General features: G+C 38.3%; 3 protein-coding genes across 11 annotated transcripts; 2 read left to right on the top strand and 1 right to left on the bottom strand.

The window, feature by feature from the left end:
- The first annotated feature begins 26,196 nt into the window (after window positions 1-26,196).
- OTUD4 (OTU deubiquitinase 4) lies at window positions 26,197-60,744 on the top strand. Of its 6 annotated transcripts, none has more exons than XM_080393696.1 (23): window positions 26,198-26,461; window positions 29,033-29,585; window positions 31,100-31,183; window positions 34,250-34,300; window positions 36,242-36,288; window positions 39,549-39,621; window positions 40,117-40,198; window positions 40,985-41,129; window positions 43,114-43,171; window positions 43,552-43,669; window positions 43,903-43,967; window positions 45,467-45,567; window positions 46,930-47,054; window positions 47,167-47,347; window positions 48,588-48,753; window positions 50,108-50,228; window positions 52,235-52,290; window positions 52,838-52,996; window positions 53,568-53,706; window positions 54,764-54,843; window positions 54,937-55,033; window positions 55,772-55,812; window positions 58,101-60,744. In XM_080393696.1, exons 2-23 carry the CDS (start codon window positions 29,421-29,423, stop codon window positions 59,343-59,345), a joined length of 3,399 nt encoding a protein of 1,132 aa, XP_080249822.1. In that variant the 5' UTR covers window positions 26,198-26,461; window positions 29,033-29,420; the 3' UTR covers window positions 59,346-60,744. The 6 variants fall into 6 exon arrangements, with proteins under 6 accessions (XP_080249818.1, XP_080249822.1, XP_080249820.1 ...); XM_080393694.1 differs by having other exon boundaries at window positions 54,919-55,033; XM_080393692.1 differs by having other exon boundaries at window positions 26,197-26,461; window positions 52,841-52,996; window positions 54,764-55,033.
- A 1,760-nt stretch (window positions 60,745-62,504) lies between these two features.
- On the bottom strand, window positions 62,505-79,724 carry ABCE1 (ATP binding cassette subfamily E member 1). The gene is made up of 18 exons (XM_080393747.1): window positions 79,574-79,724; window positions 73,769-73,927; window positions 73,190-73,275; window positions 72,571-72,668; window positions 72,041-72,158; window positions 69,967-70,104; window positions 69,729-69,798; window positions 68,470-68,566; window positions 67,423-67,512; window positions 66,700-66,821; window positions 65,788-66,009; window positions 65,238-65,297; window positions 65,093-65,151; window positions 64,812-64,922; window positions 64,575-64,717; window positions 64,362-64,484; window positions 63,280-63,391; window positions 62,505-63,034 (listed from the first exon to the last, which is right to left on the bottom strand). Exons 2-18 carry the CDS (start codon window positions 73,869-73,871, stop codon window positions 62,987-62,989), a joined length of 1,800 nt encoding a protein of 599 aa, XP_080249873.1. The 5' UTR covers window positions 73,872-73,927; window positions 79,574-79,724; the 3' UTR covers window positions 62,505-62,986.
- Window positions 73,940-118,921, top strand: ANAPC10 (anaphase promoting complex subunit 10). 4 transcript variants are annotated; one of them, XR_013929164.1, is made up of 6 exons: window positions 73,940-79,137; window positions 86,539-86,655; window positions 88,647-88,737; window positions 89,486-89,606; window positions 108,456-108,587; window positions 114,092-118,529. XR_013929164.1 is itself a non-coding variant. In XM_080393820.1 (5 exons), the coding sequence occupies exons 1-5, from the start codon at window positions 78,885-78,887 to the stop codon at window positions 118,764-118,766; spliced, it is 813 nt and encodes a 270-aa protein (XP_080249946.1). In that variant the 5' UTR covers window positions 73,950-78,884; the 3' UTR covers window positions 118,767-118,921. The 4 variants fall into 4 exon arrangements, 2 of the variants coding, with proteins under 2 accessions (XP_080249946.1, XP_080249947.1); XR_013929163.1 differs by lacking the exon at window positions 114,092-118,529 and adding an exon at window positions 118,536-118,673 and having other exon boundaries at window positions 73,942-79,137; XM_080393820.1 differs by lacking the exons at window positions 108,456-108,587; window positions 114,092-118,529 and adding an exon at window positions 118,536-118,921 and having other exon boundaries at window positions 73,950-79,137.
- The last annotated feature ends 8,578 nt before the right edge of the window (window positions 118,922-127,499 follow it).

The raw sequence follows: 127,499 nt of genomic DNA, 5'->3' as shown, positions 1-127,499 counted from the left end.
AATAGCACTCAATGAGTGTCACAGCTTTAATTCAGACCTGAGTTTAAGGCTTAGGCAGCCTAACTAAACACAGTGCAAGCAATTTCTGCACCAGTTCTAGCACCTATATTGTATATTCCAATAATCTATCCATGAGTAGAAAACGTTAAAGATATACTGGTCCATGCTGATTCAGACAGAACATAAGCCTTTTTGGAAATGAGTGCTGTTGCTTTCAAATTGTTCTCATTTGCTCTCAGACTGTTCAGATGGAGAACACAAGTGCCAGCTATATGCCATCCATAAAAGAAATGGATACAATTCTCACCTTACCTTTGTCTACTTCCAGTGGACAAGCATTACCTCAGATTTACCTTTACATAGCTATCACCTGTGCTGACCTTAACCAGACAAACCTTTCAATGGTGTGAGATGGAGAGGGATAAGCCTTGGTTTCACTGGCATATCAAAGCAGCCCTGCAACTCACCTTTTTCTACAACCCTTTCAGCAAATCCCTTTTTATACAGTTAAGGGATGGAGAGAACTAGATCTGAGACTGTCATTAATATGACAGAGCTGTGTTAAGTGTGCTTTTACAAATAAAGTTCTTTAGGACTTTGAAATTCACTGTGAGTCTGTCTTTTTTTAAGCAGTATGTCAAAAAAGTATGTATACTTGGAATATAAACCACTTTATGGGATCATAATTTCAACAGACCTCCAAAATAAAGTTTTGCTTGTAGACAAGAGCAAGTCTATCAGGGAGAAATAAACATATTCTCAAGCTCAATGCTACCATTTGTATTGCCAGGGAGCTCCCTGTATCCCTAGATCATAAAGACTCAGAACAATGTAGCCTAGAGTTACTCAATGGTAAAAAGATTTATTAAGTCATCCTACTGACTAAAGCAGCGTACTTTCAGTCTTGGGGCTTCTTCCATTTCCCTTAGAAGACCATTTGAACTAAAATAACTCAAAGTAAAAAAAATTACTAGCCTGTATGCTGCAGTTTATCCCATCTGTCTCTAATTTAATCATACTAATTAGCTGAACTATCATAAATATCATGTTCTCCTTCTGTCATCACTGTTCACATTCTCTCTATTTACCTGCAGATACCATGAGAATTTATTTGTTCTTGCCATATAGAAAACGTTGTTATGTCAGGAAACTTACTGTGATAAAGCTTCTCTTTAACAAACAGTCACCCTAAGGGAAAAAAACAGTGTCCACAGCTCTGTGACAAGTAGTAACAGGCTATCAGGTGGTAACAAACACTCAAAGATTTTACATCTAATAGTGTGTCAAATGTTGGCAGTTCAAAGTAAAGATTTTCAGGACCCTAGGACTAATCTTTACTATTTTAAAAATCTTCATTAGCATATTAACTACACAGTTTAACTCTGTGTTATCTATGATGCATATGGAAATAGAATACCATTTTTTTTCAAGCAAATGTAAGAGCTAATGTGATTATATATGGTACCAGGTAGAAATGAATAGTGCCCCTAACCTCTTGGGAGTACAGACAATATTTGCAGCCAACCAAGGATAGGGAAGAACAAGAGGACTCTTAAGATTTTGCCATGTTTGAAATATTTGGGAATATGTTTAAAAACACTATTTGGTGCCATTGCTTCTACACAACCTTATTTTACACATATGATTTGTTTGGCAGCAGAGTCACAAAATATAGCTTGAGAAATTTTGCAGGAAAACATTTCATTCCTATTTTTTGTTTCTCTATTGATGTTCTATAAACTATAATCAGGTTTTTTAAGGACATCCTTTATTATAAACAGATAAATAACTGAAGTGTTCAATGTCACATTTTGAGGTTTTATGCAATCCAACTGTAGTCCAGGTCATAGATTTAGAAAATCCACTTTTCTTATGAAGAAGTAAATTTTGCATAATTCAGAAGAGTTTTACACAGAACTGTATTCTCAGATGGATAAAGATGTGTAAATTCCTCAAAATCAAAGGGAACTGATACCCAGGAGGGCAAAGCAGACAAAACAGCCCATCAGCAACTCAACCACATGAAAGACCACAAAGAAACTCCAAAGCCACCCACGCAGCTGCCTGAGGAGTCTGTCAAGGAATGAGAGGCTCTTGTTCAGCTCATGTTGCTGCTGGAAATGTGTTTGAAGAGCTTGGCAATACATCTGGATTTTACAAGTGGCACACAAAGATGAGAAAAATGAAATTGGATTTAATCATGTGCTGCAGTACACTGGTGGTGTCACATCTCAGCTAACTAGTTTGTAATGTAATTTACAAGATAATGGAACAATCTCCTGCATTCATTACTTCCAGAGGGGCAGCTGACAAACATGTCCACAGTGTAAGTACAAACTTAGCTACACAGTCACTTAAAAGACAAAGATAGGATCCTTTTCATAGTATCTTAAACTATGTTTGTTTTTTAAAGATATCTATAAAGCCTCTGTTTCTGAAAAATTAATATTCAGGGTTTGAATATCAGAGATCTATAAAAGCAGAATAGGAATGGTGAAGAATCAATCCTTTGGTTTCTACAGCCTTCAGAAACTATGAGTATTTACTGGTAGAGTAAGAATAACACAGCTATTGTATCACTTTTTACTGCTTTCTACCTGTTTTATATAAAGTTGACAGAAATGTCCCATCTTACTGTCTTTCCACCTACAAATCTGAAGACATTCCTTCTCAAAATTCTTTGCTTTCCTCAGTCAGAAAGAAATATGAGAAGAGACATTTTAAGAATATTTGTCAATAAGCACTCAAAACAACTTGTCTTAAATTTTAATCTCTACATCAACATAGCTCAGCTAGATGCACTGAAATGTGAAGAGAGTTTTTAATGAGAAAACACTTGTTTAAACTATGTTTTAAACAAATTATTTTAAATGCCTTCAAATTGCTCCAGGGAGTAGAAGGGAGAATGAAGAAAAACCTGGAACACTGAAGACACTTGTCTTCAACACTTGTTAAATGTTCCCTTGTTTTGTTCATTTTGTGAATCTGTAGTAAAATGAACAGGATCTTAAATACACATGGTGAGGACTGTAAACTCCTTATTCAGTCTCTGTTTAATCTTCCACAACACTTTTTGTTTAAATTTGTGAGTGACTCATAGTGGTGGCTTCAGCCAAGCTTAGCACAGACAGACTTTGTGCGTGCCCACACAAATACTGATGAGTCTGTTCCCACTGTTGGCTTGTAAGATTCCCACTATCACTATCTTGAGCTTTTTTGAGTAGAGATTATTCTTTGCATAGGCCTCTGCCAAAGTATCTCATATTCTGGTGATGGGAATAGTTGGAGACAAGACACTCTATATATTCATTTTCATTTATGACCTAAGATAGGAGATTATTTTTTGCATTAGTTCAAATGAAATATTTGTCCTGTAAATTATGCTTTTATAGGCCCCTGCATAATGCTCTTTTATTTACAGTTAAAAAGCTCTCTAGGCAGCACCTTTTATATGAAACAAATTTATACTGCAACAACATTCCCAAAATAAGAATCTACTTGCATGCTGTTGCTCATCGTTCCACAGTTAGGAGACTTCAGTGGTTAGAGCAAAAAATTCATTAGCTTTGACCATCTGAATTAAAATCTTAAATCCTCTTTCAAATGAGAATCCTCTTCCTCATGCAAATTTCTGGCACATGACTAGCTTAAAAATAGTTATTATATGGCATGTTCTGCACTGTAGTTGCCCTTCCATTCCTGCAATTATTAGACAGAACACTTCTTCAATATGTAAATCTTCTGCTTAAAAAGCACGCAGGATATGATTAAGTATAGAAGGTCCAGCCTAGGGGGTCAATACTGTACTAAAACTAACTAAATTTTCAAAGACAGGGTTTTAACCCACCCCACTTTTCTCCAATAGATTATTTTCTTCTGGTGACATAGTTTTTAGCCAGATAAAATTTGTCATCTGGCATATTACCTGGCTGCTCAAACCCCTGTGTCAGGTCTGAGGGAAGCTGTGGAAATGCACAACATGGGGCAGAATAGGATCTCCCCTTTTGGCACTGCCCCTGAGCTTAGGATAGTGTAAATGATCCTGGCACCATAGTTGAAGATTCTGGTGGCCTATTATTAAGTGCACTAGCTGTAGTGAAGTGTAACAGGGTTTAGTTCTACTGGAAATTTTACAGCAGTTCAGCAGAGTGCTCTGAAACACTCTTGCATATTTAAAAGCCTATGAGCTAACCAGTTCCAGTTCCTGGCTTTTAGGCTTTTAAATATGCAAGAGTGTTTCATATATGATATATACTCTACTGAAGCACCATGGGAAGGTGTATACAGTTTAGGATTAGGACAGGATTGAATTAATGAAATTTCACATAAAAATTGAGGTAGAAGTTTGCTATATTGCAATATCATTCTAAGAGCTTTTACATTAATTTTGATGTACACCCTGTACATCCTTTAGTGGATTTCTACTGCACTGAAACATACTTGAACAGTGTCTGATAACAGGCTACTTCTAGCTCAAGATCTGCCTCATGGTGAAAAGCATACTTGTGAAGCTTGTATTCAGGGAATGAATTCAAGTCAGGTGTTTTGCTGAAGACACTTGGTGGTGACAGCTCTGATTTCAAGTTACACATTTCAGGACTTTTTCTTGGCATTTATGCAGGTACACTAAGGCCCTCTTTGTCTTTAAGAAGACTACTATTACCTATGGATCCCATAATGGACCTGTAGCTCTGAAGATCTGCCTGTGTTTAGATGCAAGATTTCAAGTAGATAAATCCTGAATTAGTAAACCCTAACTTTTGGTCCCCTCTTCCCCTTTTTAAAGAAGGGATTTGTTTCTCAAGCTTCATACAGGACTACTGTAATTTTCTCTATTTACGAAGTCTTGTTTTCTATCCAAGTCACTCTAGTTAACCTTTAGTTAAAACTTTTAGTTTAAAATCTTACCCTTTGGTTTTACAGCCAACTTAGGCTGATCTAATACTTCTGTGCACACAGCTGAGAGACTCCAGGTGCATTTTACAATTGACCAGCAAATTAAGATCCTTGAATGTATAATGGCATGCACTAGGTCAGTCTAGACCTGAGGGCATCAAATATGACTCATTTCTCTTCTGATTGTATCATACTTTTTCCTGTTTTCAGACCTGTTTCTACAGCAATCTTATTGACAAATTGATTAAATCTGGGGGAATTTGGCATTACATGAGTAATCTTAAACACTACATAATGTAACGTACCTTACAGGAACTGACAGTAAGAGAAGTATCTAGAAAATCTTCTAAATTCCTCCCATTTATTGTATTCTATAATACAGTATTGACTTGTAAAATGAAAGCTGAAAGACTCTACTGCCCAGTGATGGAGATATTTCTTCTGTTCACGGTCTGGCATAAGCCAACAAACACCAGGATGGAACCATAATTTAGAGGCCTTTCGCTGCCAGCTACATTCAATGATGGTAACCAAAGTGGTAAATAATTACCCAATTGCTTTCCTGGATGTTTTTAAAATAAATTGTCTTAATGCATTTATCTAAACTTTTGATGAAAATTGACAGCTTCCACATTCAAGCATCCTTCAAACTTCTGAGAAGGCTGGAAGAAGTTCATAACACTGTTTGTTGCTAATGCTATAACATGAAATAAGCTTTGGGCTTCCCAGCAGTCATGACGTCCCATCACAACAATGGGGCACAGTGAAAGAAGGAAGTTGTTTCAAATACTAGTTGGGTTCACATCATCCAAATGGCTACCAGATGGGGCTCTGACCTGCCTGGAGATTCCACCTGGGGGGGTTAGAGTTGCCCATGCACTCTGCAGCAGGATGAATGGGCTCTCTGTGTCACCACTGCCCTGAGTGTGAAACCCAGCTGATCACATCTGGTGAGAGTCTTGATGTAGGCCACTGGAGTAGACATCAGTAGGGAACCCATGGGCAGAGGGAAAAGCTGACAGCACTTCCTAAATTGTCCAGGAGTTCCTTAACTGTCTGTTTTATGGGATTTATTAATTCTCTGGGATTAGGCAGTAAGCTTCTGCAGCTAGAGAGAGGATGCTTTCAGTAGCTGCACAGATTTTAGTGCTGTCCTACCAGCCAAGGCTGGGGAAGGCTTCAATATCTATTCTCAGTCAGAGGTCAGGAGTTACAACAAAGGGAACATGAAATGAAAAAGATGACTGAAATCTAAATATTTAAGTTTCCATTAATCAGAATATATAATATAAATACAAAAGCACACCAGATTACTTATCTGTAATACAGGGAATGTTAACAGTAGTTATAATATTTTTATTTTTGGTGTATCAGGTTTAGCTGTGTATCATACAGCTAAAATTCAGCTAATTTTCTGATACTTGAAACATTTGTTCTCAGAGTTGGCAAATGGATGTTTACTTGTAGTGAACTTAAAAATCAGACATAAACTTACACATTAGGTTAAATAAAATCTATCAATTTACTCTCTGCAATTCATGTTCAAAGTTTTGCTGAGTTACTTAAGAGACACAACTCCCAGAATATTGCTACTGGGTTAATCTTGTAGCAGTTTTGGTTTATCTTGAAAGTAGACATCATGGGAGGAAGCACATCTGCGTCATGTTTTCATAACTTTATTAGCAACCATTAGGAAGAAACTAACCTGGTAAATGAATAATTTTGACATAATGACACGGTGCCAAGAATAAAAGCTCTAAAAATGAAGCTCTCATATGGGTAATTATGTACTGAGTGGCAGTATTCTTTTTACTGAACAAATCATGAACTCACAAGTTCTGTGCTCCCAGAAGTGCCATTCCTTGAACAAAATATAAAGCTTGAATCCAGTACATATGATTAAATGAAAGATGAATAGAGAAATACTGATCTGGATAACTGTGCTCCATTCAGCTTGTAGCTGTTCAGCTTGTTCCACTTCTCTTGTAGCTGTCCTATAGGTTCGCTCTGCACTGATAACCAGTTACTGCAATTAAATCCAGAAGTAGCTGCCTTTTAACATTAACTGAGAAGACAATTCATGGATATGCACTGATTTATCCAAGGTACCATCTGCACTGAAATGTGAAGACAAAAGCGCCTGACTCTTGTGATATGTCAAACTCAAATGAAACAAGAAACCACTTAAATCATGCAAGAGGCTGAGATTTTCAATCTGATTTTCAAACTAAACCATTCAGACTTACTTTGGAAACTAATTCAATCTTCTGGATCCTTACTGGAAAAAAAGTGAACCCATAATCCTTATGCTTGAAAGAACTTCTCTTCTTTTTCAGCAATACCAGACTTCCGCTGATTTCACTTCTTATTTGGACTGCTCTTTCTATATACCATAAGAGGAAGACTGGCAGTAAGCAATCGTCTAAACAGAAAAATTACTCCAGGTTATGTGTCACATACTTCAATCCAGGAGACATGTTCCCATCACATGATTCTTGCAAGGTACTCACCACTTCACAAAGGATTGACTCAAAAATGTTCATATCAAGGAGGAAAAAAAAATCCCTTTCAAGGATTGCTGTAGACTACAATTCAGCTTTGAGATATGAAATGAAGCATAGTAGTAAATGCTGAAGCAGGAGTAAAAAGGCAGCCTGTTCAGTGTCTCTGAAAGACTTCTACGCCTTCACTGTTTTCTTCACAGAAAAGAGTTTTATTTCTGTTTTCCATTCAATGCACTCTTCTTGTGCATGATTTTTTTCAGTGAAGTTAAATAAGAAAATTGATGAAGCAAGTGCTTTTTTTAAAAGTAAAAGCTGTGCATTTATGTGGCAACATCATCTCTTTTTAACAAAGAGGTTTTCTGTGTATTCCTTACCTGCTGTACTATGGAGAAACAAATTAAATTTAACTTTATGCAAACTGTAATAATCTGTACTCTTGTTTCACGGTACTCTGTGCCCATTGCTGCTATTATAGAAATTTCACACTCCCTGAAGAAATATTTGGTCATTAAAAAATACACAGGTATACATATATACTCCTGAATATTTTGCAGTCTGATAGAGAGGGAAGTTACTCACTGGCTTGTCAGTTTAGTGATGCTTTCACTCGGTGGTGCACTGCACAGAACAAAACTGGTCTGTTCTAGGATTTACAGAAATATGCCTACACAGGCAAAACCTAATCACAAACTGCAAGAAAAAATACTTGGACAACTGAAATTAATATGAGGAATCAAACATATTTTCCTACTTTCTATCTCATACTATGGAACGGAAATGTTAACTTTGCTGGCTGATGTTTCTCCACTTAAAACATCAACTGACAAATTTTATAAAATGCGATATGTTTTTATGAAGGCTGAGAGTGAGCTGAATAATTCAATGATTAATATAGTGATGAGGAACATAATGGCTTATTTTTACCCATAGGTGACATCATACGTTAATTTTGTAGAATTATTCAGGTCTTAAAATGGGGCAGGGAAAACGTCTTGATGCCTCTCAAAGGAAAGGGTGTGGTACACAGCCAGGAGAAAGAGAGCTGATAGAAAGAGAACATAAAAAATGTTCATGAAATGTGTCAAGGCAAGCACTGTAGGCCACATTTACTAAATCTGGAAGAAACAACTATATCCCAAAAAATAAAGTTTACAATGTTTTCTTACAGTGATGGAAGAAAGATGTGCAGTTAAATGTAAGAGAGGATGATAAAAGGTCACAGCACTGCAACGAGTCCAGTTCAAATTTTAATAAGCAGGTGAAAAGCTCTACACATGAGGAGCTTCCACTAACGCCAGTTGGACTAGGAGCTAGCTCAATTATTTTAAGAATGGGGACATTAGAGCATCAATGTGGGGGAGCCTCAGTGGGTTAATACTACCTGGGGAGGTATTATCCCACATGTACAACTGAGCATTCTTACTCTGGTAGGTAGGATGTACAGAGATTTTACCTAATATATTCAAGAATTTAATCTGCATCATTGACACACTAACCTGTTTGCTTTTGCTTATTTTTATTAAATAATTTCTTTTAAAATTCACAGTATTCTGAACAAGGGAAAAAAGTAGCTTCACAGGAGAAAGCAACAACGTACTGTCTGCTTATCAGAAAAAAATATATATTCAAAGATAAGAATTCTGCAGGAATCCAGGAAACACCTGCAGGTTAACTCACTGGCTAGCTAAAGGGACGTAAAAGGACAGCTGAGCTGAAGCAGAGATGGAGTAGGTGGCTGACATGTATAAGGCCTGGGCAGCACCACTTCTCAGCCTGTCCCACCCAAGTTTAACTTAAGTGGTGATCATGAGACACAGAAACAGAAGGGAAAAAGAAGTGGGAAAAGAGTAAGAGGATAGAAATCATAGGGCTTCCCTTAACATGTATGAATACTAATGAATGAGAGGGAGGTTATTTTCCTCCTAATGATCTGTAAAATATGAAAAGTTCTTGAATCTGAAACTGCAACTGCTGCTTACATAAGGGTATGTCTGTGTACATAGGGGTATATATACATGGCTAGTTTTGTATTTGTGATGACAGGTTGTTTAGCTAAGGGGAAAGATTAGTGTTAGCACCATAACTGGAAGAGGAATGGTTGTTAAATTTCCTTTGCAATCCTTGATATCTTTTCAGTCCAATTTTTGTTATGAAGATTGATTTCTCAAAGCAGTTCTATAAATATGGAGACAAAACACTGAAATGAGAAAACTTTATTTGTACTTAAATGAGAAGCTTACAGTTAGCCATAGAATCACTGCTGCCACAAATACATACTACCACCACGAAAAGGGAATCTGGCCTGCTATGTTCAGCTCCTAGTATTGCACCCAGCAAAACACATAGAAACATGCAATTTTAAGCATATGCTTAACTTTTCCTGCATTGGAGTCTAAAATATTCCTAGTATTCTTTCTAGCCCAGTACAATTACTGGATTAGATGCATAGAAAGTGAATGGCATAAGGGAATATACCTATTCTAAGGGAGAGATTCTTTCTGTTAAACTTTCTACACACTCTACATTCTTCTCTGTCTGTTCCTGCTTCATTAGTATTACTAAAAGCTTGTGTATTCAAGACATTTATAATACTGAATTACATTATTCAGCAGTTCTAATTACATTATTTCTTGAATTCCAAATTGACTCCCAGCCGTACTCATTTTACCAGGTTTAAATAAGAATATGATTCATCATTTACAGAAAGCACATTACATAAGTTACACAGTTTCACAATTGAGCACACTGACTGTCTCCATTGAAGCTACAAATAGGAAAAGAAATAGAGAGGATTTTCTATCCTTAGTCTGAAATTAAACTTAGGACTACTGTATCAATCATGTGAGCTCTGGCTGAAATGAGAACAGAAAAAATTCATCACATGTTTTAGATGTTCCAAACTAATAATAGTCTGGGACTGCTTTTCTGTGAAATATATAGCTGTGCTTAGGAAGGGTGTGAATCCCAAGTATAACTGCTGCAAATAAAAGCTTTGTTTCTTTTTTCTGTCAGATTCCTCATGAGGAAAATTTACTCCATATGTCGTACATATAATGGTTTTGCAATTCTAATGAAAAGGCAGATTATACAGCATCAAAACTCTAGTATATTCGGCAGTGTACTGTGGCCTACAAGTGTGACTCCAATAATAGTAAGTGAGCTCATCCTTAGTGTGGAAGATTATTCATTAGGGAGAGAATAATGTAAGTGATATGATCATTACATCACCTTTCCCTGTACATTATTCTCACTGCCGCTGACAAGGGAAATGTTTCTCAGTTTTAAGTTACATTATTTTCAAATTTTGCAGAATCTAGATAAAGGTGGTATTTGAAAGTATATGTACTTTTAAAGTTTAATTTGATAACAAAGAAGGGCTAATGCTGCTGTGTTGAATTTTTTATTTTATATGCTAATGCTAGCTATTTTAGTTTTTAGGTAAAGCTATTTTAGTTTTGAAGAAAAGATATTCTGAATCTATATAATCACAGAATCACAGTATGAAGGCTTTTAGTTGAAAGATAGGATCAATCTGATTAATGTAAAAGAGGTCTTAGTATTAAACTCAAAAGAAAATTGCCAGAAGTTACAAACTCAGGGAAATTTACATTCAGATTACTGCAATAACATGTTTCAACGACAATGGAGTCAATGAAGAAAAATGAAAACAATTCTTAGCTTTTTCTGTGGCTTTGGTAACAATGGTTTTTATCCCTGTATTCATGGATAAGGAGAAAACCACATTCATTATGATTGGGATGGAATTTATTGTGAACAGTGCCTACTGATACTACTGCATAAAGGAGGGAAAAATGTAAACCAACAGCAGAAGCCTTCCCAATATTGAGACGATGGCATTCATAATTTTGAAATTATGCATATTTTGGTCTTATGCTTCCAAATCAGACTGCTGTTCCACAATGTTCACCTGCCATCAGAATGAGAATTATTATCAACAGTTTGTAAAAGCCTTAGCCTTGACTATATTAGTACAGACAAGCATTTGTAGATCATGGCCTAATTTTCAAGTTTCCACTAAATGAGGATGTTGTGAGGATGTGGAATGCTTATGTGCAAAACTTATATAGCATTTTTGGAACTGAATTGATTTAGCAAAAAAATACCAGTTTCAAAATGTAAACAGTAGTCCTATTTGTTTTGCAGAAATTCTTCAGACAATTAATACAATGAAGTTTTTAAAATAAACCCATTCACTCCATTGAGTGCATTTGATTGAATATTGAGGTGGGGAACAGGAACAGACTTTTCATTCAGTTCTGCTTTCATGGGCATACACCACCTTGCATAACCACTTGACACTCAGTGTTAATAGAAAAGAAACATGGTTTTGGCTTAATCATAGTAGAGTGCAACTGATCCAAGTATTTTGTGTAAGAAAATCAACAAAATACTTATCCTGGTTTTGGCTTCTTTGCTATGGTATCTACCTCATACACTTGTTGCATTCACAAGGATTTCCTGCCGTTGTGTGCACCAAGCTGGTTTACCACATGTGTTTCTACTTTTGCACTACACTGTTTCTCCTGCCTGAACAGTCACAAAGCAGTGTGGTGTCAGTCACCATGCAGTGTAAATGCTACATCAATAGACAAATCTCCCAAATACAATTAAATGAAATTCTGGAAACCTGCTCATAGATATAAAATTACATTTCCCTCTCATTTCTACCATCCCCAGATGTGAACGGAACAGAAAATGTTTTCTCTTTTTAAAATTTGGATAGTCCTGTAGAAACACATGTGACAACTATGATTAATAAGGTGTCTTTAACTGTAAGATTTTCCTGATCTAAATCATGGCAATGCTCTGAGAATCTAGATTTCATGAATGTAGATACACTTGCTGGCTGGTGGTCTCAGAAAATGGTTTGCAGGGACCAAGGCCATTTGGTAAGCAGTGCAATAAAGACAGTGGTTTACTACAAGCTGACATCCTACTTTAACTAACATTGCTCTTCTCTCTTCCCTCCACCTCATCCCCCACCAGTGCTCCTTTCTTCTCTTCTCCCTATTTCCCAGTCCTCTTCAAAGTGTTCTGTCTAATTTGGACTAGCCCACGGCACATATGTGCTGTGGGCTAGTATGGAGTAGTTGTGAGCAGTTTGCCTCACTGGTACCCACACCAGCTAGGCAACTGACTACAGCTTCTTGTAGGCAAAAGACGATGGGTTCAAACAGCTTTCTCTCACCATGGAGGCAGCATATTTGGGTCTCCTACTGCCTTTGACACACCTACTTGTCCAAGAAGTTTGGCTGACCAATAGATTTAAAGATTATTACAGTGGAGTGATAGTAACAGTGTGAATGCAAAGGGCTCATTTAAATAGAAAAACAGAACAAAAATATAGTGGAGAAGTTGAAGGTCTGGAAATAACAAAATCCTCATTTCCTTACAACAGGGAGTACAAAATGATGTTACTATTACTGAGATTGATAATTTCCCTCATGCTCTAATAAAACAACTGAGATCTATTTTCCTAAAACATTATTGCTTTCCCCCTTTAATCAGTGTTTCCATGATTTTTTGGTTACCTTTCAGGTTTCTTCTCTGGTTTTATTCAAATGTTTGAGAGTTCATACCTGCAAAATTTTCTGCCCCCACAAAAGACCAAGAAATAAATTTTTTTCTTTGTAGTAGTGAGCCTATAAGAAAAATATCAAGCATTACAAGATCTTATAGCTGTAAAACTATCCTTGACAATTTAAAAATAAACCAATACTTTTTGTGACATGGACAAAACCACATAGTTTATAACTGTTGAATTCAATCCTTCTTCATAATAATAGTGCTACTTTAATCAACAGATTTCAAGATGAAGCCTGTAACTTACCACTCTTCAAGAAAACAATTACGGGAAGTTTTCATAATAGATTTTATCCATATAATCAAGGTGCTCATATAGAGCCCAGTACCGAAACGCTTTACTATGATCTCTCCAAAGACCTCCGTTAGATATGCAAGTACCAGTCCCATCACTTCCCAGGCATGGGAATCAAAGACACGATTATTCTGCAGCAGAAAACCTTGTTGCTAGCACTTGCACTGGCTTACATCTGCCAGCCTTGCTGTATCACCAGAGCACATACCCACCTGGGTGCTTTTGCCAGGGCAGCATGTCTACCCCTATATGAAATTTCACTGGTTAAAAAAAAAGTTTGTTATGAGTGGGGGCAGAAGCTTCTAGGTGCCAGTGCTGTTGTGTCATTTGCCGTGTAGTTGGTGGCTGAGGGCTGGTGTGGTATGGGAAGATAGTTTCTTTCAAAGGAGGGGTCATGTTTTGCCAGCTTACAAACTTGTGTGGGAACACAAGACAACTTTTCTTAGAAAACTTTGTAGTGTAGATGAGGCCTGAGGAAATGTGGCTCTCTGGTTCCAAGGACACTTCTCACACTGACAAAGCCAGCTAAGTGCTTCCAGCCCCCTTTCGTCATCACTGATCACTTTCATGCCTGTGCTGACGCCCTGTTTGTTCTAATGCGATTGTCTGTGGAGCTGAATAATAAACCAGATCAGAGAGCTGATCCAACTTTAAAAGCACTCCTCCTCCTCTTCCCTTTTTTTCTATTTTTGAGGACATGCTGTTGAGAGAAACATCTATAGAACCAAGACCTGCAAAACTAGGGATCAGGTCCTTAATAACATTACATCCAAAACAAAATTAGATACCTAATTAAATATGTGAATCTGATCTTATATGACTGTTTAGAATTGTGAGAATCCAGATCTTCAGATTCTGCCAGATTCTTCTTTGGTACCCTAAAACTCAGTTAATCTTTTTCATTTAGTAAATGAATGGTACTTTAATCTGTTTTTTTCTAGATGCTGAGGTTATATATATTTCACAAATTAAATTTCAATGGAGGTACGAAAAATGTTGACTTAAGCCCTAGCTGAGGGATATGCAAATACAACAGTATACCAAATATATTTGCATTAAAGATCTAATGGAATTAACTGTTCACACAGCTTCCACAGTCAGCTTGTCATGGCTTCCTTTGCAGCTTGACTACCTCCATTTTTGACAGAGAGATTTAAAAGGTTTTCTCCCTTCCTCTGGGATTAGAGATAGCACGGAGCGCTAATTAGCCACCTGCACCCATAGCACACTGCTACAGCTTGTTTACCCTACAAAGGCTGCTGCACCCCTGGGGAAAAGTCAGTGTGGTGTTTTTTTATTTTAAACATTTCAAGTTCAGTTCCTTCAAGAAAAGTTTAACGGTTTACGCATTCTTTAGCATTACCAGGAGGTTAAAGAGTCCCCTTTTTTCACATTGCTACCTGGATTCTGTAGAAGAGAAAATAAATACTGTTTATTTTTCTTCTCTTTTTCTCTTTTTCATCAAGCAATTCACACATTTGGTGTTAGCTGCAGCACTTTGCTCCCTATAACATGTAAAAATGAGACTTTTAAAATAAAAGTAACATCTGGCAATCACAAGAGCTTTACTCATATTGGTGTGATGTGGAATCCACTAAATAGCCAATTAAAATCTAAGAAAAAAATAAGAAGTAAATAAAAGAAACCTCTTCTCAAATCCTTTACTGCAGTCATGCTTAAATAGATTTTTTATTGTCAAATTGTGTCTTTGAATGAAGAAGCACTATTTAGGCCAAGCACCTGATATAATTGAAACTGTATTCTGATTCGTTTGCTGTTTTTCCTTACCATGACTGGCTAAGACTGGTAAAAAGTGTTCTGCTTTGTTTGTCTTTTATAAGTTCTGACTCAGTGGCAGGCAAGTACTACTTATGGGCCTGATGTAAAGCCTTCTGAAGTCAACTGGAATGTTTCCAATGACTTCATTAGACTTTGGATTGGGTCTGAAGTGCAGCAATTTACTCAACTCTGGAGCATAAATTACAGACATAAAAAACAAATTATTTGTGTGTTGCTGGATTACTGACAGCAAAATGTATGATGTCAGAAAAATAATAGGCAGAGATAGCCTGCACAAGTTGGAAAAGCTTAAAATATAGCCAAAGATAGGGGAATACTCTTTGGCAAGAACAGAGACAGTCTCAGCTCCAGCACCAATGGAGGAAAGTTGAATAATTTGACAGATAATTATGTGATTAATCTAGTAGGAGAAGACAGTATCTCTCTCAGTGACCACTCTGCTGCCTAATCACTGGACAAGCATTTGGATGAGACAATGGTCTGCTGTCACAGCAGGAAGAGCTGTGAATCTGTAACACCCGATGGAAACCCCTTTGGAAATGTTAAGAATTTCCGTGGCCTAAACTCAGAGCAGAGGCAAAGGGTGTCTGCCAACACATCAGCTGAATTTGTTGCCAGAGTAAGTATGACAATGTTGCACAGAACTGAATATGAATATTCCTTAAACAACAAGAAATCAAGCAATCTCTACCAGCAACATAATATTTTGTTTTAGAGAAAGATCTCCCAAATACTGTTCTTCTGGAATTTCATATTGTATGTCCTGATGAATTAGGAGTGATACAATGAGCTAGGTACTTGTTTCAGTCAAAACTTTCTTAATTTCTCCTTGTTTGAAAACCTCAAGATGCCCTAGCTACCTCAGATAAACTAACCAAAATATTTGTTACAAAGTGTTTTTTTGGTTGAACCAATTCTTCTCAGGGAAGTATTTCATTTCAGCATGCAATAATCCAGTCACTGAAGAGTAATTCTACTTTTTATAAAATTACTTTGGAATCAACTAATTTTTTTGTTCTGGAAGAGTCTATCCAAGCAAGAGATGTTATCCTGGAATAGCTGATCACGCAACAACTATGTCAATCCACTTCTGAAGATATGCAAAATCTGAGAATTCAAACATTGATTTCTTCCAGATCAGTAGTATGTTTCATTTTTATAATTTGTTTCAGATTATTCTTTAGCCAGGTGTATATACCACTAGCTTCACCTTATTAGCAAATCAGGAAAGATTTTTACTTAAAGAACTATTTACATAGAATAGTTTGCATTTTAAGAATATAGTTAAATGTGAAATTGGGATTTAATGTGGGTAAATTCAGTAAAAAACTTCAAATCAGTAGGTAATATTACGTTGTAAGCCACAGAACTGAAAGATGCACATATTTTGTTTATAAAGTTGATATGCAAAATGAAATTGTATTTTTAAAAATATATGAAGATGCAAGTTAAACTTTAAAATAATAAGGTGCATATCTTCAAGTTTTGTCTTACATTAATCTATATGCACAATTTATTTATATGGTAGCATTTACTGATTTGGTTTTATGTAATGTTTTGCTATTAGAAGCCATCTCCCTCTCCCAAAAGCAAACAAAACCTTCTGTGAGTAAGTAAAACCCCCACCTTTCAGCATTCCTTTTCTATTCAACTTTCTTTGTATTTTGACTCCCTTTGTTTTCACAAATTGTTTTCACAGTTGAAACAGGGATGAACAGGAAAATTGGACAGGCAAATGGAAAATAAAACCCAAGGGGTTTTTTTATTATTATTATTAAACCAGATGACACACTAACAAATACAGGTAAGATATCAGACAAACAAACATTTCCTCACATCACACCTATGACTTGAAGTATGGCCATTTTTTACCACTGTATCAGCCTAGTAACAGGTTCTCCTCAAAAACCTTGCATCGCTTACTGCCTTAAATTGTCATGGTCATCATAATACTCTCTAGGCTGGAACAAAAAGAATGGGAAAGGGAAAAGGGTACAGAGAAGAAACCCTTGGGAAGATAAAACTTGAGTCACTAGAAATGCTTGTCTTTTAAAAATCACTGTACAAGAAAAGATGCTTTTCTGAGATAATTTTTCCCCTTTCTTTTTATACTGGCTATAGATGAAACTGTTTTCTTTTTCTTAAACAGCACCTGTTTTCTGCTGGGCAGATCACATAAGACCTGACCTCACAGGTGCTGCACACTCTTGCTTTGTTCCACTAAAACACGTGCTCAACTTTGTGTGTGTACTCCCTGTAAATTCACGTCAACAGATAATAAACAATTTGATGCAAAAAGCTTTGTTCAACATCATTAAAAAAAACTTTGGTAGGATTCCCAGGCAGGATTCTTACAGACACTTTCCCACATAAGATGGGCAATTAGACAGTATGAAAAGTGACTCTCAGTTCTCAAAGTTTCATTTCCTTTGGGAGACAATATAATTGAGCAGCTAGACTAGTTTAAAAGACAAGGAGCTAGAAGGGTTTAATATTTTCAGGAAGACTGAGCCATTTAGTCCAGTTCTGGGCTTCCCAGCTCAAGAGAGACGGGGAACTACTGGAGAGAGTCCAGCAGAGGGCTATAAAGATCATTAGGGGCCTGAAGCACTTCCCTTATGAGGAAAGGCTGAGAGCTGGGCCAGTTTAGCCTGGAGAAGGCTGAGGGGATCTTATCAATGCATACAAATATCTTAAGGGCAAGTGTCAGAAGGATGGGGTCAGGCTCTTTTCAGTGGTGCCCAGCAACGGGACAAGGGGCAACTGGCACAAACCGAAACATGGGAGGTTCCATCTGGATATGAGGAAAAACTTCTTTACTCTGAGGGTGGCAGAGCACTGGGCCAGGCTGCCCAGAGAGGCTGTGGGGTCTCCTTCTCTGGAGACATTCAGAACCTGACTGGATGAGATTCTGTGCGACCAGCTCTAGGTAAAACTGCTTTAACAGGGGGTTGAATTAGGTGACCTCCAGAGGTCCCTTCCAACCCTGACCATCCTGTGACTCACTGAATCTAATCTGGGCTAATCACTTAACAGTTATGTTCTTGAGTGAAACCATCTGTAATACTAGGTCAAAACACCGAACCACCACCACCCCACCACCCCACAAAAACCCTACCCCAAACCCCCCAAAAAAACCCAAAAAACCTCACTGAGAAACAGATGCAAAAGTCTGGTTCAGTTCTACAATGTAAATAAATCACAAAAAACGAGCAAGACAAATATGGCATGACAACAAGACATTAATTTAGCAAGCTAAGTCAAACTGAGATACAGCTGCAATGAAAGACTACTCAACTGCAATGCTGCATATTGAGATAAAAGCCAACACGAAACACACTCTGATGTCTACTTGATTATTAAATTTGAAATTAGAAGGCAAAATTCAGACTTCACTTGTATAGCTACAACCTCACTGACTTTAGAAAATAGTGGAAATCCGTGGAGAGCATCCTGTGGTCTCTAAACTTCATGCACACAAAAGATGACACTCCTAAGTCAAGGAAACAAGCATTGGCAGCATTCATACTTCGCGTTCTTTGTTGATGCATGTGCTTACTTTAAAACACCGTGCATTTTTATGTGTTGTGGCTTATCCCCAGCTGGTAATTAAGTACCACACAGCCGCTTGCTCACTCCCCCCTCCCCCAGAGGGATAGGGAGTAGAATTGCAAAGGAATGTAAAACTTGAGGGTTGAGATAAGAACAATTTAATAATTGAAATAGAACAAAAATGAAAGAACAATAATAATGACAATAACAGTTATAATAAAAAGGTGTGTGTGTGGGAGAGAATAAAATCCAAAGGGGAAGTACACCATGGTACTTTATCAAAGAGAAAACAGTTGTAATAGCCATTGTTCTAATCTGGACACTAGCTCAGACTATCTCATGGAAAACAGCAACACTATTCCCATATAAAGTTGTACAGCAAGTGTAAAACTAATCTGGTAGTTAAGGCAAAAGAATACAGATCGGTAACCCCCACAGGTTCCATTTCCAGATATGTCAGACACTTCCTGGATGATCATGTATGTATCATCGAATTCTGATGTTCTAGTTTCCTCACCCGCAAAATGGATCTAGCAGCACTTGTTAAAGAGGTTCTGTACTTCGATGAAAAAAAGGCTTAAAAGCTCTGCAGTTAAGATGGAACTGCACATTGCTAACTATGGCAGCCTTACTCAATTCTTTTCCTTTTCAGTTAATTTGGCATATCATTGAAAAATTCTGCAGCAGAGACATGCACAGCTTAAATGCCCCTGTGTGTCATCATCAGCTGAATTAGTGCTCTCTCTCTTACACAGAACACACATTAATTTTATACTCAAAAATATGCAGAAGCCCTGTATCCTACTGAAATGCAACACCGTATGTAGAATATTTATAGTTTCAAACAATGCTACTTGCAGTCATTCACAAAACCTAGGAACACAATGGTATTTTCAGCAAAGCAGTGTGCTATCGGTTATACTTTTTTCTCATAATCTTAATCACAACTACATACTGCAATACTGTCACTTCACGCATCAACAGTAAAACCAGAGCTAGCCACAGCACAGGGAACCACTAACGTATCACTTCAGCACACAAAGAGCCTCTCATGGCATCAAGCCAACAAACCAGTGTATTTCTGTGCCTGTATATAGCTGGCAGAGGCAGAATAGATGGGAGAACAACCTCACAATCCCCTGCTGCCTTATTTACACTCAGAGTTGTTGTAGTACAATGCCTGGGGACAGACCGAGCTCAGAATCAGACATTTCTCAGCCCTGTGCTCTGGGGCTGGGCTCCAGAAAGAACGTCCTTCATGTTTTCAGTCAAAAACCTCTTTTTATGTTTTTTTTGTTTGGGGGGGTCGTGCACGGGAGGTGCAGCATGCATTGAGTGTACTGGCTGTTTCCTTAACAAAGCATCAGTTCAGAAGTTATTGCTGTGTTCCCTCTTCTCACACTTGGAACTCCTTAGAAAAATCAAAACCTAAAATGTTCAAGGAGCTGATGCCACCTGAAGGCTAATAAGCTGAACTACAATATATGGCCACTGGCCTGATAACCATCGGGAAAACGACTGCATCTTAAGTGCTACAAATTTTCACTTATTCTATTGCTGACATCGGCACAAGCATCAGAAGGCCTTAGCTGGAATGGCAACCCACCCCACCTCACTCCCAGCGGTTCTTATTACTTAGCCAGATTGTCTGACACAAAGTCCATTTCTTTGTATATGGCTTTTTTTATCACTAGAGCTTTATTAGTAACATGATTTATCCTGATTTTATTTCTGAACATTATTTCATTGCACTTGTACTTACGTTCAGCAAACTTGATAGTAGTATGAACTGCTGCTCATTTCAAAACACAGGAATGAATATTCCACAGCAATATTAAAGATTCATGTATTTGAATGATATTTTTTCTAACTTTGCTAAAAGACAAGCTCCCCCAATCATGTACAGCCTTCTTAAACATGACAAGTACCTGGTTTCTAGAAGGTCTTGACCTTGTGTTTTATTTAAGTGTAAGGCTGAAAAATTGTTCTTCCCTAGTAACTTCTCCGGCTCTCTAAAATAAAATAATAATAAAATCAATCAGGTTGAATAATTTAAAATTTAATTTTAAATATGTTTGCTTTAAAAAACAAATACTACAAAGTCATGCTGCTGAACAATTAATCTGTTTGCTGAATTGTTAAACCAGTTTTTGACCAGCATCTTTCTCTGCAAGCAAGGTGGCAGTATTTTATTGATTTCTGTTTATTCAGATAGATCACTTAAATTAATTATCCCAGCTGTTTAGTTTTTTTCTCATTATTTCCATCCATAAATAAGAAACAGATGGAAAAGATAGGATGATCTCTGCTAGTTTTACACACTTGAAAGACTGAGTGATCATACCAATTAAATTCTCTTCCTACAAGTGTATTTCCATTTTTTTAATAAAAACTTTTTCAATGCAAAACATACTTAGATAATCTTCTTAAGAAGGTTCAAACACATTTATAGTAATCTTACTTAACCAAAAGCAACTATAGTGTTTTTTTTATTATTTTCTCAATTCCTGTATTTTATCTACTATGAGTTCGATATGAATGACAAGTAGAAGTGTAATAATTATCTAGTAAAAAAAGAAATAAAATGGTCCACATCTTCTAAAATAGTAAAATGTACATAAAAATTAGGAATCCACATGAACGTTATGTTAAAAGTCTGAAAAGTCTCAGATTTATGTAGATATAGCATGCCCTCTTTGTTAGCAAAAAGAAATGCTAAATTATGCATAATTACTATAATCAGCACATTTTAATGGTTACCAATCAGTGAAAAATCAGTCTTTAAGAAAAAATACAACTGTAATTCAAGATTAAAAACAATCATTTAAATCAATGTTTCCTGTTCACTGATTTGCTTAATTTTCATGATGGCTGATTTAAACCACTCCTCTAATATACGCTGTTTACTCATTCTGAGTTACAGAAAATATTTTTTTCTGCTTTTGAAACAAAATACTGAAACAAAATACTCCTCACTTTTCCTAACTGCAGTCACACATTTACTTCTGTAAAGAAATCCCTTTCCTTCCCAACTCTTATCATGGACTCCCTTTGTCCACTTTTCACGGGACATCAATGTACTTGCAGCCAAGCAGTCAGCTGCATCAGTTCCCTGATCTAGGTGAAACAAAATTTGTTGAAAACAGCAGCAAATTACTTTTTATGAAGGACAGCCTAGGCACATGAGGAGGGAGCTGGAAAAAAACTGGGGAAAAGGTGGGATTCTGTCCATAGCAGTCCTGTGGTGGGTTAACGCTGGCTGGACACCAGGTGCCCACCAAAGCCACTGTATCACTCCCCACCTCAGCTGGACAGGGGAGAGAAAATATAACGAAAGGTGGGTATCTGCCATATGGCTAACCTCCATGGTATGAGGGGGACAGCCTGCCTCACCATGGGCTTTACCATGGGCTACAGAGCTGTTCTCCCATAGTCTCACTCCTCTTTCCAGCTGCAGTTGCTCAGGTTTCCTGCTCCCCCCTTCTTAAATATATTATCCCAGAGGCGCTACCACGGTCACTGATGGGCTCAGGCTTGGCCAGTGGTGGGTCCCTCTTGGAGCCATCTGGCATTGGCTCCACTGGACACAGGGGATGCTTCTAGCAGCTTCTCGCAGAATCCACCTCTGTAGCTCCCCTGCTACCAAAACCTTGCCACGCAGACTCAATAATACAAGTTCCTGTTAGTATAAAGCAACCAGGGAAAGAGTACGCTTTTTGGGTACAGTGTACTGTTCACATTACCTACTGTAATACTTGACACCCATTCGAACCCAATTCCTTGTTTTATCTTTATATAACTAAAGATATTCTTTTAAATGGATATGGCTCTGCCATCTTCCTTCATACCAGTTTTCTTGGCCTCAAAGCATATTTCAATATCACGCAGCACTCCAGACCCCTCATCTAACTCCATAGCTATAGTTAGAATCCTTTATTAATGCATTTAATGTTTCTCTACATATGTACCAACTACCTCACAAACTTCTCCTGTGGTCTTCTGTTCTCTTCTGATCACCCAATACCTCAGGCAATAAATTTGGCTTTGAAATAATTGACGGTTTACAGATAGATTTACATATTTCCATTTCAGAGTCAAAACCTGACTGTAAAAGGTACTATAAACTCACAAAGACAAACCCTTCATTTATCTTTAATTTTACGACTACCACTTTTAATCTAGTTTGGAACAAAGGAAAAAAAAAGAAAAAAGGATCGTTTATACTGTCTGCTTGATTATCTGTTGGTTTCTTCTCTCTCACACATGTTTGGAATCAATCTGCAAATTGTGAACAAATATGACAGAGGAATGGAAGTCTCTGTGATGGTAAGATTCTGTAAGTATCACGAAAATCAATATGCAACTCAAGGAGAAAGACCCAAATTACTGTCACTGTTGAACATGAAGTTACCTGCCCTTTCTGGCCTCCTGGCTGGATAATGAGCACAAGCCAAGCCCCTCAGCACAAAACCAGTGTATTTCAGAATCAGGCACGACACTTGCTACCTCTTGTTTGGCTAGCACTTAGGGAGCACAGAGGCAAGATGGGTGTATTACAGCGCCTGTCAGAGCTACAAGTCTAGTGGTGTGCCAGAGCAATGTACATCTAGAAATAAGGGAACATGGCAGGAAACTTGTGCTATTGTTGTGGCAGGAGCAGTGTATAAATGATGTAAAGACAGAGGACACAAAACTGTGGGAAACCAGGATTCAGTATTTCTGCTACTTCAAGATGAGCTAACAATGCAAACATTCATAAACTCCAAAACTTTTAAAATTACTTTTCTTGCCTCACCTCTCAATACTTCCTGACTACACAAACCCATGACTTCAGACCAACATCTTCAAGACATTTTATAAAGTGTTCCACAAGGGTAGAAGGAACAACTTTTACCACAAAGTGCTTTTTTCATTTGTGTTGTACTGAATGGCAACCATTTGTCTAAAAAAATCCAACCAAGGAGAACTTTTTTCCCCAAATTAGAGACTGCAATGTGATATTCTGGCCAGAAACTCAGAATACAACTCCTACAGCAGCATCAAAAATACTTCTGGTAGAGAAATAAGAAATGTGACCAATTACATCACATGCAGCCCTTTTATCCTGTCTTTTTCATTCTATGTAGGACAATGTTAATTAGTTGCTCTCACAGGAATTCATTCCCCACACTCAAGCCAACTCTTCTGTTGCTTGCTCTGTTGTGCTGTCATACTAAGCTTCTGACTGTGCCATCAGCCCATCATTTTTCAGGTACTGTCCACCTGAACATTAAACACCTTGAATCTGGTGCACTATTAAATCTGCATGGAAGGAAAGCAGTTAAAATATCAGGGTGGGTTCTAGCCTTGACCAAAACTCTCCAGAAGGCACAATGTTACATGATTATCACATTTTTGAAGAATAATAATTTCAATCTCAAGTACACTACATTTCTGTAGTTCGCCGAGATGTAATGAAGGAATGCAGACTCCGGGAGTGTATGATCTTTGACTCATGCATAAAGCACAAAGATGTAGTCAACTATAAATAGTATGGAGGAGTAATGCAAGCATTACTATATTTTGCTACAATTGCACTGCTATTCTGCAAGACGGACGTGAAATCCAGGTCTATCCTTCATCAGCAGAATTAAAACCAAATTGGCCTACACACAGAGATCCATAAATAAAATGGTTTGTGTTGAAGATGCTCTTATCCTATATTTAAGCCTAATCCATCACCCACTAATGGCAACAGAAATCTTCCTACCAACTCAATTAAATGTTGGACTGAACTATTTATGCTACCTCTGATGTCAGGAAAAGATTTTTCCTTTCAACAGGTAAGAGAATCTCTTACTTACTGTTCAATTATTTTGTGTATGTATTTTTTAAAGCTTCTTCACGAGGGGCATAACTGTTTTGTAGATGCCAGTATGAACACAGCCTGGACAAGAGATTGTAAACATTCACAAAAGACTCCAAAACCCAAGTAATTGTTACTTGTCAGAATTCACACATCCAATGGGGATCCAATTTTACCATGGAAGAATTAAACTAAAACTTTTGAGCAGGCTGTTCAGATTTGGTACAAGGGGTTTGGGACAACTCTAACACCCTTGGTCTCTCAGGTTGGAGTTTGACAAGGACCCGGCCTGGCACTACAACAGAACGCAAACCTGTAATGTCCTCTTCATCTATTTGCTCTTTCTCACCTTCTCCCCTCTCTTGTGCCAGTGTTTGCGCAGCAAGTACACAACAAAATGGTTTGAAGACCTGATCTCACTGAAAAATAATTGCAGGCTAACACCTGGCTGTCAGCTGGGTCAGTTTTCTCAGTGCTTCACTATCTGGCACAAACAGTCACAGAGAGGCACTACCAGCTCAAATGTGTACTGTACTGTAACTCTGGAAACCCAAGACCAAATAGGGATGAATGACTTAGGCTGGATTGGTTTTTAGCCTACTGTCTTCAAAAAAACTGTTCAGATGCCAACTTCTATTTAACATTCACAGAGAAGGTAAGACTGAATTGCACCTTACCAGACAGGCCCAATGGTTTATATAATCTCACATTCTATTTCAACCAAAAATGATCATTTCAGACAAAGACAAAAATCTCATCACAGACTACTAAGCGAACAGGCAGGCTATAAGTATTTTTTCTAACCAGACCCACACTTACATGGGTTTTTTTTACTGTGTCTCCTTAAGAATTGGGCTTTATCACCACCAATAACATTAATGCTAGAAAGGTTGAAGTATTTATTTTATCAATTCCCCCTAAATGCTTTGGCTCGATCATGTGCTATAAGTGACTATTTCCTAGCATAAATAAGGACTGGGGGAGGAGACAAAATTTTAATTTTGGGGGAGAAAAATACATAAAATTTGTATTTGCCACACACTCGCTTACTGTTCTCACAACCATCCCCCTACTGATTTACAGACACCTTACATTTTTTCACGTCTGTTACAGCATTTCTGAAAAAAGCAACGCGGTATGGAAACACAGGCCATTGCTGTAGCAGCACCCCCGATCCCCTCAGGGCCCAGTTTAACGGTTTTCCCTTTTGGCAGCGAGGCCGGCCGATGGGATCGCCGGGTCCCCCCTCTCCTGTCCCACACCTGTTCTTCAGGGCTCTTAACGCATTAAAAAAAAATATTCACCTGTCAGAAAAACTCTTACAAACGCCCCCCGTTCCAACTGGGCTACGCTACAGCGCTGCGAGGACAAGGCGGGCCGTAACCCCCTTCCCGCCCTCCGCGGCGGCGGACCAGCGCACTGGGAGCGGCGGGGTAGGGGGGGGATCGAGATGTTCTCCGGCCGTACCACTGCGTGCCCCCGGCGGGGGGGTGGATGAAGCGACTGCTTCTCGCCTCGGTACCGTCCGGCTCCTTAAGGCCACCCAGAGACGCAGCCCAGAGAAACATCCCCGCGCTAAAACGCAGCTCCCTCCTCCAGTACCTGGGCAATTTTCCCCGGCCACCCTCTTTTTCCTCCCCTGTGCGCCAAGTGGTACGAGCCGCCGCGGGTGTGGCCGTTGGGACAAACCAACAGCGGGGGGGGGGGCGAGAGCGGAGCGGGCGCGCGCGCGGCGGAGAGTGATGAGAGGCGGCGAGGCGGGAGGGCGAGACCGGGACGGGGCTGACAGCGGCCGCATCATCGGCGAGCGACGCGAGCAGGGCGGCCGCCGCGGGAGATTGAAGTGCCTGCGCCGCCGCTGGGGCCGCTGCGAGGCGAGGAGGGGGCGGCGCCGCTGCTGCCGCCACTGCAGCTGTTGCTCGGGAGGAGGAGAGGAGGAGGAGGGGGCCGCCCGTCCCTCCGTCGGTAGGTGCCAGGCAGCGCTGCTGCGGGGGGCGGTGCGGACCCTGCCGCCGCCGCGGCCCCTTGGGGCGGGGAGCCCGGCCCCGCACGCCCGGTGGCGGCTGGTGTGGCCGCGCAGGGAGGGCCCGCTTGGACCTGCTCCTGCTCCGAGAAGCCGCTGGGCTGCAGGCCGAGGGGCCGCCCCTGCCGGGTGCCGGTCCCCGGCCTGTGCCGGGCCGCCCCTGCCGGGCTGGCGGGCCGGGGGCGGCCGCTGGCGAGCGGCGCTGCCCGGTGCGGGAAGGGGCGGGCGCGGAGCGGGTGGGGGCCGGTCTCCTCCGGCAGTGCAGGTCGCTGAGGGGTGGCAGCCCCCCGCCCCGGGCTGGCCAGGTGTTGGCACAGGCAGGCCGTGGGCTGAATCACGAAACTAATCCTCCTTTAACAACAGAGTTGGGTTGTTTGTTGGGTTTGTGGGGTTTTTTTTGCTTTTTTTCTTTTTTTGTTCTTTGTGGTTTATTTTTCATTTTTTTTTTTAGCTTGAGTCAGCTTCCTGAGCTGGGTCAGTATTTGGGCAGCAGAAGTGCTTGTGTGGGCGATAGAGGTTGGTGCGGAGGAGGAACTAATGGCTGGAGCTGCTGCTTGTGGTAGAAGTGCTGGCTGAAAGTGTTAATAAAGCTCCTTGCTGATTAGAATGCTTGTAGTAACTCTTGAGGTATAATTTGGCCATTCTTATCTTGATGGAACATTTGTTTTAACATTGAGATGTTTCAGGTGTCTTTTGGTGGTTGCGTTTCTCCTTAAGCCTTAGAAACTCTGTGCACAGCCTATATTTCTTCAGTGAGAACCTCACCTCTTCAGAAATACGTTGTTTCTTGCGTAGGGGTACTTGTGGGGAAAAAAAAAATATCTGTGGCTCACCATTGCTTGATTGACTTCAGGAATCAATTGTAAAAAGAACAGGCTTTTAGGAATCTGACAACTGTATGAGTTTAATTCTTTAAATTTCTCAGTGTATTCACTTACCAGAACTATGTTTACGTTCTGTCATGTACTGGATACCTTTGTGTATAGGCATTCTTGAGTCTTAACAGATGGATTTGCCCTTCTTCTAACCGGCCTCTAGAATCACAGTGGCAAAAGGCTCAAATGTGACAGAAGACAAATCTGTGAACATGTTGTAGAAGGTAGTTCTGTCTCTAGCCATGACAAATAGGGTGAGGAAAAATGGAATATTCCTAAGAAACTCTTTTAACGACATGAGTTTGATAGGTCTCAAGAGCATAGTGCCAAATCGCTTCTGTCTACAGAAGAAGCACCTCTCACATGCGGGACTCTGCTAGTCTTGAGTTTCTTCAGCGAGTATGGTAGCTGAGTCAGTGGCAGCAACTGTTTATACTTCAGCCTTGTTAGATGACCTTTTCCATCTTCTGGTGAGAAGTTTGAGCTTTCCCTCTAGCCCCTCATGTTCCTTGTCTCAATCATCTTTACGCTGCCTAACCACGTCTCCAGTGTTTTGGAGGTTCAGGTGCTGTTAGGATTTCGTTTTCACTTCTCTCAGTTTCTCTTCTTGTCTACAGATTGTTGGGAATTTGCTCTTGTTTGCAGTAGACCCAGCTCCTTTCTGGAAAGCTGGCCTGTTGTTAGGAAAAAGGGGTTTGATACTGCTTGTATGGAGCACTAGCCTCTGCCTGGCTTGTAACTTCTGCTTGTTCAGTCAGTTATTATATACAGAGCTCAGCTCAAGTCACCGCCCTCCCTGGTCTTATTACTGTTGGTTGAAAGTAAAAATCAGAGGGGTTGTTCCTTCTGTCTTCACCTCTCTTTTCTTGCATCTACATTTGTTCATTTAAGCTAAGTAGTAACTGGTAGCATTTTATTTATTGCTAGTTATACTGAAAGTGTTGTAGTTCTTGCTCCAAGTTGCACAACCACAGTTAAAAAAAAAAAAAAAAAGCAAAGCCTTACAAGTTTGGGAAGCTGCCTTCCTTGTCACGCTTTTTGCACCAAAATCTTCTAAAGCCCATTTACGATGCCAAGCAAAACTTAGTCATGCAATTGTATTAAAAATGCTTGCTGCTTCTTACCACTAAAGGTGGTATATGGAAAAAGCAGTGTATTGAAAGTATTGAATGGCTATGGCTTTTTGAAAATCCCTTTTACTCTCCCAGTTTTATTTCCGTCTTCCTTCCTGCAAGTGGATAGACTTAAAAAATAATTTCACCACCTAATCTGTTGGGAAGGCGGGAATCAAAACCAAACTTAAATCCACAAAGCCCAGGTATCTGCGGATTGGGTCTCAGGCATCCCGGTATTAGTTCTAAAACTAAAAAGCTCTTGCGGAGCGAAGTGGGGCTGCCGGGGTGCGGGGCTCGCAGCCGAGCCCCGGGAGCGGGGTGGCCCCCACCGGGGCCCCGGCTCCCGCCTCTCCCTTCTCCGGGACTACCGCTCCCAGCAGCGCCCGGGCTGAAAGTGAAAGTAAACGCCAGGTTTCGTGTGTTGTGTGGTGGTTTTTTTTCTTTTTTTTTTTTTTCCTCCCCCCCCCCCCTCTCCCCGGCGGCGGTAGCACATGTCCTTTCTCTTTTGTTTTCCGCCTGGCAGGCCGGCTGCGCGCTCGGGCTGCGGGAGTCGCCGGGAACCGCCGCCCCGAGGGAGAAGCGGGATCGGGCCCCCGCCTGAGCGGCGTCCAGGAGCTGCTGCCCGGCCCTCCAGAGAAGCCTAGAAGCGACGCTTTTTCACGGAGCTGCAAGTCCAGACTGCGGAGTAAAACTTTGCGGATCCGCTGCGCGATTCCCACATGCAAGTTGATAACGTGAGCCCGGCTGCTTTTCTTACTGCTGCTGCTACCTCGAGTGCGGGGGGGGGGCAGCGCTGTTTTCCCCCACCTGCTGCTGTTTCCTTGGCCTGGCCCTAGAGCTGCTGGCTGGGTTTACCTGGCCATGTGGGGCTAGGAGAGGTGCGGCGAGTCTCCACGGTGTGAAGCGATAACATGGAGGCGGCGTGCAGACCCGACGGCGGGGAGCAGAGTCATCAAGGCAGCGGCATGGACGCCCCTGGGGACGCTTCTATGGACTGCTACTTGCGATCTCAGGGCTTGTACAGAAAGAGAGTTGCAAAGGATGGATCTTGTCTTTTCAGGGCTGTGGCCGAGCAGGTAACTGCTTACATAAACAGAGCTACTTTCTCATGAAAGCATGGGAAGTGGATCTTATTAGCAGGGGATAATTAGTGTTGAAATGCAAACAAGTATAGGTTAAGGTTGCCGGGAAAAAAACCCATAATTTTGAACATAGTCTTGCGAGGTGAGTGAAGTTCTGTGTGTACGGCCGCCTTCTGTCATCGAGAAATTGTTACCTGTTTTGACCTTCCAGTGCTGCCTTGGAGCTTTCTTCAGTGTAAGATTTCAACGTTTGGGGACAGTGGCTTTGTATGGGACAATTTAGGGAACGGAATTTAGTAGAAAGAGCTGAAAAGCCTCGTTCTAGTTTTGTGAATTAGTTTACTATAAAATTAGAGCAAGTGAGTAATTTATTTTCAGTTCTTCCTGTTGAATTCCCCTCCCCCATTTCAGTGTTACTGGTAAAGGAAAAAAGTGACAGCGTCATCTTGTCTTAAATACAAACAAACAGCAGTGGGAGCTCTGGTGCTTCTGATTGTGGGAGCCCAGATTCCTGTGCTAATTATACGTAGTTTGTTTGTTCGTTTTTTTTTTTTTTTTAAGTTACTTTCTCCACTGAATTTATAAGTTCAGGCAAGCAAACGTTATTGATCTGAAGTGACCAGTTATTTCAAAGGAATAATCAATAAACTTACATTGATATTCTGATGTTTTTAGTATATATAGAAGGTTTCTCCCACATTCAAGCCTATGTAGAACTTTTTTCAACTGTTAAATTTTTAACATCCCATTCCTGTTTCATTGAAGGGAAGGTCTCGAATTCAGAGTTAGTAGGTGTTTATCCAGAATTGTGGCCTAATCTCTGTAGTTTTCATGCAGGAAAAACTGAACTAACCTGAACTTGGAAGTGTTTTAAATTGAGGGTTGTGTGTAAGGTTTGCAAGAGAGGCTGCAGTTTAAGTTGACTGGAACCTCTCTATGTTGTAGTGAGGATGCAGGTGAAGTCATGTTAGAAAGAGCTCTGAACCTGTGATGAAAATTGTATTTTTCCAGTAGAGATTCCAGATCTGAATTTCTGGCTTCCAAATCAATGTTTGGGCAACAGGCCTATACCACTTAAAGTCAAGAGAAAGTAGACCTGCACTCTTTTATATCTGGTTTGATTTCATTTGGATCAGTGCATGTTGGTAGTTGATTTCCTCATCCACTGCTGCGGTAACTTACTTCTTCAATTAATTGAAGTCTTTACAAAGGAGTCAGTTAAAGAATGACAACAATTCCTATTAATTTAGCTTAATAAATCCTCATAAAAATGAATGTTTCAATTTAGTAAATCTGTGGATTCTGCAGTTACTCAGTTTCTGATAAAAGTAATTGAGGTTTCACCTGCATAAAATTGTTGTTACTGAATGGATGCACATTTGTAATAGTCTTAAAAATAAAACTAGAGTATTTCCAAGCCTGTATTTAGACAAGTCATTCATTATTTGTGACCTGTCATCAAAACTCCTAAGAGCCAGTGTCACTTTCTTTTCTTTCTCCCTTTATAGGTGTTACACTCTCAGTCTCGGCATATTGATGTTAGGATGGCTTGTGTAGACTACCTTCGGAAAAATAGGGAGAAATTTGAAGCAGTAAGTATTTTTGTTTTCTTTGTGAGCATTTAAAAGAAAGTTACTCTGTTCCTTCCACTTTTCTAAGATACATTCTGCTGTTTGTGACAGTATTCATCGTAGCTATATACTAGTTGCTGCTTTTTAAAAGTGAGTGCACTTTAAATTAATTGGCACGTGTGTGGTAGTAACTTACTTTCATAAGCTTGGAGAAGGACATATGTACTGCTTGCACTGGAGGGATGTGGGGTGGGAAGAGAGGGAAGGGGTTTTAATGCTCGTTAAGAAACAAACTTTCTTAAACTTCCATAGTCTATAGTGGAGCAACCAAAATCTGGATTTCATTTTAGTGTAATGCCAATTTTAATAACAGTCATAAAATGTTCTTATTGTGCTACTTAACTGCTTTTACAATATATAAGGGATTTGACTAATGAGGTTAGTGAAATTGTTTCAGGGTCTACAACGTACTATGCAATGCCAATGTGGTTTCTTTTTCTGACACCTGTAACGAAGTTTTCCCGTCAACTATGGACATAAAATATTTTGATACTGATCTATAGTTGGCCAGCGTTGTCAGTGTTAAGGTTATAAAAATCCATTTTCTTTTCTTTCTTTTAAAAGAACAATAATAAGTAATGTTGCTTCTGCTGGGGTTTGTATGTATTCTAGAGTATATGCTATTTAACTAATTTTGAGGATAGGCAAAATAGGAGTATGTGTAAGCATTTGTTACTAAAGGATTATTACTCAGCACTCTTCTTCTGTTCTAAAATTACCTGGATCAGAATTAAAAAGGCTGTTTTAGATGCACACTGGTATAGGGAAGAGAAGGAAAGCAGGAATAAGAGTGTGTGTATTTGCTGTAGTTTCTGACAAAGTGCCCTATGCTCAAATGTGACTGATCACTGTTAATGTGGGAGTTGTCAGGAATGAATGACATAAAATACAGTGATTTTTTTCTGGCAGGATGCAGCTCTGACTTCACTATTTCTGCTTGCCAGGACTGTTTGTTTGTTTCCAGACCATCTGAGGACTTAGCAAGTCTTAGAGCTCTGTCCCCTCTTACTTTATTTTTTCACTGTTGACTCTTTAATCCCTTTCTTTCCAGAATTACCCCGCTCACTCCAGTATCTGCCTCTGTACTTCTGTTTTCTTGTTGTATTGTGTAGCTTTTGGAAATACCTTGACCTTTCTTGACTCTAAATATGTGCTGTTTCCCCTCCCTAGTTCTGCATCTTCTCAGCTGGGTAACTGCTTTGTCAACCCTGGCAAGTCTTGATCTCTCTCCTCCAAACTCCCAGTCTCACTGATCTTTTTTTTTTTTCCCTCAGACTGGTCCAAGTGATACTGACCTATCATCTATCCATCTTTACTGTCCTTCCAAAAAAACTTTTAAAAAAATTTGTAATTTTTCCATATAGGTGTTTCATGATTGAGGTGTTTCGTATGTGTTCTCATTTCCTAGTGTTCCTACTCCCTCAGGTACTTCAGTTCTGCTGATCTCCTTTGCTCCCCATCTCTTGCTATACTTTGTATTTTCCACCTGGAATATAGCGTTGTTAACTTCTCTTTCTAAAAAACCCAAAACAAACGCACTGCAAACAACAGATATCTGTATCCATAATCTCTTAATTCAACTATTTACTCATCTGTCATCTTTGGAGTTACGCTCTATTGATATATACTGGTGGCACTCACTGAAGTTCCTCTTTTTCTTGTCATTTGTAACCATTTTAGCTTGGATTTTTGTCTCTTTCATTCCATTGATACTGCTGTCACCACAGTTTCAGGTGACTTTAACCACCATCTTCCATTTTCATCCTCATCCTTTCTTGAAGTTTTATCTTTGATTGCTGTAGTCTTATATTCATTCTTATTTTAAACTCTTCAGTTTTCTATGAGAACTTTCTGGTGGCCCTCCTTTCTTCCTCTGTGCGTTACCTTTAGGTTGTTTAATTTGGACACACAAAACAACTGCTGTCTATGATCTAATACAACAAAGTAAATGTCTATTTACTAATACACCTTTTAACTACATACCCGATGCCTTTTGTCTAAATCGAAAATTTTGGACAGACTGATTTTTTTTTTTTTTTTTTTTTTTTTCTCCCCATGAATGACACTGTCCAGCCAGCTTCAGAAAGGCTAAAGCAGAATTTTTAATCTCAGTACTCTGCTGGTTTCTCTTATTACATTGTTTCTTAATCACTATGGGTGATAAGAGGCCATCCAGCTTGTACCTTAACTTGGAATTACTTCTTTGGTTGGGCTGCTGTGGATCTTCATTTTAACTAAATCAAGCAGTTTGTGTCTAAGTAGCTATTTTAAAATTTTGAAAAAGAAGCTATTTAAATAGCTGCTCTGTCGGCCAGCATGGCTGTAACACTTTGAAGTTACTATGTCTCAGTTACTGCAGCATCTTTTTCCAGCTTTGACAAATGTGAATTTAGTGTCTTCATGTGTTAAGGAGTGTGGCTGAAAGATTACTTTCTTAGCCCGGCGCTTGCAGTGTAGCCCAACTGTTTGCATCCTTTCACTGAAAATAAAAGCAGTTTGTTTGAAGCGATACAGAGGAGAGAGAAAAGTGCTTCATGACTTGCCTATACTGTATCTTATCACTACTTGGATACTACAAAAATGTGACTCCCATTTCTGATTGTCCATTGATGCCTATTTCTTTTAACAGGATACTTCATAAGCCTACCCATGCTCTCTTCAGTGATGCTGTGCATGCCAGGGATGAATTAATTGCCCATAAACATGTACTTGACAGCATCTTTGCTTTCTTTCAGATTTCCTATTTGGCTGCTGGATTTCTCTTTGGGTTTTTTGTTTTGTTTTGGATTGTGTAATGACTCCGAAAGCTGTTCATGTGGTTATTTTCTGGAATGCAGACCTGTATGTTTGACTGTTTATTTGCTTACCTCTACATCACTTTATACTTAGATTGTAAGCTCTTTGAGGGCAGGATAGGCTTAAATTTTCAATGGTACATTCATTCCCATTGGTACAATGGGTCACAGACTGGGGATTCCGTGTGCTATGCTAATAAAAAATAACTAATTATTACTTTTTTTAATACAGTTCATAGAGGGGCCATTTGAAGAGTATTTAAAATGTTTGGAAAATCCACAGGTACGTTAAACTTTATTTGTAATAGAAAGTAGTACTTCTGTTGAAGTTGATGGGTAATTGAATTTTTTCTCACGTGTTTTTGACTGAGCTTAAGAGGGTTTTGGGTTACACGAATATATACTTTTATGCATGTCCTCTATTGTAAAATGATATGGGTTGGGTTTTTTTTGTGTCTTGATGTAAACCTGTTACTCCTCAAAATTGTATCCAAACGTTTCTAGCCTCTGCAAATGCCAAGAAGCAGCATGGCTAGCTCTTTCTTGAAGACAGCCTTGAATAAAGGCCTAAAGGTTTAGGTGATGAAAAGACAGTTAGTCATGTAAGGGATGTTATGAACAATAGCCACAAATTCTTATGAAGATAATAATTTGAAGCAGAATTATTGTTCCCTCCCTCGCCAATTTAATTTCGGTATTTTTGTTAGGGAGTTAACAATTCATGTAAGCGTAAGGGGGCGGGGAGGACTATCTAGTACAACATTGCAAAATCTGTTAATTTTTTTTAAGTGCTTGTACATAAATTTTATTAAAATGTCCTCTTCTAGAAAGCAGAGCGTGTAATTTTTGATGTTTTGTAGGGTTTTTTGGTTGTTGTTTGTTTGGATTTTTTGTTTGTGTTTTCCCCCTGCCATGCTTACAGCATCCCCAGTTAAGAGTGGCTAACCAGATGGTTCTTTATTTCAGTTTCCAAAATAAATGGTGGAAGGAGGAAAAGAAGTGGGTGTTAGCCTATTCTGCTTCTGTACTGCTTTGTTTATTTCAGGATTTTTAATTGCAAAGCTTTGTTAGTCAGATCCTGAGGTTATATGCTATGCTAAATGGTAAATCATGCTCTTTTCCAGTGGAACCTATTCTGCATTGAACGACACTAATGTGAATGGTTTACAGCACTGCAATGTGTGTACAGAAAATGTCTTTTTCATAATGTCTACTAACTTTTAAAAAAATCTTTTTGAAAAATAGAACATACAGCAGCTTCTTTACATGATCAGAGAAATTAATGTTGTTATTCTGAATATGAAATATATATAAAAAAAAAGAAAAAAAAAACCTCTACAAATTGCTGCCCCAAACTTCACTTCAGTCATTTTTAATTTAGTAAGAATTTAAAAAAGGAAAAAAGTTAATAATGAAATAATGAGAAAATCTAGTCACATCATGCTGGAGCACAGTACAGCAGTTAGACTGGGAATGGAAGAAAAATCTTGCTTTTCTATGATTTGAGTCTGGGTTATGGTGTTGCTGATGATTTACTGTTTAACAGCTTTAAAGGACAGATTTTTGGTCTTGGGTATCAATATGCAGCTGCTTGCATGAGAAATGTAACTATTGCAAGTTCATTTTGGCTGTTTGGTAGTGCTGTCTACTTTGTTGGAGCACTTGACAAAACTGTATCGAGCCACTTGTACAGAAATTATCTGTGTTTTAGGCATGAGAGTCAAGTCTCAAGGTTCTTTTTCTGGTTTGACTGTAGCTAAAGGTCTGCCTTCAAAGCGTGACAGTTTTGAAGGTAAAGGGTAACATTTGTAAAAGCACTTGGTAAATCTAATGCCTGCGCTTTTCAAAAACCACTTTTGAAAAGCTAGACTGCTGGTTGGTTGAACAAAAGAAAGAGAAAACCTCACTACTATATCACCTTTCAAAATCATACTTTTTAATGACAGATCTGCATTTATGTGATTGTTTTAAGTTACCTCAGTTTTCATACAAATCCATTTCTACTTTTGTAAGAAATTCCTCTAGCTTGTACCCCTTAACCGCCTTACTGGAGTAGTTACTGTTTTTTCAAAAACCTTCAAATACAGTCAAAGTGTCTTGGCTGAATTTTGGACTCTGTGTTAATATATTTTTGAAAATGATATCTTGCGTCTCTTGATCTACACAGGAGGAAGTGTAATAACTGTGTATTTGAACCTAATTTTCTTTTGTTTTTTCAATACAGGAATGGGTTGGACAAGTAGAAATAAGTGCCCTTTCTCTTATGTACAAGTAAGAAAACCTTTAAATATGTTTTATTGAGTTCAGTTGTTTTGTTGGTGAATCAGTTGGAATAGCAAAGATGGAATTGTGTGTTATACTGTAGTTCTCCAGAAAATTACAAATATGCTTTGAAAATGGCAGCTGTCAAGGTATTATATAAAAATAGTAAATGAGCTTTGAAAAAGACATTTGATTGGGGATTTGCAATAATGTCATGCATCTCATCTGCACAACTGATTGTGGATAGTGTCATACAATTTGTATTTTGTTAATTTTCACATCTTTAATTTTTTTGTTAAAATCCCTTTTCTTCCTATTTCTCACCAAGGCTTTAATACTAAGCCTGTTGCTAGACTGGGGGCTGTACGATTTTTTTTATTATCTCTGTACAAATGCTTTGATGTAGCTTGGAGTACTGTAGGCCGCATGCTAGAAAGCCATTCTCACATCTCCCCTGGTATGAAGTTGTATGTACTGATATAAGGCTACCTGGTGTACTGCTGTAGCTTATTGTATTTTTTGTATAAACTTTCCTTTTTGCACTCCATCAGCACGGATGAAATAAAGAGTTTGTCAGGGGCCATAGCCTGAGCTATGCTTAAGAAATGTTTTGGTATTTATATGAAGATAAACACTCCTCTTAGTGATGTACAATTTTGCTGATGTATTTTAATTAAACGTAATCCTATATATTAATCTTTCTTCACAAAGTAGTATGAAACAATATGCTTGATATTTATAACTGCTTTCTAATGACTGTGCAAGGGCATGAGCAATGTACAGCATCTTTCTGCTGTTTGTGAACTAGTTAAATTCAGTATTTCAAAATGCTTACTGTAAATTAATGATTTCCTTTGTACTTTGACTCTTGATGAGACAGTTGATAAGAGGAAAGAAAAAAACTAGTTAAATACTACTTTCAGGTACTTATATGAGTATTAAGTGCCAGAAATTGCATGAAATTCTACCTTTGCATTTTATGTGGTTAGTGGGACAGTTTAGAGTTGCATGTGCTGCATGGGTGGAAGAGGACTGAACTGAAAGTCAAAGTAAGTTTGGCCTCAGAAGCTTAAAGAGAAGGTCTGATGGTTAGATTGAGCCAGGATGTAGAGGGATGTACGTCAACAAAATTGCATCTTGATTACATTGCGACCAGATGGTTATGATCTTCTGTTTGTTATATTTTTGGCCATGGAAGTGGTTTATTTTGAAGTCATGATACATTGGTGTCCAGGACCGCAGTTGATCCATGAATACAGAGGCAAATCCTGGTTGTCGATAGGATTTTTCAATTTCTATGGGAAGTACGATTAGGTTTGTGGCATAGTTGCATTTATATGTAGTATTTCACTGCAGAGTTGAACGTGCAAGAAATATTACAATAACTGTTTTGGGGAGATTGGCTTCTATTAAAAAGCAATTTAGAGGCTCTGGGAAAGTAGGAATGGTGATGGAGGTAAGGGGAAAGAGTTGCTTCCCTTCATGCATGCTGGCAGACTCAAGGAAACCAGAAGTATGAATTTCCCATTTGGTGCCAAGTGGAGACGTGAGAGTTTCAGGCTTCTCAAGCATAGGACAGAAATGCAGTATAAAGAGGCTTGTTTTCATTTTCACTCCTCGGATCTGTCGAAAGTATAATTTGGTTATCTAGTAAATCTTCCTTGCCTCCCTGAAGCGGGTGGGTCTCTGAGCTATGAAATGATTTTCCTCTCAGAATTGCTTTTTCTGAGCTGTTGTAGAAAGTTTTGGTATTGTTTTGTTTTTAATCCAAAAACAGCACCTGTGAATATACTTAATCATTTTGCAAGACTGATAAAACTTTTGCTTGTGTGAGCAAAGAAGAAATTGAAGGAAGTGATAGGTGGCTGAGCAAAGAATTCAAAGGGAGGATTAGGGATAAAAAAAGAGAAAATAATTAAATTTAAGGTTATGACAGAGACTGATTATAGCAGAAAAACCCGTAGGAAAGATTGATAGTCTTTCAGTTTTTAGAAAATATAAAATCAAATAGCATGTCAGTATCGGTTCTGGATTTTCCTGTATTTGTCACTTTACACCCAGTTCAGCTTTTTATGCTTTTTAATGTAACAAGCTAAAAAAATAGTTGTAAGTGCAGAATGTAACTTCTAAATTTGCTTAATGGTAGTAGCTCAACTGTTCATTTGTTATATTTAATCTTCTTAAACATAATGAGGTACCCTAACTTAGCTTGCAGTGATTAAAAAAATTGCTAAATCTGTTTTGAAAAACTATACTAGACTGATACCTTTGATGATGCGTATCTGTGAGCACTGCAACAGCATGCTATCTGCTGGTTCAGTCCAAGCTTCCTAAAAAGTTTCTGTTATCTCAGTTGAAGAGAAAAGAGGGCCACTTTAGATCTAGCAATTTGAGTTCAATGAATGCAGCGTGATGTTCGACTCCATGAAGCATGGAGTCCTTATCCAAAGAGAAAAGGAAACTGAGCCCTCTGAATGTCTGTCTGTTTTTGGTTTTGGTTTTTTTTTTTTTTTTTCAGTGTTTCATTCATTGTAAAATGCAAGGAAAGATTACTTCTTGCTACACATGAAAAAACATGTGGAGGGCATGATTTTTCAGAGGTGCTGGAGGTTTGGTTACAGTATCTGATCCTGAGACAATGCCTGCTGATGGTCGGTTGGGCTTTTGGCACATTCCTTAGCACACTTTGGCAGCTGGGCCATGGTTTGGGAGCAGGAATGTTGTGTGGACCCTTCTGAGCATGAGAACTTAGTTTTGGAGGCAAGAAGAATTTCTGTGCACAGAGGGGGGGCTGTGCTGTTAGCTGGCCACTATGCCCAGAAGAGTTCTTGCACGCGTGTAGTCAATCTGCTAGTACAGATTTAGCCTAAGCTGTTGCTCATCTTCTGGAAATTTACCACGGTTTCCTGTCTCTATTCATAAAACCAACCTCCTCTTTGCTCTGGTTGGTTTCCAAATGGCAAAGTGTAGTGAATTCCTCCAGGACTGGTAAGCCATCATCTTTCTAGACACAGCTCCAGAAAGCGGTGTCTGGAAATTTGTTTGACTTGTTGGCTTTGTGCATGTTGTGCCAGCACATCTTATTCTAGTATATTCTTTTGTAAAAGTAAGCTTTTTTTGACCAGTGATAGCTGTACTGATAATCTTCAGTATTCTTTTCCACTAGGTCTTTTCTGTAGTTATGTATGTTTCTTGAACTTGACTTGAATATTCCAATTTCTATTGACATAAATCTTTAAATGAAATTTTAACTGCTACTTTTTTCTCAGGAAAGATTTCATAATATACCGGGAACCAAATGCTTCTCCTTCACATGTAACTGAAAATGGCTTTTCTGATAAGGTAAAAAAAAAAATAAATAAAATTCCTGGCTACTGTGAAAGGCTGATTTAAGACTACTTCATAAACAGCAAGTAGTTTCATTTGAGTTTTACTATTCAAAGCAATGAAATGTTCTGAGAATTCAATTTTAACAAATTCTTTTGTATGTATTTAAGATGCTATTCTATTAACACATGTAGCACTTTTTGATAGATGGTCCGTATTTGGGGTGCGGTGTATCTTCCTTGTAATATAAAATTTTGTAAAAATCAGTTTAAAAGTGCTAACTCGCATAGCTGCGTCTGTCTTGAATTCTTTTTGACTTTTGGTCAAATTCTTCTTGGTTTAAAGGACATCTGCGAAACATTTTGATCATTTTATTGATATTTATTGATGCTTTGAGATCCTGAGAGATAACAATGCTTTGATACATTAAATTGAGTTGAAAGGGTAGTGCTCATGTAAAAAATCAAGTGAGATACAAAACCTAAAGTATCTGTGTGGTTTTGTTAATAGGTATTGCTGTGCTTCTCAAATGGAAACCACTATGATATTGTTTATCCCATAGAGTATTCAGAAAAGGCTGCTCTGTGCCAGTGTAAGTATTATGTTGGTTAGTTAAAAGTATGTATTTTTACCCGAAATGTTAAAATGCTCACTATCGGGTTTCAGGAAGAGGCTGCGTATGAAAGTTTATTATAGTCATTCTTTAATTTGAGTTGTCAATGACTGTATGATTTTTGGAGAGCGTGAGTTCCTGTTGTGTCCTGATTCTTGACAAAGCAGATTATATACCAAGAGGAGATTTACCGACCAATTTGAATCTGGGTGGTCCAATATAACAAATTAGTACATCAACATTTTCTGTTTATCTGTTGCGTTTCTTTGGTCGCCATTCTGGTTTTATTTTTGTATTTCAGACTGCTAGCAAATTGATTGTCTATGTTAAAATTATCCTTGCATGTGTAACTTTTCACAGAAATTATGGGGGTTGCACGTGCAAAAAAATAACTATCTTCATTGGTTGTTTTCTTTACTAGATGGCAGAAATACCCAAAGGTCTTAATCGCCTTTGATGGGTTACTGTGACAATCCCTGCAAGGATTCTAATTCCTTATGAAATCTGCCTGTGTGCAGAGTTACAAGGCTAAGGCCAAGTTTGCCCCTTGAGAGACCTGGTTTCTAGTAGTTTCATGTATACCCATTAAGCCATAGTAGCTGCAGCTGGTTTTGCTTCTAATGCCTTCACTGTTTCAGTTAGCACATCAAAATGCTTGCTTGCTTTGATTGAAGTAATTTGAAGTGCATCTGTAATGGTGATATAAAAAATCCCATTTACCTTGTAATTGATTTTTCCTTTCTGCTTTCTCTTCCTCTTCCCCAGCTCTGCTGTATGAGTTGCTTTATGAAAAAGTATTTGATACAGATGTAAAGAAAATCATAGCAGAACTTAGTGCTGTTGGTGTGACAGAGGAAAGTAACAGTAGCAGTGAAGTATCAGCGTCAGATTCGGAAGATGACAACTACAGGTAAATGCCATTTAAAAGTTAATGAAAGGTACCTATGGGTGACACATGTTGAAAAGTGTTCTGAATTTCTGATAGGTGATAGAATGTAACGGAGTTGAAAAACTTTACAAATTACTAAGAAAAGAAGCATGAAGAAGTAAACTTCGAACGTAAAATGTGTAATCTTCCCTGTACCTAAGGACAGGGGTTGGATTCCTCTGTTCTTCCTGCAGGCTAGCTTTGGGTCTCTTTACACAATGGAATATTGGCATTGCAACCTGTCCATCTTCCTGTTTAAAATAGCAGAATCCCTTGGGATTGCTGTCAGTGTGCCAGTCTGGCATGGTAAAACTCCATGAGAATTAACTTGGCTCACTCTTGCAAATGAGTAGGGTTACAGGAATCTAATCCAACTTGTGTTGCTTCCACATCTGGGGGCTGAAATGCCTGCTTGAGATGTGGCTAATGGAGAAATACAGATGTAGCTTGCTCCATGTTGTTCCTTGACCTTTGTGAAGTGGTTATAGCTGTGGGTTTGTATTCCTTTTGCTGGACCTGGATGCACTAGCCAGCTTTGAGATTTTGACCTACTGATTCCTTTTGCACAGTAAGTCTTTCACAGTGCTGTTTTTGCATTTACATGTTGGCAGTTTTTCTTCCGTTTAATACTGTTCTTAAAACCCTGGCTTGCGTGAGGTTCCATTGAAGCCATGGAGATTACGCTATGCTAGTGCATCGTGTCAGCTCTTCCTGCTGAGCGTCGTTAAAGTCCTTTCTGGGGGCTCTGCTGTAGTCTGTATGGCATGTGGCAGAAGAAATTTCTTGATGTTGGGAGGTGATTTTTTTTTTCTCCAAGCTGAAAACAACAGAAGGGAAGACTATGGAAATTGCCACAGAAGGAAAACCAAGTTCTGGGAAAGGGACTGGTTTTCTTTTTTTTTTCTTTTTTTTTTTTTTTTTTCCAAACAAGAAAGAAATACCAGGGAACACTTCCAATTAAAATACAAAGTATTTCTGCCTCAGGGAACAATTATTGTAGTTAAATGTCAGAGAGTGGAAACCTTTATTTCTTTCTGTTCTCAGAGCTTTCCTGGGCTTCATATGCAGTAGCATTACCCTGTATCTTTGGGATTCATAAGAAAATACACTGCTAACCTTAACAGCACCTTTGTAAATGAAGGTCATATGCTCACTTTAGGACTATCAAACTCAAATGTTTTTGATTTAAACCATATGTCTTATGATGTAAGGGCTAGTGTGTGTGACCCTTGACCTAGTTAACACAAATTACAAACATTTTGCTGTGTTTCTGTAGTCTTAAATTTTTGGCTTATCTTAAGGTTGACTTTAACCTGTTTCAATACTTAGTTTTCCAGAAGATCTTTTTCATTTTAGAAAGGTGGACTTTTCAGTTATGTTATTATTCAATGTAATAGTTCAATTAGTTTTAGAGAAAAGATAATGCTGGCAGCTGTACTACTACTGCTGTAGGGAAAAATACAAAAATACTTGTTTGGGGTTTTTTCTGTGGAAGGTAATTTTCCAGCAATGTAAGGTATAGAAAACAAGAGTAAATTAGAGTGCCTGATGCCAGTTGACTGATGGAGTAGCTTTTGCTTTTGAGTGTGTGGTTTTTTTTGTAATGTCTGCTTCTGTTAGGTTTTCCTTGTGTAGCTGCAAAAATTTTAGAGTAATTTTTGTTTCCCTTGCCTACCCCCCCCCCCCCTTTTTTCTTTGCTTAAATGATGGCTAAGTTAGTATGTGTGAGACTTCCAAAAACCTCTGCTTGAAACAAAAAAAATCTTATATTTCCCTTTATATGATATAGAAATTCAGCTCTTGTTCTAGACACCTATTTCATTTTAAGAGATGGAGATGTTCTATGGTAAGCTTGTTCTTGAAAAATACATAGACAGCGATAGTTTCAGTGTTTTTATCTACTTCCAACTGATTTCCAGGCCTTATTAATACTGTATTACCACAGCTTGCTTCTGTCCTTTTGCAGAAGTAAAGTTACAACAGTTAGTGATATGAATGGACTGAAATCTCTTTCTGGCAACAAGGTATTTATACGTTAAGATTTATTTTCTTCCTCATAACTTGTACTCTGCTATATTTCTTCAGTGTTTAATGTTCATGAGAGAATGAGTTTCTAGTTTGCCTAATGTGTGATATCTGAAACTGCTTATTTCTTTGTAAAGTAATGTTTGCTTTTGGTGCGCCAAAAGGTGTATAGTGACCTTCTCAATGCTGCTTAGTTCTTAATTTTGCTCTGGTATGGTTAAAAGAACAGTATTGAACTAATTTTTCAAAGCTCTTTATGCTTTATGTATTTTCAGCTTCTTTATATTTCGTTTTAAAGCTTGAGCACTGTGGCTGAAAAATGGATAACTGTACATCTTTAGGTAGTTGACCATTTAGCACTTTGTTTTGTTTCATACAGCACCTTAAAAGCAATGGGAGTCCTACCTTGTTGGTCTTGCCTAAAAAAGTTCTTAAATCACTCAATCCATCAGTTTACAGAAATGTTGAATATGATGTTTGGCTCCAGTCCAAATGGGGTAAGTAACTGAATACTTAAAAGTTGCAGTTTTTGCAAGCTGATGTATAAAGTGAATCCCTCTTGCAGAACAGTGGTGCAAATGGCAGTTTGGGTTTAGGCAGAAGTCTTCCTCACATGGGTCGATGCACAGATTTAAGGCCTGAACTTGTGGTTTGCATTTTCACTGCATCAAGAAAGTATCTCTGTTGGTGTATTTAAACTAACAGTATATTACTGCTAATGTGTTTACAGATCAGCAAAAACAAGATTTCTCTATTGCTGCTGGCATGCAGTACTCAGTTGGAGATAAATGTAAAGTAAGTTCAATTACAGTTTATAGAGACATTAACGTTTTGCTCAAGATGCTGATTTCCTCTCCTTGTTAAGCAAATAATATTTAGAAAGTAGCAACTATATATCAATATAGTTATGTCTTCAACTGAGCATATGCTTATTATATAATTGATGGTGGTGTTCGTGACTTTCCAGCACACATGTAGAAAAGGTGTGTAATAGAACATCTCATTAGTGCAATATTACCGCATTAAAAAGCGTGGTGATTCTTCCTCTTGAACTATTCAAAGTGTTAGACAATTGCTCTTTAAATTCTATTAAAACTTGCAGTAAGTATCAGTGCTTAAGAAGAAATAAGATTTTTCCATTTAGCATTTGCATTTTAGATTAAACGCCTTATATGTGTTAACTGAACTGGTGATACTTGGCTAAATATAGTTCTTTCTAGGACATTTGACCATCTATTAAAATTATTAATGTTGAAGTGAAAATACTCAATTAGGTTTATCATGCAGCATGGGGGCTCTTTGTACTTCTAATTCCATTACACTAGTGAAAGCATAGTAAATAAATTGCAGGAAAAACACATTTCTAAACTTCAGGGAAAAAAAACCCAACACAAACAAACGAAAAAAAGGCAGCCCTCTCCGCCCCCAAATGACAAACCTGCAAAAGCCCACAGAAAACAAACAGAAAAGCCTAATGTAGAGTTTATTATTTATTGTGTAATAGTACTGGCTTAAAACTTGTATTTAAGGCCCTAAGGCTGTCTTGTGTAGTATTTACTACAGGGTACAGATATTATTAGTAGAAAAAACTCTGGTAATTAACATACATATAAAATTTGACAGCAAGAGTATGCGGCAAGGCAGTAAATACATGGCATAAAAAGACTGGAAGGGAAGATGAAGTAAATAGTGAAAAGTGGAGTTGACCAAATTAATACAACTGGAAAGCCAAATGTTGTAGCTGAATGTTATGAAATTTATATTTAATGGAAGAATTTTAAGGACACAATGTCAGTCAGACAAGTAACAGTGATGATCATGTCTGAACAACTGTTTTTGGTTGTTTTAAACATTCTGAATAGTAACTTCAGAAGTAATTGGTGCTCCTTATGTGCTTAACTAAACTGGATTTCACTGAGTTCTTTTAATGAATTTTTAACAAGGGAAAGTTTTGGGTTTTATTCTGAGAGAAAGATGTTTTCAGTAAAGCTGAAATCCCTTGATACCCTGATTACTTCAACTTTCTCGTATAGTTTTGAAAGCGGAATTTCATAAACTGGTATTACCCAGCAAGCTTTCTGGATTTTTCTGTTGTTTTTTGACAGTATTTGTATTTCTTTTTGAAGAAGCAATATGGATTGAAGATATGGTTTTGGCACATTTACTGAATTAAGTGATGTTTATTTCTCTGTTCTTCTGTTGCCCAAAGTAAAAGTTCTCATTACTGATATTCTAGTTATGTCCTCTGATTGTACTATTTGACGCTTATGTGCGGTTTTTCTTTTTCTTTGTAGGTGCGCTTAGACCATAATGGGAAATTTTATAATGCTCATATTCAAGAAGTTTGTTCAGAGAATGGGCCAGTTGTTGTATTTGTAGAAGAGCTTGGAGCAAAGTAAGGGCTTAATCTCTTTTGGAGAAAAGATTGCCAAACTGAACACTGGGCATGGCAGCATTACTTTACTTCAGAGTTAATTTCAGCCCCTGAAGTATACCTACTGAACTTGAAGCAGTACTGTGACAAAATTGTTAAGAAAATGACACACTAAATGAAAAAAAGGGGGTGGGTGGTTGTTTCTGCATTGATTGTCGATTCAGACTTTTTTTTTCTTTAGTGCTAAGTAGCCTGGATATTACTTGCAGAGGACACTAGTAAGTACATTATTGTTAGAATTTTTTTGTGCCAAGATTCAATTCTAAACAGATTGACACCATCCTAATTACAAAGCACAACAAGCAACACTTTAATTAGATGTTAGATTTGTGACAAGCTTTTCATATTGAAAGGTCCATCACAGCACCTAGTTTCTCTGTCGGTTGAGTAGCTCTACCTGTTTTCATACGGAGTGCCAATTTTCTGTTTAGGTCAGTGTCACGTTTGCCCTGTGCTGGGACTGTTAAAAGGTGTTGTTGGGGATTGCAGTGTGGTTTTTTGTGCTGTTGGTTGGCTGGGTGTTTTTGTTGTTTTCAGAGGTGGCAGTGGTGGCGGTTTTCATTGTGGGGGGTGGTGTGTTTTGTTTTTTGGTTTGGTTTTTTTTTTCCAGGAGGTGGGCATGGGTGCAGTTTGAGACCTGTTTTTGAGCTCTGCTGTAAGTTCTGTAACTCTTCTGGAGCAAAAAAAACCCAAAGTTGTGTAGTTTGGGAAGAGGAAACACTTTCAGTCAGAGTGAATGAGGGAAGGAGAAAGGTGCCCATTAATCTCATCAGACCTCCTTTTGTTAAAGTAAATAATAAATAAATTGTCTTGCACTTTGTTCCTTTTTTAAATTGAGATTTAATCTGATTGGAACTGTGTATTATAGATTTGAATGTCTTCCTTTCAAATAACGTAAAGTTGTTTGGACATCCTACAGCATCCTCAATTAAAACAGCAGTAATTGCTCTGGTATATAAACGACCAATATAATGTTTTTCAATCTTGACATCTATTGCAGTGTTTGTGGTAATTTTGCCTGAGTCTGTTGCTTTTCTGTCTGCCCTGAATACGTTGTAATACTTGCTTCACAAATGATTGATCATTCTTTACCATATAGGCTTGTATCAACTTGTCAGAGAGTTTTATTTATAAAAAGGGGAAAAAAAAGAAAAGGTTTGTTTTTCTGCATGTCGCTTGAGTGTAATCATAAAGAGCAAAGACTTTGCAATGCTCTCAAAAACTGAAAGATCCACCAGTCTTAGTAAACATGTAGTATTAATTTATGTAAGCCCCAGTCTGGTCTTTAATATAATTTTTTCTCCATAATTCCTTGTTTTGTAGGCATGCTGTCTCACTGAAGAGCCTTAAACCTCTTCCACAGGCCTCTCCTATGGAGGGCTGGAACACTGTGCCAGGGAAGAAGATGAAAAAGTTTTTCCCAACATGGGGTCAGAATGCTCAGCCCGGTAGGATTGTACCTGTCTTTGTGTGGCAGAATCCTTATTGTCAGACATTTTGTCCCAAAGAGCTTAAAAAATTATTTAAAAAAACGTATCTGTTTTCACTTCTTTATTACAGATGCAGATTGCAGAGGGCCAAAGAATCAGAGCAAGTCAATAAAGCCCCAGTCAGCACTACCTCCTCGACTTCAGCATACTGTGGGAACCAGGCAGCATCAGTTCTTAGGTTCTGGACCCCAACCTTATCAGACCTCAACTGAGCAAAAAGCTCCATGCAGGAATCCTTCCCAAACTGTAAGGTAAAACTGCAAATAACATCCTCCTTATCTTGAACTCTGGCTGAGCTTCTTGAAGCCCAAGTGTCTGCTTCAGATGCTTCCAACATGCTCTTTTGAAATATGTTGCCGTTAAATTCTTCAGCGGTGTTCCAGATCCTTAAGAATACACACAAGCACAGGAAAAATAATTCTTTTTTTTTAATTTTATTTTAAAATCTTTTTCAAAATTGCTATCATCGTGAGATCCACTTTTTTTCTTGCATGGCAGCATCTTCCCTGCAAGAAAACTACCAAACCTGCAGTTTCTTATTGGAAAGTGGTTGTGTTGGGGGTGTGTGTGTGGTTTTTTTGTTTTCTTTTTTTTCCTAGTTGGGGCTGAGGTAATGTTGCATGTAGTTCTTGGGCATGGCTAAGATCTTCCCTCAGCTTCTGCAAAACCTGTCATAGAGAGGACTCTTTCATGTTATTACTGATCGCTTGAAGGAGTATAAGAACGGCATTTTGCCTGCATTTGTCGGTAGTGATTTTTTAATTGACTGGGCTGCTACAGCAGATTTTTTTCATCATCGTTGCTACTGTTCTGTCCTATCTAAAAGACTATTCCGTACTTGGTTACAAACCCAAACTCTTCATGGTCTGTTCTGTCACTCTTCTGTATCGTAACTCCTCGTGGAATAAATGGGGCTGGGGTGTCTTTGGAGTCTGCCACATACAATATTCTAAGGGCGTTTTTCTTCCACCTTTAACCTAAATAGATGAGTATCCCAAGATGTTTAGCTAAGTAATTAAGAAAGCCAAAACAAGTGACGTTATTTTTGTGTGGCAATACTTCAGACATGGAAAACTAATGCATTTTCCCTTTTGTTGTTGTATTTACAGAAATCTTCCTCAACTGTCTCTTACATGTTTATATGTAGCATGTGGGGGCGTGGTCAGTTCTCAGTTTGCACAGAAATGTATTAGATCACTTGATGTAGGAATTGGTTTTTTAAACTGTGATTTAATAATTACCGTTTGTTAGAAAGTCTTTCAAAATTGTATTGAACTGAATAAATAATAGACAAAATCTGTTCTTTCTCTTTCTTAAACTTTATGTGTGTGGGTAACTTGCAGTAGGCAGAAAGGGATCTGGTATATGTGGAATCACATAAGCAGTGCTGTATAATTATCTTTTCTTCCATCTAAACAATGGCTTTGTGTTGTGTTTGATACCGGTGAATTTCTTAGTCAAAGTGATCCCATTTCATTTTTCCCTTTATAGAAAACCAGACCGGGAGAGAACTGAGGATCTGAACCATGGCAGCAGAGATTGTAACTACTTTGGCTTATCTCCAGAGGAACGCAGGGAGAGACAGGCTATAGAAGAGTCTCGTTCGCTTTATGAGATACAGCAGAGGGATGAGCAAGCTTTTCCTGCTCTTTCCAGTGTATGCTTTTTTCATTGTAATTAATAGTGCATTTTTCATACTTGCCCATGAACCTTTAATTAGCAATTGTTATTTTGCTGTCCGTGCATTACAGTACAATTTGGAAGTTAAGGATGTTTTCTTTACTCTCACTTTCTACATAGAAGTACGCAAATCTACAACACTTTGTGTAGTCAAGATAAGACACATACGTACTAATTTCCCTGGGAATAGTTGGTGTGCGCCATACATGGTTCTTTAGGCATGTAAATACAGTAGACACATGAGCTTCTGAAAGCTGTGGGTATTTTTCTTCATGTTCCTTCTGTTTTTGGAGAGCTCTGTGCTCCCTTACAGTTACTCAGATGTTGTCTTTTTCTTGTATGGTGGGATCAGGCTTCAAGGTGAAGAACTTGCTCTGAAGTACAGTTTAATTTAGCTGAGAAATAGCTCAGTAAAATGGCATTGCGGCGCTTGAATTAGTAGCGGAGGTGACTAGTTGATTGTTTCTGATTTGGTTTGCATAAAACCTGTTGTATTTGTCAGTGACTCTTCTTTTTAGCCTGAGAACTTGCCTGGTGTCATAAGTAATACAAATTCTTTGTCAGCCTTTCCCTTTTTCTGTCGTGGAGCTGAGCTGGCTTTAGTGGACTTGTCTATGTCTGAGGGAAGAAGGTAGCCTTTATATTTTGAGAGATTATTTTATTGATGCAGTTTTTGAAGAAAGTGGGTTGGAGTCTCAGTACACCCAGGGAGTGAGCAGGTCCTAGGGGTAAAAAGGGCTGCTGTCTACCAAGGTTTGTTCTAGAGATATGGGGGGCTTTTGGGATTTAAATCTGAGGGCAAACCGAAACAAAAACCAGGCTGAGAGAATGCGTAGGTGAAAGATGGGCCTTAAATATCTCTTGCTTTGTGGAAGTGACATTCTGTGCTATATCTTTCAGTTCTTGAGCAGTAGTAACGTGGTGTCATTGAGAAGAAATGAACAGCTCTTTTGCACTGCCAAGAGCAGACTAAGTCTGAAGCCTAACGGGCGGTGGTTGCTCTCTTTGTGAGCTGTGGTTAACAGAACAGTATGCTGTATTTGCTCACCTGAAGGAGGAGGATGTGGTTTTAAAGCTATACTATCTTGAGTGAAGTGGGTTTTGTTTGTCATGTAAACTAATGACATGAATGCTTTTAAAGGACACTGCAAAATTTAGCAATGAATGAAAGAGTGGATGAATCTGATACTTACCATGACTGTTCCCCCCCTCCCTTTCTGCCTATCACGGGTATTATGTGTCATGAAGGCATAATAGTGTCATATCAGATGATGGCAAAGTATTATCTCACTTATATAAAGTCATATTTCTGCTTTTCTAAACTTTTTTAGAATCAGTCTGTCTGTCAGGCTGCAACACAGACTGTGGATAATTTAAACCAGAAAAAGTTCTCAAATAATGAGAGAAGAAACAACAAGTGGGCAGCAGAGGTGGAAGAGCAAAAGGATAAAGGTAAAAATAAATGTTTTTAGATAAAGGCTTTTTTTTGTTTGCTTATTTTTATTACCAGCCTCAGAATTTGTTCAAGACAGGGCATTTGTTCAGGCAACGAGGGGGAAATTATCGTTAAGTAATAGTGCCAGACTAAGCTAGGCTGAAGGTAGCAAAGGTGTGGTTTGGGAAGAAAGTACATGTTTTCCTGCTTTGAGTGTGGCTGAGAGCAGATTCCTTGCTGGGATTTTTTTAGTACGTGGGAAGAGGTATGAGAGAAATGAAAAGACTATCAGAGCTACCCTAAACTCGATTCTGTAGAAATTCCAATGAGTGTGGCAGAAGGTGCCAGCGGGAGGATGATTAAGAGTGCCTACTGTAGTCGGTTAAGAGGAAACCAGGTAAAAGTATTCAATGTGGTATGGTTAAGAATTAGCATACAGCGGTACAGAAGGAGGGGAGAAGATGGTGTACAGAAGAGTGGAAAACCTCCCCACTTACAGCAGAAAGAGCTGTCACAGAGTCGAAACTTGTCTGGGTTTTCTCCTCCCACCCCCAGTCTGCTGAAAGCTCTAAGCTTTTCTTGATTCTTCTTTTCCTCTTCTGTGAGTAATAGATGAAAGTTGAAGCTGGCTGTCAGGATCTAGTTAGTATATCTCTGCTAAATGCAACTGATACTGTTTGTTTGTTTGTTTTTTGTCCTGTCAGCTTTGCCATAACTAAACATTGACTTTGACCATAGCTTCTTCCACTACTTTTTTTTTTTTCCTTCCTGATTAAAGAAAATCCAGACTCTGTAGCCTCCTCTTAGAAGCTGTTCTTTCCCTCCCTTTTCTTGAAGTTTTTGTTTTCTCATCTCTAACAGCGGAGGCATTGCTGTTGTGTATTCATGGTACTTGTGCTCCTTAGTCTCACATGTTGTAAAAGGAACTGTTCAAGAAGGCCTTACAAGGACTGATGCTACCTATTTTTCATTCTCCGAGCATCTGAAAACTTGTTTCACTTGAAAACTTCCATCAGCAATGCTAAAAAGAATGTTCATGTAGAGAAAGCTCTTAACTACAAGTGTCATGATAGATTTTGCTGAAGTGCATGGCATGTACAGGCTTCCCTGTTTTTTGTGACACTCTGGGTTGCGTTGCCTCTTCTGAAACTAGGTTAAAAATTGGATAGGAATAAACTACTTCCTTCTGAGTATTTAGAGATTCCTGTTCATGCTTGGGGAATTGGCAGTAATTCTTACAATTAATATTGTTACAATTTACATTGTCTAGTTGTGATGGTGCATATACTAGGCTTTTAAAAGGTACCTATCTATTTAGTGGCTACTATTAAACTTATGTGCATTAATTTGATTAACAAGCAGTGGTAACCAGCTTTGAACATAAGCTAGAATGTGAAGAACTTGTACAGCTCTTACTATATGAAGATTATGCCATGACTGTTTTCCAGCACCATCTCCCCCCAACAAGTGTTTGCTGGTGCTTGAGAAATTAAACTCTTTCTGCATCAGTCTGAAAACTTTGTAGATCTTTTGAACCATTAAAAACCTCCTAAGCTTATCAATCTTTTACTCGGTCTAAAGTAGACAAGACTTTTAAGCTTCTGGTGTCTTAACGCCTGAATATGGAAATGCAGATCAAAACATTTTCACTTTAAGCAAAGCACAAACTTTCTTTTTCACTAGGAGGGACTTAGGATGAATGATATGTGTTTAAAGAGACAGCTATGTTTCTTTCCTGCTTCCCTCAAGCATCAGTGAAATGGTTAACAAGCATCAGTAAAGAACTCCTGTGGAGCTTTGAAAACTGGGTTTGAAGTAGTAGCTCTGTTACTGCCCTAACAACTGTTTGTTTTAGGATGCTTTGATCTTTGATAAAAATTTAAGTTTTCTGAAGTAATATGTGCTGAGGTAGGTTTTGTTTTGAAGATTTAACTTTAGAAAGACAAACTTTTAACTGGCTTAAGTTGTGATAGCCATAAATGGTGTAATGGTTCATTTACTAGGTTATGTCTTGGTGTTACAGAGTCAAATTCCAGGCAGATCCACTTAAGTCAGAAGCTTGAGCCAAATTCATCTGAGGTAATCTTAAAGAAAAGACCAAATTTTTTCTTAATGTTATTGCTTCTCTGATACATGATTAGCAGAGCAATAGCTGCCTTTAGAGCTGTGATTGCTGCTGCTGCTTTACAGCTTTTAGTGAAATACTTCTAAGGTTGGAGGCTTGTATTGCTGTCAGCTTTCCTCAGCCCCTGTAATCCATACTTATAGTCTTTCTCTGCAACCTGAGTTCTCAAATCCGGGCTATCGAGAGCACTTGTGAATCTGGATTTGTAACTGCTTAGTACAGTCCATATGTTCAGTATAATGGGACCAGAGAAGATTTGATGTTTACTAATAGCTGCTGTGCTAACAGACCATGGTCTCTGAAGTTCAGTGGAGATTTGTGGCCTCTTGTTGGCTTTTAACCTTTGCTGTCCTTTCAATGAGCAGAATGTTGCGCTAGTTATAATAGTGATTGGGTGCTTAGCCCACTTTGTATGTAGTGTGGTTTAATATCTTTGAATGCCTCTTTGAAAAGTAAATCCGATTGTTAGACTAGCTGTGTCTGTTTCTAACTTTGCTTTAGAAGAATAGTCAAGATGAGAGTTTTCCAAAAGCTTCAGCTCCTTTGGAACAAGTGAAAACAGATTCTCCGATTCTTGCTGAGCAAGTAAGAAATGTTTGTTTGATTTCAAAGTTTTCCAGTCAGGAGACTTCAGACAAAGGGGAACTTCATCACAGCCACGTATGTATTATAATACTGGCTTTTAATTACATAGTCATTTTTATGGCGATAATGCTGAAATTTTGTATTTACATCTAGGAATCTGTTATGTCTAACATAAAGAATTTAAAAGAACAACACTTCCTAGAAAAGTAAAAGTATATCCTTTCTCTTCTGAGAGGGGCTACTTCATATCTTTCTGCTAAGAGAGCTGTGATTTTAACTTCTTTACCTTTTGCCTTTTCAGGTTTCTCCAAGGTTATTGGTAATCATTTGTGAGGGTGGCTTTTCTTTTGGATGGGAGAAATTAAATGTAATGCTTGTGGAGGTGGTTATAACACTTCTGGCTGTCATGGTACAGGCATGTTCTGGGTAGAGCTCGGTGCAGAGTTCTTCAGTGATGTGTAACGTACCTCAGACATCTCTTGCGTATGCAGCCTGATGTGTTAGTAGCTGATATTTTGCTGTGGTGGTGGTCAATAGTCTGGGTAATACCGAGTCATCGAGCCTTTGTTGGTGGAAGTCAGACACATGAAGGGTCACCAGCAATGGTGATTTAGAATAACGTTGTGTTATCTCTTTGTTTTTATAGAACCTGACAGACTGCTTACCAAGCCTAACTCCAACACCCTCACCAGTCTTTTCTGAGATGCATTTACCTCCAGCAGTGCCTTCAGTACCAGCCATTGTGCCAGCTTGGCCAAGTGAGCCAACAGCCTATGGACCAGCAGGTTTGAAGAAATATTAACATAAATGAGAAACCACTAGCCCTGAAAAATACTTTAACTGTCTTGCTAAATTGAAGGTACTTCCAGGAGCCGCAGTTTCCTGCAACTTTGCATTCCACAAGGCAGTCATTTATAGGGATATAGTTTCTCACTGCTGAAAGCTAGTGAGAGTTGTAGGAGTTCTAGTATATCTTTGATTGGCCCATATGTGTAGTTTGCTTTACTCCCTACCTGAAGTTGGAAGAGGGATGCGTACTCGATTCTCTTGTTTTTCTCCTGAGTGGGATAGTGTTGAGTTTTGAGGGGGCTTACTCAGAGGATCTGCTTGAAGTGTAGCACACTGTCAGCACATAGAAGCTTGATTATGTGTTTGTGCTCTGTGTACCATGTAATATTAAAGCCCCTTGATTTACTAAGGACGGTCTGGTATGTCTGGAACTAATGAGATCCATTTGGACCTGAGCTGCAAAGCCAGTATAATGTTTTTTCTGTGCTACATGTATCTTCTGGTACGTGGAATTATTTTTGATTCAATATTGCTCATTGGATCAGGTGCTGCATATTTTTTGTCCTGCTGTTGGGTTTCTGTACAAGAACTAGCTTTCAAATCTGCTTACTATGTTCAGATGATACAGTAATAATCCTCTCATAGTTGACCGCACCTGTGGCAGAAGATGCGTAGCCCATGTAATGGAAGCTCAGATGGAGGGTTGATTGTAAATGCCTGGTTGGAATGAGAACTGCAGAGATTTACACATAACTTACCAGTTCCCCCCTTTTTTTTCCCCTTCCTATTTCCTTCTGGTATTAATAATTCTAAAAATAAATATGGGAATGCTTTATCATTTCAGGAAAGCTTAACTGTTTTACTCTTTCTGAAAATTATTCTCTGCATTTAGCCATGTCTTTTTTTTTGTTTGTAACTTCCCGACTCAAGGATATTCTATGTCTTCCTGAATACCGGTGGTTGGTTTTTTCTCCCTTCTGTCTTTTGAAACTTGCTTTCCTGCTGTCACTTTCTTTTGTGATAGTACATAGTTGATGTGTTTCTTTCCCATAGGTATTCCAGCCCAAATACCTGCTTCTTCATTGATGCCAGCCCCAGCAACGGGACCTGACTCTATTGTATCACAGGCTCAGGTAACATCTGCTCCAGTTGCTGGAGTTCCTGTGTCGCTGCAAGCAGTTAACCAGCCTTTAATGCCTTTGCCTCAGACTCTGAATCCTTATCAGGATCCACTATACCCTGGATTCCCTTTTACTGAAAAGGGAGAAAGAGCCGTTGCACCCTCTTACTCCCTGTGCAATACTGGGGAAGACTTACCTAAAGGTGAGAAACTAGAAGCGGGGTCGGGTTTTATACCATTTTTCCTAATAGGTTTTCTTCTCTTTAAATGTAGGTTAGGACAGCTTCATTGATCCTGTTGTTAGTCTATGTCAAAAGAACTAATTGTTGTCATTCCATGATGTAAGGTGTGGGAGGGATTATTGAATAGAGTTTTAACTTCTTAGTTTGCATTGCTACCATTGTGATTATTTTGTGTGGTTACATCTGGAAATTGGATATGATCATTTTGTGGCTTAGCTTGACCCATCATAACTTGAGGTTTTGTGAATGTAAAGGATTCTTTTACTCTGGGGAACTGCTTTCTTTTTACAGTAACAGGTTTTCTCTTGTAATCAAAAGCTTGGAAGTTGTTGAGCATTTCCTCTCTGGTCTGGGATATAGGTTTTGGCATACTACAAATATGGAATATGCCCATAAAGAACATACCGTGTCTGACCGTGCAGTGGTGTTTTACTGAACTGTTTCTTTACAAACGAGAAGTTCAGTTCCACAAACTGTTAAAACTGAAATGTAAACTGTGGTTGCGCTCTAGATACCTTAACTGTGGCAAGCACCCACCACCTCCAGTCAATCAGACATGCAAGCAGCAGCTTAATACCAGTGTTCCTCTACTGAAATGGAACTTTCTGCAGAGACTAGTTTTTGGATCAGATGAAGTGTAATATTTTAGGTCTTCATAGATCTTTTTCTGTTGTTTGTTTTTTGTTTTTTTTTTCCCAGATAAGAATATTCTTAGATTTTTCTTCAATCTCGGTGTGAAGGTAACTCTTCAAACTTATTTATGTTTTTGTGTGTGTGGTACCATAAAATTTGCTTGTGTTTGGTAGCACTTAGAGTGCAGGCGTTTGATTGCTGGAGCTGTACGCTTCACTTTCAAATTTGAAATACTTTCTTCTTTTGTCTTCTGTTAACTGGGTTCCCAGCAGTGGTCCACACTGCAGTTCAAGTTCACAGAAATAAATTTTATCTCAACAGTGATAGTGAGAACTATTGGCTTACAGCTGTGGCTATACAGTCAACAGATTGTGCTTTACAAATGCACAGGTAAGCCATTGTGAGTTTGAAGATGTATTTGTTCAGAAGCAGGGTATAATAAAAAGACCCTCAGACTTTGACCACGTCCATGTACAGGCAAAGCCATTGCAGTACAAATATCTAGTATGTCTTTCCCTGTGGATGCTCCCTTAAGTAACCTGCATGTTTCTCCTTTCTGCTGAGGTTAAGGACAACAGTATTTTACTTTTAGCCTTCCAAATAATTACAATAATAGTCGATGTGTTTATGTGGTGCAAATCTGTGTGGTTAGGGAAGAGGCTTATCCAAAATAGCAACGTTTCCTATTTCTCGGTAAGGACTAGGGTTTTTTTTGCTTAGTTTCTCCCTTCTTCTCTTACTCCTGTCAGGTAAGCTACTTTGGAAGAGGTGCTGAATGCTCTGAGGCTTATTCCACATGACTTTGAACCCAGAAGTAATGATTTTCTTTGGTGTCTGTGCATGGGAAAGAGGGAATGTTCAGCACAACTTACAAAGTAAACTTAGATTAATAACTGTGTGCCTAATACAAGTCTCTTTGCTTAATAGAAATTCCATAAGCCAGAAATAAGCATCACTGAAATATATTTAAACAGCAGTTATTTCATCAGCCTACATACGTTTGGGACTCTCCTTACAGAGATGGTACCGAAAATGGTACTTTGCATTTTTTGGGATGTAGTCTGTCACTTTGGTGCTTCAGCACCATCTACTGGTCCAAGTACCGCGTTGGAGTAGTTGTGCTCCTCACTGGTGACCAGGCAGCGTGGTAGACCTGGGAACTACGTTTTGCATTACCCTGTCCGCTGCCTTGGTCCCGGGTCCTGCCGTGCTGTTACACCCTTCCAGCTGCTCGTGCAGGGTGAACCAACTGGTTCCTGCTGAGAGGCAGACGGGGTGGGCGTGCCAGGGTGGGTTTGCTCCAGGAACCGTTAGTACAACTGTGCCAGCTGTTGGGCTCTGCTCTCTACCTACATCAGTGTGTTAAGACAACCTCGTGCCTCCCGCAGCCTTACGTGGTGTTCTGTATGGCCTGTAATAGGTATAATATTTGGCACTTTGTATTATGCAATCATCCTACAATGTAGCTCTTGGGCCAGTTGCTAGGTACCATAGTACAAACACAAAGGCTGCCTTCATAAACTGAGCAATGTGACTGTAAGCCATTGTGCGCTAGTTAGCTACTGTGGAAGCAGAGGAAAGGTGTTGCGTTAAAGGGGAATGGAGGCAGGACTTCAGGATTGTGAACGTAGCTTGTGTTCACTAACAGCACAGAAAAGGTTGCTGCGGAAAATGCTGTGCGTCCATTGCGTGACTCTCACCGGTAGCTGGAAGTGTGTTGTATTTTCTAAAGAAACCTATCCCCCTGCTTTATGAAAGGTCTTTTAAGAAAGCTGGTCTGTGGGTTGTGTGTGTACACATGGATTTTAGTCTTTACAGATTGTCCTTGGGGAAATAATATTAACTCCAGGTCTCAGTGTAGTATTTTTTTTTCTTTTCCCCCTTTTTTTTTTCTTTTTTTCTGCTGGTTTGGTGTGGGTTTTTTGAGGTGAAAATGCGTGCATGGTGTGACTTGTTTGGATTGTTTATCCATTAGAATTTTGAGAAGTGAGCTAGTAGAGTAAATTGCTGATGAATAATTGTGATTCTGGAAAATGAATTTGAAATGTGTCTCTTCAAATGCGTAGCTAAAGCTTGACTTAATAACAAGTGTTTATATAGAAATTGTTACTAAGGTAATTTGGTTTTCTTACTGGTCATAACTTGCCCATTTCAACTGCATTTGGAAGGAAAACAAAACAAGAGCATCATCCTGGGGCCTAGCTATTTAGAACTGAAGGCAGTCACTGTAAAAAAAAAAAAAAAATTGAAAATAAAATTGACCTTTACTTCCTGTAACTGTTTCAAAATGGTAAATGACCTGTATGTCTGTCTGAACAGTCAAAAGACCAATCACTGTTGTGTGTGTTTGTTTTTTTGCTTTTTTTTCCCCTCCCCGCCTCCCCTCATCTTGCAGGCATACAGTTGTCCCATGTGGGCACCGCATTCTTACTTGTACCCCCTGCACCAGGCCTACTTAGCTGCTTGTAGAATGTACCCAAACATGTCCCTTCCTGTGTATCCGCACAACGCCTGGTTCCAGGAGGCTCCGCCGACGCAGATTGAAAATGAAACTGCACGAACAAACAGGCACTTTCCTGTTCAGAGCGAGGCCAGATCCAGTGGTCAAATCCCCCAGGTTGATAGTAGATCTCCATCACTGCCCTTGATTATACCGACAGCTCATGTGTCAGAAAGTCAAGGACAGGTCTGTGTAGAACCAGAGAATGCAGTGCAAGCGCTTCATGCAAACTATGAGGAGTCCCTGAGAGGGAAAAATATGTTCCCACAGCCACCCTTTGGACACAATCACTTTCTAGGAGCTGTTCCAATAGCATCTCCTTTCTTTCCTCACTTCTGGTATGGGTACCCAGTTCAGGGTTTCATTGAAAATTCAGTAGCAAGACCAAATGTTGTCATCTCACCCGAGGACAAAGAAGCAACAGCTAGCACCTCTGCAAGCATGTATGTGGCTAAAGAATGCAGCCCTCCTGTTCCTGTTGTAAACTCTGTGGAACAGCTTCAGAAGACTCACAGCAGCAGCAGCTCAAACACTGTACCATTCCCTGTGGCAGGTGGAAGCAGTGAATGCAGCGCCCCAAAAGAAACTTCGGCTAGGGCACCTCAGCTGGAGCAAACTTGTCCTTCGGCTTCTCCTGCTAAGCAAAAACCAGCTGGGCAGCAAAATCGTTCTCTGCAGATGCAGGGGACTGAGAGGCAGCAAACAGCAGCGCCCAATACTCCGCCGCTGTCGGCAGAACCATCAAAAAACGAACTAAAAAATAGCATTCCCGGTCGTAAGGAGAAGACTGATAAAGGTAGAGATTCCAAGGGTGCTGGCAATCTGCAGACAGAAAGCAGGGCACAGAGAACGAGGGAAGAGAGCTCTGAAGATGAGAGTGAAGTTTCAGATATGCTGAGAAGCGGTAGATCCAAACAGTTTTATAACCAGACTTATGGAGGCAGAAGGCCTAGACTTGAGTGGGGTTATTCCAGCAGGGGAGGATACCAGTTCCAAAGAACCGAGGAAGCCTGGAAAGGACCCCCCAGCAGAAGCAGAGATGATGGCTACCAGTATCAGCGAAACTTTAGAGGAAGGCCATACAGGAATGACAGGAGAAGGGCAGCACTGGGAGATAATCAGAGAGGGCATCAAGCATAGAATGAATGGATAATAGAAGACTTTAAAATACAAGAAGTAATTGGAAGTAGCAGTTTAAAAATCTTAATCTTTGTTTTTAGTGAAGTTCAAGGATATGTTTTAACTTCTGGTGAGTAAAGACAAGGAGGATGTGAACTCCTAGCATATGTTTTTGGGGGGATTATTGTTTGGCTTAGTGTTTTTTCCTCAATGTCAAATTAGAAAAAAAAAAATAGGTTTAGTGTTTGAGAATTATTTTTTTCCCCACAAAGGTTTGAGTTTGTGTTAGAGGATGGATATGTATGTTTACTAGAGTGAGAAATTATAGCATTTGACGTGTTCTAGATTCTAAAATTGATAGTAACATTGCACCAAATATAACTGTATATTTTATCATACAATGCCTTAGCTCTGAACTGAGCTAAAGGAATTCTCAGCCTACTGCACTGTTGTCTTTGATATGCTTCCAACCCAAAGGCCTTTCATCTCAAAAAAAAAAAAAAAAAAATCTGTCAAACTTGAATGTTTCTCTTCAGTGTGTTACACGTACGGCAGCCAGCTAACCCTGTGTCTTAGGTATGTTGTATATAGTTCTTTTCATATTCATAGGGTATATTTTTGAATTTTAAAAAGCATTTATTTGTTGAAATCAAAATCAGAAGACAAGCAGTCAAGAATAGCTGTGTATAAATTGGTAAGAATGGCTGTTTCCACCAAGAATTCTTAATACTGGTGTGACTAGAATGGTGCCTATGCCAACTGAATTACAAAGACAATAAAAATGTAGATGCTATGCATTTCCAAAATAATTCTGCATCTGTTATAATAGCAGAAGTTTTTTTAATGCCACTTTAACACTAATGCACTGACAAATCCTAGATATTTTGTGAGGAGAGATGCATAAAGTACATGTTACGTGTTTTTAAGTTTGTATGATGGAGCTACTGTTCAGTATTCTTTTGTTGTTGCACTGTTGATGCAAAGTTTGTTTTGCATGTACAACTCCTTGCTGGAACTACTTTTAAAAAAGCAAGATGGAGAGTCTCGGTGTGCTCTGCTCTTCCCTACAATTCAGAAGAAAGTGGCTTCTGCCTTATATTTTTACACTGTGTCAGAGTTCTGATGCTGTTTCTTCTGACCCCGATAATGATCTCCGCAGTGTTCCTGTTGCCTTTGCAGTTTGGATGTTCAGCTGTCCAAACTTGGAGAGTGCAGTGTGCACAGTATTCACTCAGCTCTGTTGCTCTGTAAAATTAACTGTTGTGTATATTTTTATATCTCTGTATATACTAGTATAGGTGATGGTACACTTTCTTTCATGTCTGAGATTGAGGAAACCTGAGTGAGTTATGTGATTTCTTTTCAGACGCATGCCATGTATAAAACCCTACTTAAAATAAATGTTTGTCTTTTCACTTTATTATATTTATGTATTTGAAATCGTTGCAGTGACATGAAATGCATGTTTTGTTTTGATAGAGCCATTTGTAGAGAGCAGCGGAACTATAAACTATAGATAGGCAAGATGCTAACTAAACAGGGATGTAAACTGGATTTCTACTTCATATTCAGAATAGTGGTAGGGGTTGTACTGTGGGTAGCTTTTTTTAAAAATCGAAATAGTTTTCAGTATTCATGATTTTGAAAGAGGCAATCTTTAGTTCTCAACCTGAAAAACCAAGCAAGGAGAGAGGGATTTAATAGTCAATACCATCGTGGTCCTCTGTTTACGTCTGCTACTTACGAAAATCTTAAAGTGTCGTCTTGGCATCTTGGGAGGTTCTAAACAAGTCTAGCTGTAGCCCAAATCTGTCCAGCCGTCACCGAAATAATCATTCGGTACTAGAGCAGGCATTTAATCATGAGCTTTGTTGGGAGAACAAAGGCAGTACATCATCTACAGAAACTTTTGGGAAATAATGGAAAACATAGGCATGGCAGTAACTGGTAGAGCCGTGCTGTTTTAGAATTACTTTTAAAAACTGACTTTAAGTATTCAAGCTGAGCTTATACTCTGCCTTGCTATTCAAGGGCAGTTGAGGACTGAAATGAGCAGATCTAGTATTGTTTTTCACCTTTGCTGATTAAGTATGGTTTTCTCTGGTTTTGCTGAAAGACTTGTCGATTGATTAGCCAAACGCTTTACCTGGGGCAAGGTTGCAGGATCCCAGGGGTTAGTAGGGGACTACATGTAATATCTAGCATATAATGAACTGAGGTATACAGTTTCAGGTATTTGCTAAACAACGTCTTTTCCTTACCCTAATTAGGACTGATTAACAGAAGATGCAGAACTCAAGTCCAAAGGGATGTGTTACTTATCTGTATGACTTAAGTTTTAGTTGGTCTTTGGAAGTTTTTTGCCTAAACACAGGGTGGGGGTGGTATAAGGCTGCATTCATCACCTGTACTTCACAGAGTACTTCTCCTGGGGTAACAGAGGTGGTCTTCTGTTGTCAGGTAGACAGGGGAGTGTATATATAAACACCCGATACTACCAAGGTTATAAAACACCAAACCACTGCCTTCTGTAACTTAACAGGCAAAAATGTAAATAAAGAGCAAAACTATAATGATTTTCACATGCTAATGCAGGCAAGACAAGCACTGTTGCGTGGAAAATACCCTTCCTTACTTTTAAGATACATAGCTGAAAGGGGTTTTACATGTCTGCACAACTTACTTGGAAGTGACCTCTTAAATAAGTACAGGTACTTTTCTCTCTGTCTCCTTGAAGGACCTTACATTGTATGGATAAGCAATTTTTTTATTTACCTCCATTTTTGTCTACAGTAAGGATTAAAGCTTTTGGTTTAGGCAAAAGTAATTCCTGGGAAAACTTAATCTTTCTACTTAAAGATGATTGAATGGGTTAGAGGGAATGAGTTGGAAAAAACAGCCCTTAACCTTTCTTTACTGTGGAGGTTTAAGTTAGAGAAGATTGAAAGGATTTTAGTGTTTTCTTCTATGACTTTATTTAATTGGTTTTTCTTCTGTAGCTAGGTCTGAGAAGATGCACAGGCACAGATGACTAAAAAGTGTATCTTTCTATTATTTGTATTCCATCTTTTGTGTGTTCTTTTCTATAGTATGCAAAAAGGTGTACATGACTACATGATAAAAATAAACACACTTCTGAATTAGTAGTGCAAAAGTTCTTGAGTTATGTCACAAGACAGCTGTAAGTTAGGAGGATATTTATTTATGACACCCTCATCCAGAGAGATTCAATCTTTTTAAAACAGAAGTTGCTTCTGTAGCTTGACATTCTTGGTAGGCTTCCCTCTTTGAAGCTGTTTGGCATTTAAGATTTTTAAAATGAGGAAGTTCAGTCAGTACTTGGTACATGAGTAGGATATATTGAAGTGAAAACCTCCTTTAAATTTTGAAAAATCAGGAGACTCATTTGCACAATTTCAAGGTGGTCTATTTCGAAATTATTACACTGAAAATAGGGCTGTGTCACCAAAATATAGAAAGTGGCAGTTTTACTTGGACTAGGATTTACACTGCTACTGGTCTCAGATGTTACACGCAGCAAGAGATTTTAAGCTCCAAATGATTAAGTGTTCTAAAACCTGATTGAGCCTTCTCATTGACACATGTTTAGGTTGCAATATGCATTTCTACATGCCAGTTACGAAGATGCTCCGATTCAGTATTTAGTCATCCAGGAAAAAGTAGTTTCCACTCTTCTTTTGTTCCACATCCTTGGGAAGAGAAAGAATGTCAGTATTAGTTGAAGTAGCCTTTGGCAGACTTGAACATAGCTGAAATACAAGACACTTACCTAAACTCCTTTCTACTTTACTTACTCCCCTTACTACTTGTTTCACATACTGTTTTCCAGCACAGCAAAACTACCAGGTTAGTTTTTGTTCTGTAGCTTACTGTAAAACCTGGCTTTATATTGAACAGTCATGGCTTCGTCACGGTAAAGGTGTTTCTCTCTTACCTTGATGGAATTGAGTTTGTTTATTCTTGGTCTGTAATTGTTGGGGTCTCTTCTAAAAGTGATTTCGAGTTGAGATAAAAACTTATTCATTCCAGCCAAAAGAGTCTGTGGACTGTAGAGAGAAGAACATTCCAGCTACGTTTTCAGAAATTCTATACGATGCAGATTACAGACAGCTCACTCAGGTGCAGTAACACAAATGCGAGCTGTGTTTGATGTACCAGGATGTGCTACACTTTCAGAGAAATTACATCTCAGGCAAGAAGTCGTAACTACTACTCTCATCTTTCAGCACGATCTCAGCATGGTGCTACAAGTCTTCAGACTGCTACCTCTACATGCTTTTTATTTTTTATCTATGTGTGCTGGAACACTTGGTTCTTTACATTTAAAGAAAAAGAGAGCTGCACCATTAGCAGGGTAAAACAAAGATCACAATATACAGTGATGCTGAGAAAATGTTAAGTGATTGTGACTTCAAATAAGTTTGTTCTTAGAAGACCACCATCAAAACCAGGCTAGCAGCATGTAACACGTGGCTAGACAGCCTTGTTTACTTCATTTGGCTCACATTAAATACGTGGCAGTTACACTGGTCATAGATCATGTACCTTGTATGTTGCTGTGCAGACTTGCATGTGACAAGGTTTGCACGCAGGTTCAGTTAGTACACTGCTTTCTTTTAATACATCTGAAAGTTATTTTCATAAGCACAGTTTACAATTAGTCCTTTTTTCATTCCTTTCAATTGATACCACTTATTTGTTCTATTCTGATAGTAACTTCATTGGTGTACAGCTGCATAAGGTTAGTTTAAGCCAGGAGCTGGTCTTGTTTTTGAGGGCTTGGTTACATTCCAACTATGCTCCAACTCCATCTAGGCAGCTTCCACGTGTGGGTCAGTCCTCACTTCAGAACAAAAGCCAGAACCCTTGGGACACTCTTGGATCAGTTCACATGTGGCTTAAATTTCCATTGGCAGGGATGCTGCACTTCCTTATTTTTGTTGCTGCTTCTGATAATTTATTTCTTTCTATGTTGCCCTTCTTTATCTTGCTTACTAATCCAAACAAATCTCTTACCTGTTTGCAAGTGTATTCTTGGAAGGAATACCATCAAAAACAATCACACGATCAGCAAGATATGTAGCCATGATAAAATCATGTTCTACCACAAAAGCTGTTTTTTTAGCGTGGAGAATGAAACTGAAATAGAAATAAAAAGAGCGCTGAATGTAAACTTTTTGTTGAAGTACTGAAAATTTCAGTTATTTTTCTCCATCATGTATACTTTACCGTTTAATGACTCTAGCAGCCATTAGACGTTGTTCAGAGTCCAAATACGCCGAAGGTTCGTCAATTAGGTAGACATCTGCAGGTTTACCAAGACACAGAGCTAATGCAACACGCTGCAACTCACCACCAGACAATGTCTGAACCTGCCGGGGTGGGAGGAATAAGGCCGTATTTAGTTCAGGTACAGGTAGAGAATTAAAGACGAAAAGTTAGGATGTTGTCTTAGGCCATTAATACCTCCTGGTCAATGATGTTTTCTATCTGAAGGGGTTTCATTACATCAGTTACAAACTGGGGGTGGGTATAGGCATCTCTAATCTTCTCATGCAGCAGCTGCCGGACACTTCCCTATTGGAAGAAAAACACTGCCACTCACTTTTATGTACCGCGCCACAGGAAAACAAGAAGAAATACAATTAGTGGAGCTTTTTGTTCCAGGCATAAAAGAAATTCTACCCGTGTACTATGAACATGCTTTTTGTAGGAAACAATACTTAATAAACAAGGTTTGAACGTACTGTAGATTTAGGACTGATCTTCTGTGGTTTGTAGCTGACATTTAAAACTGGGACCTCACCTAAAAAGAAGATAAAATTTTATCATGAAAACAAAAGCCTTTCCAGGATCTTTAAAACGGGTTTCAGCTAAGCTTTTAAGCACTACCTCCTTCATCAGGTGTAAGTCTTCCTGCAAGCATCCGGATAAACGTAGTTTTGCCAGTTCCTAAAATAAAATGCAAGTTACATGTTACTTCAGACTTTTTAGCAACTTGGACCTCTGACAATTAAGTCGCTGATACAAAAAAAGACTTAATAAAGAATGTTTTTTAAAATTAGACTGCTTTGAGAATTCCTGTACTCACTTCCAGCAAGCAGTACTCATTATTACTTGTTTTTCCAAATAGAAGAGACATCTAAAGCTACAACAGCCTAGACATCTGGCTAAGCTCACCAGGTCCATCTCTGTTGGCTCACCCTGCCAATCTTAAGTTCTTAAAATGAGGTAACAGAGAAACACAATGGCGTGAACATTCGATAACTTCAAGTTCCCACTGTTCAGAGACCGAGCTCATGGGGGGGTATCTTCACTAGGAAACCAGCAGTTTGACCTGGCTCAAACCCAGTGGTTTTGAAGCCTGGCCCCCAGACAGCAAAAGGGCTTTAGGAGAACGTTTAGGGCTGTAGGAACAGCTTCAAACAAGAATTGCACTTACCATTTTCCCCCAGCATCACCATAATTTCAGAATCCGTGAATTCTCCAGCTACTATGGATAGTTCAAATTCTCCCATCTTTTTTTTCATTCCTGGATATTTGTACATACACATCTTTTTAACCTCTTCTTCATTAGCTGTCTCAGCCACTTTAAATACCAGAGATGCATCTCGAAACCTTAGATTCTCTGTTGGAACATAGCCATCTAAGAAAATGTTTATGCCTATGAAGGAGGGGAAAAATATAATTAAAAAGAAGTCTACAATAAAGCAAGACAAGATGAATTTCAGTTCTTGGCTGCAAATTCCAATTAGATAAGGAGAACACTGGATTTGAAATGGCAAGTTAAAAAAGGCAACAAAACCTCCTAATGGAAAGTGTGTATATTATGCAAATTGAATGAAGAAAAATCTTACTAAAATTACAGCAAGGCTATAGAAGCTTTTCCTGAAATCCTAGTATTAGTAAAGTGCGTAGGGTCTAAAGAAACTACTGCTGTTGGACCCATTCTCACAAAAACAGTTATTACTGACTCTTGGTGCTTCAAGTGTGGTCAATTCAGTCGAACGCTACATATCTCTGTACTGTACTAAATCTCTGCTATACTTTCTCTACTATTTATAGGGTCTTTTGTGAAACTCCACTATTTACAAAACACCTGCAAGTATAAAAATAATGTCCATAGTGAGAGGCAAAGGGCATTTCACAATTAAGACTTCTGGGCTGAGTTATAAATTTAGGATCACAGCAACCAGAGATTTTGCACGAAATAAAAAAGTGGTTTTTTAGTTACTGAACTGTAACAGTAAAAAGACATCATGTTCACATGACAACTAGCATTTTAGCACCTTTTCTTTTTTCCTTCCATAGAATTCTTTTGGTACATTTTAGAAGAGACAGATTTAAGAATTACCTTCTCTTACGCTGAAAGGCATAGTAACGACACCGTAAGCACTTGGCACACCATACAGGCAGCAGATAAAGTCAGAGAGATAATCTAACACACTTAGATCATGCTCTACAACAATAATGTACCTGAAAAATAGAGCCAGAGAGATGCTTTGATACTTCAATACGACACATTTTTTTCTTACTCTAGACTTGCATAATCAAAAGTTATCAACATGGTTTTCATTTAATATGGTTTCTTAGCTTTACACTAAATAAGAACAGAGTTCAAATCTCTGATCTGCCTTTATTTTTTTTTTAAACTGTACAATAAACAGACATTGTGAATGCCAAGCTGAGAGTCCATCTTCAGTGTAAATTGGCAGCTTTTTTATGTACAGTAAGTGGAAGGATATTGACTGATTAGAGCAAAAAAATTCTTACCACATTTTAAGAAAAAAAAAAAATCTTTGTGAGAAGGGGATGGAACAGCAACGTTCAGGTGAAAAATAACCACCTGTATTTTCACATCCTTATTACAAAATGCCGGAATAGTACAGAAATGATAGGAAATAAGTTTCCAAAATGCAAAGGAATAGAATATTATGGACTTAGAATATTTAAAACATGTATTACTCTACCATACTGAGAAGTCAGCATTTCTAGGGAGAGGGACTGGATGTTTCCTCCCTCTGTAAACAGTCACCTATTATTACAGTCTAGCAAGACATTTAAAGTTTGTACTTACCTGTCAGGGTTTATTAGGGATCGAATAGTAATGGCAGCCTTCAAGCGCTGCTTGACATCCAGGTAGCTAGAAGGTTCATCAAACATGAAGCTAGCCCCAAAAGAAAGAATTAAGTCTTGGTGAATGCAGGCTTTTAGTTATTTCAACCTAATACTAACATTTCAAACATTAAATAATCATTATTTATAATGAGAAAAAGGGACAAAGAATGAGAATTATGTACTGACATCTGTCCTGAACCTCTGATGACTGTCACTTGAAATTATTAAAAGATTCAAGTTAAGTATTATTTTGCCAAAAGCTCAGACAGTTACCAAATATTACGAGAAATCAGCAATCTATTAGGAATCCCATGCATTCAGTTCTGATTCGGCTTAAATTTAACATGAACTAAAAAGTGCAAAAATGCTTAAGGAGACTGAAAGAAGAACATCTTCCAAAAGAGAAAAACAAAATAACAAAGCAAACAAGAAAATCCACCAAAACCTGCACCGACAAAAAAACCCTCAGCCAAACAAAAAACCCACAACCCAAACAACAGAAAAAAAAATCATGACTTTTATAGAAACCAAAACCCCAACCCCTCCAACTTTTCTGGTCTTGCTTTCTTGGTTCCAAGGAGTCAGGAAACACCATGGACTACACAGTAATTTCCTGGTTGCAAGACAGGAGAAGAGGGACACAAGTTGTCAGAAGTGGGGAAGCGTCTGTTCATTTCTTATTCAGAGAGGCAATTGAGGTACACTGTCAAACTGAATATGTTTATTTGGGATTAGGGAAAAGGTTAGGAAGTTGTGATGCTGAAATTTAACACCGGCCTCTGAAATTAGCTATTTCCAGCCAGATGAATTAAAGTATAAAAAATCCAGAGCTTATATATAGAGTAAATGTGGATCTTGGCTGCAGAGTTGGTAAAAAAATATTTATTTTTCAAAATTATTTTTTAAAACAAACAAGTGTTATTTCTAACAATAAATGTAGATTAGAGGACCATATTCTGAGACAGATTACTAGAAGCAGTGTGTAACAGAAGTAAATTAAACATACATATCAGCCTTCTGAATGCAAACAACCGCACAAGCAAATCTCTGAAGTTCTCCTCCTGAAAGGTCCTCAACATTTCTTTCTTTCAGATGGGTTAAGTCTGCAAATAAGTGGTTAATTTTAGGTATGTTATAACCAACACAACAGTTCATATTTTTATTACCTACAGAAACATGTATAATCACAGCAGACATCCTACACAGAGGAAAAAACAGAAAGTAGTAAAGTGAGTGTTCAGTTTATATAGAAGCATCATCATGCTATTTGTACGTCACAGCAAGTTACAGCTTCTCTGCAGCAGTAGCTGATTAATTGGTACGGCTGCTATTTATAATGCAGGAGGAGTACATTTTATTTGTTTTTCCACCAAATATTTGGTAAAGATTTCTGGCCCTAAAAGGAAATTATACCAGTTTTAAAAGTGTTTCAATAGACCTGGCTGAAGAGTTCTGATTTTCGGGAAAACCAACCCCCCCCCCAGGTGTTACAGCAAAGGGGTTAAGCCTGTAATTTCTCATCATCTTTATGAACAGCAAATTTCAAGTATACACTGTTTCACTGGGAAGTTAAGCGAGACTCAAAGACCATGCTTCCTAGTGGTACAATGCAGCCCCCACCTTCACCACCCAGATCTACCAAAAAGAACCCTGTTAATTTAGCAACGCCTACATTAACACCTAAATTTAACAACAACTGAATTCAAAACATTACTGTTATATATATATATAAATACAAAAAATTACTGGGGCTAGACTATGCAAAAATTGTTCTTATTAACTGCATTACTCTCAGAAGTCAGTATTACTCCCGTTATAATTAGTTCTATACAGGGCTTTTTGTGGGGGAAGAAAAAGTTTTTTGTACTTCGGTATTTTCTATATGCAATGGCTCCCAAAAGAGGGGATGCTAAAGATTTTGCCAGAGTTGTAAGCAAGCAAGCAAAAGCAAAGCGGCAGATGGTAACTGGAATTTTTCCAGATTTAAAAATAAACACTTTCTACCATGACACAAAAACTGCATTAGATCCTGTTAACTAGCGTGTATCAATTAGTTTGCCTTTGCCACTTGAAAGTATTACTTACATTAGTTCAGATATGCTTACAGCAAGCCCTAGGCTTTAAAAAATACCTTTACTTTTTTCTCTGTTTTTTTTTAAACTGGTGTAATTTAAATCTACCGTCACATTAGTAGTAACTTTATTTTGTTCAGTATATATGAATTTCTTACATGCTTTGAAGTTTGGCTTCACAAAAATCACTTACCAAGTTGCTGACATACAACAGTTTGTGTCTTAGTTTCATCCTTCCTATCCAGAATTGATCCCACTGTTCCCTGCACGATAAATAACAAAAAACCCCACCAAAACAGTATTTCAACATTATAAATTTCAGACAGTAGTGGATTTTTGACATTGAATTATGTTGCTAAATAAAATCTTTAAACACAAGAGAAGTATTCCAGGAGAAGCTCCCAGCCTTCTTAGCTCATGAAATTTCTTACCTTTGCAGCTTTAGGGATCTGGTCCACGTACTGAGGTTTAATGATAGCTTTCAGGTCATCTTCCAGGATCTTGGTAAAATAATTTTGTAATTCAGATCCTCGGAAATAAGTCAAAATTTCTTGCCAGTCAGGTGGATCCTGTGACAAAAGAAAGCCTGTGTTTACTTATACCGTTTAAAAAAAAAATCATAAAAAAAAAATTTAAAATTCTGATCTATTTAGTTACCAAACTGTTATGTTGCCTCTGCAAAGTTTCCATTAAAAAAAAAAAATATAGAGGAAAAATTGTAAACTTGCAAACTGAAGGGGTAGAATGAGATTTTTTTTTTCCAGGTGTCACTAGCTCCTTCAAGAAAAAGGATTTTAAATTTGCACCTAGGACATCCAAAACTGTCCTTAAGACACTTAAGAAGCTACGAGTGAAACTACTTCATGGAGAACATGATAGCATGGATTAGTTTAACTGCACTTATTAGTGATCTGATCCACCTAATCCAAAGGAAGATCGTTGGACTGATAAAATCAGCTTGCACAAACAACTCAATAAAATTTGGTCACTTTCTCTGCTTCTAGCAAACTTCCTTCCAAGGAAACAGAAGAAGATAAAGGAAAAATGACAGGAAAAAAATAACAAACCAAACGAAACCAAAAAGGGAACTTTTCAGAGCAATCAGCCAAGAAAAAGTCCCAACTTGTACAGTTTCGTTGTACACAGAGTACTACTCTGAATGGTGCAGAGTTAATTGTTTTGATGGTAAACAGCACGGAAACAGAGCGACACAGCCGTATTTCCAAACCAAGCAAATACACAGAGGAAATGCTTGATAAGTTTTAGAGCAGAAGCAACATGGAAGATTCGATTCATACCATGTGTTTCTGTGGTCATATTGATTTGGCTCTTCACAGGGAAGTCTGATTTTGGAAGCATGGTAATTCAATTAAGAACACATTCAGAAAGTCAAAAGTTTTGCTATTTCTGCAATACTACCACCTGAAACAAGAACTCCACAAAATAATATAAAGCAAACTTGAAATAAAGTGGAAAATGTAGCTGGGAAATTATTATTTCTTTGTAGTTTTAAGTGGCAGGCATGAAATGAGTAATTTATGAAAATGTTACTCTTTCAGCTAAAGAAACTGATTAACAAATTTTGAACACACTTGTTCCTACAAGTCCTTATTGAAGGACAAAAGTAAGCATCAGAATTCAATTGTCACCATGTAATTTGAAGGTGAGAAGGTGATAATTGAAATACTGTCTGATAAGAATAGTCACAATAGTTACAATTTAAGTCTTTTCTCTAATAATATTCCCTCTTTGGAGTAGTGCTGGGCAAACAAACTCTATAAGCTATTTTGCCTGCTGGCTGCACAGTTCAACTTCGTGTAAATACATAGGAAAATGGGTTATGATCTCCCTTGAAGACCACCAGATTACAAGTTTTTTTATGCCTAGAAAAAATATATCAAAATTTCTAAGCAACTCTCAACATGAAAGAACTGAATATTTTCAGAACTCGATATTAAAATGTACAGTGGGAAATACCTTCAACAATAACTTATGATAACAACGTATTTTGTAAGAGATCATCTTCAAAAGAATCAAAGATAAAAAAGCCCAAGAGATCATGTGGTAAGTGTTCAGACCCTAGAGCTGTTCAGATAAAAACAACGTTGAACTTGAAGAAAATCCAAAACTTCAGCTACATAAATCCCTTGAGGGGGAACAGGTAAATTGTGCCAGGGAAAAAACCTGACATTTCAAAAGACTGGTATAAAAAACAACCCCACCCTTAAGTGTGACTTGCAGACCGAAACCTACCTCTGATATTTATCTTTAATGAGTTACAATTATAATTAGAATCCTTATCTTTCTTGAAAGTTCTACAGAATTTGCAAAAAAGCCTTTGTTAGCATCCTTCTACTATTGTTTTGTGTGGAATACGTCATCGGCTGTTAATAGGGAAAGCACCAATGTCTTCACAAATTCTGTGGCATTCACAAATAATGAAAATTCAGTGAAAAAATATACAGCTATCTATAACGCCAACTGTAGTTTATTGCTGATACATACATCGTATTTTCCAAGATTTGGCTTCTGTTTTCCTGCTAAAATTTTCAAGGCAGTTGATTTTCCAATACCATTGGTTCCAACCAATCCCAGTACTTCACCTGGACGAGGGATAGGCAACCTGTACACAACAGCGATAACTCTGGATTATATTAATGCCATCAGACACCAACATTTGGTGGTAAAGTAAATGTTACAACCTGTTTTAAGACTCTCTGATTATTTCCACCTACTTTGTTAACTTGCCAGTATATAATTCAAATTAAATCAATAGTCCTTAAAAGTAGAAGATCACAGAAAGATTTAAGAGCAGTCTTTCTTTAAACAGGAGCTCTGTAAAATGAACACTCAGGTTTAATTGAATTTTAAGACTTTTTAATAAGAAAAAGGTAATTAACATTCAAAAAGAAGCTACTGAAGTAACAACCAAGAACTCCTTGATGTGCACTATGTCTCCTTGATGTGCACTATGTTTAGACTATCAAAAATTTGAATGTTTTGTCTCTTTTATGTTGATTTGAAAAATAAAATACCTGTGAAGTTTGAAGGCATTGGCACAGTATCTGTGTGTTGTTTCTTTCTCCAGGTTGCTAGGTAAGTTAACAATTGACAAGGCTCCAAAAGGACATTTCTGTAATCGAAATAAATTTATAGATTACTGGTGTACATGAACAACTTATTAACAAAATTCAATGTTCTGCACAGCCCCCAGCTGTGGATTTAAATATTTTTAAAAGAACTTTTACCAGATTACTTCCCTTGCATTTAGACAATCAACTTTCCAAAGAAGTTCTACGCCACATTTTTCAAATAAATAGTTAGCGATTTAGACTATCAGTCTACAATACGAATAAGGCATGCTGCATATATTCTCTAGCTCTTTTACAAAAACATCCTTCTATTGCTAGGTGTCTACAGCCACAAACAAAACCTAACAAAAGCCACAAACAAAAAGTTACAACCCACACCCTGCAACCCAACCAGGTTCAGCAAGCTGACACAGTATTTTACTTTCTATAAACAGTAATAATTAACAATGTCTGATTATTCAGGGAAACAAAAATGCTTTTTGAAGCTACAGTATGCATTAATAAATACAACAACAAAATAAGGAAACTGTATCACTTTAAAAAGAGCAGTCTTAACTTTTACCTTGATGCATATACCACAACCAATACAAAGTGTTTCTGAGATCCACGCTATTTTGCTCTGTGATGTGACTTCTATGCAGAGTTTTCCTGGTGAAAAACAGTAAGATTAATTCAAGAACGTTTCTGATGAATCAGAATTCTTGCCAGTACTACTAAATTCCAGAGGAACATGTAACTGATTTATGTTCACTGAAGCTTCAGAACATCCAAAGAACTGAAGAGTGGCATTATTACTACAAATTGTTCATGCTTTCAGTGATACTTTAAAGGCTTTATGAAATGAAGTATGAATGATAAACAAAACCCTAGCAATTATAAAAACCTAGTTCCTTCTAGTAGAAAAGGAGTCCTCAAACTACGGCCTGTGGGCTGGATACGGCCCCCCAGGGTCCTCAATCTGGCCCCCGGTATTTACAGACCCCCCTGCCAGGGGTTGGGGGGGAACCAAGCAGCCGCAGATGGCTGCCTGCCACTTCATCCGCACGCCGGCCCCGTTTAAAAAGTTTGAGGACCCCTGTAGTAGAACATTATTTAAAAATTCTCCAACTTCTTAAATACTTTGTTAAATCACATCTCTTACCCATTCGAACCACAGGACAACTCTTCTTGCATTCCTGACGGCATTTCTTTGGCTTACACTTGTCATGGTTGACAATAGCAATTCTTGTTAATTTGTCTGCCATAATGCACAATTTCGTGTTAAACACCAATTCTGAGGAGTAGTGGGAATCTTCCAGATCTTAAGGGAAAAAAAAATTCCAAAAGATACCATAATTACTGACAGCACAGAGAAGAACATACGTATCTGAAGTTATTGCTAGTAGAGTTCAGAAATGAAAAAAGCAAAAATTATTCGATTTTTCCCTCTCTTTTAAGCAAGATGGCAAATAGGGCAAAGTCTCAGATACAAGTAGTAAGGGTGCTGATGTGTTAATAACGGCACATATCTTTAACATCAGCTTTCCATTTCATTACTGTTTCTCTGCTGTAAAAAAACCTGTGATTATATGTGAGAATGTATTTGTTTCCAAGAAAAGCATGTCACGGTAAGAACAGAAGAATGTATACAAATTCCAGTTTCACAAGCTGCCTCGTATAAAGTAACCTTGTTCATGCTACAGCGTCTGGTCAAGTCAAGTTGTGACTGCAACTATTACTCCAAGAATCTGATCATAATATTTTTTCAAACTGTATGCCAATATTCTATATTAAATGATTAAAATACTGGAAAATTTAAGCTAGCTTTCAAAGTGAAGATTTGTAGTTGCATATAGAAAAGTAATCCAAGCAACGTGAACCAACATACGTGACGTTTCATTCTTTTATCTTAAGCTCTATTAGTATTTGAATAACTACACTTACATTCTACATTTCCTAACATGGCACCAATAACTATAATATATCCCAATAAAAATAAGCAAGATTCTTAATAAAATTACTTTATTTTTAGAACAGAAAGGTCTTGGAGCACTAGACTAAACATTCCTGAAATAAAAAATAAATGCACTCAAGTGAAATCACTACTTGTATGCCTCTACATAACTGTCTCTTCTCTTGCTTAGGTATTTATAATGCCCATTGGCAAGCACTGGACCGTACTGGGAATTTATGTCAACAATTGCAGCAGAAGGCAGGGAAGGATGAACAATTTTAAATTTAACTCTTGATTTAAAAAAAAGATGGAATGTTTCTAAAATTGCATTTATATTTACACAAAGTACTGAGAATAACAATAATAATGATTTTAACTTCCTATGAGCAACACACACCTAAGGACAACTCTTTCTACTTGCTTCCGCTGCAGAAGAACAAGCCCACTGAATTATGAGGCGCTCAAAGTTTACAAGTGATTACAAATGACAAACAGATTATTTATTTTTTTTTTTAGGTCTAAAGAAAGACCATAAACAAATTACAAAGCATTTCCAGTTCAGCACTGCTAAATAAAAGTGATAGCAGCCCTACAGATGATGCCAATTCAAAAACATTGCAATTCAATGCAATATGTATCAGTAGTTCAAAGACGTAACTGGGAAGGAGTCTTGAAATACTTCGGGTTTCCACATGGCCCACACATGCGCTTCCTTCCAAGAAAAGGTTTCCAACATTTCTTGTTAAAGAAAGCATTTCCTGCTGGATGTCCAGTTCATCTTTGCTACACCAAACTAAAGTTTAAAGACTATTTACTACATACAGCTATTATATAAAGAAAGGCTGTGACTTCCAATCTCCTGAAAGAAGCAAGAATAAAATAGGTGCACGGCACATTTATCACGTTAAAACTCCATTCTTCTCTAAACACACCAGTGAATTTTAGATAGAAGGAATCCTATAGATACTACTGTAATATGAAGGAAAGGAAGAGACTGGCATCCAACAAGGAGCAAAGGTCAGAAATGAAGAGGTTATTGTATCTTTAAATCCATTATTACCATAATTATGAATATTTTAAGTAGTTCCTTTTGAAAGTGGTAGTCTTATTTCTCTTTTCAACATCCAAAGAGTTTTTAAATCAATGTCTAAAAGACATTCTTCACCAGATATAAATGAATGTAATTATTTGTCATGCTGCCAACCAACCTTATTGTGGCACTTTTTACTTGTAACATTTTTTTTTTCTTTCATCTTTTAACATTTCCTAAGCCCAAGTGTCCTAATAACATAGTTGATGTTTTCAAGTAAATGATTTTTTTAAAAAAAGTATTTTTAAAAGTGATTTTACAGTTCTGTACCATCAGACCAGATTGACAAAGTAGGGCTGAACATTGCAATTACATCCATAGACCAGACCAACAGGAATGGAATAACGGGTTTGCAATTCTCACTTTAATACATTTTTCTTACATAAGACAACAAGAAACTGAAAGTCTTATCCTTAAAAACTACAGGGATCTTTGAGTCAGGGTAACTTTCTAGGAGATAGATACTGGATTTTGTTAGTGCTTCAAATAAAGACACATTCTTTGGGAATATATCCCTGTGCTTTTAAAAGTCCTGTTCACAGTGCATAGAGTATTTGGGGGTGAATCACTCGCTCTCCCTTTGGTTTTCCAAGGCAAGTGCCCAATCTGGGTCCGCCCTTGCTCCAACAATGCCTTTGTGGCTGAGTATGAGCAGCCAGACCACACTGCTTTTCTTTCAGGCAGGGTTCTCCCTCTTATCTTAGCTCTAACTGGTACGTATGCTACTTCTATGAGTTACAAAAGCGAGACAAAGACAAAGCTGCCACACTTGAGGAGCTTACCTCCGCTATCCAACCTCCCAAACCTCTGGTTTGAGGTTACCGCCCGAGCAGTGCCGACAGCAGATGGGACAAACTCTCCCCTCGGCCACCCACCCACCCTCCCAGCCTGGCGTTTGGCTTAAAGCATCAAAGCAGGAAAATGGGATGGGGGTTGCTCTAAAAGACCAAATCAAATATGGCTTGAAACAACTAGTTTTTGCCACCTACCTCTGCAACCTTTCCACCTAGTCTCAGTGGGATAATTAGACTGAAGTCTACACTACTACCCATTGCTGAATCAAGTCATGGTTGGTAAGTAATAAAACAAGTCAAAGATTCTTTTTTTTTCTTCTAACTTATTTATAAGCGAAAAAGCCCATTTGTGGTGAAGAGTTTTGAAGGGGCCACAGAAGCAAGTACTCTAAGCACTCAAAAGTGTGGGGAGGGGACGAGAGTAGAACTAATGAACCAGCATGGAGACATACACTCATGCCCCCCGGTCCCATCTACAAGATGGAAATGTAAGTTTATCCAAAACTCTCCAGTGGTCTTAAACCATTTTCAGAAAAAAAAAAAAATACTTGTGACTTCCGTCACTTCGGCAATATTTCCAGGACTGTCCTGAAGTCTGTGATGATAATTGTCCACAAGAAAGAAAAATAAATTTCTACTTAGAAATGACAGTTTAGAGCAAATTAAACACTGTCCAAAACCAGACGGGACTCAAATTACATATTTATATGCAGTCACTTTGCTGGCATTTAACATACCAAACAGGATCTACTGACTTCAGGATGCAGACAGCAGAAATCTCAATACACTGAACACAGCTCAGCAACACATACAATATACATATGATACAATACAGCATAGCAGTTGTTAAGTGTAGTCAGCAGTTTAAGGGCAAGAGAAACTGGTATTCAGAAGCTGTATTTCTCCTTTCCAAATCAAGAAGAACAGGACAAAAACCAAAGTAAAAAAACATTAATTTTTTTATTAACTACAAGAGTAAAGTGTTATTTTTGAATCAGTGGCTTATGATGGAGTGACATGAGAAAATCTTTCCACAACAGCAGACCGATGACACAGGTGAAAGAATGAGAAGGAATAAGAACTGCTAGCAAATAAAACAAAATAAAAAAAAAAATCTAAAAAACTTGACAGTAGTACTGAAGCCAAAAGCTGCCCATTAAGTCCAATTATAACACTTAATACAAACACTAAAACATGTCTAAAAATAAGACACAAAACATGTTGTCACAAGCATTTAAAGTCAGCATTCTTAGGCTGACACAACTGCTGCTCTCTGTGACAAACCAGAAGTAAAAAAAAAAAGGCACATAAGACAACCTTGCTACCCATCACAAAAGGAAACAGTAATATACCATCTGTAGAGCAAATGCAATGTACTTACATTAAGAACATTTATTACTTTCACAGGCTTTAGAGTTACATTAGAATTTACTAAGTCCAGTCAACTATGACCATGAAGGACCTGTAATTGCACTGAATTATTCAGACATAAAGAAACATTAAAAGAAACAAGTAAACGAAGACTGAAACATAACCAGAGACAATTCAACTACTAAATGATGTGAAGGCAAGATCCGAGTTCAGAACTGAGCCATACCTTAGTTAACTTGCAGAAAAACAGGTAACATTTTATTAAATTACATTTCATCAGACCTCAAAGGTAAATGCTGTGGAATGAAGTTAGAATGTGCAGCATTTCCACTTTCCTCTGAAAAGCATTAAGCTCAAGAATTATCTCTCAATGCATTGCTAACGGACTACATAGGGTCACTCCATAACAAGAAAATCAAGAACTAGAATACCCAAAGAAAATTTAAATGAAAGACAAAGGGCAGGTTTTCAAATATGCGATATGGGAGATCACTAAACTTCTAAGAGCCAAAGCAGAAATAATCATAAATGCTACGGGCACAAACAAAATCTACTAAGAATTAAGAACCAGGCTGTGCTTAAGGTTTTGACGTTGTTTGAGAAACTGAGGCAACGTCCAATAAGTTTAAACAAGCCCCGAACCTCCTCACTGTATTTAACTCATTATATTACTCATAAGGCACAACATGAATATGAAAATAAATACGTTAACGTGAAAAGCATATGGTCAAATATACTGACGCAGCATAACGAGCGGGTGTGTTTCGCTGGTGCTGCACAGTGTTAATTACCACTCAACCTTTAATATTTCCTTTTAACATGAAGCAAAGCGCATGAGAATAAACCCATAAATCAGCACGAAAACTGCAGAGACATTTGACGACCCACTTGCTCAGGAAACCAGAGCAAAGAAACAAATCACAAGTGGAAAACGGCCCCGGAAAGCGGCAGATGACCCAGCCGAGCGCACCCCGAGGGGCCACGGCCGCGCTCCGGCAGGGGATTGTGTGCCGGGGCCTCCGGCCTTCGCACCGGCCCGGTACCAAGCAGCCTCACCCGTTACCTCAGCATGCTGCGAGAAGCATCACCTCACCCCCGAGCCGGCACACGGGTAGTAACTTTCCCCAGAATAGGGCAAAACACGGCTTTGCCCCCCTCTCCAGAAGAGGTACTCCCCTGCTTGCACAGCAGAAAGCCGCCCCCCCGGCCCCGGCCGCGCCAGCAGCCCTGGCGGGCTCCGGGCCGGGGGCGATGCCCGGGGCACGCCTCCCTTCGCCCCGGCACACGGCGCGGACGGCCGCCACAAACGCGGGGCCCAGCAGGTGAGGGGCGGCCCGCCGCGAAGGCCAGCTGCCTGTGCGGAGCGGGAGTGCCGGCCCGGGCGGGGGCGGCCTCGCACCCCCCGCGGGCCCATCCTCCTGCCCGCGCCGGCAGCGAGCCCCGGAGCAGCGGGGCGGGCGGCCCGGCTCCCCCTGGGCGTGGGGAACGGCTTCAGGGCAGCCCGGCGCTGCCGCCTGCCGGCCCGGGTGCAGCCGGCCCTGACGCCCGGGCGAGGGGCGGCCACGCGGCCTCGCTCCCGCGGGGTGTGGGGGGAGCCCCAGGCCGCGGCGGGGGGCCGAGCCCGGCGGCGGGGCAGGGCCGGCAGCACGGGATGCCGGCGGCGGCTCCCGGCAGGGAAAAAGGGCCCCTTCCCTACCCGCCTCCCTCCCGTGCGAGAACGCCGGCATCCCCCCACCCGCCTCGCCGGAGACCGCTTACCGGGAGACGGGGGAGAGAGCGAGGCGCCCCCGCACCCCGGGCCGGGCCACAGCGGGGAACCGCCTCCCCTGTCCCGCGGGCCGGCACGCAACGTGCTCCCGCCGCTGCCACCCGGCCAAGATGGCCGCCGCCCCCGCAGGGAGGGGCCTGGGCGCGCACCATAGAGAAGACGGGAGGGAAGGGAGGCTCACCATAGAGAGAAGGGGCCCGTTCGGAGAGAGAGCGGCGCCTCCCGCCGCGCGGCGGGTTCAGCCTGCGCGCGCTGGGGATGTGACGGTTGGTGACGCCGCGGGAAGAGGCGCGTTACGCGCGAGGTGCGTCTCGGCTGCCCGCCCTCGACCCGCAGCGCTCCCTGCGGGGGCAGCGGGCCGCTACGGGCCGCACCGGTTCCGCGCTGAGGGGAACCCCCGGCGGGTTCCGCCACTCCTCACCAGCTGCGCGCGGGCTCATCCACCCCCACCCCCCCGCCGTTCTCATTTAAACGGAGCTCGTGCGGGGTTCTGCGCGTGCGCGGCGGGAGCCAGTCCGGTAGTTCCTTGGCGGGCTGCGGGCCCTGGTGAAGGTGACGGGTCCTGCCCGTGCTGAGGTGATCCCTCGCGCTAAGGTGCCCGCCCTGCTGCGGTGCCCGCCCTGCTGCCCCTCTGCCGCCCCCTCACACACCGCAGCGGCTTCGAGGATCAGGTGGGGACGTTGCTCCGTACCGACCCGGGGGACGGGGTGGGGAGGGAGGAGATGGAGGACGGCGGCGACCGTAGCTTGTAGCCGGCCCTCAGCCGGTGACGGGGACCGGGCCGGGGGGTGAGGTGGAGGGGGTGCGTCTTCTCCCGCGCCTCGCCTCCAGGTGTCAGGGCAGCCGCGGGAGCTGTGGCCGTGCCCGGGCACAAGCGAAGCGCCGCTGGCTCGGGTGGGCGGCTGGGGGCTGCTTAATCGGGTACCTCCTCCGGGTGCCTCCCTCAGCGACTCCCCCCAGCTGTGAGAGGGGAGCGTGATCTGGTGATTAAGCACAGCCGATGTATTTCGTGAGTAGGTGGTGTTGATTTATTTCCAGTACTTAAAGTGTTTTGTAGGCTTGGGAGATGCGGCCACAGTACAGTGTTGTAAAGCTAATTAATGGTACTTAAATTCGCAATTGAAAGCCCTATAAAGAAGTCGTAGGGGGAAGGCTACCAAGGAGCTTGAGTGAAAGCAGCTTGGTTTGTTAAACTGACTTCATCCTCTGGTTGCAGTGTTTTTCAAAGGCTGCTTTTACTTGCATAAGCACTTGTAAAGAAGTGCTTGCATCCCTTACAGAACAGCTTATATCCCTATTAGGTACTTTTAGAAGTCTGGGCTTGTACAAAAATATGTTTGTAAAAAATGTATTCGTTTAGATTGATTAGGGATATATGTATAAAACTGGTAATGTACTTCTCTTGTGCCGTTGCTCTGATTACCTTATTTTTAGTGAAATATATTTGTGACAGTGAAGGACTTAAGGTAATTTTCACTAATAGGCTTAAAGCAATATACTGAAGGCAGAGTAAAAATAATAGGTATTTAAAATTGTATTGAGAGAATAATATGAGAGATCAAATGTACAGGTGAGCTAGTTGTTGAAATAGATTGCTACTGAATGCACACTATCATTGTTAAATATTAATTAAATCTTAGTAATTTCGATGTTCAATGTTACTGTTCAATCTTCCACCTGGATAAAACCCAGGAAGCATAGTAAGAGACTAGTTTCCAGATATATCTTGAAATCTTTAAAAGCTTTAAACCAACAAGGGGCCATCCAAAGAAAATGAGAGCTTGTGAGGGAAAATGAGTAATGTAAGGATGAAAATCAGAGAATCCTTAGGTTTGAAAAAAAGTTATGAAATCCCTTTCTCTTAAGAAGAACGAAAAACAGCCTTATAAATCAGGGATGTTGCAAAAGTGCTGTAATGGTCAGTGCAACCTTTGTTTGGTTTTGATAGAAAAGTTTTAGCCAGGTAATTGCTAAAACTGAATGAAATATGAAGGCAATGCAGTCAGTAATAGTTTAAAAAAAAAAAAAAAAAAGCAAAGCTAGCTGAGCTTTGATCCCCTGAAAAATTCTGGGGAGGTGGCTTGGGAGGAGAATTTGTTGGTAAGTAGAAGACAATTAAAAACAATGTGCAAACAAACCAAACTAGTTCATTGTCTGTTAAGAACAGTCTGGATCAAACTTGTTTTTGCAATAACCAATGCAGTTAATGAGGAAGGAATATAAGGGGTTTGTCTTGAGTTTTACAGGGTTTCTGCTATTCTCTGGGTCACTGTTAAAAACAAGCTACTGAAATGTCGTCTAAAAATAATGTTTTTGAGGTTGTCTACAGCTGGTTGAAAAATTCCTGTTTGAAGCTGACTTGTAAATAGTTCACTTCTAAACAGGAGTGTCACTAAATGTCTTTCTGGCGGGTTCTGCTTTGAATGTATTTTCATTGTTTTCTGTAAAGGTGAACGCGGAATAGATATGTTGCGGAGTTGGAAGGATTGTACAGCTCAGAGTCAGAACTCAAAATTATCTTGAGAAGATTGATAGCAGATTGGAAATCAGTGTAATTAAGCTTAGTTAATGGGAACTGAGGGAGGAAGTGAACAAAGGGACGAAAAATCCAAGGCATGAGTAGTGGTAAGGGTATTACTGAACAGCAAACCGTATCCCCAAAAAGTACTTGAGTGCTGCAGTGTATAGGAAATCAAATATTAATCAATAATGTAATGTCCTTTCAAGTAGACAAATGTTATTTTGGTATGTTAACAGATGTGATTAAAGACAAGGGAAGTGATTGCTCTGCTCTAACTAAGGGCCTTAGCTGAAGTGGTATGGCTATTTTTTTAATCATAGTATGCAGATCTCTAGACTCTGCAAGAATATGAGGTTTATAAAACTTGGTTTGAGAGAACCTTGAAAGGCATGGGCACACTAGTGAAGAAGAAACTAAGCAAATTTGATGAGTGCCCTCACATCTGTAAAAGGGTTGCTATGTGAAGGCTAGTGATTATTTAGTCTTTGAGTTCTCTGGAGCAAGAGAAGAAATAATGCTTGTTTTTAGAAGGTAATACTTAGGTTGGGTGTTAAAGCGAAACATTTGGCTTTTATGTTGACAGAAACACTGAAGCTGGCATCTGTTGAGGACAATCTGGTCTCTCACAGGTCCTTACAGGTGTGTGTTTAAACAGCCCTGTGTGTACTAACATAGTGGAATTAGAAATTTTAGTTTAAGAAAACTGCTTTGGAATCTGCAAAAGCTTCCTTGAGCCTGGATTTTTATGGAGCTTTAATAGGAAAGAACCACAATGTATCATGCTCTATCTTCTCTTCAGTATGTTGCAGCAGAGTATGGGTGTGCTTAGTGATGGCTTTGCTTTCAAGTAAGCATTTTTAAAAAAATGTCTTCCGCTGGTGTACTGAGAGTGACCTCTCTGTCTTGATTGTGAAAGGTAGATTGTTGAACTGTTTAAATCCATTCCACTCTGTTTATAAACTGTATGTTTGTTAAAACATTTCTAATGGCTGCTACTCCACAGGGGTGTTCTCTAGATAAGAGCAAACATCTCTAAGGAAGATGCTGAGGGATAAAGAGTTGGGGAGGGAGGGGTGGAGAAGAGCTTAGCTGCTGCCTTGTCTTGATCAGAGGATGTGCATACCATATAGTGGGAAGTGGCAAAATGAAAGTGTGATGTTGCCCATCTCATTGAGACATATATGTTAATGTTGTTCATGAGTAAAGCGGCCTATTAATGATTTTTTGGAATAATTGAATTGGAAAATTGGAGATGCTTCCAGCCAATGGTTCTATAGATGAGGTGTGTCTTTCCATTTTTCAGCACATGTCAAGGAGAAGGGCTTCTAGGCAGATTACTTATTTTTACACAACCTGAAAAAAATAAGGATTCTCATTCCATTGTCTCCTTGATCTAAGAAAACATTTTGCTTTGTTATTTTATTGGTGCCTTAAATTGCTTTTAATGGTAAGTATTTGTGTCTTGTGCAAAGTGAGGTACTTCTGCTAGTAAAATGTCCAAAAGTCTCACTTGAGTGAGCTGGCTTGTTGTAGTATTATTTTTCCTTAGTACTGCTGTAAAGTAAAAGCTTTCTGCTCTTAAAATTCTTAGGAGTATTGGGAACCTTCAGCAAAACTATCCGGAATGTATTGTTACTAACTATGCTGGTTAAACAGAAGTTCTGTCATGAAAAGCTGACTTGATTAGTTCAATTCATGAGTTCAAACATAAAAGGCTTTCAGTTTTTCACATTACTAATGTACAATTTGTGGTTGACTTGTGTGTCAGCAGTGGTTTGGAGTTGAAATCTGGATTCTGAGCAGCTTTGCCTGTTAGAAGGAAATGAGCTCGGTTTAAGATAGTAAAAGTTGGATGGCGTTTCTTGCTGTACATTTTTGACCCTCAAAATCTGTGTCTCAAACTTTTGTGAACCAGTACAATACAAATCTTGGCATTTGTGTAGAACTTTCCTGTGTACACTGAAGCTTATAAGACATTTCAACTTAATCTTAAGGGATTCTGCATACTTGAAAATTCTAGTAATTTTTTGAAAAAGTATGCATAATCAACTTTCTGAGATGATTAGATGTAAAATGTAATTTCTGTGATTTACCTTATTTTGGTGGGTGGGATGTTTTGTATACACCTTATGTCTTAAGGTTGGTTTTTTTCAGTAATCTGACAATAGCTATTTCTTGGAATGAAGGTGTGACTATCAGACTTGGAGGTTTTTGTTGTTTTTCTCTTGAAGTCAAAATAATGAAGGACTATGAAGACTTGCCAGTGGTGATACTCGAGAGATGTTTTGTATCAAATGGATAATTTAGCCTTACCTTGTGAAGTTGGATTTTCTGTGTATATATTTTAGAGGTGTTAAGAAAGGCATTTTTGGTTTCTATATAAATCTGAGAATTTAACATGAATGCAGCTCAACTTCTCGTAGTTGATTTATTGTCACAAATGTAATAGCACAGTTTGGACTAGTGGGTGATTTGAGCTTTAATAAGTCTGGGAAAAGTCTTCCCAATGCTTAATAAACATATTTTCAATTTTGTTGTAGGATGGGGTTGGACTAGATGATTTTTTGAAGGTCTGTTCCGTGAATCCAAACCACTCTGAAAAATGTTGGGGTTTTTTTTCAGGTAGCTGTGAACTAAGTGTTTTGTAAGTCTTTCTGAAATTGTTTTACATTTTTAGAAGATTAGAATGCCTTTGTCACTTCTATTAAAGTTGTACTAAGCAGTAACCAGAATAAGTTACTTATGGAAACAGAGGTTTTTGGTGTAGCCAAATCAATAGAGAACAGCTACATTTTAAAGAGTCTATTGTAAATATCTGATAAAGGTTTTAAAACGAAGAATGTAATATTTAAATACAGTGACTAGGAAAGATTTCTGTGCTAGTGTATTGTTATAGAAATGACTAATTAATTGCCTGTCTAATTTTAATAGCTTATTTTTTAACAACTTTTCTGCATGGGCAGGGACTTAAAACATCTTGTTGCATGAAGTTTTTTGATTGGATGGCATTAAGATTAGTATATCTGTGAGTATATGAATATATATGTGATATATGTGGGATTATGTGTAGTGTTCAACCGACTTTTTTGAGGATGGTGTTTGAGCAGGACTTTGTGGATTTTTGTGATGCTTGCTGTTGTCAGTACTTAAATTTTACTGTACATGTAACTATTTTTTTCAGATTTTTTTAATGCTAGTCAGGACTGCAGTCTTGTATATGCAAAGGCAGCAAAAAAAACCCCAAACCTGGGAGTCTCTCAAGTCTGTTTGCACAAGAAAAACAAAAAACCCCAAACTTATCCAAGGACCAATAGAAAATGTTTGGTATGGACAGGGATGTGCATTACAGAATTCGGATTTCCTGTGTCAGACAAGTTTTTAGCTGCAGTGTTGTTGTTACATAGAAAGTCTTGTTTCTGCCTTTTATCAGTTCTGTAGTGGTTAAGGTCTGGATCTTGTGGACGCCAGCCTAGTTGGATACTTCATTTGCTGTCTAGGCAGGAAGACATTCCCCAAGAATAACAGAGCATAATATGATGTTACACATGTAAACAAAGGATTAGATGTTAACTCTTAATTCCCTGGCTCTTGAGTGTTTTACATTAAAATTTAAACTTTAATGTAGTTCCTTGCATGGAACTTACGCTTCTTTTGGAATTTTTTCTTTTTTAAAAAAAGTCTAGGGAGTAGTAAAGTGCTCCATAATATGTGAAATCCAGCATGATTATGTTGTATGTGTAGCAGTAGTCTAGGTGTTGAGGCTGAATGTGGTAACTTGAGCAGTGCAAGTCACAGATTAATGATTCCAGATGAAGTTAAGGAAGTGGACCATGGGTAAATGTGTTAATGATGAATCCCTACCAAATTAGACACTACTCAATTTGTTTGAACTCTCATTTCCTGTTCTTAAGGAGAAGCGTCTCCAGGAGGACAGGTTTCCTCTAGCTTCTGATTAGACTTCTGAACTTACAGGTTAAGAAAACCCTTTAAGTGTATGTGAAGGGGAAACGAATTTGTATTGCTAGCCTTTAAATCAACAAGATCTGTTTTAATTTCTTAAACAAACAAAAAAGTAAAAAAAAAAAACCCACCCTGAAACCCTGACTAACTCTGTGTGTATGAATTAGAATGTACAATATGTCTTATAATTGTTCCAAGTTTGTATTGAATTTTTAAGGACACAAAATTGAGATGTATGTGGAACCTTTTATTTAAAGATATAATTTTTTTACTTGTATTTTGTTATCTACATAAATAAAAGATTCTACAGACATGTAAAAATGTATATGTAGACATGTATAAAGCACATATTCTGAAGACTATATGTAAGTGTAAGGCCAAAGAATTAAAGTGTCTATATGAATGAACATAACCCTTTTAATTTTCCCATCAAGCTAAAAATGTATCAACTAACTCATTGTTTTCTTTTACTAGAAATGACTACCCCAAACAAGACACCACCTGGTGCTGATCCAAAGCAGTTAGAGAGGACTGGTACTGTTAGAGAAATAGGCTCACAAGCAGTTTGGTCTCTTTCATCCTGTAAGCCAGGTAAAAGCACAACAAATAATGTAAAAAGCTGAATGTACACTTTTGTTATTAGGATATATAATGGTTTACGTTTTGATAAGAAAACACACATACAGAGTGTAGCAGTAAAACTGCTGGTAGTATAAGGGTAGCCACTTACGTGGTTTAACCCTGGCCAGCAACCACGCACCATGCAGCCACTCACTCACTCCCCCCAGCCCCCCCAGCAGAATAGGGGAGAGGATCAGAAGAGTAAAAGTGAAAAAACTAGTGGGTTGAGATACAGCTTAATAGATAAAGCAAAAGCTGCACATGCAAGCAGAGCAAAACAAGGAGTTGATTCACTACTTCCCATCAGCAGGCAGGTGTTCAACCATCTCTAGGAAAGCAGGGCTCCATCATGTGTAATGGTTACGTGGTTACAAACACCATAATGCCAAATGTCCCTCCCTTCCTACTTCTTCCCCCAGCTTTACATACTCGGTATGACATCCCATGGTATGGAATATCCCTTTGGCTAGTTTGGGTCAGCTGTCCTGGCTGTGTCCCCTCCCAGTTTCCTGTGCCCCTTCAGCCCTCTTGCTGGCAGGGCCCGAGAAACTGAAAAGTCCTTGACTTGGTATAAACATTATCCAGCAACACCCAAAACCATCAGTGTGCTGTCAACGTTGTTCTCACACCAAATCTAAAGCACAGCACTGCACCAGCTAAGAAGAAAGCTAACTCTGTCCCAGCTGAAACCAGGACACCACTATGAAGGATTTGTGCCTAGTCTATATTTGATGCAATATGAAAGTGATAATTACATCAGAAATATCCTACAATGAGGAAATATCTCATATTAACAAAACAGATGTTTTACTGATTTTTATACTGATTTAGTTTTTTTTACTTGCACAGTGAACAAACACAACATGTGAGCAGAAACATACCCAGCACTGTGCAATCGTTACTATGCTTTGGCATTTTTCCTGGGTATCGTCAGTTTTTGACTTAGAAAAGCCGTGCAGCTGGATGACCTAAACATTCTGTCTGAACTTTGTGTGGGCTTGGCTATTATATTGTAGCTCTCTAAATCCTGCAAGTGAAACGGGACTATTGTAAATGGTCTTGAGGTGCAGTTAATGATAGCTTATACCTGCTCAAAATACCTGAAAATCTGTATTCTTTCCATCTGAGGTGGGTGAGTTGCTATTTCAGAAATATCTGCTGGGAACTGATCTGGTATCTTGCTGCAGCCTACAGTCAATGATCCCTTTATGCCACCATATTGAGCTCACGTTGAATGGCTTCGGTCTGATGTTCTGGTGTCCTGGAGAAAAATACCATAGTTTAGTTGCTTCAGAGTGAAGACAGTTTTTTGTAGCAGATGAAACTTAAACAGCTGAATTAAAACTGCAGCTAATGTGGGCAAACAAAGGCATGTGATTACTCAAAAGACAAATAATGAGGGAATGGAAAAAAGATTTGGAGTTGTTTCTTCTAATGTGGCAGTATTAACTTTCAGGAATACTGGTTTTTGCATCTATTTCTTGTTCTAGTCACCAACTTGAAAAGGTACAAATATTTCAGGAGAATATTTGAAAAGAAAATTTTTCATTTGGCTAAAATGTTACAATAAACAAATGGTCTCTGATAACAATTTTCCTTTAGTTCAGCAGTTAGATTATAGAATATGTGGAAAAGCTTAACCATTTGGTATTGTTCTTGCAATTAGTATGAATTACTACTTAACCATTTGATATTCCAGGACATGTTGAATGATTTCAAACCCCACAGACTTCAGCAAGAGATAAGAATATAAAGACACTCAAGCAATGAACTTTGACAGATTCTCACATCGCAGTTTTGGTCACAAAACCATAGGCAAAACTCAGCTATCTAGAAATATTTCCTTATGTTAAAACTGAGGATACATCCTTTGGTTTGTAATAGCTGAAGAAAAGTTGTATCTGTGGTGCCTGCATCACAGAAATGGGATATTCAAGACTATTACATTTTCTTTTTCTTAGGATTTGGAGTGGATCAATTACGAGATGATAATCTAGAAACTTACTGGCAGTCAGATGGATCACAGCCTCATTTGGTGAACATCCAATTTAGGTATTAAAAATTACTCTGTATGGGTTAGGGTGTTCTGTGTAACTTTGTATTTATTACTGTTCACCAATATAGGAATTCTGGAAGTGCAAGGACTCCAGGGTTAATCCTGTTACCCAACTGGTAAGAAGCCAGTTAGATAGTGTTTATAAAAACGAGGATTGCAAATGTTATGGTTACTGAATGCCTAAATAAGGAACAAAAAGGAATGGTTTTATGTATGTAATTTGTAACAGTTTCAGTTACCTTCCTAAGGTGACATTTTTGTCCTGACTTTCTGTCTTTGAGTGTAATTTGAAGGGTAGGTTTGAGAAACCTTTTCTTGTTCTGTTCTGTGTAGGATGCTTTCAGTCTTTTTTCTTTAACCAGACTCTTTGAGGTGAGAAGTTTGTCACCTTTTTTTTTTTTTTTTTATTTGCTTTCTGAAGGACTCTTTGGTATAGTAATAGAGCCCATATTTGATAAGCTAAACATGCTTTATCACATGAAAGTTGGCATTTGGCCTTTTGTTGTATTTTGTGTTATACTGACACTTCTGAAGGCAGACAAAGGGGAGCAGGGAAAATCAACTCTGTGTGCATAGCAATGTGGAAAAACACCTAGCTGCTTTAACAGTGGAGTTCTTATAAATCAGTAGACACACTTGTGTTAAGTTTTAGAACATTTCAATCCTTAGGTTTTTGCTAGTTTGTAATAACTATCCTGAATGTTTTCCTGTATGATGCTTACATAGCTTTTTTGCTTCTTGCAGAAGAAAAACAACAGTGAAGACATTATGTATTTATGCAGACTACAAATCTGATGAAAGTTACACTCCAAGCAAAATCTCTGTCAGAGTAGGAAATAATTTTCATAATCTCCAGGAAATCCGGGTAGGTCAATGGTGCTTTGCTTTCTGTCTTAAAATAGTCCTCTCTCATTAGGACATCTGATGTAGTAAAATTGTTTTTGGAGGTAAAATATGACCTTGTGCTTGGAAGGGGGGAAATGGCTGGGTTAATTTTGATACTTGCTTTTAGTTTTTATCTTGCAAATTTACTAGGCTGGTTTCTGTGGTTTTCTTCAGGGTCCGCTACCAACATGGTTCTAGAACAGACTTGATATACCTGTAATGGAATAAAAGACTGAGGTTTTCTAGAACAGGGCTGTTAAAAATGGTTAAACGCTGATCTCGCTTAAAATATCTGCAAACCCTATGCATTGCATATATCAAAAGGGAAACTTAGCTTTTAAATACTTAGATATTTAGACTTAACTCAAATTCATGCATTTTTTATTTTGTGAATGGGTTGCTCGCTATTGAGCCTCACTAGGAATCAGAATTTAAAACTACAGGTTTTAATTATGGCTGTGTATGGTGCATATATGTCTTTGGAGTCTGGATTTCATTTTTGGGAAGCTGCGTGTACTCTTACTAACTAGTAGCATCTGGGTCAAAGCTTACTTTGACACCCTGGCAAAAAGAAACTGGGACACAAAGCCTAATAATGAGTTATCATCAGTTATGCAAAGGTTGCTTGTTTTTTGCTGGTTAGAGAATCTACTACATATTTGTTAATAATAGTTGACTCTAGCCACTACTGATGGTGAGAGCTAGCAGAACTGCAACACTCGCTTTACCATAACGATCTACAAAGCATGCAAGATACCAATTAAAATGGGTAAGTCTAATGTAAATTATGGTCAGATGTGTTCATAAATGATGTTTTACTTATAAGTATCATTTCTAATCTTTTGCAGTGTGTTTTTTTTATACTGGACAGTCACTGAGATGTAGAAATTTTGGAACAGATTCAGTGTTCTTGTTTTTAACAATGAGGCAAAATCCAGTTTCCATTTCTGTAGATATGACATTTGATGCTAAAGACTTCGAATGGGACATAGATTTGTAGTGTGTTGTGAATGTTTTTATTTACGTAAGTGTAATAGTCAAAACAGTATTTTTTTTTCATGGTGACACTTCTAGCTAGGAAAAGTTTCTTTGATGGAATAACTGAGATCAGATTTGAGTTGCTGTAACTGTTTAGTTTTGCTAGCCTTTTAGTAAGTGGTAAAAGCAGATTTTAAATAATCCATGATATTTGTAGGAACTTACCTTGTGAACTACTCATGAGCAGGTATCTTTGCTAATTATGAGTTACAGTAGCCTCATGTTTCAGACTGCTCTTCTCTGAAGCTCAGCAGCTACTGCTATATTGGGAGGGTTCAACTTTCCTCCCTTATGGCAGGTATTACAGTAACAGAAGGCTTAGGATGATGAGGAAAAGGGAGGTGCTAAATAGTGGTTTGAATTTTTACTTTTGGGATTTTTGTTTTCACCTTTTTCAGTGTTTGAAGTCCCAGCAAGAGCAACTAATAAGTAGGTATTAGATGCAGTGGGAATGGAAAGTGTAATAAACACGTATGCATCTGTTACATATCTATATACTGTGAATGATCTGTGATCTCTCAGGTGTTGACCTATACTTTATCCTAAATCTTTTTTTTAAATTAAATATTCTTTTGAAAGAAATGAATCATCACATTACTTTGACCTTAATCAGCTGCAAATTCTGTCTTAATCATAACATAGCAATTTGGGAATTGCACATTTTTTAACAGTAACAGCAGATGATCTTTTCCTTGTTGGGCTGTGGGTGTGTTTTCCGAGTGTCCACTAGATGTCATTGTTGTCTGTAATTAGCAGTTTGATTTTTGTGCTTGTCCATTCTTTCAGTTATCCTTTTATAATAATGTTTAGTGCAGGATTATACATGTAACTGCAATAGCTTAAGTTTCTTATACAGTGGTAAACTTCCACTTTTGAGGATATATGTCTTGTTAAGGTTCTATAGAAACAATAACTTATAATAAAATGTATAATAAGCTTATTCTATTCAGTCTTAGGCAGTTTCTCAGGCAGTATTTCTTTGGCTATTTCCTTGTTAAACACAGGATTTTACACATAATGTACTTGGTTAAAAAGGGCACTTCTAAATTAAACAAGTTACTAGTATCTTTTATAGTATATTAATATGACTGTAATATGTTGCATGAGAGCAGTCATTCTTATGCATACCACATGCTCGTATGCTTTTTTATTTCAAAACTGAGACGAAATTACGGTCAAGCTGCTTAATGAGATACAATACTTCAGTGCTGTAAAATACTAGTGACTAACTTTGTCACCACTGTGATGTTAAATATGGATATCAATTCTCATATTTCTTAAACTGTTTGATACTTGGGTTGTTACTTAAATTTTTCTTCAATCCTGAAACTTTCTCTTTCCTTCAGCTTCTCTGACACATAGGCAGGTTGTTAAAACAGTGTGAACAGTTATGAGCTCTTCAGAGAAATCTGCTTAATTATACAGTGATTCCATTGGCTTCAGGACTGATTAACTGGGTGGAAAATCCAGCTAAATGATTTTATATTTTTCCATGGATGCTTGCCCAGCTCATAGTGTCTAATGAAAGTTCTGTGATGTGGGGTTTTTTTTTAATGGTCTAACTTTCAAAATAATGCAATGTGCTGTTAGGCTTGTTTTTATCACTAATACAAGATTAGCTTTAGTTTGTCTAGTATGCAGGCATGTTCTTTTCGGAACGTAAGATGAAATTTTCTGAATAAAAGTTTTGGTGGGTTTTTTCCCCCTCTGAGAAACAAGTCATTTGTACCCCATTATATGGGTGAGAATAGCTGTCATAATCTGGCAGTATTATTCCCTTGCTTGGCTGAAGGAACTACAGTTAAGATGTGTGCAGTAAGCCGCCTCTTCCAACTTAAATGCCTTTTTATTACAGCTGTCAAGCTTGAAGAGCAGATATTTTCTCATTTCCAGTCTCAGAATTCCCCCACATAGTGGTGCAAACAGTCTGGATGGTAGTCCGTAGAGGCACTTCTGGATCAGTATCCAGACTCTTCAGTATGTGATTTAAATTAATTACACTTTCTCACAATGTGAAAATAACTTGCCACAAAGGATGTGAGTGAAATCTTGGCTGCAAGAGATCTCTGGTCTCTTCAAATAATGGTCACCAGCTTGTTGCCTTCCAAGACATTTAGGTCATCAGCAGTTCACCTTGTCATGAAAAAATTAAGTGTTGTGATGCTAAGTGCAGATAGGGTTTTGGGTAATAATCACCTAGTAGTTTCAATCGCTTCTGCTGTCAGCCTATAATGTAGGGCCTTTACACAGCAAAGCAAGACACCTGTAAACTCTTATAAATCCAAAGATGGAGAACTAGCTAACACAAGACATTGGGAAAGTGTGGGTCAGACTTTCTAGAAATAGTTAGTCATCACATTAGTTCACATTGAGAAGCCACTGCTGCTTAATTTCCAAATTAAAGTTGCTTTAAGAGCCAGAACCCCTACTGAAAGAGACAAAGTTTTCTGCTGTGCCTTGTAGAGGACTCGACAACAGAATGTGGTGTACATGTCTTGGCTCTAACTAGGTAAGATGCAACTAGACAGGTATAATTTCCTTCCTGTCCCAGCAGGAGTTAATTCCTCCAGCATGCTTTTGGATATCTCATGCTTTTTGATTTGGAGTAGGACGTGTTTTTCATTTAGTTGTTTGTGTAGTTCAGAGAAACTGGGAAGCTTTGTCATAGGACCAAACCTTTGCTAGCATGTGGCATTGCTTTTTGTAAGCAATTTGAAAAACAACGTACAGGTAATAATACATCTTACCTGCCATGCGGATTATTAAATTTCAGGCCTAAAAGGAAATGATCAGAAATAACCCACTGAAGGGGGAACAGGAAGCCTCTGGCTGGGAGCGTGTGCTCCCTATGCAGTAGAGTAAATATGCAGATAGCATCGCGGCTCTGTGTAACCTAGTTAAGCAAGGTGTTTGCTCTTGGCAAGCCATTAAGTCTGAAGCAAGGCTCATGGAACAGGGTAACTCCCCTGGTTAACAACCTTCATAGGCGTGCCGTGCTCTACCACTACGCAGGGAAGGATGGCCCTTAGGTAGGAAAAAAGACAGTTCGTCACTGGAGGTCCTGTGTAGTAAACTTTGCATCAGAGTGATACAAAGTATTAAACATTGTTTTGGAAGAGCCATGCTTTATTTAACTGACTTGCCCAATGCTTTTCTTCTGGAACAAAAGCCTACTTGGCCTTTTCAACAAGACTCGGTTCTGAAGATGACTTTGAAGATTCAGGTGAGAGCCCTTAATACACCTTTCCTGGCAACAGTGTGAGTCCTTTGTTTCAGCTTTTTGTTGTCTTTAGTTGAATTGCTGTCAACTTTGTTTTCAGTTTGTTTTCTAGCCCTTTTGGTCTTGCCTGGTGTTTTGTAACCAGGTACTCCAGAGCTGTGGCAAGCGCAGCATTCTCCCTGGTGGCATGGTGTTGTGGCCAAGCACCACGGACAGGGCCGCTTCTTCACTGTTTTAAGAGATTCTGCACTAGAACAGGGAATTATCAACCAGAGGAATGACAAAACTGGGAAGCCTTTCTGAGAGGAAGTTTAAGGAAGTCTGACCCAATTGTAATCTTTCTATTCCCGTAATGTCCAGTGATTGTAGCGGAGAGGCTGGACTTTCCTAGATGTTTTCTGAAACTCAGCAGGTGGCAATCTCAACCTGTTTTCTGTATGTGGAGTAAACTTAGATACCGAGGAACAGTTAGGTGCTGACTTGTTGCAAGCTAATGAATCAAGAAAATGTACTGCTTCCGAGTCTCTGATCAGACATCTCAAAGGTGCATTTTAAACTGCTTTCTTCTGAAGATGGAGTACTGAGTTGTTACTACTTTTAGATTCCTGACTAGGCTTCAAGTACTTTAGTTAGAATCATAGAATAATTTAGGCTGGAAAAGACCTTTAAGATCATAAAGTCCAACCACTAACCCAAGACTGCCAAGTCCACCACTAAACCATGTCCCTAAGCACTTCATCTAGATGGTTGTTTTGAATGCTTCCAGGGATGGTGATTCCACCACTTCCCTGGGCAGCCTGTTCCAATACTTGACCATCCTTTCAGTGAAGAAATTTTTCCTAATATTCAATTGAAACCTCCCCTGGTGCAATTTGAGGAAATAATGCTGATGTTTTCTTCCATATAAGGAAAGATGCATTTCTGACCCGTAATTATTGCTTGGGTTCAGAATGTCAATTAAAAATATTGTCTGCTTTCTGCAAAGTACACTTAATACTAAGAAAAGACTGAGTAAGCTTTAGTTTTATAGAATTTCAAACTGTATTCTGTCTTATCTGTGTCTGGGATGTTCTGCAGATTAGGTCATCTCATAAGCTTGTTCATTTTGATTGTTACCTTGCTGCTATGCTAGTTGGGTATGGATTTAATTCATCAGGATGTAGATGGTACCTGTTCCTTACGTCAAAAATTTACCAGTACTGGAAATCTGCAAACCAGGGGAGTAGAATGATCTGCTGGTATTGGTTAGTTATTAAGCCTTGTGTTTGATGTCAAGGGTAGTAGTCAAGTTTAGGAAGCAGGGTGATTTCCATTTGATGTGGATTTGTACTCCACATTTCCACTTCCAGAAGAGAGGATATTTTGTGAGTCACCAGCTGGGGTCTTCATATGAACCTCTCTCTACAAAAGAAAGGCTAATTAAATGGCATAGCATCACTGTTCCATGCTATCGTCATCATCAGGGTAGATGATATGACCTGCTCATTGTTCTTATGCTTATGGAAATCAACTAATACATGCTTGGAACTGTGGAAATTATGAACAGGATTGCAGTTTTCCTGCTTTTTGTACCCTGGAATGAAAATACGTTGGAATGGAGCTTACTATGCAGTCGTGAGAAATGCAGTTGTTGAAATAGGCTTTTGTGCATATGAGTTACATGTATACAAATAGAAATCCATATTAGATTCAGAAGAATTCTGAAGAATGGAAGATTATTTTGGTCCACACATCATAAAATTGTTACGCATTATCTTACCTTGCTGTGAAATGCTGCTTTAAAGAGAAATAAACATGTCTTCTGTTGGGTCTTAGAGGAAAAAAAAATGAGGAAAATTAAACATTGGTTTTTTTTATGCTGTGGTATGTGTTGTATGTAGAAAAATTTTCTTGTTTTGTATCCCAGCATTCAAAAACAATTCTATGAAGGAACCTTTTCTTGCCACAGAGGGACTCAATTAGGCAAGGGTACATTAAAGAGGCCCTGTATTTTTAATTCTGTCAGTCTGACTTTACCTTCTGAAGCCGAGGAAAAGCCATGTAAAAGAAAGTGGCAGCAGCTCCATGGAAGGCAGGAACTTGATGAAGTACAGAGCTTTCCTCAAGGGAACTCAAGTACATGGAGGCTAGGAACTGATTGAAGCACAAAATTTTACATGTATGTGAAAGCCTTGCCTGGAATTATAACCTTTTTCATGATTGTTCAATCTAAGTCCCACTGTGGAAAAGGAATTAGAAAACGTGTATGGTTTTCCACGTAAAGTGAAAGAGCTTTCCTCTCCACTGCCAATGAGAAAAAGACAAAATAATTTAATAATCAAATTGACTCTACCTTATGTTGTGCTGTGTAATACCTGCTTTGTGTAGGGAGTGTTTGGTTACGTCATTTCACCTCTTCTCTCTGCATGAAGTTCTAGTGGGTGGATTTCAAGAGATTTATCTTTTACTTCTATCAAATACTTTTCTGGTATGGATGGCTAAAAGCTTCAGATAAAAAAAAAAAAGCACATTATCAATGCAGGGAAACTGTCATCCAATATGATGAAAGAATTTTTCATAAACTTTAATGCAAGCCTCCAGTATTGTATTCTAATAATACTATCAACAAATTCTGGTCCTTTCTCTGGCAGACAGGAGCAGGTTGCAGATAGTGCTCTGTGTGGGAGAAGGAGAGTGCCAAATAATTGAAGTGTTTATATTGGTGTTTTTTTCAAAAAGTAGGGTTAGTATTGTGGCCTTACAACAAGTAAAAATTGGTATGGGAAACAAAAAATTTAAACAAGTGTATTTTCCAACACTTTTGAAGCATGTAGGATGATAATACTGTTGTAGAATGGTAATAATATTAGCCATCTTGTAGGAAGGTTAAGTGATTTGTTTGTCTGTGCAGATTGCCTATGGTATTGAACCAATATGTCAAGTCAAAGCCCACTTTGGGTTGTGTCCAGTTTATACCTAACTGACTGAAACCTGTAATTGTGATGTTCATTGGTACCAGATTGTGAATGTTTTGACATTCTTGTTCTGAGTGAGTTCTTTCTATAATTGCCTGGTTTGCACTGGTAGAATTTCAGTCTACCTAAAAAAAAAAAAAAAAAAAAATATTCCACAAAGCCAAGGTAAAGCATCATACACACTTTTATATATAAAAGTTCCTACTTCAGTTAAGCCAAAATAAAGCACTCCCCCTTCCAGTCCCTAAAACCTGTTGTTCCTGTTTGTTCATCAGTTGGTTATACTAACTCAACTTTTCTTGGTAACGCTATTTGTTGTCAGTGGTGCTTTAATATTGATTAAAATAGCTATTAGAGATTTCATATACTGTGTATACTTCTGTGTTGTTCACCAGATTTATTGATTTGTGGAATCCATATTTCCTCATTGATTATCTCTTGATTGTCTCCTATACTACAGACTGCCCAGATGGTTTCAGTTGGCTTTTTGTTTTTTGCAGTATCTGTAGAATACCCAAAGTGGTAGAATACAGCCATGAAAGATTGCTGGTTTTCCATGATAGTTTCTTACCTTCTTTATATCCCAGAAGAATTTGTTCATGAAGACTTGAATAATGAAGATCCGTGTACTTATAGACTAGCACCTTTACCAATCCTAACTAGTAAAAAGGAAGAATCTCTTCTTTGCAAGAATACTTTGTATGAAGGGTGAAGTGAGTTACATATATGTGTTAATGAAAGGTCTGTGAAACAAGGGTCTGTCACTTCTCTTTGCACATTTTGTCAGTGGCATGGCTATGCTGCTGACCTACAAAAGATCTAGCAAGTGCTGTGGAATAGTCCTCTTTTTTTTTTTTTTTTTTTTTTTTTTTTTAAAACCAATAACTGCGGCTGATTTCCAACACCCCCTTCTGGCTTTTGTGAAAGCATTTTATGTTGCCTTTAACCCTTAGTGCTACATATAGCATGTCTTTGTTTCTTTTAAACTGTAGCTCTTTCTTTTTAATGCCCGGATAGATCAGAGATGCTGATCTCTCTCTTTGATATCATTACCAAACTTTTGGAGCTCCTAGAGGGATCAGTCAAATGTCTGTGTTGTTTAGCTCCTAGGAATTGGTCCAAATATGTATATTTAGGTACAATAAATCATATATATTTAAAACAGTAGTGCCCCCCACCCGCCTTTCACTCCCTGAAATTCAAGTTGTAATCAAATTTACGTGCTATCAGGCTGAAGGAAGAAAAGCATCTTTTTCTTTTACATGCCCAAAATGTAGTGAAAATCCCTGTGGACAGTCGTGTTTACAAGGGTAACTGTCTGCATTCAATTGTGGGTTATAAAAGTGCTTGCTTGAATAAATACACTGAGCTATCAGACAGAACAACCAATAGTTGGGTGGACTAATTGACCTTGTCAGTAGAATAGAAACACTTGCAAATAAAATTCCCATTGCCAGCAAAGTTGCAACTGGAAACCCCTGAAGAAACTGTGTATATCCTCTAACTATTGTGGAATGCAATGATTCAAGCAGCAGACATTGATAAAGCAGACAGCTTTACTTTGGCTTTGTGGAATATATATATTTTTTTTTTTAGGTAGACTGAAATTTTACCAGTGCAAACCAGGCAATTATAGAAAGAACTAACTCAGAACAAGAATGTCAAAACATTCACAATCTGGGTGGGGGGTGGGGTAGTAGTGGGGAATAATTAACTAAGAAAGTTTTATATACAAGCATTTTTCAGTGATCTTTTTTTGTGGTATGAGGCTACATGCGTTCACCAAATCATCAAGCAGTTCACTTCCCACATTGAGTTATGTTTTCTAACAATTGCTATTACTTTTACCATATCTCAGGTCCCCTTGTATTACTTGTTTTGCTGGTGTGCTTTTATTAAAATGTACTCCTTTCAGAAAAGGCAAAGATGTTTGGCTAATAACTACAGCATGTTGTAATGAGGGTGGAGTAAGTTTGTCATTCTACAGCAATGGTTAGCTTACATGAATGTCATGTCTATAACTGTGCATACTGTGGCAGTTTTATATTTTTTAATATATTCAAATTGCATAACACTGGAAAAGAATCGCAGTAAATAGCAGAGTATCTGGTCTTCCAATCAGATGGAACCATTTTTTACTTTACCAGTGATGAGTCACGTGTCTTCTTAAAAAAAGGAAATATTTTACTCCAGAAATAAGTCTTCACAAATGAATTACTCATGTATCAGAAATTTCCTTTTAAAAAGTTGGACAATGTCACGCAGGTGGAGGTAGTATTTTAGAAAAAAAAAAGCAACAGTAGAAGACATAACAGGCTTTGCTGTGTACTATAAAAACACTGTTTTATTTTGGTTAGAAAACAAAACAGGAAAAATGGCATTTGGGAAAAAAGTCTGAAAAACAGCCTAGTCAGCTGCTAAATAAACTTCATAGATGAAGGTTTAAAAAAAGCACCAAGATTTGTAAAAGGCGGGGGATAGTGTATTTCACCTTAAGTAAGGGACAAAGTGTAATAAGGGATTTTGTGGTTTTACAGCTCGGTGCATGTGTTTGAAAGCTGTTCTCTCAGCAACGTGGGTGGCAGGTTATGCTACCATATAACGTATTGTAGTTGGCTCTCCACACTTGTCAGGGTTAGCGTTCAACCATTCGGAAAATTTTCCCATTGTTCTATCATGTGAACCAAGGCTAGTGTTGAATTCCCAATAACCTTCTGCAGGAAAAAGAGGTTTAATTAGAAAGTTTGAAATTTGATTACTTCTGTTATTGTCTTAATGTACTTCTCTCTAATTTAGGTGCTTATCTGCAAATGCAATCACTTTTTGCTCAGAAAGATGAAAAATAAACTTAACACTGTACTGCAGTTGCTTCAACACTTTTAAAAGAAAACTTGTATACTCAGTTCTGTCTTTCTTCAGCATTAACACTCTGTTTCCATCTTAAACATGTTTGCTTTAGATGGATCATAGCTTTTGGCAGCTACTGCATTTTTAGCAAATAATACTGTTTCTAGTAAGAGTTGCAAAAAAAAAAACACACAAAACTTTGTGTGAGGTCCTTGTAAACTGAACCTTGGGAACGTTATGTTATTTCTGTATTTTCCCTTTTGTGCTGCTTCTCTGTTTGTGTCAGGGTTATAAATTACATTGCTTGAACTAGAGAATTAAAAACATTTTATTTTGTGATTCCTGTAATTTAAAAAGAGAATGTTTGTTTTATGTGTTGGGGATTTTTTTTTTGTTTGTTATTTTGTTTTTACCTGTTATTTCAGAGGCTGGCACACAGAGAAATAAGCAATTATGGTATTGAAATTCCATTGTGCCAGCACCTCCAGGGCATAATCCAAAAAAAACAGAAAACCCGCCTGCTGGGTTGTATGCAGTATGCTTCTGTGAACATCAATGTCTGCTGTTCACACATCATTTTTTACTAAAAGTTCCTGTTGGAATAAAGGTTCTGTGTTTGGAGAGTGTACTGGGATATTTGTTGGTCAATGGTTTTTCAAAGTTTTTAGGGATCTCTAATTACAGTTTACCAATGTAGGCTCACTAGATACTTCTTTCAGATAATCATTAATGCTTCAGAAGCAAGAGAAAAAGGCAGAGATTTGGTTTTGGCAACATAAAAAACGTATCAAGAGTGAGCTTGATGTTCTTCCATTCATTTAAGTGTTCTGCTTGAAGACTGAACATGGGAGTGAGGAATAAGGTGGGTGGGTGGAAGGGGAGATGATAGCATCATAGAAAAGACTCAAACACTTAGTATCCCTGCTTCAATATTTTAACCCCTTCCCTTCCTTACCCCTCCCCCTGCCCCCCCTCCTTTTTAATGCAAATGTGTTGTCCAGTCGACATTTGAGAACAGTACGTGTGCATCCAGCATTACAGTTTGTACTGGGTTTCAATGTGCAGGCTCATCTGGAATGCCTTCATGGTGCTCAATCACATCACTCCTCTCAGTTGATCGGAATTCGTTTTAACTGTAGTTACAATACATGTAATACTACTCACTTGCAAGCCATAGTGTGTAGCAACATTTGTTTTCTCATTTGTTTTCAATCTCTCTGCACTTGGGCATATTGTTGGAGACCATGGTAGGCAAACTCTTTAATGCAGGGACAGATGATTAGTTTCTAGTCTTTTGCTAGATTCATAAAAGTTAAGAGAAAAGGAAATTATTCTAAACCAGATTATAAAGTTCAAGCTAGGTAATGTGTGATAGATTATCATGATACTTAAGATAATTATCTATTTATCTTACTGAATAAACACTGCTAAAGTCCTTCTACTCGTATAATTGCCAGTGGCAAATGATGTCAGTGGATGCCTGCCAGTACAGAAATTACACTTTTGGTTGTCTATCTAAAAAAAAAAAAGTGCAGACTGATTTCACCTGTAGGTTGTTTTCTTTGGTTCCTACCCCCCTCAACTGCAGTTAAGATCATGTCATGTGACCACATAGCTACATACATGTACATGTGTTTCTTTTTCCTTCAGTGAAGTAATTGCAGACATGTATGTCTTTCATTTTTGCTGTTATCAGTATGGTAATGGACTATTTCTTAGGTATAGGTTATCTTAATTTCTTTTTCAGATTAAAGCATGATGCTTTTCTGCCCAGGTGTGGTTGTCTGTTAAACAGCAGATTACTTATGAGTTTAACTTACTGCTTTTATACCTTCTTGTGAACAAATGTGCTACAATCCATTGCAGGAATTGGGTCAACAGGTTGTTTGAGCACAGAATTAGATTTTTTTGATCACTAGGGGAATGCCTGCAGTCTGAATTTCCATACAATGTTAATTGCTGTAACAACATCATGTATCCCTTTTAGTTTTACTTGCTTGTAAAGATCTGAAGGAAAGCTTCTGGTAACAATTTTAATTGTGTGTGTTCCCAAGGGTAAATTGCTGCATGGATTGGCAGTTAGGTTTCTTTTCCTTGGATGTTTGAAGTAGCTCCTGGTCACATAAGGTTTCAAGGTTTGAGCTAAGGAAAGCTGAAAATCTTTGCCGCCTTTGTTTGCCTGCTGTATCGTTTATTGGCTTTTGGGGAAGCGCAGGGGGAGTGATGAATATTCTGGGAGGAATTCACACACCTGACTTTACCAGTCATTTAGCAGAGTAGGAAGGTAGGTACCATTGAAGAAACTGGAACAAGGGACTCTAATGTCTAGTGAGTGGCATGTTAGGGAGGAGGTCTTGGAGAAGTGTTTTCTGGTATCAGCAGACCGGCCTGCACTTGAAAGGGAAATTACGTTTTCCTGTAGTAAAGGGCCCTGTGTACCGTTAGAGGGCTGTTTATCTCCTCTTCTTTTTCTCACCCCCTACCACATTCTACAGCCATATTTTTTCCCTTGAAGTTCCCCAAAACCTGAGAAATCCAACGTTATCTGCTCTGGTTTTGGATCCCGTATGTAATGGAACATTGTAGGAGGCCAATACTGAATGCCAGCATCTTCACTGAAAGATTTAAAACTGAGTTCTTTTGTGTCAAAGATGGTAGTAAGATGTTGCTCACTCATTCCTGCTTTTCTCTTTCTGGAGAGGTTGCTAGCCAGCTGGAAATAACTTATAGTAGCATTAGAGCTATTTTTTTTTCCAGAAACTGTGGATCAGGATTGGGAGGATAGTCAGTGCATAATAAATAATCTGCTTTTATTTATCCTCACAGATTTGATTGTGGAAAGAAATCCTTAGAGGGAGTACTAGATAATTCCAAACAGTGGGAAGTGCTAGATACATGCAGAAAGGTCAAATCAAAGATTCTGATCCCTCTGGGTGCTACTGCTAGCACACAGTATTAAAATCTTTCAAAGAGGAGAGTCAGCAGTTGACATCTAACCTGGGCTAAGCATAAAAGAAGAAGATACAAAAGGAATGAGAACTTTCTAGGATACCTAAGAACTAAGAAAGTCCTATGCTGTCATCTCAGCTGGTGCACCACCACTTGCTAACTTGCAGGCAACAGCAGCTGGGAACATCCTGTTACTATCTTAACCACTGAACAGTTTAGAAGTGGGGTGGGGGGAGGAAGTGGCCCCTATGTAGAAGAAATTAGGAGCCAATTGGTCCACCACTTACTATTTTCTGGCCTATGTGGAGCTTCCATGTTGTAAGTATCTTTTGTTTACATCAGTGCAAATTCAATCAGATTTAACTAATTGTAGTACTCCAAAACAAATCCACAAAATGCACTGGAAGTGGCCATGCTTTGTCAGGCCAGCACCAAAGCAAACAAGCAGAAATTTCCGTAAATTTACAACTAGTATAGGCATGCATAAACATTAGTAAGAATGTATTGTTCTGTATCTCTAACAGTGAAAAGATAGAATTTTTTCTTCAGGTAAAAGTAGAGAAACAAATGCATTTCGTGTAGGTATATGAGAGGGTTTCAACTTCATAGTATTTTTTTCATTGTTCCTGGAGCTTAACACTTTAGTGGAAAACTGAGATTATTCCCAGTGTCATTAAGAAAGTAGTTATGGAAAGGGATGCTGTTCACATGAGAAGTTAAAGCAAACCTCAAGGTGCAGAAGAAAATGCTACCTGGTAAGCGGTAAATATCTAGAACAAGTACGGAGTTCCTGAGCAAAAAATTTAGTTGCTTCAGAGATATCATGACAGTCCTTTCTAGAGTTAGACCTTGCTCCCTTGATTGATCATATGTTAGTTTGATCAGGAACGATGTGTCTGCTAGGAGCTTTGAGACCTCTGCTAGACAGTGTCTATATTGTATTCTTTGTGAAGTTGTGTGTGTGGGTTTTTTTGGGTTTTGTTTTTGTGGGGTGGGTTGGAAATTGCATGTGGTTTTATCCTGTTCCTTATCTCAAGTAGTGCATGAAATTGTTTCTATGATCTGAAGTGTAATTTATTTCCCTTTGAGGACTGTTCTTTGTCTTTTCTGTCATAAGATAACTGAGACCATGCATTTGAAACAGAAAAACCTTTCCCAGGATTTTCCCATTTTCTGCAGGAACACACAAGAGAGGGTGGAATGTGAGTGATAATGTAGCGTATGTGTCTGGCTCGAGGGCTTGTGCTTTCTAACTGCCTTTGTCCGATTCTGAAACTAGGTTTATCTCACCACTCCTATTTTATTTCAGAATGAATTCTGGAGTGTTTTATGTGTCATGTTAAAGGAATGTTAGCAAATACAGTTTTTATTGAGGCTTTTTATGAATGCTGTTCTTGGTCTGAGTGAATCATGAGGCTCTAGCCCCTAATACTTACTACCTTTTTTATTTTTTTCCCCATCTGTATCAGTTGGGTCAAATTTAACTGTGTGTGTAAAGAATTTTTTTGATAATTTCTACTAGCAAATGCAGAAAACCCTAGTTTGTTTATGTTGAGATTCATTTGTTACTACTTAGCAAGGTGATGTTACTGAGGATAATTAGAAAGGTAAAACAAAATCGTATTCTGTTTTTTCATTGTTGTGAAAGGAGTTGCAGTTCCATATCGGGAGAAATCATTTAGTAAAATCATCAGGTAGGTTTCCTTCTGTTTGAACAGGTTTCTGTTGTGATTATGACGGTCACTGTGTATGAGGTTTTCATAAATGGGCTTTGGGTAAATCTAGCAGTGCTAGGTTAATTCTATTGTGGAATTATTAGACTTTCTTCTCTTTATTTATATTGTCTGTTATGAGGAGATAAAGATTTACTCTCACAGTAGAATTAAATTAAGCAGAGGAGCATATGTACCCACAGGACTTTGATATACAGCAAGTCACATATATTTGTAATCCAATTCGATCAGCTTCTTACTGACTTCTTGTATCTAAGCAATAAGATGATATCCAACAGTAACTCTAGATTTAGGACTTTGTAGGCCTATTAGTAAGGAAGTTTTCAATTATGCCATTCTTGTTTTGTTTTTTTCCATTGCCCACTCATTCTTTAGGAGCATACACAATGTAATTTTATTTCAATTCCCATACAGTTTACTGAAGAGCTGATATTCTTACATCTGTTGAACATAGCATTAAGACTATTCCAGACTGCTGTTTATAGTAGACATGCTGTTGCAGTATGGTAGTCATTAGCCCAGCACCATATAGCTCCATCTGAATATCTTTTTGAACTGTACATTCTTTGGGTGGATGGTGACTTGGAATCTTTGACTCCTAGAAAGAACTCCAGAAATAATCTAGACTGAGAAGTAGACTCCAGAGTCTGACCTCCACATTAAACAATGAAACATAAGCTTGCATTTTTCTGGACACACTTGTATGTGGATTTGTAAGAAGGCACAAGCAAAAGGTAAAACTCTACTGCGTTTGTTCCATTATGTTAAAGAAAAAAATCGCATGTAGGTATAAAATTAAATGCTTCCATTGGGCAACAGTTCTGATTCCAGCTTTGCAAATTTATGGAAGTGTATTCTGGCTCATAAAACTACCCAGCTGAACCTCTGACAGATACACTCCTATTTCTTCTTTTGAAGTTCATTTGTACAAAAATATATCTCCAGTGAGATGTGTTTATGAATGTGGGATCTTTCTCAGAATGAGATATTGCATTGCATTTTAAATTTACACAAATAGTTTTCACAACAGTCCCTTGCATTTGTTTCCAATGAGTAAATATTCCTTGAGTGGAGCATTACATCTGCGCTCGATCCTGTGAAATGTTATTCTGCATTTGCTTATTGAAATCTGGCATGCTATAATGAACTTGAGTAATGTTACAGTTTATCTGGTTTCACCCTACTTGCCTTTACTGAGTATTTGCATCCACAGAGTCCTTATTCAAATGCAAAAATGTTTAAATTTTTTAGTATACTGTACTTCTGCAGCATTTGTAATTATTTATATAGGTTTAGGGTCTTTATGTTCCTTGATTTTAGGAGCGGCAACCCCCTTTCATTCCCTGCTTGCTCAGAAACAAGTAATTCCTGTGAAACCAGGAGAAATGCTTTCACTTAACCCCAGTGGTTTTTGTGTCTTACAAAACAACAACTTATTCTCTTGCTGGTAAAAAAGAAGTAGGATTTTTTAATTTGGTAGCACTCGGGTATAACTTATTGCAGTCTTTTTTTCTAACAATTAAAATCACAGGAGCTACATTTTTGTGTAACAGAGAAAATATTGGAGCCATGCAGTTTTGCGGGCCTGTCTTCTGGTAGAAGATCAGAAATCTAGTTCTTGTTAATGTGTAGTAAGAGCCTTTTTCAGTGAGGGGAATGCTTTTATTTTAGGTGTACTTTCTTTCCCTCATCTATAAAGGGCGCTTGAGAACTAGCAGCTGGCTGCTACTACTGCTATTGACTTAATAAAATCTCATGATATTCCCATTTTCTTGCATTTATTAATTTCCCGTTGTAATTTTCTGAAGCATTCAAGCATTCTCTGAGATGCAAAGTGCAAGGCATGAAGTGTAATCACTAGGCTATCTTTGCTAAGTTATTCAAGATGCTTGGATATGGGATTAACTTGGTGCGACTAGTTTTCAGACACTTAAATCTTTAATATTCATTGCATAATCTGATTTTTTCAAACACTTTCTTTGTGTAATTTAACTGTAGCTATGTCTAGACATATTTCCTGGATATGGCTAAACAATTCTGAAGGTAAATGATGAGCTGATATTTTTGCACTTTCACAAAAACATAGTATTTCACACAAACATAATATCATGCCATCATAACATTAGGACAAATGGAAACTGCAGACGTGAGAAGTACAGTTTTCATCCATTTTGCAAACCTCTGCACCTTTGTAAGATTAGTTATTTCTCAGTAGTTTTTCCAGTCATTTAACTGTCATTTGTAATAAATTAATGCAGTGCATCTGTACAATCAATGTATATTGTTTCTGCTCGTACCCAGCAGTTCTGGTTTGGAAAGATTGATAGAACCTCTTCATTTAGGCTGTTCAGTCTCCTTGTTTGATGTCTTAATTCTGTTTGCCTCAAGGTCATCTTAAGATTACCTTTTATAAGGCCATCGCTTTACAAGAAAATCCTACTATCATTACTTGTTAAGCACTTTTTTTCTTTGCATACAGGAAATTCTGCTTATTCTCTCCTTTCTTGTAGGATTCTGTGGTGTCCTGTTACCTTTTATGAAAAGGCAGCTGCCAATATTAACACCTTTCCCTGTTCTTTAGTCAGCAGTCCCATTTGTAATGTAAACTCACCTGAACTTTGAGGGTTTTAAAATATATTTTCAAACTTCTTTGCTGTAGCATGTTCCACTGCTCTTGTTCAATCTGTTTTCTGCTCTCTTTGTATAGCTTTCATTGCTGCTATCCTGCTTCCTCGTTTCCCCTGCCTCTCTTCAGTAGATGGTTGAAGTGCTGCTATATTCCCTGAGAGCAGCCTGACTCACCTGGAAATTGTAGATGTCCTTATTTTGCATGGCTGCTGCTTTGAAGAGGGACTGAAGTTTTTAGATCTTGGTACAGGAATTGGGCAATCTTAGGGCTTTTCAGTACTGTTGCGGGGTGGTGGGAACTGAAATTCATGACTAAGAAATTAAATTAATGGGCTAATAATGTATCATCTTAAGTAATTTTTGAGAACTTTGTACCCCATTTCCTTTACTATGAAAATTTTAGTCCATATGCTTAATCAGACAGGGTTTTTTTGATACTTCTGTCACTGTTTTGTGTTGTGACTAGAAAGTTCGAATACAGATAGTACCATTTGTTGGAATGAACTTGGGGAATTGTTGGGGTTTTTTTGTGGCAGTGTCTGACACTTCTTTTCTATAAAGCAGTCTCCCTGTGTTTTTCCCGTCTTCTGATCAGGTAAAACTTCCTGGAAGGGTTTTTGAAGGAACAGTTCTGTTAATCACATTTTCCGTGTTTATGCAATAGTTTGATCAATTTTTACAACAGTTTATCTTCTTTTAAACATAAAATTGTTACTGTCTTCTGGTTCTATTCTGTACTGTCTTCTGGTTCTATTCTGTACTGTCTTCTGGTTCTATTCTGTACTGTCTTCTGGTTCTATTCTGTACTGTCACATAGCATGCGAAGAATGACTTGTATTAGTTGCTCATCATCTGCCAGACTCCTACTTAGCAGGATACTTACCTGTTATCTTGTGTATATGGGGCCTCCTCCTTAGTTGTCTGTGAAATGAAAAAACCTTGCAGTAAGATAAGCTTTTATGATCTGAAATGTTTCCCAAAAGGTATAAAATGTTTGATTTCACTAAATGGGATTTGTACTAGTTTCTAAATGTGCAGTCTTGGCTCTATGTTTTTGTAGTAATTTTTTGTGGGTTTAAATGTACAGTTTCCTTTCTCCCATCTGCATCTATAATACTCTGAGCTACTGATAATTTTAGTTGGATAGTACCGTGGGGTGGTTTTGGGTAAATAATAATAAAAATATATCCTTCATCCCTCTTTCAGAATGCTGGAATTTTGGGAAGTTTAAAGGCTTGCAGCAAACAATGGCTTTTCTGTCATTCATTTCCAAGACGAGACTGTCCAGATGCAGTCTGTTCCAGTATGTCTGCAACTTAGACTTTAAACAACTTAGGTACCAGAAGTAGGCAAACTGAAGCAGAAAGTTTGTGTTGGGTGGCATTACCTATTTTTGTCACTGTCAGCCAGGCCACCACTCTACAGTATAAGCTCAAGAATTTTTTTTGTTGCTTTTTCAGCTTCAGCATACTATTTGCCAAGCTCAAGGGAAGTAACTGAGATTCACATTGGAGCCAAGTCCCTGTAGGTCTGAAGGATTTCTCTTGGTACCCGGAGTCTTCTCAAAGTTTAATAGCAGTGCACCATCAAAGGTATGACGTTCCTGTCTATTGTGACAGCTGGTTAATGAGATGTAGGTCCCAGCAGGAGAATACTAATGAGCTTTAGGATATGTTTGCCTTCCCTTCCTCTGCTCTTCACTGATCCTTAAATGAATTCTGAAAGCCATTTTTCATTAGACATCCAAAATTTCACAGCTGTTATGACTGATTTCAATTGGAGATGGGATTTCTTCTGAAGCAACAGGTTCCTCTTAAGATGAAATCTGTTTTAGCTGAAACCAAACTAAACATAGATTGCTTCCTGCTGTGGGTTGAAGATTTGCTTTAGTGTTTCAGACTTTCTTTCCATACATGCCCATGTGAAACTCTATACAAAACTGTCGTCACTGTTTGCTAATTTGATCACGCAGCTTTTCAAAGGGACAGGGAGAAAGTTTTTGTGTTTTTCTTAAGTTCCAGTCGATAGGTTGGCTGCCACTTCATACAGAAACAGACAGTCCTTCTCTAATGAGACTTAATTTATGGATGTGTCAAGTATAAACTCTATTATGTGAAAGTTCAAGTGACCTTGCTCAACAACAAAAAAAGGATTTTGAAGATGTGGGACTTGAGAGCAAACTGTCTAAGCCTATTTAACATGTTTGGCCTTCTCTGAAACATCATATGCATCTTGACATACATTTTTTCAATTAATTTTGATCTTAGTATGTGTAGTCCGTCACAGAACATATTAAAAAAAAAAAAAAAAATGTATCTGCCTCAACAAATGTGAAAACAGTTCCTTTCTTTCCAGGGAGACTTTCCTAGCAAACAGTTTGTGACAAATTCCTGATGTTTTCTGTAGTTACGTTTTCTAGAATGGAGAGTTGTTTTCAGCCAAATTCTGGAAGATGAAGTATTCAAAGACTGTTGTCTATATTTTTTTTTCTTTCCTTTCACTTGCTCTTTTTTTTTTTCTGCCACCCAGAGTTAAGCAGACAGTATTTTCTGAAATAACAATTAAGAAAGTTTTTGCTGACAAATCCACAGTAATTGACCATTTGGCAGGCTATTTATTTGTGTCTCAGGCTGCGTGTACCTGACTGTGCAAGTGTTACTGGCAGGTACTGTGAGCAGATACAGCAGTGCGAGCGTGACGGGCAGGGTGGTGGTTGCTTAAGTACCACGGACAGGGCCCCCTCCAGACATGTCCAGACCATCTCTGTATCAGCCTGTGGAATTTCCACTGAAGTGATTTCATCTGTCAGAAGTTATTTATACAGGCAGTTCAGTACAGCCTTGACCCTTTTGCAGACATCAGTACTTAGGATTCTTTATCACTTGATACTTTTGAAACAGCTGTTTTTCCTGTAAGTGCATGCCATAAAATTCTTGGTGTTACACAGCATGTGCAATTGTATCCCATTTTCACCCATTTGACAATAGTTTTATCTGCATACGTACTCACCAGAGACTCCTATCACATCTAAGATTTAATTGTTGTCCTCTTACATGTTTCTCCTCTGATTTCAGAGACAAACTAGGAAGGCAATAATGATGTGAAACCTCACTTTCCCTGTTTAACATTTCATGGATTAAACTTCAGTGTTGTGTTCTTCCTAGGTTTATTCCTATCGTAGCGTTGAAATTCTGTCTGAATCAATGGAGAACATCTGGGAAGAGATTGCATTGGTTTTTCAGCAGAATCAAATCAAATGGTTTCTTGCTTTTTTACTGTATGGGGAAATTCTAATCAGGACACATCATTCTAAAGAATATCAAAATGGACTAGTCAAGCAATTTCATAAATTGGCTGGTGAATCACTTCTGTCATAGCTCAATTGACATCATCTGCTTACTTCAGAAACATACCTGTTTCTGTGATCTACAGGGTAGCAATGTGATATAACCCACTGACATTTTCAAACATGTGTTGTGCTGCATATGTAATCCAAACACGAAATTTGGAAAGGCACTATAAGAATCTCTAAGCATTATAGATGCTAATCCTTGGCCCACCATGCAAGGAGGATATGGCTTGCTGGTTACCAACACTGGGAACTTATCAATGCATTCTTGTAGAGTAGCTATTTACTTGCAGTAACTGTGATTCTTGGAGGTGTTGTAGTTTAGCTGCTATGATTGAACCTGCATTGTTCTAAGAAACCATAGTAATTTAGGTGTTAAATCATAAGGAAATGAGAATAGAATGAGATTGTTTGGTTTTTTCTTTTTATGTAGGTAACCACTAGGCAGTATAGGAGTTAGATATGATGCTGTTTTGATGAATTCCATTTCTTCAAATGTATTTTTGTGTCCCTGAGGTAATGCACACTGGCAATTCTGTATCACGGTTCCTGTTAGCCATGGCAAACGCATACTGATGCTTATGTTGGTAACTATAGCAATGAGCTGGGGGCAGGATGTAGTTTGAATAAATCTCTGATCAGACTTCAGACAGTTTGTCGATAGCTTTTTTTGCATTGTGTCGGTAATCTGCCTGCAGATCTCCATCCATCCATTGCAGGTCTTATGTGAAAACTACTTGCAAGTTTCCAGTGATGCAGAAACATTGTATTTTTAGTTCCAAGCATTACACAAGACTCCAATTTAATGGTTTTATGCTATTTATGATGTATTGGTTGTTTTACAAAAATAAATTTTCTGCGGTTTGGATCCTTTTTGCACCTCAGTCTGTTGCTCTTCCACAACTTGTAAAGTGTTTTTAAAACGTTGCTGATCATACCTCAAAGGATGAGATCCTCACAGTGGGATAACATACTGTCTTAGCAGATTCCTTCCCTATCAAAGGCTCTAAGCCCAGTTTTTAAATGTCTGCCTTTTACCAGGAGTTCACAGTGAAAGATTATCAAGGTGATGGTGACTGCTTTTGCTTGTCATAATAAAGCAGAAGTCTTGCTTTACAGAGCACTTTCTAGGGAATATTTAATTTTTGTGAGACTTCCTGCTATTTCATTCAACAGCTCAGAAATGAGTGAAATGAAGACAAGCTATATGGGTGATTCTGGACATATATACGCTGTCACTTGCAAACAGCTTAATTGCATAAACTGAATTGGCACACTTGATGTATTTGATTTATACAGGTACAAATGATTCCGAGAGAAACTCAGCAAGATGTGTTTAAAACTGATCTGTGCAAAATGAAGTAAAATTTAGCGCATTCGTAAAAAGTTTGGCCTAATATATTTTGTCATTGTCATAGTGTTCCCCTCTTTTGTTGAGCCGATTGAGCACTTCTCTAGTGTTTCCAGAGTCTCTGGTCTAATTGATGTCTATGCTGCTTCTAGCCTCAGATACATATTCTGTTGACAAATACTTATTTTGGTAATCTATATCAGGAAACCTTACTTTTTCTAGCTTGGCTTGTGTGTTCTGTTGTCTTTATTTTAATCGGATACAACTTTCTAACAGGTGGACACCGGTTAATTTTTACTACTTTTAATGTAGAGCACAGTAGTCTGAACGAGATTCTATAAAACTTTTTGCAAGGATCCTTTTTGACCTTTCTCTTTGTAAACCTTCCCAGTCTTTCAAAAAGTTACTACTTTCAGCTCATTTGAACATAAAGCTTATATATGATAGGAATTCTTAACACTTGCAAATTTCACTGCCTAATACAGCTTATTCTGCAACTAGTCTCCTGTCTGCCCAAATCCATAGTTGAATCTTCCTGAGGGGTGGACTATGTTCCTCTAGACTCTTCATTAACTGCTATTTGGAAGAATGGAAAACTTCTCTTGCCTAATGGACTGAAGTTAGATTTCTTGACCATTTAAGTAGGTGATTGATTAAGACCACAGAGCCACCTCCTTAGGTGGTCGTTGCTTCGTTAGAGTAAAGAAGTGTGCTTTTCACAGTGGGTCCTTTGAGTGTGTTTCTTGTTGAGCTGCTAATGTGGTGTCCCTCCTTTGACTCACTTGGAACTTGCAAAGTTTCTTTTGGACATGCTTCATTTTTCTGCTGGAACTGGTGCATCACTGCTATTAACTGGTTCTCTTACTTCCTAAGTGAAGTGATGGCTGAAACCCAAGCTCTGCTACTTCATGTGTTGACAGTTCCAATACTTGGAATTATGCAGAGGTCTACTGATTCTGAATCCTGGTAGCTATATGGTAGGGTATGTCAGGTATGGAAAGAGAATTTTGGAAATTTAGCCAGCCTTCTTTCTCCTTCCCAGTCGTGGAAACATATTTGTATAGCTGTAATGAAACAATGGCTAAACAGGGAAAAGCCTTTCCCATATTTGATCTCTCAACTCGGAGAAAATCTCTATATTGATAAATATTTCATTTCTGAAGACAGCATTTATTTTCTCTGGAACTTAGTTTTATAATCCTCTTCTGGTTGGAATAATACTTTATTTATTGAGAACCTCTCCTGAAGAGCTTAGGCTTTTTTAATATAACTTTATGGTAAGAAATAGTTAAGCACATAGAAAAGGAAAATTGTATTTGTGAAGAAGAGTCTAGCCACTTCTCTTCATTTCAAAGGTGGCTAAGTCACTAAAATAAAAAGCAGCAGCTTTAACAGTTTTATGAGAAGAGTAGGAGCAAAATCAAGCACTGTTTGGTTTCACATCATGTTTTAGAGGCAGCCGCTAGAAATATTTGTTGCCATTTAGATCTAGTGGTACACATGATTAAATGGAAATGTGATGAGGTACCGATATCCCAGAATCGTGTATCATGCTGAAGCTGTGACGGCAGCAGTAATTCTCAGTTTTCTGTCAGTATGTGTGTTCAGAAGAGAATTTTTTTTTTTTTTTTTCCCTCCAGGGAAGAAAACAGTCTGATTTTTCTTATACGTGCACAGAAAAACTTAATCCTCTGAAATCTGGGAGCCCTGTCTAGCTTATGCTCTGGGATGTGTTTGTAAAGTGACCCTGAATATGAAACTACTTATAGCAAGTTCTTTTCCTTTCTGTATCTTCACAAGAGATATTTTCATAGGGCAACAAAAATCATGTATTTTTCTGAGGATGTTAGCTTCCTGTAAATATAGCAAACCACTTGGGCTGGGTTTCTAAGCCTAGTAGAAGTAGCAGTTTGTTACATGCTGCATTGAAGACATCACAGAATTTAAGCAGAATATCACTGGGTATGGAAAGGAGGTCAATATTCGATTTAAATAGGATTAAGTACAATAGACAAGCCTTCTTTTGGATAAATAATTTCCTACCTACCCTGTAAGGAGGCCAGCAATAGCAGTATAGAACAAGCTTCCTTGTAAAATCTCTGGTCTTGTGTTCAGTCGTCTTTCTGAGCTGTAGCGTCAAGTTGCTTTGGCCTTGGTTATTTTTTTGTTTGATACATATTTTGTGTGGTTTGCGTCTACTATGGTAGAACACCCATTAGTTGCAACAGTAGCTTTGCCAAATGTGTATGGAATTCTGTAGAACCTCTGGAATGTACAATCAAGTGAAGAAACAGGGCTATTAAACTGGCCTGGGAAGAGATTTCCATTGAGAATATTATTTGTGCTTTGGCTTTCAAAATAACGTGGATTACTGGAGTGGGAGTATATGTCCATAGGTAAAGCTGTAGCACACAAAGGACAGGAAAAGTAAGAAAGCGATGGAGACAAAGCAGGAGAAGAGATAGATAAGAGTATATTGCAGCAGCAAAGGACAGGTGAGTGATTTTTCCACTTCGATTTTTATCCCTTTGTTCCTTTATTTTGACTTTCATGCTTTTGTTGTTTACCACTTCTCACAAAATTTATAGTATGGAAGAAAAACAAACAAAAAAAACCCCCAAACACCCCCCCTTCCTCCTCCCCAGAAAAACCCCACCAAAAACACACACAAAAGAAGTCCATCCCCTCCACAACCCTGGCTTTTAGTATATTGTATGTAAGATTAGTCTACAGCTGCAGGAACTGTCCTGAGTTACTAATATTGAACTTGTATTGATTCTTTCCTTTGTTTCCATTTTTTTTAACCTTTGCTGGGCAAACACATAACAGTAGAACTTCCAATGTCTAATTTCACTCAGGTAATTAATAATACAGCTGATTTTTAAAACTTTCCTGGAAGCCAGTTAATTGTGACTGATTCTTAATGACCTGCATAGGAGGAAAAAAATACAGGAGGAAACAATCTGGCGTTTTCTCATAATGGCCTTATGCTGTAGGGTTGGGGTGAAACATATATGTATGTCTATAGAGTGGCTAGTGGTTTTGAAGAACAGGGTTGACGGCAAAGTCAACTGAAATCGATTTAAAGTATAGTATTTACTGTAGGTAGAGATGCTAGTGCCACCTGTACTTAAGGTTGCATGACCCTTTTTAAGGCTTAACTCTTAATTACTTTATAGCTTTTGCCAAAGTTCAGTTCATAAGGATTTTTCCATGCCAGATGTCTGCTTTGGGTTGAATTTTTTTTAAAGTTTCAGCCAAAGCAGTTCTGTTCCAAGAATAAGGCTAGTGAAGAGTATGTTATTTTGCTTGTGTGAGAATATTCTGATGTCTTCCTTTGATGCTCCAGTGCCCCCAAGCTCTGAAGCAAGGATTTGAAATTTGGCAATAGTTCAGCCTTTGTGTTGAGGATATGCCTTTTGCCTCCCTGTAAAAATCCACCCAAATTTCCAGGCCGGTTTACAAGGCTTTGAAAGGTTGCCATTTTCATGGGCTTAATAGGAATTTCTTAAAACTTCACAGTAAGTTTCCTTTAGATTCTGTTCACGCTGGGAGTGCTCCAGGCAGCGTAGAGCTGCATATTTCATCCTTCTTCTGCTAGGAATTGTAATGGCTGGATCCGGGTGCTGACATTGAACTAAGAGTGGACAGCACTTTGTCATGTATCACCACCGCCTATTCCCATGGCCTATTCATCCCTGCTGAAGGACTTGGGTCCTCTGGAAAAGGAAACTGTCTCATTGGTCTAAAAGAACATGACAGATGCAGAGAAGAATAATTTAGGAGAGTGTGTGTGTGTGTGTCTGATTTGTACTACTCCTTTGGTCGCAGAAAATGTGTGTCATACTGGCAAAATATTACTTCCTTTTCTAGTGGATGTTCAGATAATAATTATTGGGGTTTGTTATATTTAAATTTCAGTGGTTGAGTGGGTCTCAAGGTTTTAATCGTTTTACTGAACTAGGTAGGCATCAATTTAAAAAGTTAAACTCAAATGTCACAGTACACTGTACTTTAGAGGGCAAAAATAGAGCTCACTCTTTTTAAACACTTAAGTCTAACTTAGACCTCTTGCGCTTTAATACATTGTAGTACAGCTTCCAACTTAATTACAAGTGTTGCATGCTTTGTCCAAGTAGCACCTACTTAATTGCAACGGGGAAAGGGGTCTGTTCTGAGGACAAATCAGGATAGATTTCTACGGTGAAGGTTGTGTATTCATATGTTACAGAAGTTTGAACTTGTGAAGTGAAGCAGAGATTTCAGGAATAAAAATGAAGGCTTTGTAGCTAAGGCAATTGAATGCTGCTTGATGAATTGTGTGCAATCTGTGCTTAGTCGTGGTATTATTACATGATGTGCTCAAATAACTGTTCTGAAGTGGCTGCTCAGACTGTGTCTTCTGGTAGCTGGTTTGAGAACACTTACAACTTCCAGAAATGCAGACACTTGTAACTGCAAGTGAACTCGGTGGGAGCCAAGCCTCATGTAAAATACTGTATGTTACTAAAAATCAGGTTTAAACTATGTGAAATTTGACATCTGGAACTAGGGAATATTTTAATCTAATTAACCTAATGGCTTATTTAATGTGAAACTTTGTTTTATGGATGTAGAAATTACTTGTCCCTTCTGTAGAAAGGCTCATGAAGCAATTGGTGGCCTTTGTAGCAGAACTGAAAAATAATATGCCATAAATAAAGCATATGACCACCTCCCATTGATCAGGGGTGAAACAAAGCATTGGGAAATGTGTAATCAAAAGTTTATCTAATAAGATACAACTATATTACTACATTAGTAAAATAAACTTTGCAACTCTTAACTTTCCAATGCTTACCTTCATGACCCTAATAATTCTTTTGAGATAAAATATGTGATTATCTCTGTGAATTTAGTAAGCATCCAGCTTGCTTTTGTACAAATACTCCCGTTTTGCCAATCCCTTGTTTCTGGAGGTGGAGTCATTATTTCAGTCTTTGCAATTTCTTTCCCAATAAAGCATGCAAACCTGAACTATATTGGATCTGTCTGAAACCAATGATTTCAACTTACAGAAAGTGCTAATTTTTTCTTTTACTGTATTAACTGATCAATTTCATACTGATCCAAGCATAAAAATCCCTTGGGAACTTGAATTTTCCACTTTGAATCAGCAGTCAAAATTTGTAAATAGTGAGAGTGAGAATAATACTAAAATTCAAGTTTAGTTAGCAATAACCTTTTAATTATCTTCTAAAATAGCCTCTCTACCTTAGTACTAGTTGAATATGATATTACTGGGATCCTCATCCTTTCTGTTCACTGTGGAGATGGAAAGCATACTTACTCAAACTGTTGACTACTATGTCTCCATGATAAATTTCCCCATTACAAAGCCTCTTCAACAGTACATGAGTTTAATTGCTTCATAAAACCAACTGTTACCTGATGCTTCCTATGCAAAAAAAGATTTTTGAAAGGCACAGGGCTACAACAAGTAAGTCAATGTGCATTTGTGGAAGTCCGTATCTTCTGGAGTGAAAAATTTGCCGCTAAGGTTTAGTGAATTTAATGCTTTGGAAATTATTTGTTGGACAGTCTGCAGCAGTGGAGAGTTTTGGGTTGTGGTGGTTTATTTCTTTTTTTTTTTTTTTTTTTTAAGGTGGAGGTATGAGAGAGTTTTTTGATCTCTTTAAACTCAAAGTAGTCATCAAACTTACTTTAAACTTGTTTCTTGGGTCATTCCCTCAGGGTGTTTGCTGCCTCAGAAACAGTAGATCTCAGATGGTGTTTTGAAAGCTTCAGCAAAGGCAAGGCATTTGACAGGATGTTTGTCATGCAGTATTTTCAGGAGAAAGATGGGCATTTTGAGCTGCTTGTAGCATAGAACTTCCTTAGAGGGACTTGACTGCTAAGAACAGCAGTCTTACTTGCTTAGCTGTGTGAAATCTACTTGCTTGTGGACAACTGTTTTGGGTTTGGGGTTGTTTTTTTTCCCCCTCAAGACTTCTGCTTACTTGTGTACTCTTCCATATGTGTGTTGAACTGTGCTTTGAAGTTGGGCAACAAGCTTTAAACAAAGCTGTTACCACACTTCTGCATAACATCTAGCTTGATTTCAGCTTGCTGATGTCAGTGATGTGGTTTAGAGTTAACAAAACACAATTCTTTTCCAATGCTTTGACATTAGTTTCTGTAGGATTAAAATAAAAAAAAAAACCAAACACTTGGTTTGTTGTATAAAAGCCAAATCAAAATGGACCTTAGAATGTGATAAATGGCTGTGCAGCAATTACTAATTGGCCAGCCTTCTGTTTTGACACACGGATGAGATGAAGTCTGAGTTATCCTGTATGTTTTCCTCTGTCATCTTCCTTTTCCTCACCCTAATAATGTAAGGAATTTCTGAAAACCAGATTTTGTGTGGATTTGGTTTCCTGCATAAGTCATTCTAGCATATTGGTTCAGACTGTCTAGATAAAACAACTTAAGATGCATATTTTTGTCATCTTTGAGCTGTGTACTCAGTAACAAGCTCCAAGTAGTGCTGTGTTGACTTGAATTTATACTCAAGTCTGTACCTTTTATATTGATTTTTATGTTAAGGTACAAAAAAGGGTAGATTCTGAAAGGCAAAAGCAAACAGAACTGTAGCCAGCTGAACCAACTTGCATCCAATTACACCAGCAGTAAATTAGATATGATTACTCAACTGTACTATTTCAAATTCATTTTAAAAAGTAACTAAAATCCGATTTGGAAGAGTCTGCTCTATAAACCAGATTTAATATCTGATCATTTATATTAAGTATGTTAACAATTTCTGAATGCTTTGCTTTTTTGTCTTGTTTTTGGCAGCAACTTGAATTAGTGGAACCAAGCGGCTGGATTCATGTTCCTTTAACAGATACTCATAAGAAGCCTATTCGCACATTTATGATTCAGATTGCTGTTCTAGCGAATCACCAAAATGGAAGAGACACTCACATGAGACAAATCAAAGTGTACACCCCAGTGGAAGAGAGCTCTATTGGTAAATTTCCTAGATGTACAACAATTGATTTCATGATGTATCGCTCAATAAGATAAAATTTCTTGATGAGAAATAATAAAGGCATATTTTGATGGCAGTATCATTGTTGAAGTATTCAAATAGTTAAAGGGCAGGGTTTACTGCAGTGTAATTATATTTTCTGTTTATACTTTGTACAATTGTGAAATAAAGATAATCTTGTGTTACAGTATATTGTAGTCTGTAATTTTGAATTACAAAAAAAGCTTGGGTACTTTAAAAGAACTTATTTGTGACTGGAAATCAGTAATTGATATAATACAATTGGGTTTTTTTGGGGGTGATTTCTTCCCCTAATGATCATGCATGGAAACAGTTCATTCTATAGTGTTACTGTTCATTCCTTTACTTAGAAGTTGCTTCCTTTTTTTTTTTGAGCATTCTTCTTGAACAGACATGGTTTAAAGACATTGCTAGTAGTATTTTCCTGACACTGCTTATGTTAATGTGTTGTACCCTTTTCTGTATGTGTTTGGGTTTTTTTTTTTTCTCCTGCTTAATTATCATCTGCATGGATTTAGCCTTCTTTGTAACTGTAAAGTAATCGTAAAATTATAGAATATCTCAAGTTGGAAGGGACCCGTAAGGATCATCAAGTCCAACTCCCTGCTTCTTGCAGAACTGCCTAAAACTAAACCATATGTCTAAGAGCATTGTCCAGATAGATACTCCTTGAACTCTGACAGGTTTGGAGCTATGACCACTTGCCTGGGGAGCCTGGTCCAGTAACTAATAATGCAATGAAGATCACAACAACATGAAGAAAACCCAACCTTTCCAAACAACTGAATATAGCCTATGCATTAATGTAGATAAATAGAGTATAGGTTATCTAAACATTGCTGTTCAAAACAGGAGGAGAATTAGGAGTACAGTAACAGTAGGAATGAACCTGAAGGTCCAATGCACCTCCTAAAGTACTGAGAAATCAACTGTATAACACGAACTCATAGCATGAGTGTGAGATTACCTTCTTTAACATGTTTTTAAGTAAAGAACAAGGCAAGGACAATGTATGCTTAGTCTGCTTGCTATGAATAGGAATATTTAACACCTCTACTAATGTCTTGTAATCTGATTACTAGTTATTTCACCTTTTTAAAAAATGAAATACATTTTAGCAAGAGAGGCTGTTGAAGTAGAAGAGTTTCTTTTAAAATGTTCAGTACTGATCAGACCCATTCTTCCTTCTAACACCATAAAAGCTGATGGTAAATCCAGACTAATCTCAGCCAAGAAAAGCTTCTGACACTCCTCTTAATTGTCATCAAGGAAAGGCTGGTAATAGTGGAGGCTCATCAAACAATGATACCGCATCCTCCAGAGGAGAAAGGAAGTGAAATGGAGGAAAACAGGAAGATTGTCAAAGAAAGATAAAGATTCGGCTGTTAAAATACTTTATACACTTAATGAAGTAAGCTTTTTACTGAACAGTTTTGTCCACTGGCTGAATTCCAGAGTCTTTAGGAGGGTAATTAAAATAGGCATTTCCTGATACTGAACCTTTTAGAGAAGTCCATGACTAGCCTGAGTTCTGTATTTAAGTGTGGATTCATTCATTTCAGGAGGACCTTAATGGTACTTTACCTTTCCATGTAAAGGATGTATGAACAGCAGAATTCCTGTTTATCAGAAGCTGGTTGAATTCATGCTCTTCACCAAATCTGTTAGTTCAGTGGATTTTGTTATAGTGCTAAGGAGTTGTACATTTGTATTCACTTATTTGAAGCAGAATTTGTACTTTTTATGTACCACTTCGTATTTTTCTGTCACACACACCCCAAAACAAAACAACCCACCAAAAATACATTTATTCAGTTATTCTTGATAAGTTATTGATAAACCTATTTATTTATTTATTTACAAAAGGAGATTTTTAGTCATGCAGTTTTCCATTTTCTCCAAGAAGGTAAGATTGTGGTTATCCATCCTAGCTTTGTATTCTCAACCCACTGTTCCCTACTCTAATGATTCTACCACAGATAATTCTCTGGTACTTCTGAACTCTGGTCAGTAACACTTAAAATATTTTGTTTCAAAGATGCTTTAATGTTTTCTTCTCTCTTACATGTCATTCTATTTATTATGTACTTAAATAATATGTGCATTTATTCTCTAATTAGTTCACAAAAGACCAGTCCTCAAAAGGACATGAATACATTCTACATGAACCATCCCCAAGAATGGTTCAGGTAGCAGTTCAAGGGTTACATAAACAAATAAGGGTACACAGTTCAAAGCAGAAGCTGTTATCTTTAGGCTAATCAAGTCAAAGTAATATTGCTCAATGACAAACATTACCCAGTAGACTAGGAACAGGCCTGGCAGTGCAGTCTTGTTATGCTTATTTCTGTCCTGCCTCAGTAGGTATCATTTCTGCATCTTTTTGCATCTATTCCTGCTTGTACTGATTTTTCAGGGTTCCAAAATCCATGCAGGATAGGTGCTAGTATTGGCTTCAAATTTGGAATTGTTATTCCTGAAAGTGCTGTTGAATAAGCGGAAACTTGTCTTAACTACTTCTCCTGCTACTCTGAAATCATAGAAGCTGTTCAGATATTTTTAACATCCTATGATATATATGTTAGACTAGAGGATGTTAAGCTTTACTGTTGAGAAGGGAAACTACTTACAAATTAAATTTAATGCAGTCTTTTAGTAGATGTTAAGATACACAAGACTCTCTAAAGGTTAAGGCTGTAGAGTTACACTTTATTTTGTCAACAGGTGATCTAGTTTGAAGCTGCATGCTTTAATATGTTGTTTCTAGTTTATTGCCAGCGATTGGTATCTCCATGGTTGAGACGCTTCCATGGCTGTTCGCTGAACTTCATCTGTGAAACAGATAACAGATCCTTGGTCTTTCCTTGGCCCTTTAAAATAAATGCATTCTTAGTACTGGGTGGAAGCAAGTAATCTGTTGTAAGACTGTGGGAGTGAACAGCGAGTCATGATGAGGGCGGCAATAAATTAGAAGGGAGAGTACAACTATTGAATCCTTCAACTGCTGCTGACAAAATAATGTATGACCATGCCTGAAAGGCATATATAAAAATGCAAACTCATTACTACAGTTTGTCTTCCTCTTTGATGTTCAGTGTTACTTGAAAACAAGTGCAGTGGCTATTCTAAATCCATTTTAAATGTTTTCTGTGAATTGGGATAAACTGGTCTGCCAAACCATTGCAGGGAGTTACTATGTATATGTTGTGTTTAGCTGCTATTTTTTTTCTTGCTCCCCCCACCAGTACACAATTGTCTGGTATCTTATTTATAACTTCAAAGAGCAATTTTATGTGACTGAGCACCAAAATTGTTGAGCGTACGGATTTTTCCAAAGATGGTTTGAGAACAGAAAGTTCTTGTAATGTTAATCAAGTTAAAGCTTATATTGCCTAGCCACATGCTTCTTTGGAAGGTGTCGGTAAGTGCTGTAAATTAGTTAACTGTTAATGTGTGCTAGAGATCTAAAACTGCAAACCTGAAGAAAAGCCAGAATGAATTTCCTTTGCAGTGAAAATCTGAGAAAATAAACATTCTTAGATTCATGTATAAATAGTGCTGATGGAATGCTAGAACCATTTTGATGTTGATTATGGATTTGCAGGTTTTTAGTGAAAACGGGAACAATTTTATATACTTGTTTCTCATATTCACTTCCTGCCCAGTCTGAAAAAGAAATTTCTGTTGCATCTTTTAACAGTACCTTACATTTGTAACTATTTTATTTTTTTCCCCACATGCACACTTTGGCTGGTGTTTAGAAAGAGACAGGTCCTGGGAATTTGTAGTCTTTAGTATGTCCAAGTTTTCAGCTTCTTAGCAGAAATGAATATATAACTTTATCTCTAAAAAGCACAGTCAATAATTGACCTGTTTGCCCTACAAGGTGGTTTTACAAATGTTAACTTCAGGGAATGCTAGGAAGAGACCATTCGTCAACTTGTTGCCAGCTTAAAGCATACCTTTTTTTTTTAATGATGAGCAAACACTGCTTCTTCAAAGTGATGAGGACAAAATAATAAGATATTCACAAACATGGCTTGCTCAGGATTATAACTCTGTGCCTAAACCTTAGGGTAGTTTTGTGAGTATTTTGGCTTGTTCCTCTAAATGTGGATGAGTAAGGTGTACTGCTTACAAGGGCAACTGATCTTAAATAATTTTGATCCATGGAAAAAAACTTCTATAAACTTTGAAAATTTAACAAGGTGTATGCTCAGAAAAGACTTTTTGCTGTTTGTCAAAGAGAAACATACAATCTTAGCATTGATTTTAGTAAGCTGACTACTAAGCGAAGATATTCAAAGTTTAGAATTGAATTAAATTCAGTGGCATGTCCGATTAAAGATTTTAGAGAGGGGAAGCGGGTGTGTATTTGTATTCAGTAATGTCCAATACTTCAGGCTAAATGACTCTTGAGTAACTGTTTTTACTAAAACAATCCAATGCAGTATGTACTTTAGGTATGTCCCTACGTGAAAGATGTTTCAGAGGCTTTTTCTGTTTTCCCCTACCCCGAGATCACAAGGCTTTCCCAGTAGACCCATGAGTAATTTCCCAATTTGTTTTTACAAACCCTGTTTATAAAGACAGATACTTTCTTTACAGTGGTACTCTTTTTTTTCTTTTTTCTTTTTTTTTTTTTTTTTCCCCTAGCCAGAGATTACAGTGGATGGTATATTATTACTGTAGTGGTATCAAAATTGGCTAGTTTATCAAGCAGCAACTAAGCAGCTGAACCAAGGGAGTTCAGAATTGTGTGTTTCTCTAACATTGTAAAACTCTTCAGAGCTGTACGGTGAGAGTAATGCTATCAGGGAGAGGAGAGGTAGCCAGGAGGCCACCTTTTATTCTGTGATGGCCTATTGTGGTCATAACTTTAAATATTTGATAATTTATAGTCCATTGTGACTGATGTGGAAAATGGAGGGAACTGCAGAGGTATTTATAAAACCTAGTAAGGCATGAATTTTCTATTTTGTTTAACAATGAAAAAGTCCAAGACTCAGAATGCTATCTCTAAAACCTGCTTTGCTTTTTTGAAAACCCGCTCTGGTAAGTGGATGAGCACTTAATTTACTTATTTTCTGTAGAAGTTGATGGAATACTGCTAATTAATTTCAACAGAGTATTGAATTAGGTCCTTTACATATTGAATTACAGGTACTTTTAGGTCTTGGGTTTTCAAATTTTTGTTGTAGTCTGACTGTAGTGTTACCTCATAATGACTTTGCCTCAGTCTTTTGAATTTTACATTTTTCTTATTACAGCAAGAGAATCGCAAGTTGCACTATGGCTGAAAAGTTGGAAGGTTTTTTGCAAGCTATAAACATAGATCCTGAACTTTTATGTTTAAATGCAGTATCAAAAGCAGAATTGTAGGGTAGATGAGAAATGAAAGGTAGAAATCATCTTGTTTTAACTTGTACAGCATGGATCCCCCCCATAACTGGAGCATTGTCCCTCACTGTCAAAGCAAGCAGCACTTTATAATCCTAAATGCACTCACTGGAAAACTAGAGTACCATAAAAAGGGATAAATAATAGGATATTAGTGTATTGTGTTTGAATTGCTATGATTAGCTGTAAAATACAGCGAATATCACTCCTTGATTACTGGACTGTGTTTTCCATACCTTTTGTTTTGTCATTTAGGGTGTTGCTGCCAAGTAGTCTTTCTCATTTTTTCTCTTGTATGAGAAACATCTGATAAATATTGAGTAGTATAAGATTAATGTAATATTGAAATAAATGAGAGACAAAAATGGAAGGTGTTACTTGTTGTAAGACATCATGACTTGGCAGTGATCAGAATCATCACTTCAAATAGTGGTAATTTAGGGTTTTAAAAACTTTTCTGGAAAATACCACACTAGGCATTTCTGCCTTGCAGAATAGAAATTTGCTTCCTAGTATAAGTGAAAAAGCTTTTCTTTAAACTTTGGCTTAATTTTCTTTGTAGACACTAAGGAGAGGAAGGTAACTGAGTGACCAGTTAAGTGAGGAACTCCTGTTGAAATGAATAAGAGTAACTGTGTTTTGACTAAGTCATGTCTGTGTGTCTTCTCAGTACCACAGTGTAAACAAAAAAGGCAGAGGACAAGAGAGGGAGAAAAGAGGTATTTGCTGCTCCTGGTTTCTGAAATGGAGAACAGCAAAACATTTATGTTTTGCTTAAGCTCGCATAGGGAGTCTCTGGCAGAGCTGGAAGTTGAAGCCATGTCTGGTTTGTCTGTCTTCTCTTTCACATGAAGAAGATTTTCAGATAATGAGACTGTTTTAAAATCAAATTCTGTAGTAATGCAGTTTCTGTATGTAATTCCACTTTAAACCATGTTTTGGGTTTTGCTATTCTAATTCATTCAGTAGAGAAAATACTTTTGCCAGTACTGTGTCTATAGGTGCACAACTGAAACTTTTCAGTTACTGCCTTGGTGCTTGCTCTTGCCTTATCAAAAAGGTGTAGCATAGTCTTTAGAGGGATAAGCTACCTTACATTTTATATGGGATACTTGATGTAAGTTCAATACTGGCTTGAAGATCTGTGTGTGTGCCATTTGCCATGCTCTGTTTGGTATGAATGTGGAATATTGGACTTCTGTTGATTTTAATTTTTTTTTTTTTTAATAGGAACTCTGTATGTTAGACTTCAAAAGGCTCTTGCCCGGACTGTTACTTACATGAGTGACCCACTTACAGCATCACTCGCTGCCTAATTCTGTAGTTGCCCTAGTCTTTGCAAATAGGCATGCTACTAGGCTGTGGGGTACTTAAAGCTCTAATTCATCCCCAAGTTATTGATAGCCTGACAGGAAAACTATCAGACTAAGTGTTTACTGAACAGTTGGCACGTACGTAGTTTTCTGAGAATCAGAGGCTTAATCTGATACGAACAAAGTTTGAGAGGTCAAGAACTGAAGTGAGTCTTACTCCTGGGACTTGTTTTTCTTCATCTGTGCTATTACAGTTTAAGGGAAGTAATTGAAACATGATTTAGGCATGAAACCTGTTTATACACTAGAGGCAGAGCCAGGTGTCCAGATTACCAGGACTGATTAACAAAAATGCATGAACCTGTGTATAATAAATGAAGTGATTGAAAAGACTGAAGGACCATGGAGAGCTACCGGTTACTGGGAGGGCAGCTAGTTGCTTCACCTAATAGAAAGTGATCCACAGCTCTAGGCAGCAGGCCATTGCTTGACAAATCCACACCTCTCAAAGAAATGGCCGGCAATAATTGTCGTTGTCTTGAGTCAAGGACTGCAGGTGAAACAGGTGCTCAGGCATTTATACCACCACCTTGTGAACTAGGTTGGCCTCGCTACAGAACAGAGTGCCACTTGCGGTAAGTCAGGGTGGCAACACAATCACATTGTTCTATAAAGAAAGAGAGTGAGAAGCTAATGTGGTAAACTTCTTGGGAAATTCTGACAACTTCAGTTATTGTCAACTGTGAGTATGTGTCTTTTCTTCAAAATGGCCGGTGGGTTTTTCTATATCTCCTATTTTCATGGTGGATCTGGATTAGTAATACAAAACCCAAGAGTTTGTTGCTGTATCAGGTCTAACTGAAAGAAAAATTGGTCATCTTTGCTGTTACTGTGTTTTGGTATGTGAATGAACTATGGAGATGAATTTTAGTGTCTCTTTTTCTTGAATTTACCATTCAGCTCTGCAGCTTAAGTATAATGCGTCAGAATTCTTTGGGATCATTGGAGTGACCCCAGGTTGACGTCAGCATGTGCTTTTCCACTGCCTGGAAATGCAGGTTTGGGGCTCTGAAGAGCACATGGTTATAACACACAGCAGAATGCTGTGCTTAGAGAGCCTGACTGGTTTCATCTATGGTAACCTTTGGGCTTTTATTCCTAATTTTTCTTTGTATGTAAATGTTTATTAAACACTGATCGATTAATTACAAGAATGCCTTGCATTCCTTTGCAGGTATACACAAAAATAGCTGTTTACTTAATATTTAACTACCGCATTATTTTACTACTTAATTAATGCCATAGGTTTTTGCTGGAGTGTGAGATAATAATCTAAATGCAATTAAAATGTTCATAGTATTAAGAATATGTACACTGTCCTCCAAAGACAGGATTGCTGAGGCTTCCAGGCAAAGGTATTGGGTGGTCTGCTGTTGGTTTGTAATACTTAAGTGTTCTGTTTTAGATCAGAAAGGTGTTAAGGTGCTTTTATAAAACTGTATAAACCATCATTAAACATTGTTCATTGAAGTAAATTTTAAGTAATCCTTCACATGACATATTTGCTGTAGTTCCAGGCTGACATTTCAACAAGCTGTTTTACGTCAGCCTAACAATTACCTGTGACAGTTTCTCCATTTGCACCAAAGGATAAACATTTCTTGCAGCCAGTCAATAGTATTAGTGTGGTTTAGTTTAATGGAAGAGGGGCGAAAAAGCCCCAAGTATTGAAAATGATGCTGATACTGGATGCTGCTAGAGGATATAATCCAGACATAATTATATATGAAATGAGAAAGTAAGTTTGGGATCACTCAAAACATTAAATATCTGAATTCTGATCCCACTGAAGTGAATTGCCACTTTTAATTACAGTAGGGAACAGTTAAGCCAATATTTAATACTTGAAGTAAATTAAATGAGATCAGTGATTTCCCAGTTATGTAGATAAAACCAGGTTGACTTGGAGCAGTTAGGAAAATTTCTTTCTCAAATGCTTCTTTCGATGTACAAAACTCTTCCAGGAGTGAATTT

This window comes from Falco punctatus, assembly GCF_963210335.1.
Source record: "Falco punctatus genome assembly, chromosome: 1".
NCBI lineage: Eukaryota > Metazoa > Chordata > Aves > Falconiformes > Falconidae > Falco > Falco punctatus.
Note: the sequence above shows the minus strand (reverse complement) of the source record. Positions and strands in the feature narration are given on the sequence as shown.

Excerpts from the sequence above, each read along its gene's own strand:
- OTUD4 (XM_080393691.1), top strand. The coding sequence starts at position 29,421 with ATGGAGGCGGCGTGCAGACCCGACGGCGGGGAGCAGAGTCATCAAGGC. Across the intron at positions 31,184-34,249 it reads ATAGGGAGAAATTTGAAGCA|TTCATAGAGGGGCCATTTGA; the intron begins GTAAGTATTTTT and ends TTTTTAATACAG. Across the intron at positions 48,754-50,107 it reads CTTTTCCTGCTCTTTCCAGT|AATCAGTCTGTCTGTCAGGC; the intron begins GTATGCTTTTTT and ends AAACTTTTTTAG.
- ABCE1 (XM_080393747.1), bottom strand. The coding sequence starts at position 73,871 with ATGGCAGACAAATTAACAAGAATTGCTATTGTCAACCATGACAAGTGT. Across the intron at positions 69,799-69,966 it reads AGATCCCTAAAGCTGCAAAG|GGAACAGTGGGATCAATTCT; the intron begins GTAAGAAATTTC and ends TTTATCGTGCAG. Across the intron at positions 68,567-69,728 it reads TGTTGTATGTCAGCAACTTG|ACTTAACCCATCTGAAAGAA; the intron begins GTAAGTGATTTT and ends ACTTATTTGCAG.
- ANAPC10 (XM_080393820.1), top strand. The coding sequence starts at position 78,885 with ATGCTGCGAGAAGCATCACCTCACCCCCGAGCCGGCACACGGGTAGTA. Across the intron at positions 86,656-88,646 it reads TCTTTCATCCTGTAAGCCAG|GATTTGGAGTGGATCAATTA; the intron begins GTAAAAGCACAA and ends TCTTTTTCTTAG. Across the intron at positions 89,607-118,535 it reads ATAATCTCCAGGAAATCCGG|CAACTTGAATTAGTGGAACC; the intron begins GTAGGTCAATGG and ends TGTTTTTGGCAG.